This window comes from Rhamphochromis sp. 'chilingali' (genome assembly GCF_963969265.1).
Source record: "Rhamphochromis sp. 'chilingali' genome assembly, chromosome: 3".
In the NCBI taxonomy this organism is placed as follows: domain Eukaryota; kingdom Metazoa; phylum Chordata; class Actinopteri; order Cichliformes; family Cichlidae; genus Rhamphochromis; species Rhamphochromis sp. 'chilingali'.
In genome coordinates this window covers 33995141-34137218 of record NC_137931.1, presented here as the reverse complement: position 1 = coordinate 34137218, position 142078 = coordinate 33995141, and the positions used below count along the sequence as shown (strand labels likewise).

Below are 142078 nucleotides of genomic sequence, written 5' to 3'. Positions count from 1 at the left end.
ATAAACACCACACAGAGATAGACAAACACCTACGAGTAGTTCAGGGTCTTTGGTTCACCTGAGAGTAAACTGTGTGAGGAAACACTACAAGAAAAACATGACTAAGAAACCTATTTATGGGTTAATTCTTACACTTTTAATAGTAGTTTTTAGAAAAGTCCTTTGGATGATTTTTCCATTCATGCTTAAATTTTTCAGACCTTTATTTGGGTCCGGGTCATAGAAGCATATGTTTAAGAGGGTTTCCAGGGTTTCCTCTCACTCGGACAACCAGAAGCATCTTACATCAGAGGCCCCACGGTGGCATCAGGGTCAGATGCTGAACCTCTCCACCTGGCTCACATCAGCGTGGAGTAGCTGATCTACTCGGGGCCCCTCCCGGATGACAGGACTCCTCACTTGTCCCTTAGTGAGGGGTGCTTGTGTTTGAGATGCTTTAATTCTTCTAGTCATTACTCAGAACTCGTGGCCACAGTGACTCCCCGTGAATTGTGTAATAGAGTAGTAATAGGCAGTAGAGTCTCTCCAGGCAATCCCGTCTTGGTTGAGGAGGCAGGCTAAGAATGATGCAGTATCATAATTGATATCCATCTATTTATTTTTTTTACGCTTATCCAATTTGGGGACTAGAGCCTACCCCGGCTGCCATAGGGCGAGAGGCAGGGTACATCCTGGTCACGTCGCCAATCGTTCTCAAGACTAAAACAGAGACGGACAGCCATCATACTCACATTCACACCTACGGCCAATTTAGAATCACTGATTAACCTAACCCCACTGACTGCACGTCTTGAAGTGTGGGAGGAAGTCTGAACGCCACACAGAGGCCCCAGCCAGGTGCTAGAATCAAACCCAGGACCTTCTTGCTGTGAGGCAACAGTGCTACAGTTTGAAAATGTTCACCTATAGCTAGGAAAACCCCCACTGACCTAAAAATGTGCCTTATAGCAGACACTAATGTTTCTTGGTAATTTAATTTTCTTATTTACAAAACAGGACAAATTTAGGAAAATGGACTATGAAGAAGTATTATGAATACATGTATTGGAAATGCTTTTTGTTTTACACATAAAGTTGAAAAAGTATTTCAGAAAGTGACCAGATGCTTAGTTGGTATAAAGACCAAACTCGTCACTCCGACTGATTGGGGGCATCTCTAAAACAGAGGATCTTTGTGCCATGGAGTGTAAAGCAGAAACCTTTATGTAAGCATATTTTGTTGTTTTTGCCTCATGAGCAGTTCAGCAGCCCGTTTGCCTGAGCGTGTTGTGATAATGTCGACATTTGCTGAAGTGTTGAAAATCCCCTGCGCTGATGAGCCCGTGTTATGATCCAGCTCCGAGGATGTCTCTAAGGTACATGTATCCCGATCGCGCGAGACATCACCTCCGTCGTGATCGCCTCGGTGACCCCTGTCTCTGCCTGCTGTCTGGCACATTTCCAGGAATTGCTTAATACCCGTGATATAAAACGATCCTCTCCATCCTACGTCCTGCCCTGCATGCAGTCTGCAGCATCTTCTCTGGAACTCTGGACCACCCTGCAGTCTCACTCCCAGTCTGCATCGCAGAGGCTAAAAACACAAACACTTTTTTTTTTAGTTTGAACTTCATTGCCGTGTTTCTGCTTTTGTTCTTTCAGCGATTATGCGATAACTGGGAAGGTTAATGAGCAGTTAAAAACTCCTTCTGACACACAGTAGAGAGTAGAGAGAATAATAATCTGTTAAATATTCTGTAACAAGTAAAAGTCTTAGATTCTAAATTTTACTTAAATCTCAGTAACTTTTTTTTTCTAAATCAATCAGTTGCTCATTTCCTGTGGGTGTATTAATTAAATGATCTGGACACAGTTTCAGCCTTACTGCCAGTTTTTGTCAGTGGTCATTTAAAAATCCCCAAAACAAACAACCAAAAAAAACCCAAATCCCTGCAGCCCACAGAGCATTTTCCCACAGATGACTACTATTAATACTGCAGAATTCTTGCAAACAAAGTATTTTTCCCTTGTCTTACTGAGTTATATTCAGCTGATGTCTCATGTTTTATTTTTGTGTCATGATAATAAAGACCGAACAGACCAAGGAACCTGCAGGATGGTGCAGCTGATCACAGAGTAACAGGCCACTTGAAGATCTGAAGGCTAGCAATACAATAGAAGGTGTGCAGTGATGTTATAGGTGCCTAGGGGCTCTCCTCTTACTTTGATGGGCTGAGTGGGGTGGAGATTGACAGTGGTGTGGCGGTCGTTAAGTTGGGGTTGGTGAATCCTGCCAACTCTGTCCCCCCCCCCCCCCCCCCCCCCCCCCCCATCCTTTCTCTTCCCTTGGTCTGCCTCCCTGTGCCATGATGTGTGCTTCAAAATGATATTCAGGTAGTTTGTATGACCCCCACGTGCTTGCATACGTGCTCCTAAACTTTACTTAGTTTTTATGAGGCAACGAGTTTGCATAACTTTAAGTTCTGGGAACTAGTGAAGCTAATGCGTAAGTTCAATAAGGGAAAATCTGTAATCACTCATCTGCTTTTCTGTTTACATGTCTCCTGCTTTCCCACGCTCTCGATACTCTGACTAAAAGGTATTCCTTTAATTTTTTTTAACAGTGTATAAACCTATTTTATTCACATAAGAGATAAGAACCTTTTTTATAAAAGGAAAGTAATATTCAGAGCTCAGCTTTTTCAGTTTAGCGTAGCCTCTCACTGAGGGTTTGAATCTATGTGTTGTGGGACAGTATTATCGCCTCTTTCATAAAGGATGCTCCAGTGTCTGCTCTGCTAAAGCAGGAAATAAAGAAGGCTGTAAATCGTCTTTCCTGCATATCTTGAGAGTTCAAACAGCTCTGATTATGGCTACTTCTGGGTCGCTGAACCGTCCAAAACAAAACTCACTATTTGACCACACCCATCATTTCCTGGTTATGGGACCTGCCACTGCGGTTAAAGTACTTCTCCATACTGCATACTCCTCAGCTTTTGCATAATACAACAGTTTCTTTAGACGGAGAGAGTTCATTCAAATCCAAACATAGTTTCAAAGAGAGAGACAGAAATCATGAGGGGCCATAACAAGAAGTTTCCTGCACACATGCGACCTGTTTGAAAGTAGGTCTGGTTGGGTATTTTAAAGCAGTTCTTCTGATTTAGCTTAAAGACATAAAGTCCCAAAACTTTAAAGCTTCAGCATTAAGATTTTGATTTTTGGAAGAGCAGAAATAAACATGTCTACAGCAAACACATTTCCCCCATTATAACTAACCCATATCCATACTGGAGTTAGGGGTGTGGTCACCTGGATTGACAGGTATACTGGTGCCTCATCTCCACTGCTTTGACTCATTGAAGAGGACCTCTACCTCTTTTTTTAAATGTAGTTATCTGAGTAATAATACGGCTTTGCTGTGTGCCATCGGCTAACACTCATCTAAAGAGCTCCAGTTTTGGTGATTGAAATGAAGTATAACCTGGAAACGCACTGGTGTCTATGAGGTGCTTTGTGTGCTCACAGTGACTCCCAGTGTTCATGCGGGTTACTGCGGCCATGATGTACAGTCCTAGAAAAGACCCTGGTGCAAAGAAAGACACAAGCATGGAACGATCTGCTGTTTTAAGTGTCCTTGACGGCATGTTTATTTGGAGTGTAATCGCTCAGAGCTCATTTTAGCACAGATGTAATTTGAAATGTAGCTTGAAGGCTGATGAATGTAAGAATGTAATTCTGTTACGTCTCTCCTTTTTTTTTTTTTTTTTTTTTGGCCTGTCCCGTTTGGCTCTTTTGCCATCAGAATTGTTGTCTAAAGGCAAAGAAAGATGCCCAACGGATTTACTTTACCAAACTGACCATCCCAGCCTTGCCGTAATGGTCCATTTGATTCACCTTTTATTGTTTATTTTATTTTCACTTACTGAATACGGGACAGACTTGACTGGGGGAAAGAAGGGGAGAAAGAAAGAGGGAAAGAGAAACAGCTGAGAAGAGGGACGGGGGAGAAGGGCAAAAGACAAAAACCAACAGAACGGGCAGAGAAAAAAAATGCATATATCAATCACCTGGATCACCTGCTGAGAAAGAAAAAAGAAAGCAAGCAGAAGAGAACAAGAGTAATAGAATAAACAACATCACAATGATATATGGGAATATGACAGTAAATACTAAATGTTAAACATTATTGTGCAGCACATAAGATCAACAGAACACAGTGTGCTTTGAGGTAGGAGCCAAAAAGGGTGTAGTTTGTGGGTGTGATCACCCGTGTGTACACCTGTGAGCATGGACGCGTTTGTTTTTTTGTTTTTTAAAAGGTTCCTTCATGTAATGATCTGCTAGAGGGTGGGGGGGGCCACAGCCCCGTCCTCCAGGGCGTGAAGCAGGTGTGGAGGAGATCAAAACTCCAGACATCCAGAGGCCCCCAGAACACAAGAGACCAAGGAAGACCAACAGAGGGGCAGTTGCGCCACTGTCCCGGAAAGAGCTGAGGAGAGTCCCAGATGAGGGCTCACTCAGCAGCCGCGGAGCAGAAGCCAGGGGGAGTTGCAGTGACGCGCCCGTGAGCTCCGCCGGCAGCCAGCTGCGCCTGAGTGACCGAGCCCCAGGCCGAGAGGCCGGGGGCACCCCACCTCCGAAGTGGCCCGAGCGAGCCCCAGGCTCCAGGCCCCGATAAGCGGCCGCCAAGGAGTGAGCCGGTGTGTACCTGGACGCCCATCCCCGGACACAAAGAACCACCAACGCACCGATGTCTGAGGGGGTCCGCCACTGGCAGGGGAAGTGGTGGTAGGGGGAGATAGGCCTCCAAACCTTGGAGGGCCTGAGATGTCCCCAGAGAGGTGGCGCCTGACACCCAACCTGACATATAGACACAGACATACAGGCACACACAGATACAAACATCCATTCCCACCCTCATGCTCTCATATGCACTTACTCCACACTCAACCAACGTGGAGACAGACATAAAGAGACGTTGTACACACGATCACACTCCCCAAGCGTACTCTACAAACCGGGTCTAGGTGCCCCCGCCCCTGGAGGGGGGAACTGCACCCAGACCCAGGTGGTGTTTCCCTTTTCCCTGCGGTGGGGGGAGGCAGACCGCCCCGACTCCGCAGCAGCAGGAAGGCTCCACACTCCAGACCGCAGTCGGACGGCCAACTCCTCCTCCTAGTCCTAGCCCCCCTGCTCCAGCAGGTCGCAGAGAACGGGGGTGAGAGAAGACTCCGAACCTCCCTCCACCCGCTCATTGTAATGTTGATGCATGTGTGTTACGTCTCTCCTGCCGAGCTAATATTGGCTGTATTCTGACCTCCACTTTTAGGAGATGAAGGCCTCTTGCTGTGCAGTGTGACACAGGGGATTGATAGGCACACAAACCAAATGTCACACAAAGAAAACTGTATATCAGGTTTGAACACTGACAGAATAACAAACATCTCCTCTGCACCATGAGAGCAATGCACATGGATTAGATAATGCATAATTTACAAGGCGGTTTTGACTGTACCTGCTCTGCGTGTCAGCTTTGATTTATGGTGGCTGAATATGATTTAGAGGTTATGAACGAGATGGCAGTGTGTGCTGGCCCACATCAGCTCTGAGAGTATTCAGACTCGTGCTATATATTCTGTTCCGTCTCTTCAGTCGAGCAAAATCATTCCCATGATTATACTCGAGTGAGGGATTTTCAACATAGAATTTCTAAAAACACCGGTTTTCTTTAGAAAGCATAAATTATTTCTTTTTGTGCACCATAACAGAATTATTTCTCCTCCAAAAACTACCCAAAAAGCAAACCACTGCCATGTAATTATATTATTTAACTTTTTAATGCTCAAAGCTTTCAAAATCAAATAAAAACTTACTCACAGTATAAAAACTTCAGCGAGGTTTTGTGAGTCACACAGTAAAGAACAAGCCTGTCAGAGGTGGGAAAAGAAAAGATTTCAAAGACTGAAAAGAAACCAATGAAAGATGTGTCTGAAGAATCAACAGCCAGGTCACTAACAAGTGATTTAGCCAAGTCTGGAATTGAAGTCTCAAAGAAGACAATCACAAGGAATGGACTGCAAGGTTGCAGACCAAAAAAACCTACAGAATAGACACCTTAAAGTCAGCCCAATGTATGCTGAGGACAAGCTGGAGAAAAGATTATACATACTGGAAGCACACTAATGCATGATCTTCATGTTAAATAATTTAAATAAGTATTGTTGCTGAGTTGAGTGTAAACCAACAGATCTTCGTGCTGTAATGTTTTGGGCAACTGGACACAACATGGCCAGGCTCTAAACAATCCTGCTATACTATATATTGTTATATCAAGTGTTCTCTATGTAGAGTTCTTCTGGTACATAATGAAGAAAGTCAAGTCAAGTCAAGTTGGCTTTATTGTCACTTCAACCATATACAGTTTAACAGTACACAGTGAGGCGAAACAACGTTCCTCCAGGAACCAAGGTGCTACATGCAACATAAATTTACAACATAAATTAACAGAAAACACTAAACTAGCTAACTAAGAGGCCTAGTTAGCTGGCTAGCAGAGACAAGACAGACTGACCTAACATAAATTACAACATAAATTAACAAAAAAAAAAAAAAACTAACTATCTAACTATCTAAGGAAGACTTTTTTTTTTGTTATCAGACAGCAGACAACAAAGTGCACGTGCAAATGTGCAAACAAGAGCAGCAGCAAAGTGACAGAATGATAGAAAAACACAACGTAACATAATAATAAGGTTTTGTGATGATGAGTTGAGGTAGTGGAGGAACAGTAAACATTCCTTAGTGTAGCAGCAAAAATTAGGAAGTACAGAAGTTAGTGCAAAAAGTCCAGTAATAATATTGTGCAAAAGAGCATTTACAGGTTGGTGTGTACGATGGTTTGGTGGTGTAGGTCAGTGTGTTTGCGCTTGTGTTGATTAGTCAGTCCAGTCTCAATATTTTCAGGTAGTTGAGTTAACCTGAGTGATAGTGTGTGTGTGTGTGTGTGTGTGTGTGTGTGCGTGTGTGTGCGTGCGTGCGTGCGTGTTTATCAGTCAGTCCCTTTTTGCTGAGGAGACGGGTGGCTTGTGGAAAAAAGCTGCTGCACAGTCTGGATGTGTGTGCCCGAATGCTTCGGTACCTTTTTCCAGATGGCAGGAGTGTGAAGAGTGTGTGAAAGGGGTGTGTCCGATCAGCCACAATGCTGGTGGCTTTGCGAATGCAGCGTGTGGTGTAGATGTCCTCAATAGAGGGGAGAGAGACCCCGATGATCTTCTCTGCTGTTCCCACTATCCGCTGTAGGGTCTTGCGGTCCGATATGGCACAGTTCCCAAACCAGACAGTGATGCAGCCGCTCAGGATGCTCTCGATAGTTCCTCTATAGAAGGTGGTCAGGATCGGTGGTGGAAGCCGGGCCTTTCTCAGTCTTCTCAGAAAGAAGAGACGCTGTTGGGCTTTCTTGTGCAGGGAGCTGGTGTTGAGGGACCAGCCGAGGTCCTTCTCCAGGTGGACGCCCAGGAATTTGGTGCTGTCGACGATCTCCACAGAGGAGCCGTTGATGCTCAGCGGTGAGTGGTCGCCTCGTGTCCTCCTAAAGTCAACAACCATCTCTTTTGTCTTGTCAACATTCAGAGACAGGTTGTTGTCTTTACACCAGTCCGTTAGTCTCTGCACTTCCTCCCTGTACGCCGACTCGTCGTTCTTGCTAATGAGACCCACCACGGTCGTGTCATCAGCGAAATTAATGATGTGATTTGAACTGTGTGTTGCTACACAGTCATGAGTCAGCAGTGTGAACAGCAGAGGACTGAGCACACAGCCTTGTGGGGCCCCAGTGCTCAATGTGGTGGTGCTGGAGGTGCAGTTCCCGATCCGTACTGACTGAGGCCTTCCAGTCAGAAAGTCCAGGATCCAGTTGCAGAGGGAGGTGTTCAGGCCCAACAGGCTCAGCTTTCCGATCAGTTGTTGGGGGATGATTGTGTTGAATGCTGAGCTGAAATCTATGTACAGCATTCGGATGTGTGAGTCCTTCTTGTCCAAGTGTGTCAGGGCAAGATGGAGTGCAGTGGAGATGGCGTCGTCCGTTGAGCGGTTATGGCGGTATGCAAATTGCAGTGGGTCCAGTGAGGGGGGCAGCAGGGTCTTGATGTGTCTCATGACGAGCCGCTCGAAGCACTTCGTGATGGTGGGTGTAAGTGCAACAGGACGGTAGTCGTTGAGACAGGACACAGAAGACTTCTTGGGCACGGGGACGATGGTGGTGGCCTTGAAGCACATGGGAACGACGGCACTGCTCAGAGAGATGTTGAAGATGTCGGTGAGAACATCTGCCAGCTGATCAGCACATTCTCTGAGCACTCTGCCTGGGATGTTGTCTGGTCCAGCAGTTTTACGTGGGTTGACTCTGCGTAGAGTTTTCCTCACCTCAGCTGTAGTGAGACACAGGACCTTGCACAGAAAGGCGAAATATCATCATATTAAGCAGCCTTAAGTAAATATCATGGAAACTGTAGTTAATCACCAATTTTAACTGTCATATTTGAATTCAACCCATTCAAATCCATGAGAAATGTCATATTTTACCTCACAAGCAGACAACTTCTGATTATTTACCAGAATTTTCTGACTAAAGTGACCCATTGTGGAGGACCAGTCCACACCTAATTTTCCTTTTTTTTCCCCCAGTAAATTTTAAATCTTGACATCTTTTCCTATATATGGTGATCTTCCTTGAATGTTCTTCATCAAACAGACACTGATATCAGATACGTGAATGTTAGGAAGAAGAAAAAGAAGGGGAGAGAACATTGTATTATTATTATTAGTAGTAGTAGTAGTGGTAATATCATCATTATTATTAAAAGTAGTAGTAGTATCATCACTATTATATTATTATTATTATTATTATTATTATTATTGTGTTTTTATGATTATCCTTAATGACTGAGGAATATTCTTTACATATTAAATTATTGAATTAGTGAATCTTTTACCCACAGGAAACTTGTTTCTGCTGTTTTCACTCTGCTTGCTGATCCTGGATGATGTGGCTGTAGCTGCAGCCAGTTAAATTAAAGAGTTTAGCAGCACGGTGAACAGTAGGGGGCAGCATTGCGCCTGCGCTGTGTGGAGGAAACCAGGCGGAGAAGAAGAGCGTATATGGCGCCGTTGTTTACAGGCTGTTAGAGGAAATAAATTCGCTGTGACTCAACAAACTAAAATCATTTGGAGCTCTGCGTGTTGTCAGCTTCTATCGGCCTTATTAACAAGCATTAATATCCCTGTAAAGTGTATTATTTTGTGACGTGGGTGTGACCGCGGTCCGAGTGACTGAAGAGATTTTTTTTTGCACTGTCACTGACAGACAGGACTTCAAATCACAGGTCGGTGCTGAGACAGGACACGACACGACACTCGATTCACCGCTCACTGCATGTTTTTTACTCTGAAACGAAGCGATTTAGAGTCTGTTAAACTGAAACGCTGACAGCTGTTTGAAAGCAGAGTCACAGCCTAATTACCAGTAACGCTGATAATTTAGAAAATATTATTTATATTTTTATGTTGTGCAATGTTATTTATATATTTATAAGTTGTATACTTCCTGTCATACAGCAACCAAAACATTAGACATTACAGAGCTTAAATATATTAAATTAATTGAGTAAAATAGACAAGTTTATAAGTAGATCAATAGTGTATGTATGTATATATATTTAGATATAGATATATTTAGATATAGATGTATGTATGTATATACGTGTGTGTATGTGTATGTATGTATATGTGTATATACACACATATATGTATATACACAAATATATATACACACACACACACACACACACACATATATGTATACACATATATATGTGTGTATATATATGTATACACACATAAATCTATATATACATGTGTATATATAGATATGTGTGTATACAAATATATCTATATGTGTATAGCAACATCCACACTTACATGAAGGTGAATGAAAAAGCTGCAGGAAGAAGAAATTTCATCAACCAGCCACTTGTACAAAAAAATAGTTTCTGTTATATTTGAATGTTTTTAGTTCAAGGCACCTTGTCCTTGATGGACAGGCTGACAGATGATACAAGCAGGCATCTCTGTGGACTGTGATGTTTGCAGATGACATTGTGATCCATGGTAAGCGTAGGGAGCAGGTGGAGGTATGCTCACGAGAGAAGAGGGAAAAAAGCCAGCTGAAATAAGAATATGTATGTGAATGAGAGGGAGACAGGTGGAAAGGAGTAGAGATTTAGAAGGTAGATGAGTTTTAATAACTGGGGTCAACCACCCAAGGTTTCAGAGGTGATTTGTGGCAAAAGAATAGAAGCAGAAGTGAAAAAGAAGGTTTAGTGACACCTGCTGTTGTGTATAGCTGTGGTGACTTTTTAAAGGTCCAACCGAAGGAAGAAGAAGAAGAGTATACATTATATTTATATTCATATACAAAGGAAAGAATCTTATACTCTTAGAAGTATGGTCATGTGAAAAAGAAAGTTTTCACGGGGCTCTGTTGGCCTGTTTCCATATGAATTAAGAGGAGCAGTAGAAGCCAAGAGTTGCTAATCAAATGCACTGATTAATTGATGATCAGTAAACGTGAGCACCATGTTTGGCAGTTTGCTGCTCTGACGCATTTAGGCGTGTGTTAACACAATGCCACAATTTTCCCAGCGAGTTCATACCATGGTCAGATCATGCCATGCTCAGAAAAACTGCAAAACTCTGACATCGAGTGGTGAGATTTTACACACTGCACCTTTAATATAGAATAATAGAATAGAATACTTTCAAAAAAATTTACATCACCAGGGTTGCAGCTGTAAGACTGAACATTGATGGCTGGGCTAAATGGATGGGCGCTAATGATGATGATGATGAAGCCTTTATTTGAGCTTGATAAACCTGCTAACTTGTGCATTATCAATTGCCTTAGATCTGTAGATCTTGCCTTAGATTGTGGTGCTTCAAAAGAGAAAAACTTTATTTATATAAAAGATTTTATTCCAGCTAGAAACACAACAGTGGAGTAGAGTAGAGGCTCCAGCACATTATATTGATAATGACAAATTAAAACAAATAAAACCATGAGTTAAAACCATAAAAGGAGCAGAAATAATAATAAATAACTATGGTATTTATTTATTTTTTGTTGTTGCTTTAAGTTGTTAAGACTTTAAGCTTTTATTTAAAGGCTTTTACCTGCAAATAAGATCTTACAGTGCTTTTAAACTCTACTTTCAGAGCATTGTTCACCGGGCCTGCAGAGGGGAATCTGAATCCAGCCGAATGTAAGACCGACTATAATCTGGACCTCAGCTGGCACAAGCTAAGCTAATATGATTCATTAGACTGATGTTTTTGGTCACAGTTGCACTCCCTCTTTACTGTTCATAGATGATAATATTTTAGCCTCTCACAGCAAGAACATGTATAAATTGACTGTTAAATACATAAACTGGATCTAAAAGATGAACATGGTTTGCAGATCTGAAAAGTATAAACAACACTTAGTGCCTTAAACCTGACATCTTTTTAATGTCTAGTAGGAGGCAGTGACTTCTATGAGAAAATGAGCTCACTGCTCACTGAACCGAGCTCAGTAAACACTTTCCTGAAAAGTTTTTGGGTTCAGTCACTAGTTTAAGTCATCTTGAATAAAACATGATGCTCTTTTTCTAAATTATTGTCCCATTAGATTGAAAAAGCAGAGCAAAGCAGGGTATGATTTACTATGCCATGGATAAGTCATTTGCCTGTGAGCCACCAGTGTCCCTCATTTTTAGATCCATCATGTGGAAGGCACTCAGCCTATGGCTTCGCAACAGGATGTGTGACCCCATGTTGTCTGTGTCCATCTTTTATATACAGCTTGTGGTTAATATAGTTTGTACAGGAAAAAAAGTTAATTTTTATTTTTCTAACCCTAGAAAGTGATGATAATATCAATTACTTTTCAAAGTCTTCTCCAGTAAATGAGATAGGAATTGTTCAGAAAACGAATCTGTTCTCATTTCTGTTCCTCGACATCACAGACATAAAAGTGCTGCAGTTTATTCAGACTATGAAAGAGCAAATCATACTGATGCTTCAGAGCAATCAGTCTAAACAATAAGAAACAGAGCTAAAATGAGTTTTCTGCTCTGAATACTTGACGTGGTTATCTCCTGTACTTTATGAACTCTCAAAAGTGTTGGAAAAAAATCACTAATACCTGCCAAAGTTTCACCCACTCCTATTTACTTGAAGGGCCTGTAACTCAGTTTATACAGAACCAAAGTTCATTGTTTGTGTTTTAGTTGTTGTTGTTTTTTAACCCTAGAAGGTTTTGTTACCATCAGTCTGACTTCTGTCTGAATGTCCTACGCAGGAACAGAGCGACTGCAAAGCTTCTAATTGAGCGCTACTTTCGGCAGTTAACTGAAGGCTGTGGAAATGGCAACTGCACGAATGAGTTTTGCGCATCATGTTGTGATTTTCAACCTTTGGATAACAATTCAGCAGCTGCCAAAGCGCTCGAGCTGTTTAAGATTAATGCCAAACTCTGTGATTATCACCCCTCCATCACGGCCAGTGCTGACGGAAGAACTCAGGAGGGCAGTGAGATGAGCGATAAAGACCCTGGTTTCACCAAGGAGGACTTCTCAGGTACTGTATGGCTAGCTCTGGACTCTTGCAGATGCTAACTTTGAACCAGTCCCTAAATTAGTTTGTTCTGTTGCAGAGGTTCATCACCTCACAGAGAACACAGTCTGTACGATCTTGGGTTTCTGTGAAGAAGAAGGGGATTATTCTGCTCTCGTCCGAGTCATCGGCAGGGTCTTCTCCAATGCAGAAGCCCTGATGAAGAGTTTCAGGAAAGATGAATCCAATTCTACCGACAACCTTGAGTCTTGTAAACCGGCAGATATGAAGAAAGATGAGAAACAGAGTGAGAGAAGCTCAGAGAAGACAGGTGCTTCTTCTGCAGCCTCTTTGCCAGGTGAGGCTTTGAATGAAGTGTTTGATGCCTGTGAGGTTACAGTGGACATTGGCGCTGTGAGGAGAGTCTGCGACAGACTTCTGTCTATCGACCAGCTGCAGGTGGCCCTGGTGAATGCTCTCATTTACCTCACTCCAAATGTTGAACTTGACCTGGAATATCTTGACGTATACGAAACAAACCCAGATTACCTGAACATCTTCATTATCGTCATGGAGAATAGTAACCTTCACAGCCCAGAGTACCTCGAAGTGGCGTTACCACAGTTCTGCAAAGCAATGAGCAAACTTCCAGTGACCGCGCTTGCCAGGCTGACGAAGCTCTGGTCAAAGTACGATCTCCCGCACATCCGCCGTATGATGGAGACCTTCCAGCAGCTCATTACGTTTACAGTTGTTAGCAACGAATACGACGGCGAAAATCTGGTAAACGACGACGAGACTGTGGTGGCTGCGACGCAGTGTTTACAGGTCGTCTTCTTTGCAAGCATTCTGGGAGGTGACGTGGACGTAGAGCACAACGAGGAGGACGAGGAAGACTCTGACTCAGACGAGCTGACGCTGCACGAGCTGCTTGGCGAGGAAAGGCTCTATAAGAAAGGCCCCCGCATAAATCCCCTGGAGAAAGAACTGGGCGTCCGACCGATGGACAGCATAAAGCCTCTCATCCCCTTCGAGGATTTTATTAACGAATCGCTTAACGATGTCATCGAGATGGACAAGGACTTCACTTTCTTCAAGGTCAATGCAGAAACAAAGTTTTCTTTCCAGACTTGCCCTTTCATCCTCAGTGTCATCACCAAGAACCAAGGGCTGTACTACGACAACAGGATCCGAATGTACAGCGAGCGACGCCTCACGGCTCTTTTCAGCATGGTCCAGGGGCAGCAGCCCAACCCCTACCTCAAGCTCAAAGTGCGCAGAGACCACATCATCGACGACGCTCTCGTCAGAGTGAGTTGCGCTGCCTTAGGGTAATTGGAGGATGTCGAAATCAGTGTTGTTCAGTTTGAAAAGTGAAACCTCCTCTGTGTTGCAGCTGGAGATGATCTCCATGGAGAACCCGTCCGACTTGAAGAAACAGCTCTATGTTGAGTTTGAGGGTGAGCAAGGTGTAGATGAGGGAGGCGTTTCAAAGGAGTTCTTTCAGTTGGTTCTTGAAGAAATCTTCAATCCTGACATAGGTGAGAATTTTAAGCCCAAGTGGACTGTGGACATTATGTAAATGTTGTTTTGTATCCGAACAAAAGAACACATTTATTTGACAGGCGAACAGGGGGATTGAGATGAGTGTCATGTTTTATTAATTATGCAGCAAGCTGAAGTCAGGATACGATCATCTTAGCATGAGAACTAGAAACTTAATAAAATAATGCCGTGCAGTTCAAAAGTCTTGAATCCAAGGAGCTAGATCGTTTAAAGTGGTCTTTAAAGAGCAACACTTCTCCGGGCTTTCTAAAGATCTTTCAAAGGTTTCTTTGGACATCTCCAGTCTAATCCCTGTACAACTTTCAGAGGATTTTTCTTCAAGCCCAGGCACAGTAACCCCACCCACCTGCTGTTCAGACCTTCAGTTTACAAGGGGCAGCCAATCAAAAGAAAACTGACCTATAAAACATTTAAGTATTTAAGATTAATAAGGATTACTCTGAACTGTCATTTACGCAGAGCTGCTTCATGCATTTAATTTTTCCATGTCCATTTTCCTGTGTGCCTGATGTTCCGAACAGGAATGTTCACCTACGAGAACGACACCAAACTTTTCTGGTTTAATTCATCTTCTCTGGAGACTGAAGCGCAGTACACTCTTATTGGAATCGTCCTCGGTCTCGCGATTTACAACAACTGCATCCTGGACGTCCACTTTCCAATGGTTGTCTACAGGAAGCTCATGGGAAAGAAAGGGACCTACTTGGACCTGTCAGACTCACATCCAGTATAGTAACTTCCTCTAAAGCTCATTCACAGTGAATCACTACAATTCACAGTAGTTTTAAAATGTTATACATCCCTGTAATCAAATCAGTGGCACCTGTGCAAAGAAAGTCTTGTCTTTTTTTTGTGCTCCAGGTTCTCTATCAAAGTCTGAAGGGAGTACTTGAATATATGGGAAATGTGGAAGAAGACATGATGATGACCTTCCAGATATCACACACTGACCTCTTTGGAAACCCAGTAATACACGACTTAAAGGAGCAAGGAGACCAGATTCCCGTTACTAAGGAGAACCGACAGGTGAGGTGTGAGCTGGACCGTGTTACAGCTACAGCTCCTTAATTCACCTTATATGTCCTTTTTTGGTTTACTAATAAATCCCCATGCTACTGTGTTGTTTGGTCTGTGATTTTAGTCTGTTGTTAGGGGGTTGCTAGTCAACGTGGTGGGGATGTCCTCTATCATGAATAATGAGAGAGTTTTGTGTATATAATTATGATTTCATTGGTGTATTATTGGCCACGGATGAGTCATTTGGTCCATTGGTAGGTGATTGCTAGGCAATATGATGACATCATAATATACGATAGTCATAATATATGGCCTAAGATGTATCTGTGTCCCAAATATGGGTGTTAAACTCTGGATCGTGTAGGAGAACTTTTAGTGCAAACAAATAGATTTTGTGTTTTGAGTGGTATACCATAATCCACTGGATTAAAAATATATGACTTCTGAGTTCATTTAAAATGGAAAATATTGCACCTTACACCCCAAAAAGTTATGAACGTCTGTGTCGAACTTTTCACTACCGCTTGGCGAGTAGGTGAATTTTCAGACAAACCAGTATTTTATGGACAAACCTGCCAGCGATCAAAGCAATCACAAGGATTTCAGCAACTCCAGTAACCACTTGCCAGCCAGTCAAGGAATACACACTTTTCCCTGGTGACCAGGGTTAGCAGGAGGTCAGTGACCAGCCTCACAGCCATTGTGCATTGCTTCATTAGATATTCTATTAACATTTATGTAATAAGTAAAGTTATTATAGAAGAAAATCAGCTGATTCTGAGTAGGGCTGTTCGATATAACGATATATATCAGACGACGATATAAAAACATTGTTTCATTTTACGCTATCGTTTGTTTCGTGGTGTCGCAAAATAAACCGTTTACGGCAATATTTTTTGTAGTGGCTATATTAATTTTTTAAAGTTCTCTCTTTCTCTTATATTTTATATAACCACACTACAGACGGACAAGCGCCTGTTTTTATGCGTTGTGGTTAGCAACAAGACGGTAACAGCATCGCGTGTCCGCTTGTTTATGTTCCACATAAACCTTTCACAATAAAGCTCAAGATCCTGTTCAGACTTTTCAAAAAAACTGAATCACGTGAAAGAGCAGATTGTTTACGGATGAGAAGTAAAAAAGAGCCGTCAGGTGCTAAAAAATAAACCTTAGACTCAAACGTTAGAACAGGCTTTTCCCTGCAGCACGCCGTGTAATAAATACTCACAAAGAAAACGGCGGCCGTTACAACTTATGTCTAAAAATGTATAGTTTCATACATCGGTTAAAACACTCGACTCCAGCTACATGACGCGCAGCTGGAAACACTTCCCTCAAGTCGAGCTGCACGAGATTCACAGAATTTACAGAAAATGACACATTTTTGTGATTTATATCGTTATCGGACGATAGAATTCTTATATCGGGATATGAGATTTTGGTCATATCGCACAGCCCTAATTCTGAGGCAGTCAGAGGGGAGGCACTGGTTTATTATCTTGTTCTGATTTTTGGTCTCTTCTTTTAATTTATCTCCGGTTCCTTTAAAACCATGCATCATTTTTATTTAAGCTTACCTAAAAATTAGACATTTCTGTGGCTATATAATATGTTAAGATGGAAGTCTGATTCTAGACCAAATGTGTCGCTACACAAATAAGGAAGCCCTAACTGACACTTCTGCTGTTCCTCTTTTGACTGAAATGTATATTTCACAAGTACAGAAACAGGAACACACGATGAAGACGAAGTAGTATGTTATGCAATACGGCCGGCATTCTTTGACAGAGCAATCTGTAGAGTCTGCTCTCTAAAAATACAGATTATAAAAAGTTAATGATGAAAAACTGCTTCAGATATATTTAACTTCCTTCCTTTTTTAGGAGTTTGTGGATCTGTATGCTGATTACATCCTGAACAAGAGTGTGGAGAGACAATTCAAAGCCTTCAAAAAAGGCTTCCTAATGGTCACAAATGAGTCCCCGCTGAAATATTTGTTTAGACCAGAAGAAGTAGAGCTGCTTATCTGTGGAAGCAGGGTGAGAGAGCGCATCCCCATTTATATTTTTTATATCTTAATTGTGTTCGGTGCTGCATTGATGACAGTCTCCGATCATTACACAGAAACTGGACTTTGAAGCGCTCGAAAAGACGACGGAATATGACGGCGGCTACAGCAAAGACAGTCAGGTTATCAAGTGAGTCTGATAAAGTCTAAACATGTTTGGAAGTACTTGAACTTTATGCACAATTTCTCATCAGTTTAATGTTTTTATTCAATTATCCACGTGCAGAGATTTCTGGGAAGTCGTCCACTCATTTGGGGAAGACCAAAAAAAATTATTTCTTCAGTTCACGACGGGCTCAGACAGGGCGCCTGTTGGCGGGCTCGGCAAATTAAAAATGATCATTGCGAAGAACGGCTCTGACACAGACAGGTGCTGCTCTGGCCAGATTTAAGAAACGCTCAGCATATCTTAAAAAAACGATCCGTAACTCAAAGCTCTCTATGGATGCTGATTTCAGATTTCCCCACTTCTGCCATTTTTCTTGCAGGCTACCAACCTCCCACACCTGCTTTAATGCACTGCTGCTCCCTGAGTACTCCTCCAAGGAAAAGCTGAGAGAGAGACTTCTCAAGGCCATCACTTATGCCAAAGGGTTTGGGATGCTGTGACGAAGCCGCAAAGTTATCAGAGCCAAAAAAGGGAGTATTAAGAAAGTGGATAGGGAAATGCAGTGGAGAAAAATACTGTAATAACCCTGTGCCTAACCAAACTACTGCAGTCCACTGCTGGCCTTTCACACTTCATATGCATTAGATTTCCCAACAGACTGTATTTAAAAGATGGACGCCATTTCCTGGTGAAGTGAAGCTCAAGTGCCTTAAACTTGCATTCTTTCTGATGACCAGCAGGGGGAGACTCCACTAGTGGAATGAGATGTCATTATCTCAAAAGGTGGAACAATGGAAAAATATATGTAAAAAGTTCACAGATCAGTGCAGAGAAAGAAAATATAACCGAAACGCAGCGAATATGAAATAAGTAAAAAGTCAATTGTTGTAATTAAGAGCTAAATATAATTTAATAAGGCTAAATGAAATACAATGTAAGCTTTTTTTTATCAAGTGTGATGAAAAGAACAAGCACAACAGCTGTCAGAGGTCGTCAGTGTAGTGAACAAGGAATAGGGTGGCTGAACGTCCACAGGAAACATCTGTAAACCTCCCGTCACCGGTGACGTCTGTGCACGCGATGAGTTAACGGTCTGAGTCAGTATTTTCAAGTAACCCCTGTTAAAGCTAAGAAGGAGGCTGTGCTTTACTGTGACTGACGAGATATTGGCCTCCGAGGCCTCCCATTTTCCTGTTTCCCATCCTTTGCACAACCTTTACTATGAATAATTATAAATTCGGTACACATCATTTCAACACTTCAGCCAGAGTAATATAGTGCGTGCACAGCTGTGCTCATCTGTCATTGTTGCTTGAGCTCTTTTTACTCCAAAGAAAACAGGGCTCCCTCACCAGTTTAAGAGTTTAAACCAGTGCTCCTTAAAACCTAAAAAATATAAATCTGTACAAATCAGTACTAGAACATCTTTAGACATAAAACTAGCTAGCTAACTAAAGAAAGAAACTGGATTTTGAAACCTAAATGTCAGGAGATGTAACAGTTATGGTGTGACACTCAGTTTGAGGCTTCACAGCGGGAGCTCATGAACCAGTCGATGTCATTAGCGTGGTTCAGCATTACTACCAATTTGTATTTTTAATGGATTTTTATTTGTATTTCACTTTGATGTTTTGTTTTTTAATCAGTGTGGTTTCCAGACTGGGTTTGCTCGTCTCAGTTTAGTTTTTATTGCATGTTTTTAGTTTCATTTTTTATCCGTTTATCCGTTTTAGTCTGTAGGACTGTTTTTCGGGTGCAGATTTAAGAAGTTCACATTAGGCATTAAAACACATGGACGTCCCAGCCTCACCAAGCACATGCAGCAGTATCTCCTCACGCTCCTCAAGACTAAAAACAAAAAAGGTTTTATTTTATTTTTGTTTTTTTAAGAACAAAATATTGTATTTTTTTAATTCTAGTTTCAATGTTTACCAGAGTAACTGAAATGTTTTTGTCACACCTACTTTTACTTTAGTTTAGCTGCGGTTGTGTCCATCTTTTACTTACAGTCTGTAGATTTCCCAGAGTTGAAAGGCGCTTAAATATTAAAATTTTTTCACGCGTGTTTCGTTTCTGAGCCAACATCAAACTGTATTGTGAAAGTGCACTTACACAGAGCACATTCAGGATATTTTTTGCATTTAGTTTGACTTGTTTTGTGTGTTTTCTGCAGTTGTCGTAATGTAGCAGCATTCGGTGCACACACTCTGGGCATAACGGTGCTCTTTGGGTATGATTGTCATTTACTATATGCTGAACTGAAGCCTTTTTTAATTCCTGCTATTGAAGTCAAAACAACCTCATAGAGAAGCTTATATTTAAACATTTTCTTTACCCAGAAATAAAAAAAAAAAAGTTATATCCAGATGTGATTATATCTGGTTACGATCTAACAGTTTTGTGTTGTGACCTGACAGTTTGGTTTCAGAGTATGCTTCCTGACTGGTGGGTTCAGACTTTCACTTCCTCTTTCTTTTGGTTTGTTTGCTAATCTTACTGATTGCACAGTCATGAGGTGCCAAATGTGCAAGGCCTACACAAGAAAAAGAGTCACACCATGTTTTATTTTGCCAAATGTCTCAGGTAAAAACACAGAACGTGCAGATAACGTGAAACTCTTTTGTAAAGCTTCTGTTATGCAAATTAAATAAAGGTGAATTAAAAAACAACAACATTAACACTCACTGGAAGACTTTAAGCTGAAACTCTGTTTTTCAAATAAATACCTGATCATGACTGCGGCTTGTCTCACAGTCACAGATTCATTTCTTTGTTCTTACTTTTGGAAAATTTGGTTTCAAACCTCTCTAGAGGTCGCCACAGCATATCACCTCTCCTTTCAATAACTGCCATCAGATTTTAGCAGCTCGACAACACGCAGCAGAATAAGTTAGCACATAGCTGATGAACACAACGGGGTACTCGCTTAAAGAGGAGCTGGTTTTCCTTCATTGCTGATGAAGCTAAAATCAGACTTTTCACAAAACATGGTGATAATGGTTCAGTCGAGAGTGATAAGATAAGATAGAACTTTATTAATCCCTCGGGTGGGTTCCTCTGGGAAATTCGACACATACATGTGATGCAAGATCACATGTATGTGTATCTATGAGAAATAGAAGAACTGAGCAGTTAAATAAGAGATGATGTGTCATCACTTGACCTTTGAGTTGCTTTTCTGCTGCACTTGAGTAGTCAAAGTAGATGTAAGACTTTTAAAGGGCAATTCAGCTCTGAGGGGAAACGTTAAACAAATATTCTTTGTCAAACTTCTCTTTTTTTCATGTTTCTGTAAAGAGTGATCAAAATTTCAGAGATTTTATTGGCAACCACATTCATGGAAAGATTCATAACTCATGCAGTTCTCTATGACATGCTGGTTATCAGCTTCTGCATCCATCATCCACCCACTTTTTAAGGGTTGATCAGCGATGAAGCTGATCTTTGAGAATATTTTTAGTGTGGTCCATCCAGGAAAGGATCATTATCAGCCATGATTTGGAAGCAGATATTCAGGATGTCTTATAGAACTGAGGAAATTACGGAGATCAAGGCTGATTTATTTCCAACTTAAACTTGAAACTTGTGAAATGCTTGTTTCTTCATTATGTCATAGAAACATGGTAAAAAAGAAAGTTTCCAAAACACAAAATTTGTGCTACTGACAAAACTTTAGAACAGGAAAAGCATGACATTTATGTGCCTTTAATCACATAGCTTGGCTGAAGAAAAAACAAAAACAAACTGTGAGTTCCCCGTGTTCATTCACCCACAACATGACAATGTACCAGTATAAAGTGAATGTTATATGAACACTTTAATGTTTATTCACATATTAGATTTACAGCCAATAGCCGACAGTAACTTATCAACAGCACTGACATTTCACTTTGTACATTTTTAAGCAGTGTAAAATGGATGTGTCAGCTGCATTTTTACTTCACAAATAGATCAATATGGAAGAAAAAGATTTTCTGGGACAAAAATGGTTCTACTATTATGAAAATCCTTTTTTTTTCCAACACGCTTAGTAGTTTTATATATGAAAAATAAGAAATTGGCTGTCAGTCGTAGCATACACACAGAAATATACATTTGCTGTACACAGTTTGACACATTATACTGATAATAAACATGCTGTATAAATGGATATGAATGTGGGCCTTTAAAAAGTGACACTCCCTCGTGTGCTGTAAAGTTCTCGAGTGTCTCTTGCGTTACTGGACCTTTTTGTCTTTGTCGGCCACCACCTCAGACAGATCCTCTGGTTTTATGGATTTCACTTTGTCCTCCATCGCTGACACTCTTTGCTTCATTCTTGTCGAGTTGAACGTGAACTCCGCCATCAGCTGGGCGAACTTGGTCTGCATGGTGTCCAGATTGCTCTGCAGTTTAACAATCTTCTCCTCTATGTCCTTGGGGTCGGCGCCGGCATTGGCGACCGCCTCGTCGATCAGGTTGTCCTTCATCAGGATGGCTTTCCCCTTCTCTTCTAGAGCCTTCTTGGCATCTGGATACTCGGTGAGGGCTTCCATCAAGTCGTCCTTAGAAAGGGCAAAGAGGTCAGAGTAACCCACACTTCTGATGTTGGCCGTTCTTCTGTTGCCCGCTTTACTGCCCTTGATACCCAAGATGCTGATTTCACCAAAGTACGCGCCATCGCTCAGCACTACAAACTGAGTCACTCCATCGTCAGCCACCACCGCTAGCTTCCCTTCCTTGATGATGTACATCTCCCTGCCAATATCCCCTTTCTTACAGATGTAATCTCCAGGGCTAAACACTTGTGGCTGCAGCTTGAGCACCAGTTCAATCAACAAACCGGCTTCGCAGTCCTGAAAAATCCGCACTTTCTTCAGCGTATCCAAATGGACATTGATGGCAATCTCAGCCTTTAGCTTGTCCGGGAGAGTTTTTAAAACTTCCTTTTCATCGCAGGTTTTCTTCTCAGTCCACAGGTAGTCAAACCACTTGATGACCCTGGCCTCCAGGTCTTTGGTGACCTTTCGAAACTGCATGTACTGCTTTATGGAGTCAATCTTCGCCTGGAACTCAGCGCGAGAGGCGTTCATGTTGGAGATCATAGCGCCAACGTTACCGACAATACTGGCAAAAATCAGCACACCAGTGAGGAAGTCGGCAATAACAAAGAGGTATTCAACATCCTTGACAGGTGCGGGGGTCTCTCCAATAGTGGTGAGGGTCAGCGTGGACCAGTATAGGGAGTAGATGTACTTTCTTGCCAAGCGGCCATGCTCTGGGTGGCTGATATTGGGGTAAACCCAAGTGTCCGACCCAAATCCGATGGTTTTTGAAATGGCAAAGAATAAACAAGCGTTCCAATGGATGATAGTAAGAATGTAAAGCACAAGATTGCTGATACGGAACATGTTTGGAAAGCTGGTTCTGGTTTCAGTCCTCTCGAAAAACTCAAAAAGCCTTGGCAGTTTGCAAAGGCGGTTTAATCTGAATTCCGGGTTGTGGATTCCATATTTCAGAAACAGCAGATCAGTGGGTATCATTGCAATCATGTCGTATTTGAATTGAGAAGTTGTTCTGTATTTATCTCTCAGTTTTTTGGAATCTTTTACCAGCAGGCCTTGTTCCAGGTAACCTGAGGGACAAACACCAAATTAGAAGCCAGATCTTGTGCTACAGTACAGCCTAATTGGTGTACAAAAACATCCTTTCTGTAAATGCCGTCAGGAATCTGACCTGTTCTTGCTCTGACAAATGTGTCTGCGTAGTAGATGAGGTCTGTGGTGTAGTCCAGGATTAGCCATAAATGTATATACGACTCCTGGAGTTCATTAAAGCAGGCCCTAAAATACAAGCAGAACAAATAAATCAATGCTCCTTTAAGTGAATAATTATTAATATGTGAAGGATGCCTACCTCGTTATGACCATCATTAGGTTATAAAACACGGGGCCTGCAATGACGGAGAGCCACCTGTAGTACTGATCTGTAGCGGGATCCATAATCCAGATTTCTTTCCTGAAACCAGCAAAGCATCAGAAGGTGTTTAATGTTGCACAGAGATGAAAAGTGACAGATGTGGTTTCTGTAGTTAAATTTACCAGCTGCCGCAGACTCTGAATTTAACGGGTACTTACGGTGGCTCTTCTTTCTTTTTATCATCTTTCTTATCATCTTTCTTCTCGTCTTTTTTCTCATCCTTCTTCTCGTCTTTTTTCTCATCCTTCTTCTCGTCTTTTTTCTCATCTTTCTTTTCCTCTTCCTTCTTGTCCCCATCCTTCTTCTCTTCATCTTTTTTCTCCTCCTTTTTCTCATCTTTTTTAATCTCCTCTTTTTTGTCCTCTTTTTTGCTACGGATTACAAGTTTAGTGTTTTTATAGTGGTGAAAAAGGACGGAGGTGGTCTATGAAGGACTGCTAGAAGACTAGAAAGCTACCTTGAAAGGAGTCTACAGCGACAATTCATTTGGATTCATGGTGCAGGTCATACGTTTGTCCAGCAGATGGCATCATACTACAGGTAGTCCCTGTTATTTTAAGCACACTTTATGACCTTACAGTTCCTTATGTGAACTTCCCCAAAGTTGGATCAAAATAATCCACATCATGACTTCCAACAAAACCCCTGAGGTGGGTAAAGGGGTGGGAGGCACAGCATAGAGAAGCGGAGGATGTGAAGACATGGTTCAAGGAGTTTGGTGCTAACATAGCTATGCTACGTGCCATTGTAGCTACAACAAATATCGATAATGTCCACTTCTAAAGGAAACTCTTTTCTATTTTCTGACACACACTTACTCGTCTGTGTTGTTGCAGTTATTCATGTTGTAAGTAGCCAGCGGCCACTTACTGGCAAGGCTTTTGGAAAGAAAGACAATTTTTTTTCTTTTTACTTTCTTTTTGCACGAGGCTTCTCATTCATCATATAAATGTGATATTTTTATGGCAAAACCCCTCTTTTCTTTTAGGTTACACACATTCCTATTGGTTGGGAGGGTGTTCAAAAAAATTGTTTATGATCTATCTTCACCCTGATCTTTGAATGGGGTAAAAGGGAATGGGGAGCTAGCTTTTGGCTATTAGCTTCCCCACTGTTAGCTGTGACATTAACTTTCTTGTTTAAGATATTAAAGCATTGTTTTAACCGTTCATAAAAAAAATAAAAGCTAAATTATACTGTAAATAATTTGAAATGAGATGCGTGCTTGGGCTCAGGAACACATCTTTCAATAAACAAATTGCTGTCTTTTCTATAAAGAAAAAAGAACATCCATTTAGAAACTCTGGCCTTCTTTGGGCCTATAAAACTGTTCAGTGATCTAATCAATACAAATTTTAAATTCTTTTTTGGACGTTCCAAGACCACGGGCTCAACCTCGACAGGTATCGGGTCGAGCAACATGCTTTCAGTTTTCAGGTAAAGTTGTGCACATTTCCACAGGAATCTTGAACCACAATGTGGACGTTATTACAGCAACATGGCTCTCCAAGCAAAGAGTCTGTGTGCTAAACGACTAAACATTAGCCACAATATGAAACTTTTTTGGAAACAGGGCCCTGAGTAAAGTGTCCTGTTTGTCCAGTTTTGTGTTAAATCATTCAAACATTAGAAACCATAACTGCTATGACTCGACAAAACTCTTAAACTGACCACAGCAGCTCTCACCACACCACGCTTACTTTCTCTTACGGACTGCGTCGTGATGCCCCGCAGACTGAGCACTGCTGTGTAGACTGGACGTGTCTTTGAGCTCTGGGCCTCTGAAGCGGTCGAGGAACGAGTCGTGTCTCTCTTGTTCAGGCTTCACTCTGTGAGACGCCCAATTCCGTAGCATGAAGAAGAAGTAAGACAGTCTAGAGAGTCAGCGGGAGGTAAAAACAGCACAAAGTGACACCAGTCTAGGCTAGAAACCATCAACAGTCATGTCAAAGGTAAATACCCACAGTGGAAGAAACATTCAGATCCTTTACTTGGAGGCTATCCGTAAAATAAAGCATCTACCATTAGACACTTGGTTTGTCTGTCAGTGGTTCTCACTCATCCAGGCCATGGTTGTCTAAAGTGCTTGAGTAAAAGGCAGCCAGAGTTCTTTTTAGTTCCTGAAGACCTTTCATCCTCTCCAGGACTCAAAACTGACTGGGAGTCCTGGGTATTTAACCTCCTGCTGGGTCTTCACCTTAGAGGGGAAGCCAACACATCAGACATGTCACAGAGAAGACAGCTGGCTTGAGAGAGGAGTAAAGGAGGCCACCTACATCCAACTGCCATAGCTGGCCAGAGGTGGTGGTCTATAACACCAACTATCAGCTACTTCAAACTTAGTCCTGAGGTCCCCTTCCAGGTGATCAAACCACCATTCACACCTTCACCTGTGCGACTCTAACAACTCACATGATGGTAGAGTGGAGCAACGTCTGAAGAAACCCCTCAGACTGAGAGGTGAATTGGAAAGAACTCGGTTTCCTTCGCCTCAAGCACTTCAGACTTTTCAAACTGTGGTTCATGCTCTTTCAGTGTCAGATGATGAATTTCAGTAATTAAGTGAACTTTTATGTTTAGTTTCATTTAGTTTTCAAATCTAAGTTTGGTCTTGTCATATTTCTTTTGGATGAAAATGTTTAGTTTTCATATGTTTCAGTGCCAGTTTTGTTTTCAATTATTCTAATATAATCTCGTCAGTAAATATAACTTATTGTACAAACCAAAATCAGCTGTTTCTGAGGAGCATCATTTGAGAAGTCTTTCTTGGAATAACCCTTTACAGTAGTGTCTTTAACTTGGTGAAGTCATTATATCCAAAATATATCAACTTTGCATTAACATTAAATTTTTATTTATTTTTTTAGTTATTTATGTTTTTTAATTTCTGGCTAATTTCAAAGTCATAACTCAGGAACAGAAGAGAAAATGTTGACATTTGGTCAAATACCGAATTGGAGACGGCAATAATTGGTGCCCAAACATGAAGCTATTCATTTGTGTGGGCAGATGTGCCTATAAACGAAAAGACAGACTGGCTGGTGCATGTGTATGTTTGAGGCAGTACTTCTAACTTATCACCACCTGATAACCATTGGTTTGCTCATCAGCAGCATATTGCATTTCAGAATAGCTTAGGAGAAACTTCAGAATCGTTTCTTTCCACCTTTGGTAAATACCGGCTAATTTAAGCACTGCAGCTGGCATTTACCTGGCCATTGCCCCGGCACCTGTAAATGAGTCTCTGTGGGACTCTGAGCGCAGTGCTCTGTCACAGTTGTCCCCACAAAGAGAGTGAACTCTGGAAGACAGCAGGAGGGGAATGATTATATTGACAAGACCTCATAAAACAAGTCAAGATGTCTCATTTCAGTCAGTTAAGGATCCAAAAGTCTCCCAAAAATCACCAGCAAAGCTAACATCAGACCTGCTCTCCCCATTTTCAATAACACCGAGCTCATCGTCATTGGCGGACAGCCGCCTTCTCGCTGAAAAGGAGTTTTCACTGCAGACTTTCGCCATCTTCTCCTGCCTGGCTCTGCGGGCCTGGACACTGGGACACAGAAGAATCAGTGAAATGTGATGGGGTCATACGGGCCTGAAATCAAAGATCAGCAAAACAGTGACTCGTGTGTTAATGTGTTTACCGAACGCCAGTCTTCACTGTCTGTCTGAGAGTGGCACCTAAAAATACATCCCGATAATGACCTTAAACACTAAACAGGATCAGTGCGCTCTCTCTGTGAACCATCAGCTTGCTTTTAAAATAACTAAGCTATGGCTTACAGGGACGCTGCAAATGTTCTTTGGTGTGCAGCACGTTAAAGATTTGAACAAGAAGTAGACTACAACTGCAGGAGTGTGTAGAAGCTCTCCAGGATGTTTTGGAATGAATTAGAGAAAAAAACTCTTATTTTTATGTTTTTATGACCTCTTTAAAAAGTTATAACCAAAAACAAAAAGAGGGTAACAGGTGTGAGATTAAATCCTTTTTTGGTTTAAATTACTTTGTTGTTATGTATGTTTCTCTGTGTTTATTTTTATTTTTTAGTGGTGATGATGGTCAATACTGACTCACTGATCTCTGGGGAACAGCAATGTTTGTAACACGTGCACTCATGTAGATTAGTGCTAATACCAGGGGGTTAAGCAGTCCCCACTTAAATTAAATGACACTGACATTCACCAAGAAGCCGAGAGCTCCAAGGGTGACGAAAGGTAAAAGCGGCAGGCCGTCTGTGAGTGTGAGTTACATCATATTCTGACACTGTGGTGAACACTGAGGGTCAGAAATCACGTAATGTGTTTTAGGGGATGAGTTTTAATCTGCATTGTCTTGCTTCCATGGTTTCTACTGGGAGTCACCACACAGAGAAGTTTTATATATCAGGAAATTAAATATAAATTAACTAATAAAAATACACCAAATGAAAATAAACTAAACAAAAATAGAAACATAAAAAATACACAGAAATACAAATGCTTGCAAAGTTCTGGAAGGCTATAAAGGATATAAACATCACTTATAGCTTGAAACTTCCACACTAAAATCCACACTAACCTGCCTGTACCCTCATAAATGTACACAGTCTGACCGAGGTGAAGGAACTCATTGAAATCATACAACGCATACTGATGGGTTGATTTTTTTATCCCTGCAAAATGGATTGCTCTGCAAGGGTCAAAACAATCTCACGTGTTTGTTTTCATTAAAATATCCCATTCCTTAAGATGCACATGTCTTTATCTTTTACCAAAACCTTTATTAGAACCAAACATAAACCTTTGAAGTTGATTATTTGAGGGTTACAAGTTACACACAAGACAAGATTTAACGGAAAAATTCACTTTGAACTCACTATATCTATTATAACGCCCTGAAATGCTATGCACAATTGAAATATTTAATGCATTTTTGAAATATATAAACTGGATCTAAAGGTCAAATTATTGGAGATAGAAGAAGGAAAAAGTCACCTGTCTGACGCCTTTTCACGCAGATTTTTGCGAGGCAGCAATTCTCATACGATTCCTCCGATATAATCCCATCTTCCCACACAGAAAGAAGATTTCTTTCTTTCTTCTTTTAATCCACAGAAATATTTCCAAACGCTCTGACCCGTGAAAAAGTCGCTAAAAATACCGATACCGGCCGTCCATAATTGACCCCTGAGGTTCTGCTGTCCGAAGTCGGCGCACACTGAGCGGGCAGGTCTGAGATGAGAGGAGAGGGGAGGAGTCCCGTGCATCCTCCAGCTGCCATCACTGCTCACGGCAAACACAGTGCTCATGGGCCAGGCAGTGCTCGTAAAAATAGCTGCCAACGTTTTATTGTTTCTATTAAAAGCTTGCTGCAAAATCGTCAGAATTAAAAGTTCGAATTCACAGTAGAAAATTCTCTGTTACTGGTGTGACATATATGTCATCAGTGCTGCTGAAGTTTTGCCTTTGCAGTTTACTGAGCTCAAACATATGGCAAAGGGCCGCACAAACTGATGAACAAATGATCATGATGGTCATGATAAGAAAAAAACAAAACACTGACAGACTGAAACTGGGAGGTCTCCTGCTTTAAAGTCGCTTTTGTTTTTAGCCCATCCACACAGACCTCCTCCTTATGGCATTTTTGTGCTTCACAAATTCCATCACGTTACTTTTGCGATAAAACAGGAATCATTGTATGTGGAGGCATGCATCTCAGGGGAAAAAGCTTATTTCTGTTTTGTAACTTATCCGTCATTGTCGGAAAGTAAGGTTATTTGCATTCAGTATCACATTTCAAATTTCAAAGAACGAACATGGCGAAGGTGAAAACATTCAGATCGAACCTTGGTAAACTTCACTCATCAATAGGTGACATCACAATAGCTACAATTATCTTTTAAACTATTTGTGGTATACATGCAACCAGTGGTGTGAACCACAGACAAAAATGGACTCATGTGCTCAGGTAGCATACAGGTAGATGTTATTGGCGATGGGCTTCATGTGATGACTCCATGGTGACATCACAGGGTCCTAGGGGAAGGAAGAAATTTAAAGTAATATCAGTGAAGCAATTGCTGAGGGAGGAGGTGCTACTGAAGGTTTAGCCAAATATTACAGCTGTGAATGCCTACAGAAAAACAGAAGTGGTCCAAGGTCAGAGCCTTGAGGTATCCCCAATGAGAGGAGCAGATATGACTTTCATATGTATACAGAAATGAACAGGGAGTCTGTCACCTGATGAACAATAATGTGGGTGAACAAAGAGAGAGGCATCGTTATGCTCACTCTGCCACATAGCCCCGCCTCCACTCATACATCACCTGCACACATAAGGTTAAAAGAAAAATCCCTTGGCAATATACGGAGCTTCAGTTCTAATCCCAGATTAGACTTGAGCACCTATTTCAGCCAGCTAATGCTCCCTTGGGGCAGGGGAACATTTTATCTTCTATGGGAATAATTTAGAGATAAAAATGTAATATTACTTTTTTTTAAAAACTGACATATGTTTGTGTATTTTAACCAACACGTGACATATGCATATGTGACATATGCAGCGAAATTGTATTTCAGCTGAGAGAACTATCGGTGTATTGTGTGCTATTTGTGTCTCATCAAAAGCATTTGTGAACTGCCAACACATTTTCAGCCTCTAAAATTATTATTTTTAAATTATAATTCATGTTATTATAATTATTTTTAAAGTCATCACATTTAGCTTGATTGAACTTGAGATCTTTTAGATTTTAAAGCTGTTTTATTTTTAACTGTTAGTTAACTTAAATATAATTTAACTGTTAAATAATATTTTCATTTGGACAGCAGAGATGAAAAACTTGTGGATTTTGCTGTGTTTCGTCTGCCAGAAGAAACACAGGGATTTAGCTATGTAATAGACTTTGGGATTGTCCTTAGAGTGGCTTTAGGGCAATCCAGATACACAGAACAGGTGATTATGGTGTACAAAGAGGGGTTGGCCAAGTGGGATCATTACTTTCACTAAGTCTCACAGATGACCAAACATAAACTTAGTTTTTTGTTTGATTCCAGTTCAGTGTTGTGGTGAACTGGTCGAGCAGTGACTCTCTCGGTCCGCACGCCTCATTAGGTTTACTGTCCAGGTGCACCGGGATCTGTGAAAAGCGTCTTTAGTTCTCTGCCAGGAGGCACATGGTAATTACTGCATGCTAAACCCTGTCAGAGTGCAATTGTCTATTGCATGTTGGCTTGACTGCATTTCCAAGTCAATCAGACAGGCATCAAATTCATTTACAGCCCTCAGCCAGTCATCGACGAGCTGAATATAAACTGAGGTGAACAGTCTCTAATCAGACCTGATTACCAGCTGGCAGCACGCTCGCTCTGAGCTAAACAAGAAGAGGGGAACAGTCCCAAATAAAGAGGATCAGATGACCCGTGGAGAGTGGTGCAGCCAAACTGCTGGTATACAGCAGCTTTTGTTAGGCTGACCCAAAGCCTGACCAGGACCATCAGCTTCCATCAACATCTTCATGTCCCAGATTGATTCATTTCACCTGATTTTAAGTGCTTCTCATTATAAAAACATGAAACTCAGCAAAGAAACTGGTCGGTCCTCTGACCATTTTCAATGGAATGTCTTTTATTTGCAAACTCATTTAAACAATGACCTAAGCAAACATGAAAAGGGACCAAACTCAAGGAATAAACAAATGTTGTTTTTACGCATAACATCTAATTTAGCAACGAACCCATTTTAAATGGTATCTTCTGGCACTTTGTTACTAGCAGCATGTCACAAAAACACAACACACATTTGTTTCCATTTCTTGTGGCTCGTTTTGTGTCCTTATCCATTTTAAACCACATGAAGCCATTTCTATGGCCTCCACTGCCATTAGTTATTTTACTATGTTTTGCATTATCGTCCCATTACTTTAGTTATTTTAACGAATACAGTTGCATACGCTCCAGGCCTGAGAGGGTGTGTGCAGCATCCTCAGGCTGCTACAGATGGGAGCTTCCTGCTTTTCTTTATGAAAAGATACAGTAAAGCCTGAGCCAATATCTAACTCCATATCAAGGTTCATTTGTTCTCCTGAAACAGCTCCATGGATGCATTTGTTTTTAATTCACATGTACCTTGTACTTGTTAAGTTACTCTCCATTCTTTCCATTTACCAGCTGCCATTCGGCAGCCCAGCACAGCACAGCCCAGACCTTTTTCTCAAGGTTTTCTTATCTGTTGTCCACATTAAATAGACTATGAATAAATCTCAGCACATACTAATTGAAAATACGTGAGTTTGAATGAACAGTATCACGGAAGAATGAAGCTGAGGACCGTTAGCCTGAGCTCGGGGCCTGCAACAGGATAACAAGATTAGGCTAATATAAAGAAACCGAAGGACAGCAGCCCCCTGAGGCTATTCTTGAGCTAAATGGTGCTTTTCATGTTAAACATGCTGATGTGTTTGGGTTTATTGCCATATAAAACCATCATATATACTGAGCAAATTACAATATAGCTGAAGATTATGAGAGTGTTTTTATCTATTAGGTTAAATGTTGAACAAATTTGACCAAAAGATGGCAGCAAGTTAAAAACTGTGGATCAGATTGATATTTTTGTCTTCAGTCTACGCAATAGATCCCCACACCAAAACCAGACATCCACCACTGCCGCTGTATGGTTTGTTGAGTCCCACTGTTTCCACCAGTGCTTCTCCAGCTACTTCTAATTCCCCTGTTTGTTTGTTTTTAACCTACTGGAAGAGAATGGATGATTTGGTGTTTTGGTGGTAAAATGGTGCAGAGATGTCACCGCCAAAACAACAGCACAAGTAATACTGCTAGCATCTGCAATGTCCACCTACTCGGGTGTTAAATTAAACACAAATGCACAAATTAAGACTCATAAAATAGAGAGAGTTTTTTGCAATGCTCTGCATGTACACATATATACAAATCTTATCAAACTACTGGGTATATTTATTTACTTATTATGGCACAAGCATAAACTTCAGAAAGGAAAAACAAAAAAAGAGCAACATTTTGTGGGATTACAAGGTTCTACTAAGATTTAGACTAAATGAAGTCCGCCTTCCTTTGATTCGTCGCCCATCTGCATACAATAAGCAGGGCCTCAGATGTGTCACGGCAGCCGATATCAGCTCAAGTGTCCGTGGCGCTGCCGTGGGCCCTCTTGTTCTGATTAGCTGCAGCCTGTTTATCAGTTGCTGGAGATAAGTACTTTCACTCATCTGTATTTCATACCAAACAGAGGAGATGATTTATCCTCCTCCAAGCACTTAGCCTACACAGAGTTTCTATGACAACCTGAAGGAAACTTGTGTGGGCCTTTAGGGCTGCATTAATAAGTACAGCTGCACATTGCTGTGGAAATGCAGATTAACAGAATTCAGAGGCAGCACAGAGACCTTCCTGACCCTCTGACCTTCTCTCAGGAGACTTTCAGTTGTAAATAGTAATTCTAAGAGGTAATACAAAAGAAAAATAGTATGGAGAGGGCATCATGATCCTCTTTGAAGCTCTCTGATCACCAAATCACACCAACAGTCAACTCGAGTGGCTTTATATTGTAAAGGAAAGACCCTCAGAGAAGCCCAGAAGAGAAACCACTTGGCGACAGTGGGAAGGAAAAACTCTCTTTTAACAGGAAGAAGCCTCTAGCAGAACCAGGCTCAAGGAGGTTAAAGATGCTGTTTTATAATCCACTCATAATCAGTTATTTTACCTGTGCCCCAATCAGCTGCTGTTTATTCAGTTTGCACTCACAATCAGTGGACCACACAAGTGTTTGTGTACGTGATTCACATCAAAATCACAAGAGAATTTCATTCATTGAGCTCCTTGACAACACTGATTTCACAAACAGAGAATGAAGACTTCGGTCTAAAAATTCTAAAGAACGTTTTGCAATCATGTCAACATGAACTAGAAAGTCACAGGAATGAATGCATCCTGAACAGGAAGACTGGAGGGTGTTTGAGGGAAAGGGAAGGCACTTCATGATGTGGCTTTTGCTGCATGAGTGTACGTGCCTTAATTGCAACAGTGTGCCATGTTCCGATGGCTGCTTCCAGCAAGATAACAGACCGTGTCACAAAACTCAAGTATTATAAAACTGATATCTTAAGCTAGTTTCTTGACAATAAGTTCACTGTGCTCAAATCTCCTCCACACGCATCAGATATCCAGCCTAGCCTAAGCTAGGCTAGTAAGGTTTTACAATGAAAACTTTATCTAGTGTTTGTAATTTTACACATAGTGGTTTAGGTTTATGTATGCAGTGGAAATGCAGTGGCTCAGAATGTCATTTGCCTTTAAAATGCAGTGCTAGTCTTTTTCACATCTTATTTTAATCAGATTTATGCAGATTTAGCCTAAAAGCTTTTGCTCGTCCCTGCTCATCTTAAATTTTTGTTTACAGTTTTTCTGTAGGGAAAATAAGGGTGATGACATGATTTCAGGACCCTGTTTACTCTCATAGTGTGAGCAGCTCATGGAGCTGTGGGTATTACACGTCTGCCCTCTGTTGGAGGCTTGTGAGATTAAACACACTCATTTGATGATTACATTAGATTAGATTATATAAAACTTTATTAATCGGTCAGGTGGGTTCCAGGTGGGGAAATTCAGTTTCCAGTAGCACAACACAATTGGAACTTGCATGTTACAGAGTTGGAATACCAAATAAAAGGGAATGAAAGAGTGCGAATATAAGCATAAATGTAGCATATATACATATTTTCAGGTAGGCGTGTCTCTCTCTTCCACATTAAGCTTGCCAGGTGTATTTATAGAAACGCCTGCAGTTGCTGCACGTATGCAGTTCACATAATTTGGATAGTTTCCCTTTTCTGTTGCTTTCTAAAAATTCTAGTTGTGCACGTGAGGCACTGGGAGAGGATCTAAAAAATTAGCAGGTTTACTTAATGGTAACTGCACTAGTCATTTCCAGTCCAGCTGTATTTCACATAATGCCACGTAAACTTTGCATAAGAATGTTTTGATACATCAGAAATCTAACACTTGGACTGCAAATAGCCCAAAACATTAATACATGCATAAGTAATTGCAGCCATGCACGCATGACTTACGCTGTGAGTTGTGAAGTATTGTTACAGTCAGAAGATTGCCAATAAAACTTCCAAATATTTACAGTGTTGCTTCCGATTTTCCGATAGCAGGTCCTGCAGGTTTCTCTGAGCTAAAACATTCAAAGCATCAAAATAGCACAGACCCAAACAAAGTCACGCCATTTTTGTGTCACGCTAAATATCTAAGGCGCTCCAACAAGGCAGATGTGACCAATCAGATCTAAAATGAACAGATTTTTCTTTAGGATATGCTTCACAGAAACCTGAAGGTACACATTCCTGCATATATGTAAAGGTGTTGCCTTATGAAACACAGCATTTCAATATTGGAGCTCTATAGAGGGCGACCGTGGCTCAGGGGGTTGGGAATCGCATCTGTAACCGGAAGGTCGCCGGTTCGATCCCTGGGCTCTCTGTCCTGGTCGTTGTGTCCCTGGGCAAGACACTTTACCCTACTTGCCTACTGGTGTTGGCCAGAGGGGCCGATGGCGCGATATGGCAGCCTCGCTTCTGTCAGTCTGCCCCAGGGCAGCTGTGGCTACAACTGTAGCTTGCCTCCACCAGTGTATGAATGTGAGAGTGAATGAATAGTGGTATTGTAAAGCGCTTTGGGTGCCTTGAAAAGCGCTATATGAATCCAATCCATTATTATTATAGAAGGAAGTTGTGACAGTGTTTTCCCCCATGTGTCAGCCCTGCTGCAAAGAATACCTCCAGAAGAGTTTCATCCGTCAAATCATGGCCACTAACAAGAACGTAACTGAATCAGCACAGCCAAAATTAATGCTCTAACTCTATGAAATTAAATCACCCAGAAGCTGATTAAATAATAAATTACCTAATAGTTCATACTTTTATGATAAATAATCCTCGAAAAATCACTAATACCAGCTTCTGTGCCTGGAAAAAAGGACGCTGAGCCACGATGTTTTGCATTTCCAAAAACTGAACCTGTGTGTCTTGTATGTTTGTTGTAGTTTGTTGTTGTTGTTTGTTTGTTTGTTTTTTACTAAAAACAGATGGTTCTTTATGCCTGGAAAACAGTAACAAGATCATCATCACTATATTTGGCACTGACTTCCAAAGTGACAGTTGTTACTCCGCCAAAGGGGTTATGTTTTGGTAGCTTTTGCATGCATGCATGAATGTGTGTCCCCAGTCTGTCTTTAAACACGATAGCTCGAAACATTTTAAATGAATTCTGACTTTGTAGAAGTGCAGAGTAGGGTCATGTTAAAAATTCATTAACATTTGGCTTACATCCACCCAGGTCTTTAGGGTCTGACAAAAAGCCTTATAACTTTGACGATTCTTACTTGTGTGATGAATATTGTCAACATTTAGAGTATCATGTCACATTTGACCTCTGACCTGTCTTTTAAGGTCAGCAGACTGGTATTAAGGTCAAAGTGATATTTAAAGCTATATAGAACTACTTAAAACTGTTTCTTACTGCCATGTTTGTACTGACCACATTTAACACGTTGATTCCGAAACATGTTACATTTTTAAAGAAAGTATTGTGAAGAGAGATCGAATGAGCTGCCTAGTTAGTTAGAAACATACTGTAGTATAACTTATATTATAAGCTCAAGCTTTTCATGTCTAGTTATTTATAAATCAGCACCTACTATCCATTACCTACTCCTACATAATGTTTGCATAGTCAAAGTTAATGTGAGTGTTGCTACCCTTATCTGACATTTACTGAACTACAAACTTGTGAAAGTATGTTTAAAAAGGCAGAAGAAAATGAAATTAATATACAAAATGCAATACAGTTACCTTAAAAGTAAACATTGCCCAGAGACTGAGCTGCCTGGGACAGACGTTCATGCTTTAAACGTGATGATGTATCTAAAACCTGAGTGATTCCATGACTCCATACAATTTTACCTCTGGATGTGCTAAAGACATGACATGGGCAAAGTTGCTTTAAAGCCCCTGAAGATCAAGGATAACAGTTTGAAACATCATGCACTCATAAACAAATATTTATATATATTGTAAATGTGGCAGACTGTTGCATCATTCACTGGTTGGAGGTTTGCTTTTGTTTTTTTGTTTTTTAACTCGGTTGATGTTTTTGTTGCGATTTCATTATCTTCCCTATAATGCTGACCTTCAGTTTTTGATTTTTCATTTGTGTTATCTCTCTCAGGGTGATATTTCTCTGTCCTCTCTCTATCTACAATGTATGAAAGCTGGAATATACAAGCCAAGGCAGAAGGAGGACTCAACTAAGCAGCAGTCTTTTGTTATTCAAATGTTGTTTCAGTTCTGTAAGATGAACCAACTTTCTGCGCTTCTCTGTTTCAGTGTGATTAAAATAGGTGACATATTGTCACATTGCACTCTGCTGTGAATTTAATTCAAAGTGACCCTAAATAGAAAAAATGTCATCAGCACTGTTAGATCTGAAATCAGAGATCACAAATGTGCCAAATGACTCTTTACTGACATCACATTAAAGGATTGCGGTGTAGGGATAAAAGGAATTTCCTGCAGAAGGCTAAATCAAGCTTAAGATGAGTTGGCAAGAAGTCCACGGTGTGCAATCTAGGAAATGAGAGAGGAGGTATCTGTTAGTGTTGCTCTCTATCCTTTGGTTGTTTTACTTTGAAGGTCAGACTTCTGTTGTGTCCTTTTTTAGTTTTACTTTTTTCCTCTCTTGGGTAATCAGTCCACTGTGTATATATAGTCCCGTGTTCCACTTTGGAATTTTTATTTTTTTATTTTTTTGTGGCTTCTTATTGTTTTGGATTGTGTTTTATCTCTTCGACTTTGCTGTTTTTGGATTTGATTATCAGATACTAAATTGCATCGTTCCTAGGAATATTCTGTTTCAGGCATCTGACATTTGGATCGGCACACATCACATGGTGACACATGTAGATGGTTATTTGTCAGTGACACAGCACTATTACCTCAATATAGATGTCAGCTGCTCTGTTTCACTAACAATGGAACTGATCTCATTTAGTGACTTGTAGTTCTAGTTCAGATATTACAGAAATGCCTGGAAAACATGGAGAAATTCCTCTTTTATGTTTCACAAGCAAGTAAAACATCTAATTTCATCATAACTTCTTTATTCATCATTGAGACAGGCTTCTAGAACCTCACATTTATATTAAAAAATTAACAAATTGTAGACACACTGTTGATTACTTTATTGAATTTTTTTACCGGGTTTAAAAATATACAAAGACTGCTTGATAATAAATCAAATAAACCTATACAAACACTAACTAACTTAAAAAAAATCTGTGTTTCACAGATTTGTGCTTGCATCATATCAATACTTGATGTACATATAGTGTAAATGAGTAATACAGTTTATCCCCTGGGTAAAATTACTGACGATAACAAGAAGCTTTGCAGCCAGCAGTAAATCACCAACCTTTGTCCTTGTTATGAAACAAGTCCAATCTTTGTGTTATCTTACTATAAGTTTTGCAGATAGTCACTGTCCTGTAAAAGCTCTTGCTCTGCTTTTTTCAGTACAAGAGACTCTCTTATGTTTCGTTAGAACAACATCAGTGATGAAAGTCACACTTTACAGTTCAAGGAAACATTTGTTTACACCCTTAGACAAGGCGTGAAGTGAAAGTAAACACTGATCCACGGACATCAGAGGGTTAAAGAGCACCAAGCAGAGCAGGTTTGTGTCAGCAGCAGCAGTCTTCAGGCTCCACGACCTCGTGTTATCTCCATTTTTACCTCTAAAAGATTCACTGAGTACCTGTCAGCACTCTCTGTCAATCAGTAACCTCTGTACTCCATAGTTACATTTATCTATAGGCAATGTTTTTTCTATATAAGTAAATTCGGTGGAGCCGGTATTTGGAGGGTGTTCACTGCTGCTTTTCTGCTTTAGTGAAAATATTTGGACCAAAGGAAGATCACAGCACATGTACGAGCATAGTTCAGTGTGTACACACTGGCGTTGTTTGTGACATCGGTTGAGGTGTTTCGCTTTAAGCAAAAAATAGTAAAGCTCAGAAATTACTTGCCTTAGAAATAATTCCTTGATGTAAATGGCAAAGAATTAGGGGAGATGTCATTTGTCTAAAACACTTGTCTGACACAAGTGACTTTGGTCTTTTGTAGCACTGAAATAAAAATAATAATTCTGTAATGAAAACATTACAGCTTAGGAACACATTTTATTACTGCACCCAAGTCATAGATGCAAACTGGAACCATTTAATAGAGAAACCCCAGAAGCCAGAGTAACTAAGGAATTATTTTCACCTTTATACATCACATTATATTCTTGTTCCTCTTGCAGAGAGATCGTATGCTGTGCATGTTGAAGGACTCCTGCTAAGGACAATCCGTGTCCACAGTCCATGTCTACAAGCAAGAGCTGAAAAACTTCAGCACCCAGTTTTTCTTTTTATAATTTAAATGATTACAGCACATAAACGGCAATTAAAAGTCTCTTTTTTTCCAATAAACTTTATTTCAAGTGGTTAAGAAAGATCAAAGGAAAACCTCAGAATCATACGTTTTTTAACAAAGAGGACAAAAATGCAGGAGAATGACAGAAAGTCGACTTAAACACACACAGGACTGACAGCGTTTACTATTATTACTATTTTCATTTCCTTTGTAAACACAAGAATAATTGGATTTTTATTTACATTTTAAAAAAAAGTTGAAGGACTATATGCAGCAATCTCGTTTTCAACTATAGTCCATCCATCCTTTTCCACTTATCTGGGTCTGGGTCTAAGTGGACACTGAGGGATTCTGCAGCTGACAGCATGTTCTGGAGGAGCATTCTCTTTGCTTTGAGCACTTCTGTCTCACCCTATATATAAAGACCAAAATTCGAGACAGTTTTATATTAGAAATATATATTCTGCACAAACAAGATGTAAAATATGACCAAAGTGAGAAGAATGAGAGCTGTGGTGGTGCTCAGGTCACCATTGGTCCTTTCTTTGTGGAGTTTGCATGTTATGTTCTGATTGAGGCAATTAAAGTGACTAACCTGTCTAGTATGAATGAATGAATGAATGAAGCTTTAAAGTATATATTCCAAAAATGACAGATTCTGTTACCAAATATTCCTCGTTTTTCAATTTAAGTGTAGTTAGTTTTATAAGTTTACGGTGTCATTCTGTTCTAGCGTTTAATTTGTGTTGTCTGAAGGGTCTCCGCTGGGCTTTGATCCCGGTGATAAGGTTGTTTAATGACCGCTTGCTGTCCGTGGCAGCCGGTGACGCGTCGCATGGAGCGGAAGAGGAAGCGGGAGCAGAGAGAGGCCGACGTCCTGTTGGTAGTTAGCCGCCGCCGCTGCTCTCGGGAGTTTTTTTTTTTCTTCACGGCTATGATTGACAGAGGCAGCAGAGGTTTACACGGGCATGTCCGCACACTTGCTCGTTTGTTATCGTAACAGAAAGACGTGCAGCATGGCGACTGAAGCCGGAGCCCAGAGCTGTCGCCAGAGGAGGAGACGGAGAGCTGCCTGCGTGGGGCTCCTGAGGATCTTATTTATTGCTTTTATTCACACGACGCGGGCGAATAAACAAGGTTTGGAACTTAGCTTTAGCAGGAGCTAACTTCCGCAGACATCTCACCAAGTGTGTGCTGTGGTTAGCGCTACCTTTGCGGGCCGACTTTACACCAGCTCGGTGCTAACAGCGACCCAGCAGTGCTGAATTATTATTAAACGCTAACAGAGAGCAGGCTGTGTTTAAACTGACAAAGAACTGCCGTTAGTTAGCCAAATGTATTTGGCCTTACTCTGGACGTTAGCTTCGTCTGTAGCATGTTGTCATTCTTTCCTTATATGGCTTAGTTGGGCTAATAATTTATCTGTGAGATATGACAGGGTTTACAGCCTCGGCTAGCCCTAGAGCTGGCTCAGAGGAGCCTCTGGGTGAGCTTGAAGTACAGACAGAGGGGAGTTGTAGGGGACAAGCTGCCCAGCAGTACTTCCTCATACCGGGCTCAGTGAGGAAAAGCCTCGACTGTTTGTTTGATTGGGCTCCAGCCGCTTGTTATCGATCTTCTGATCGTGTCAGGTCACTATGACTGGCACACAGCTGTCATCCAGGGCCAAGGTGGTCCGAGCTAGCCCTGAAACGCGCCCGTGAATTAGTCCACATGAACCTGGACCTCACAAGAAGTGCACTCAGGTGATTGTGTTACTTGTTGAGCAACTCTCAGAGCAGAGGTGTCAGACTCACAGTGGTTCATGGACCAAGCAAGAAAAAAAACATTGCGTAATGTTAATATTCAGGCTTTATGAAAAACAGCCCAAACGAAAGACACCACTTATTTTAAAAACTGGTAGATACTTGTTATATTATTATTTTTGTAGTTCATGGATGATGTATTGAGAAAACGGGTGTACTTTTACACCCGTTTTCCCCGGGGACAATTTGAGCTTTGTATCTCTGTCCAAATTCACGAGTCATCCTCTGTATATTACAGTATATTGCACTCTTTATAAATAAATAATACAAGTACTTAACGTCTTTGTAATTCAATCAGCTCGTCTAGGTCGAGAAATCTAGAAATACTAAAAGTTTTCCCGTGTGAAACATTTTACAGATAATTTGTGTTGCTGTTTTGCTTATTCAATGACTTCACTGCAGTTTTCACACTCGGCACTGGATTTGGGCTCGCCCTGTAACAACATTATTTTGGTTAAAATGATTCAGAATCACAGTTACAATCACATTAACAAATATAATCCACCATTTTTTTTTTAGTTGATGTTGTGATTTTGATTTGTGACTACAAACTCTGGGGAATAATGGATTTGTTCACCAACAAGTTGTAGTTCAACTAAAATGAATTTCTAACTAACATTTAATTATTTTTTTGCTGCCTGAAATGTTCCTATAGATCTGTGATAATGGCTCACACTCCAGTAATGCACTTGAATGAATTCACGAGTTATTTAGCAACTCTTAGAGTCTGACTTCATCTTGTCATGCTTTTTACCAACAGTGCAAACTGAGTCAGCTGATTAAATTTAGGCTGTTCGCATATCAGAGGTTCACTACAACATTATTGTGGTCAAACTGACTCACAATCACATTTTTTAAAATTGGAGTAAGCCTGCTCGATCGTGACAATATTAGAATCTCAATTTCGGTAGATATTGTAATCGAATTTTTTTTCATTATGATTATTCATTAATTTGATAAGTATCATGCAAGTTTTTACCGAGTATTTCCTCAAACTTTAAACATAATTCAACAGAAGAAGAAGAAGAGGAAAAACGGAGGGTGGCGATGGGTTCGGGGTCGTCCAGCTGGGAGTTAGAGCCTGTACGGGATTTGAAGACTACGAGTGATCCAGAGACAAAGGCGACCATTTCATTAATCCTCACAGAGGAAATGTTGAGTTTTACTTCCTCTGCATCGACCTTGTTGACTGAACGCTCTCTTTTATTCAGCTGAACTCAACAGTGAGTTTGCATTTTTAGTAGGGCTGCCACGATTTGTCGACTAGTCACGATTACGTCGACTATCAAAATCGTCGACGACTGATTTAATAGTCGACGTGTCGTTTGAAGCTTTGTAAGATCGCAAGACGCAGGAATAATAGCAGGATTTAAGAGTGTAATAACGGACTGAAACAGAAGATGGCAGCACAGCATGTACAAGGATGCCAGCTGCCGTTAAACCCCGAAGAAGAAGAAGCAGCTGTGTCCCAGAATTCATAGCGCGGCCCAGCTTAGTTTCCAACAACGGCGGTAGCTAGTTAGTTTTAATATTACTCTTATTATTCTTTCTGGGTCACAAAATAAACGTTTAACATATTTTCAGGCGAGAATGTAGCTGTGTAAACCTCAAATATCGGCTCAGTTTATCAGGACACCACATATTTTCAAAAGCGCTCCGACGTTTTCGGAGACGTCTGTTACCCACTAGCTCGATAGCTAGCCGGGGGCTAGGTCACTAGCACCGTGAGAACACCGGACTCCCGGCAAATTGTTTTCAAACCCACCGCCGTCTTTCGCGACTCAGGTTAAATATATATGAGTCACTTAGATAAATTAAAAATGTTGTTGTTTGGCTTTTTTTTTTTTTTGTATTTTATTTGTTCCTGAGTAAATCGGTTTGGCTGAGATTAAAGTTATAGTTTTTACACAGCTGAATAAACGTCAAGCAGACAGCTGATTATCAGAAGTGTGAGATGCTGGAGAATATACTCCGGTGTCCTGTTATATTTTAGATAGCAAGGAGTTTATTAAACTTTACCGAAACAATCTGCAAATTTCATTAAAATTGAATAAACTATCATCTTGTCTTTATTTTTAGTTAGCACCTTAAAAGCTTAAAGCTGTAAGCTAATGATAGTTATATAAGAGCAGATGCTGCTGGTGCAATAAGCTGTAGTTTTATGTCCAGTGGATGATGATCTGATTAGTCGACTAATCGCATAAATAATCGGTGACTAGTCGACTATCAAAATAATCGTTTGTGGCAGCCCTAATTTTTAGGGAGGGGAAAAGGGTGTGATTTGATTTATAACAGGAGCAAAAGTGAGAGCGTTGCATCAAAAACAAACTTCACGATGTAATAATTTTACCCTTTGTTTAGTATTCATGATTATTTAGCATCATCTTTTAGACAGTTAAGCTCTGGATAGGTTTAAATGGTCCTTCCCCAGGGTCATCCACAGAAACCTTTGAGTTTTACTACCTTTAGATCATTTTTGTTTGTTCCACAGATGAAGTGGCCGTGAAATTTTACCTTTCTGATTCAAACGCCCGGTGTAGATCTAGGAATTATGATTTTTAAGGATAACTTTTTGCATGACACATCAGTAGAGACAGGAAAGCAGGGAGAGTAGTGGGTAACGCCATGCAGGGACTTGAACCCCAGCCCTTGCAATAGCTTCTGGAAAATGAGTCACCTGCTCAATCAGGTGAGCTACAATATGACCTTGAGGAATGATTTTCTTTCCTCTGGAATAAAGCTGGCATCTCCAAACCAAAGATAGAAATGCATTTTGTTGAAAGGTTTGAGTAATTGCTGTCTTTACTGCAGTTTTTTTCATACTTTGTACACCATCCATGAGGCTGAATAGGCTGTTTTGGTGTGGATGGATCTAATCCTGACCCTTTGTTCACCTTAGCTGGAGCTGAACTAAACAGCGGCGAGTTTGAGCTCCTAGGGCGAGAGAAACGGACACGATTGAATAACAACACAAGAAAAACAACGAGAGCTTTGTAGCTAAAGTTAAACGCTAAGAAGTTATCTTTCTATCGTGACTGTTTTAGGTAAGAAAGTTGAGAGAGGGGAAAAAAATATATACTCGACAGCTTCTCGCTTTCATGTTCTCTTATCTAACCGATCTACTCGATTCAGACATTGATCTGTCTGTAATCTGGAGGTGGTGAGGCAGTGGCTATGACAGACACGTCAATGTCACTGTGCAGCAAATAAGACAGAATTTGCATGTAGATTTACATAAATGGCTTAGAAGTGTTGTTGTGTTTTTGTTTTGTTTTTTGTTAAAGACTGGCGTCCTCTACGTGGAAACATCAGCATGTCTGCCTGCAAAGTACTGTTCACTCTCGTACCAGTTTCACTGCTTGTTTCTCCGGGTGTCCATTCTGAGACGATTTCAAGAGCTCCTGACAAACTCGTAAGCTTAGGACGCCGAGAACTAAAGCGGTGGAGTTTCATGTAAAATTCTGATGCCATGGAGTCTTGCATCTCTACCAATGCCACATCATCCTTGTGGACCACAGACTGGTGACACTGTATAATGAAACACCCACAGAGGTGTTGCCGGTGCTATTCCTGCCAGTCAAATGGCGACATCCACCCCTTTTTCAAGCCACTGTAAAGACATATAATTTTAACAGACAGTGAGCACGGCATACTGAGCTGAGGTTGGTTTTACTCTGCTGTAGAGATGGGATTGAGCTTAACATTTTTTATTTAGGACTTAAAGGATGCAGGACATCTGAGTGATTCGGTTTAATTTTGTGCAGACGTGTATTCAGAGCTTGAGACTTTCATTATTTGTTAGCTTTTTTTCGTGATGTACAGCAGGAAGTGTAGCTTTTTCACACCTCTGCTCAGCCTGATGTTGGCTGTGTCTCATCGGCTCAATGAAGTTGTGAAATGTTTCTTAACTGCTTAGATCCCCTGATTCTGCTCAGATATTTGAATTTAAAACCTACATTGTAGCTTGCAGGGTGTTATTAAACGTAGCAGTTAGTTGAACGTAACAATTACGCTTGCCGACAGTGAGCTGTGAACACAGAAAAAGGTCGATCTAGTAGCACAACTTGTGAGATCTGTTAAGTTTAAGGCAAAATTTAAAGCTCTGCAGATGATGGAAGGGACATCCGGCCTTTTAAAATCATGTCGATAATGGTGGTTGCTGAGGATTCACTTCACTTAACCCCACCCTGGCATTTATATAACACCCTGAAACAGACGTGCAGAGTTGCTCTGTGTTCACAGCAGTGATTGAGACCTGGGTTATGCTCAGGTTTTGCTCCCGCAGTTGTGTCTGTTTGCGCACGTTTTTTTTTTTTTTTTTAATGTTTTACAGAGAGCCTTTGGAGAAAAATGCTCTGGTGTAGTCCTCCAAAATCCCAACTACATATTGCTCAATGTGTGTGGCGCTGCGCATCGTTCATATGCTTATTGGTTGATGAATGTGCCAGATCAGAGACGAGACTAACAGTGAAGTTCACCAGAGTGGGAGAAGCACAGAAAAAAACGTTAAAGAAAACAAAAACAAAACTGGTGGCTGCAGTGGACATGGCATTATTTTTAACGCTCAGCTCTTTAGCTCTTTGAATGTTAGAGCTTCGCTCTCTCCGTGGCTGACTAACACAACTGGAACACATTGGTTGTACCACATACTTTGGCACTGTCCCCCGGTACACCCCTCTTCCCGAGACTATTGGTGGCAAAACCTGTACACCTAACTCAAACTAAACTTAAACACAAAAAAGTGTGAAAGAATGTTTTAGTTTAATGAAATCTGAATGAAAATTGGAGTTTAGAATCAAACTAAGAAAGTAAAATAAGATAGCTGGGTTTATTGGGTTGGTCAGTTAAATGCAGTATTGAAGCACATTTTAGCTGGAGACTGGGGTGAGGCTGTTCCCTCTCTACACTCTTAATTCAGATGTTTTGTATTTTTTGATTTGTTTTGTTTCCTTTTTCTACGTTTTTTTTTTTTTATATACTTAATGAAAGTTTTCAAATTTCAGAGCTGAAAAGCACATTTAAAATCAGTTAAAAACTGCAACCAGATCACTTTCACACCAACTCAAAAATCCGGTTTTGATCTGATCTCTTAGCTAATGAATGAGCTGCTTTTCTACTACGGTATATTTGAGATCAGGCTCATCACCTAGCCGGAATTTCTTCTGGTGAAAGTAGCTTTGGATTAGATCCTTCTTTCACCGCACATGGAGCAGAAAAGGAGCACAGATCTGGAGGCTGAACTTTCTCTTGTCTCTAGTTCAGTACACAAGATTGAAGTTGAAGTTGGTTTTTATTTCGTTAAATTCGACAGCAATCAGCAGCTGCTGCCATCTCCAGTCCATAAATCAGTCTGTACCTTTTCAGGGATTTCAAAAAGGTGCTTTGCCATGCAAATGAAGCGTTAGTTGGTTTTGGTAACCCAATCAGCAGCTCACACACATCAGTATGCTATGATTTTGTTTATTGAACATTTACCCCTTTTAGCTTTCTTTTATGTAGTGTAAAAATGTGTTTCTCTCTGATCTTCCTATTTTTCTCTTTGCAGCATTCATTCAGTCAGACACAATACTAGAAGTTCTACATTTTGGCGAGGGCAGCCTTTTACAGGTAAGGCCATTAAAATGGTATTGTAACGGACCTTCACAGAGCAAGAAGAGGCTAAAGCCCTGCTCAACTACCAAATTAATCCCCTGGTTTTTGATATTGTGATTAATTCTTACTGTATGTTTGTGTTGTGCTTGCAGGGAGAGTCTGACATCGATTTTAGTTTATATCATCAACAAAGGTATGAGAAATCCTCCCTTTTTTTATACTAGCATGAATTCAATAAAATGTTGTATTTGTATTTTTAAACCGTGTGCTTCTACATTAACTTGCCTGGACAACAAGCAAACGCAAAGTGTATTGTGTTAAAGCAAAACAAGTTTTACTGCTTCAATGCGGCTGCTGTGACAGCATGTTAAGATCATTTAGGGGGTAAAATTATACAAAAAAATTAGATTGTGGGGAAAAAGGGCAAATATCTGTGCCACTGATCATCAGAGAAACCTCTCTGTCTGTGTCACCCTGAGCGCTTTTCTGGCCACATGTTCTAGGATGAGTCGAGTCCACAGTGACATTGGTTTTATAGCCTGCAGCAGCTGTTAGAAGCAGGCAGGATTCTTTCATGCAGTCGAATGTGACTGAAGTGTTTTTTTTTTTTTTGAGGAAGTTATTATTTGCTTCAGGCTCTTTTTATCCCAGCTTTGGCACAACAACAGGCAGAAGTGCTCAAACAAGTAAGGACTATTTTCATTACAGGAAGTGTGTAAAAAGTCAGTTGGTTGCATCATGTTCCTGTATAGCGGTTCTGAAGCGTCACAGAGGGCTCGCATACCTTTCAGATGGATGTTTTATCAGGGTCCAGCATACAGCTCAGACAGCATGTAAACCATACAAAGGTTATCTTTAGGGGCATGGCGTGACCACTCCCTAGACAGTTATGTTTGAGGTCAGTGTGTGTGTTCCAGTCCTTTTTAGATGTTAAACTTCCCCTTTTTTTTTTCTGTGTGTGTGTGTGTGTGGTTTCAAACCTGTCTGTTTGCGATATGTATTTGCCAGATAAACCTCTGTACTGGTGAACAAACAGCTACAGTGGTGTTGTATATTTGGTGTGGCAATGCAGAGGCAGGCAGGTAAGAAACAAAAGGAGTCTTTATTCATTGAAGGCAAAAAAACTGACTTAGTCAGAGAGAGGAAAAAAAAAAGGGGGAAACCCAGCAATAGAACACAAGGAAACATAAGGGAGGGAATCCAGCAAGAAAAAAAAGGAAGTAAAACGGGAATGAGACACCGGTGAGACTGAGCTTACAAAGTAAAACGGGAAGTAACCAAAAGATAAACAACTAATACTAAAACACCAACTAACAGTAACCAGGGAGCACAGAAGTCACAGGAAATGAAACGCCAACTGAAAACAGAAAGTGGTACAACAGAACTACAGAACGCCAGAGGTCTGGTGTAGTAAGCAGGAGTAGGTGCTTTCACTGTTGTGAATGTGGTTCACTTCTTACTGGTGTAAATAACCACTGTAACTTGTGCTGGACCCCTGTTCTGCTCTGGAGCAGCTTGTGTTTGAGAGAAGAGATCAACAGGTACCCACTGATCCGTCAGAACACCACGTCTTTCATGCGAACGTGCTTATCGCCACATTAGGAAACCTGGTGTTGACGTATGCAGTTGATAACCACCTTTGTGACCACTTAGCGAGATTAAGATTAGCCACTGTTAGAGTAAGCGAAGCCTGGTGACAGAAAGATGATGGATTTCTTGATCACAGCCAAGCCCCTGGCAGCTTCTTAAGGTCCGTATTTAAGAGCCAGAGAGGATAATATTTAGTATTTTAGTTGTGTTTAGTTTGTTTTATTATGATGACCTTACTTTAAAAAAATAATAAAATACACGCTCTCCTGACAGAAAAACACCCACAAATGCACAAATGATTTTTTTTTTTATAATTGAAGTCTTTATTTGTTTTTAACATTTCACAACACAAAAACAAACAAAACAACCAACAAACAACAACAGAAAAAAAAAATATATATAAAAAATATAATAATAATAATAATAATAAAAAAAATTTAAAAAAAATTAAAAAAATTAAAAAAAAAACAAAAAAAAAACCTCAAATCAGTTAACTCAAATCTTTAAGTCATTCCCTTACTGAGTGCCTACACAAACAAACAGTGCAGCAAGCGTACAACATGACTAAAGATAATTGCCCTGACCAAATAAGTTCCAACCATCTCAGCCAAAAACACGTCCCCACGATTCGTCAAAACCCTCCCTATCATCATTAATCCTAGCCAAGAGCTTTTCATACGACACCATTTTCAGCATAGTTTCTTTCCACCTATTATATTCTGGAGGAGACGGTTCCTTCCATACACTGAGAATAACTCGAGCCGCTGCGATCACCCCCACCTTTATAACCACAAAGTCATATTTTGAAACCCCAGGTAATACTGACCGATCCCCTAATAAGCACAGTCTTGGTGACAGGGGTATCATCAAACCAATCCACCTTCCTATTTTGTCCAATACTTTTTGCCAAAAGGGATAAACTTTCCCACATTCCCAAATAGCATGTATAAATGTCCCTGGATCTGAACTACATTTCCAGCATACATTACTGGGACTAATTCCCATTCTATAAAGTTTGGATGGAGTGAAGTACCACCTGTGTATTAATTTATACTGAGTAAATTTACCCCTGGCCTCTCTTATATATTTATCAGAGAATGACAAAATTCTGCGCCAGTCTTCTTTAGAAATTGCACAACCCAGATCCCTCTGCCATATAACCCTCAAGTTTTCACATATCTCTTTTTTTGGATTGTTAAACAGTTTGTAGAAAACCGCCGCCCTATGTGCTGTACTGGACAATTCTAAAAACTCCACAACCATATTCGAGCTTTGAGCAAATTTTCCTTTGGTAACACAATCCCTTATTTGTAAATATTTCCAAAAATTATTTTCTCTTGTCAAACTGTATTTTCGGGTTATTTCAGCAAATGACATAAACACTCCCCCTGAGTAAAGATCACTTATCCTGCGTATGCCTTTGACAAGCCATTCCTTCCAGAACACAGTTTTCCGCCCAATCCTTACAGCAATATTGTTCCATAGCGAGGCATAAGGTTGTCTTAGATGAGATGCTCCACACAACTTGTGCACCTCCACCCAGACAGCTTTGGAATACCTGAGCACTGGGTTATCATGAGAGTCTTGTCCATTAGTTGCCGCGCCCTGCGAGAGAACATCCAAAGGTGTGAAGGGGCTCGCTAGTTCCTGTTCGATCTTCATCCAGCTCAGCTCAGAGCCCGATCCTGTCCAGTATTTGGCCAGTCTTGACAATTCAAAAGCTAAATTATACAACTTCACATTTGGGAGGGCCATTCCTCCAATGTCTTTAGAGGCCCACATTTTCTTTATATTCACTCTCGGCTTCTTGTTATTCCACAAAAAATCTTTGATTAACTTCTCAATTTGACCAAATATGTGCAAAGGAATCCGTACAGGTAACATCATGGAAACATAATTGAACTGTGGGACCACCATCATTTTAATCACATTAATTTTACCCCATAGTGTAAGATTCAATTTACCCCATTTATCCAGATTTGTTTTTATCTTTAGGAGGAGAGGTTCCACATTTGAAAGCATAATATCCTCCAAGTCGGGTTTTAATAATATTCCTAAATACTTCATACCTGAAGGTGAGTACTTAAAATTGAATGGAGTAACGCATCCAGAATGACATGATGCTGACAATGGCATGCCCTCTGACTTGTCCCAGTTTATCTTATAACCTGACAACCCTGAAAATGACTCAACACACGTGAGTAGCGCTGGTAGAGACTGCATGGGATCCGTCAATACTGCTAAGATGTCATCAGCATATAGAAACAACTTGTGTTCCATACCCCCTGCATGAACACCTCTGACACCCCTGTTTGCTCGAATAGCCAAGGCCAGCGGTTCCAGAAATATTGTAAAAAGCAACAGGGACAAAGGGCACCCCTGTCGGGTCCCGCGAGTAAGATGAAAAAACCCTGACACCAATCCATTTGTCAAAACCGCTGCCCTTGGACTTGCATATACAGTTTTGACCCAATTACAAAACCCAGGCCCAAACCCGAACCTTGCGAGGGTCGTCATAAGGAAGCCCCATTCCACCCGATCAAAGGCCTTCTCAGCATCTAGCGAGAAGGCCGCAACCGGGGTTAGATTAGATTCGCTTCTGTGCATGAGATGAAGAAGTCTTCTAATGTTATCACCTGAGGACCTATTTTTAATAAAGCCAACCTGGTCACCATTAATGATATCTGGTAATATTTGATCCAGGCGGGAGGCCAAAACCTTTGTCAAAATTTTGCAATCAACGCCCAAAAGGCTTACAGGCCGGTAATTTGCTGGGTCCGACAGATCCCTATCCTTTTTAGGAATAAGGGAGATCAGTGCTTCCTTAAACGTACTCGGCAAGGAACCTATCTCCAATGCCTCAAGGTAAACTTTATGCAGGACTGGGGCTAAAATATCGATATATTTCTTATAATACTCAATCGGGAAGCCATCCAAGCCTGGCGATTTCCCATTCTTCATTAATAAGATCGCAGCCCTGACCTCTTCTTCCGTTATAGGCTCATCCAGTCTCGTTTTCTGTTCCCCAGAGAGAGTAGGTAATTGTAGACCTGAAAAAAATGTCTCCACCTCCCCTTCATCAAGCACACCAGCAGACGTATACAAATCTTGATAAAATGATTGGAAAACTGAGTTTATTTCCTTCGATGAGGTTATCACTTGGCCGTCCTTCTTAATCATAGATATATTATTCAAATTATCTTGCTGCTTCAGTTGTCTTGCCAATAGTCTTCCACTCTTTTCGCCACCTTCATAAAATTTTGTTTTGAGCCTAAATAAGGCATATTCCGCCTTTTTGTTATAAATGTCATTCAACTGGCATTTTAATTTACATATAGTCTGATATTTATAATTTGAATATTGACTCGCTAAGTCCTTCTCCAACTCCCGTATTTCTTTATCCAAGGTTTCTACCCGTTCTAGATCACTTTTCTTAACTTTTGATGCGTATGCAATCATCTTTCCTCTTATATATGCTTTAGACGCTTCCCAAACTGTGGCTACTTTGTCTGTGGAATCCATATTGATTTCGAAAAAAATTTTGAGATCCTTTGTTAACTCCTCACTGAAACTCTTGTTCTGCAACAACATCGTGTTAAGCCTCCAGCGGCCCCTCTTCGTTCTATCCGTGTTCAAGTCAATTTGCAACTCTACTGTGGCATGATCACTAATAGCAATGGCACCAATCTCACAGTCTACGACTGACTCGACCAGAGACTTTGATATTAAGGCGAAATCTATCCTCGAATATGTTTTATGACAGTTGGAGTAAAACGTGTATTCCCTTGAACTGGGATTAACTAACCTCCAAATGTCCGTTAAGCAAAGATCCTCTGTCAGTAAATGAACAGCCTCTCTGTCCCTGGGTGTAGACGTACCCCTGGGATTACTCTTATCAATTATCCCATCCATCACCTGGTTGAAATCCCCAGCCAATATCACCTGCCCCACATGATCCCCTATTATCTTATTAATTTTGTGAAAAAAAACTGGCTCTTCCTTATTAGGTGCATAAATATTGCACAAAACTGTTCGAACCCCATTAATTAAGGCCTCCAAGCATATAATGCGTCCTTCGTCATCATTATACTTCTTCAGCAACACGAAGCTTAATTTCTTATTAACAAGGATCAATACACCATTTCGTTTACTCGAATATGAACTATGAAAAACGGAGCCCACCCAGTCTCGTTTAAATTTTTTCGCCTCTTCTTCCCCCGCAATGTGGGATTCCTGAATAAACGCTATATCTGCATTTTTAGATTTTAAGTATTTTAGAACCTTCCTCCTCTTGATTGGGTCCCCACATCCGTTTATGTTCCACGATATTATTTTAGTATACCTGTTCATCGCTTTCTAACAGAAATGGGGTAAGGCACACCTTGTGCGCTTTACAACACAACACAAATATATGCATAGGCACTCAATATTACAAAACCCATCTGGTCTTATCAAACTAGCCGTCATTAAAAACAAACAAACAAACCTGAACAAAACCAAAACCCTTCTTTGCATAGCAACTCTGAACAACGTTGCTAAGCGCCCCCTCCCTCCCCTCCTACCCAAGCCTAACTAACTTTAGCTTGAGACCCCAAACTGCTCGTGGTCCGTGAGACACGCTAATCATCCGACAGCAGCACCACCGCCACAGCCCCATTGTGCCCATTGTTTGTTTGTTACCTTATTTCAAAATCCACATACACTACTCCGATCTGTTACATCATGTCCCGCATTCCTCTAAGTCGACTCCTGCAGAAATTTCTCGGCCTCTTTTCCGTCTTTGAATGCTTTCTTTTGTCCGTTCCACGTGAAAACGAGCGTTGCAGGATACATCAGCCTATGCTTCACTTGTAGCTCCCGAAGACGCCTCTTCACCGGGTTGAATGCCTTCCTCTTCTCCGCCAGCTCCTTTGTAACATCTTCAAAAAAGGATAGCTTGGAGCCTTGCCAATCGACTCCACGCCTCTCTCTGGCCACCCGAAGCACTTTCTCCCTAGCAGATGAACGTAGAAAGCGGACATGTATCACCCTGGGAGGCTCGTTAGGTTCCGGCATTGGCACCGGGGAACGGTGGGCACGTTCAATTTCAAATTCACTTCCAGAAAGCTCAAATGCTTTGGCCAGTATCTCCATCACATATTTGTCCACGTTCCCGGGTGTCTCCACCCCTTCTTTGAGTCCAATGATCCGTACATTATTCCTCCTGCTACGGTTTTCAAGGTCCTCCACTCGCGACCACAACGCGTCCATCCTCTTCTGGAATTTGTCCACTTTTGCCTCGGTAAGCACGCTGGCATCTTCCATGTCTGATATACGTTGTTCCGCCTCCCCTAACCTCACTTTTATATCTTCCACCGAATCTTTCAATTCTTTAGTGGCCTCTTTAATAGTGGTGACATCTTTTGCTACGACCTGAAGAGTAGCGTTCATCTTCTTAATTTCTTCAAAAATGTCTTTTTTGCTCTCGCTCCCTATACCGTCCTCAACTACTGGAGAGGCGGCCTCAGATGCAGATGCACTTTCGGGTGGTTCCGGAGCGAGGCTAATGCTAGCTTGCTTCTTCCTCGTGGTAGCTCCCTTAAAAAAGTTTGCTTTGTTGTTACCTGCCATTTTCCAAAGACGGTAATCCTTGAAAAGCTTCAAAGTCCACAAAGGGTGTCCAATTTACGACTACAGCTGGAGTGTATGTTTCCAGATTCAGAACATTAATCAACAGGCTTTAGGAGCGCCTCTAGTGTGCGGCCATCTTCTTCGGCGGTCCCACGTGACTCCCCTGCACAAATGATTTTAATGATAATGTGATGTACCATGAAACCAACAGAATCTTTAAAAAACTGGCGGTGACGTCTTTGGCCATGCTGATGTTAACTTGTCACTGCACATATGGAGATCTGTGGCCAGCAGCCCCAGTCCTAACTGTGACCTCCTCAGGCTGCTCCAGTTACATGCTGGCATTCAGCACATTAGCGCTGAGCCCAGTGACAGGATTCACAGCCAGGACCCATTTGATTCCTTAATGTCACGAAATTTGTCAGTAGTTGTTTCATCGATGGCAGAAGCGATGGCAGGGCCGCCACGTTGCTGTGTGCTGCGGGAAGCTCATCGTGTCTCCTCACTGCTGATTCCTTTGTCTGGGTAGTAAAAAGGTGAAACTGATCTCCTGTAAGTTGCCAGGTAGTGTTAGAGCAGTTACCTGTGAGAGATTCTTGAAAAATCACAATGAAACATTTTCACTTGTTTGTTGTGGTGTTTGTAAAGGCGGTGACATTACATATTTTACCCGAGGCTCCGCTGAGTGCCACGTCTGCATTGCTGATGAATTTTTCTTTTCATGCGATTTGCATAAAGGCCAAAAAGACGAGTTGCCTGTATTTAGGGACGGGCTTCTCTCTTGTTAAGATACACCTGCTGTCAAACAGGTTTGGCGAGCTGCGCGACGGGGCCAGTTTTACCCGATTCTCAAAACTAGTTGTTATTATAAGGGGAGTGATACACACCAAGGGTGACACAAAGAGAGAGGTGGTTTTTTTTGTTGTTGTTGGGGTTTTTTTTTTTTTTTTTTTTTTTTTTTTGCCTTTCCTGTGAATCTTTAGATTTTCATGGAGACTTTACATATGGAAATCATGCTCTGCCAATGGGAGTGGTCACACTGCTGGTTAACGCACTCACAAAAAAAGTCTGAAGACTGACCGTGCGCTCATGTTTTTGACCTCTCAGTTGTTTGAAATGCACACCAACATGGAGGCTGTTTTTCCTATTTTGATTTTTCTGCTGCTGTCACACCTTCCTGTCTCTCGCAGCACGTCCACACACCGTGGGAACTGTCGACCTATACGATTTGAACCTCCAATGTTGGATTTTCATGAACAGTGAGTCTCTTTCTCTTTGGAGTGGTGTGATTTACGCTTTGATTCTCACATTGTTTGTGTGGTCCTGTTTGAACTTGCACTTGAGTGAATATTGGATCAGACTTCAATTTGCCTTACGGCAATTTTTAAAAGATAAAACCAGTATCGTGCCAAAGTCTTTTTTTGCTTTTTACCACATCCTTCACTAAAACGTTAGTCCCCACCAGGCTGTGGAAGTTTTGATTAACGCCACGTTTACATATTTATGGAGTTTACGGAGTTGAAATATGATCATAGTTCAAGGAAATTAACTTAATTCTCACTCAGATAACCAAACTGTTTCATTGTTCAGTCATATTTTATACAGAAACGTACTTTTTCCAACTCCTGAAATCAAGACATCTGCCACAGGAAATGTCACGATTCACTGCAAAACATCCCAGTGTAGTCTATAAAGAAACATACAATCAAAAAAGCTCAAGTATAATTAAACATACATATCAAAGGTTGTAGGAGAAGTTGACAAATTCATGGTAAACAACCCCCCCCCCCCCCAAAAAAAAGAAGCTATAACCGTACATGGAAATATAGAGCTGACCCCATTCAATCGTTCGAAAGATAAAAAGACCAGTTTCTTCTTCTCCTCTTTTTTTAAAAAGTTTAATAAATTTACTGTTTGTTTCTGTGGGTCTGAGAGTAAACATGTTAAATAACTGATCATAATATTAACCAGTATTAGCTGTACTCATACAGCTCTTAGGTATTAGTCATTCTGCAGTGCACCTCCACTCAGAGTGCACCTGCATGTCTACAATAAATTCTAAGAAAATATTTGAGCAATCTGTGGAATTCATTTTACAAACCACATATGCTTTAGCTCTTACAGACCCAAGCTTCACCTACGCTGGACTTAATATGTCACATTCCAGTCAAGCACACCCACCCAGCGTGGCTAAATTTTACACGACCAGGGTGCAGGTTCAGGAGCGCTCGGAGGAGCGGGGGTCACTCGCACTCAGACACCCGGCTGTCGCGGCCCATCTTCGCCTGTCCCACTTTCTTAGTAAACAATTTGCTTATCAGCTGTGATTGTTTTAAGGGCATAAAAATTGTGTCACCGAGCTTGTGATGATGGTGGCTCGACTTTAGAATGATGACTTTTTAAAATGTATTTAATACATTTTTTGTGTCAAAGAGCATTCAGGGGATTATTTCAGATTTAACCAGCAGACAAAATATTTTTAGCAGAATTTGAAAACTAACTTCCCTCAATTTTATTTCACTTAGTAACGAGAATCATAAACACGCCGAGTTCCGTGTATCTGCGAGTTGATTTTCATAGCATACTGATATAACAGAAACCGCAGGTTCACTCTGAGGCTGGAAATCAAAGAGTTTATGATGAGCTTGGGGTGTTGGGTTAACAATGCAGAGATAGTCACTCTTTTGAATGTCAAATCCTGTCCCCACAGGAAAGTTACACCTGTAGATTAATGTCCAAAAATCTCTGAAGTATCTGTTAACGTAAGACAGTCTAAACCAGTCGGTTCCCCAAGCTCATAAACCTTTAATTTTCATGGCATGTTTATAGGTGCTGCTCGGTTTCTTCTTTGAATGCGTCATGGTGGATGCTCATATTAAACATGGCCAGGGTTGCAAACATTGGGGTCAGCATATGTAGTCCAAATTTTCCTGTCTTGGATCTCTTTGATCTGTATTATCTCAGTGAGAGGGGATATCCCTAATATGCTAATATGTTTACACAGAGGCACGAAGCCCAGGATAATGCAAAAACTATTAATTTGAGCTATGAATCATGCAAAGCTATTGTAATACAGTCCAAGAATATAAAAATGGAAAGCTGGAGATGTGAGTTATGGCTCCATTTTACATATATTGTTATATACTCTAACCAAGCCTTCTCTTCTTCCTTCCAGGCCCGTTGGAATGCCAAAAATGGAAAAAGTTTATTTACATAACCCTAGCTCTGAAGAAATTAGTTTGATATCAATATCAGCAACAACAGCACATTTTCACGCATCCTTTTTCCAGAATAGGGTAAGTAGCTGTCACTTTAAAACCTTTGAAACCACATTTATTTTGTGCGCGTGTGTGTGTGTTATTGCTGTGTGTAAGCAAGTTGATCGCTTTTAATCTTGAAAATGAATTCAGTGTACTGACTTTGTGTTTATCAGTATTATCATTTTGTGTGTCTTCATACACACGAGTCAGACTGCATGGATGAATGGTGGTGCACAGTAAACACACAGGAGCGAGGATAGACCTGTGACTCTCATGAAGTGTCTTTACTGATTGGTTGTCACTGGTAATGTGATGCTCTGCAACATACGGAAGCAGTGAGGAGTTTTTAATGTGTTTATTTTTGTCTCTTTTTTTTTTTTTAAATTGTAGAATCAAAATTAAAGCCATCAAACTTATTTATTGACACATCAAATTATGTAAGCAAAGCAAAATATCTGTTATGTGTTATGAGCTCAGTCCTTTAGAGTTGCGTTCACACCGTTCTGACTTATACCAAACCAGATGCAGTGACTTTGTTCCCACACTGAGTGGAAAAATCCAGTTGAAATTCAATCATCAGTAAAATGTATTTCATACAAAAGACAAGAACATGTCATGTTTTCAGGGTACCAAAATATCCTTCAAACCTAAAATGAAAACAAATGTTAACCAAATTAAAGTCTCTTTTCTTGTTAAACATTTTCAGGAACTTTTTAAATAAAACTTTGAATGATCACCACTTCATGAAACATGAATATCTGCTTTCATTTAGCCTGTAAATGTTGTTCTATTGCAACTAGGAAAAAAGGGGGAGGGAAATCATCCTGCAGGGAAAATATGGGAGAAGAGCAAGATGAGGCTGAAGATCATGATGATGATATTTATGAGCTATTCGTAAAGTTAGTCTTGGATTTGATCATGCGCTCAGACATAGTTTAGTAAAGTGTGGAAAAATGATCACTGTGCCCTCACAGAGCCTGCTGGGAAAACAAAAAGTTGTTTTTGGGAGTTTTCATCTGCACAGAGAGAACGATTATGGGATTTTGATCAATGCAGAGGCTACCCACGAGAAGGGAAGCCCTGGGGTTGCTGCAAATAACAAGAGTCACACAAAAAAAGAAAATGCCAAAGATCAAGAAATTAAAGAAAAGCACAAACAGTGTCTGCAGTGGCAAAGTTGTGTTTTTGTTGTTTTAAACTCCTCTATTAGGTTCTTTGTACCTTATGACTTTTTCTTCACTGCAGGGCTTAAGCTGAAGGCAGGCTTTTATACATGTTTTTGTGATTTCCCCTTTATGATAGTAGACACAAACAACTCTGCATGGACTGTGTTTTCCTGTATGCACACCAATGTCTGCTCCAACATGATCAGAAATCTGAAAACTTCCAGCAGCAGAAAGCTTTTTCCTCACAGATTGTTTGTATGCAGGATCTGGTCATAGAGTCTCGTCCCAACAGTTGATGCTGCTTGAAGAAATGTGGATGTGGCCTTTAATATGAGGGGTTGTGATTTGGTTATTTCTCGGGGAGGGAAGTCTAATGAATTTATTTAATCTCTCCAGCAGTGGGAATTTTCGGTGTTCCTTTACCAGGCGGCCTATGAGCTAGTTTCATCGCAGTATCTGAATCTAAAGGTCTGGGACAGTCTGCCCAACATGTCTTATTATACTTCACACATCTTCGACTATGCTCAGGTCTGCTTGGGTATAAGTGACGTTATTTGTCATTAGTGAGGGTGAGGGTCCATTTGGATCTACATGTGACTGCCTAGCTTTGTGACTGTGTCTTCCATGCCTTTACCGGCTTCAAAGTGCAGAGAGCATAAGTTGTTATTTGAGTGGGTTGGCTGGTGACTTCGTCTGACTCGTCATCAAACATTTTCCAGACATTTAAAATAAGATTGGTATAGAGTTTGGGGAAAAACAAAGGGGAAAAAAAAAGAAGAAAAAATTCAACCGAAATGTAAATAATTTGTTTTAATTGAGTAAAAAAAACAATTACATTTAATTTTAATAAATAAAAATAATGCTACAAATAAAATAAAAAATTTCTATGTGTATTTACATATTTTTGGTTGTTTTATGTTTTTCCTGCTCCATACCTGTCCTGTTTAAAATGTGTGTGTAATGTTTTATGATGACTACAAGTCTAGATGTGTTGGGCACGTGCTGCTGGAACTTTAACCTTTCAGAGATGTCATTGAGGCAAACGGGACACTTTTGACTTGTTTACACTTTTTTTTTTTTTTTTTTTTTTTTTTTTATCTGCTTTTGGCATTTGGTAGTTTTGCTGTATTTAGGTGTTTAGAAAATGGTAAAAAGAAAAAGAAAGAATAGCCCATGAATAAGAAGGTGTGTGCATCATGTGTACGTGCTTTTTGAATGCTTTTCTGTGCTGCATTAGAGTCCTCCCTTTTATATGAGAAACCTGTTCTGTGGCTTCACAATAGGCAGTTTGTGTCTTAGAGGCTGAGACGCTGTTAAGGTGTTGCCAGTGAATCATCTTCTAGAACAAGGTGTTTGTGGTGACAACAGCCTATACAGGTGTGCAGCAGGGGGATCTGAGTCAGGTCTTTTTGTTTGCAATTCTTTGAATTGGTGAATGTACACATTCTTAAGAATCCTATCTGTCATGGAGTGAGGCCTTGCTGAGATAAATGTGCTTGCTTTTTTTTTTTTTTTTTGTTATCTTGCATCATAACCTGAGGAAATATTTCCATAGAGTACAAAAGTATGTTTGAGCAGTCAGCAGGAAGATCAAAGTCCTTTTAATAGCTGCATTTAAATGGAAGTACAACTGAGAAACACCGAGTCGCTCTGTGGGACTGAAGCCAGGGCAGATTTTAAGGCGACGTTAAGGCTTGTTTGAATAGGCTTACTGATTCTAGGCCAGACAGGTTCACTCCTCCAGGGAGATTTTTTTTATTTTTTTTTATTGACCATCAGAGAATTAGGCAGAATTAGGTAACCACACAAATATGAGAGCTCACATTTCAGTGCATTCCATCCCCTCCCATTCAGCCAGACTTTTCCACTCACCCTTATTCATGCAGGCCAGTCATAACTGTTTATGCAACGTGGCAGTTCTTCAACAATCACTGCCTTCTTTGCCGTTTCCCGTTCAGCTCTACGTCACACATGTCATTGCTCTGATTGGTTAAAGTTGTGTCTAAAATGGATTTGAACTCATTGATGCCACTCATTTAAAAAAAAAAATCAGAAGTGAGAGGTTCTAGCTCATTCATATTTGTAGCTTTCTTGTGGTGTCCATTAATCAGGAACAAGTTTGGGTTTTTTGTTTAGTTTTTTTCTGCAGGAAAAGTGTCGCATTTTGAACATATTTATTAACGGGGCAAGTTGGTGTGAGCTTGCAACCGCAGAAATGTGCCGATGGGAGTGAAAGATTATGCAAAAACCGAAGATGCAGCTCACTTTCTTTTAATAACGCAGCGCACATCAGCAGGTCGGAGACGAGCAGGTCTGATGAGAGGGCGACAAATGTACAAACCAGAATAGTGCAGCGTAAACTTTATGCTTTATGTTTCCCTCAAGAAACGACATGTGAACTGAGATCAGCGAGTCTTTACGTTTTTGAGATAAAGGCAAACTCTTCTGTTAGAGCTTGCTGGGAACTGTGCTATTAAACGTGAAATCTGACAGCTTAGGAGGACAACTGCACCATTACAAACTTCACACGAGCTTGTATGCGGTTAGCCTGTATGTGCTGCTGTAGCAGATATGTTTGGGGATCCCTCCTCTGATCACATGCTGTAGTTCAGCATGTGCTTTGAATCTTAGTTATGGTTGTACTAACAAGAGAATGCCAGAAGGTCCCAACCTCATGAGTCTCTGCTTTAAGGTATGCGGTAATACTTTCTACCTGTGCCTTTATCACTTGAATATATTGTAGAGTACATTTTTTCAAAATCCTATATTTCATCACCCTCACTTTTGTTTTCTTAGTATTGTCTCTTTGAACGCGGCACAGAGGAAGTTACAGTTTAAAAAAAAAAAAAATGAACAGAACATCATATTATTATTTATTTGTTTTGAGGAAGAGTTGAATTGTTAGTCAGGCGATCAACACCAATCATTTGTTACTGTTTTTCGTTGCACGTGAATGGATACCTTTGGATTTTGGACTCAAATTTTGTTTTTCCTCTTCACATCCTACTAACATTAGGTTAGTGGTATATTAGCTAATTTTTTTACACACACCAAAACCAGAAAAAGGTTTGTAGACTGAAAAGACGATCTGGGTAATGTCCTAATCTGAATACCTCTTCATCTGGTATCCCTCCATGGCCATAGGCCACTACACAGTCAGCTTCTTCCCTTTTGCACAATGTTCAGAGATTGTTCTGCACAAAAAGCTTTAAATTGTTAAGTCTGCTTAATTCCTGTTTGATGAAGGTTCAGAGTTAAAAACTTGATCACATAATAAACGAATAATGCACATTTTAAAGTGCACGTTTTGGATTAATCTCTGATCGGGCTTTTATTATTTAACCTATTACGTATCATCTAACACCCCTTTATTAACATTTAACCTCCAACAGCAGGAGATTCTGCTTTGGCTGAAGTCTATACGAGTATATTTGAGAATGGTTTTAGTATACAAACATAGATAATTTATTCCTCTTTTTTTAAAGGCAGCTCATGCTGTGGATTACTCATGTTGTTATAAATGCAGCAGGATGGAATCCACCTCAGAAATCCCCCTGAGCAATCGCCCACTGAAAAACCGTCACCACCAAAATGCTAAAGTTACCATGGAGCTGTGATGTTTTCATAGCACTGGACCTTTTTACGATCAGGTGGTGTGGAAGTGGGCGTTGATATCTGTGAGGTTAGAAGTTTGTTGGTCAGTGCATGTGAATAACCTTATGGGATCTGTTTGGGTTCTCTTTTTAGAGCTGGAGTTGGTGACGTTATCCTTCAGGGTCAGAGTGGCTTAGCTACTGAAGTGAAGGGCCACATGATGAACAGATGAATACAAACATGACACACAAAGTGCTGAAATATGTTCAAATCCACGAACTCTGGTAGATGTGACAGATCTGTAATAAGCTGGTGTTCAGTCGACTTTCAGTCTTTAAAAATATTCTTTTTTATAAGTGAAATAAATGCCTGCATCTGATAATTTAGAAAATGGTAGACACAGATCCATGGCCATATTCATATGAAGTATTTTCTCTTCTGTCCTGACCTGTGTGTGGTTGGGGGGGGGGGGGGATTTTTCTTTAAGGATGGTCCACTAACCAGTTATCAGGCTTTATTCACCTACACCTACATACCTCTGCAGGCTTAGGGCACAGGTGTTGAACTGCAGGCCTCGAGGGCTGATGTCCTGCAGGTTTTAGATGTCTCCTTGATCCAACACAGCTGATTTAAATGGCTAAATGACCTCCTCAACATGTCTTGAAGTTCTCCAGAGGCCTGGTAATGAACTAATCATTTGAGTCAGGCATGCTGACCCAGGGTGAGATCTAAAACCTGCAGGGACATCGGCCCTCGAGGCCTGGAATTCGACACCCCTGTGCTAGAGCATAAAAACTGAGCGTACAGAATCATCATCAATTAGCCAAATGTAACAAGGGGGGGGGGGGTTAATTCTTTTACAGATTTGTATTCTTTGGCGTCTCTTTATTAATGTCTTTTATAATGTTTCTTTTTTTTCCAACAGATAATACCACCAGGAGGGAACACATCATTTGATGTGGTATTTCTTGCTCGAGTAGTTGGGAATGTAGAAAATACTTTATTTATTAATACATCACATCATGGAGTGTTTACATACCAGGTACAAATGAAGTGGCACACCTTTTTTTTTCTCTCTCTCATTTTTTTTGTGTGAAACATGTGATTAATGTTGCGTATCTGTCTTTGAAACTGAAGGTTTTCGGGGTTGGTATACCAAACCCCTACAGACTGCGACCCTTCATTGGGGCCCGAGTCCCAGTAAACAGCAGCTTCTCACCTCTTATAAACATCCACAACCCGTACAGTGAACCACTGCAGGTAATACGGACACATTGTACCCTTTGTTTATTTTATTTGCACATTTTCTTTGATGATTGATTTGGTCTGCTTCTTGTCTTTGCTTCAGGTGGTTGAGATGTACTCCAGTGGTGGGGATTTGCATCTGGAGCTTCCCACAGGCCAACAAGGAGGCACTATAAAATTATGGGTGAGTCCTCCTTTTGATTTTAAAGCTATGGACCTGTTGTGCTTGTTCACATTAAACATGGCCGGTGTTTCCAACAATGAGGTCATTGTATGCTGTTAGTGATGTGGGAAACCCCACCCACACGCTGTTAAAGCCAATCAGGCAAAAGTTGTCTTAAAGCGAGAGTAGCTAAAGGATTATTTTGACCCATGAATCATACAGATTAGAGTAAAATGGGAATAAGAGCAAAGTGAGGTTTTTAAAGGACAGTAGGCGGTCCCACTGACGCTGACCAACCCTCCCCTCCTCCAGGAGATTCCCCCATTTGAGACAAAAGGGGTGATGAGAGCCAGCTTCTCGTCCAGAGATGTGGACAACCACACGGCTTTCATCAGAATCAAAACCAATGCTCCCAATGAGGACCAGTTCATCATCCTCCCCGTAGAGGTGGAGGTCACATCAGGTGTGCTGCTAAACCTTTGTGCGACAGTTCTTTTTAATCATTATTCCCTTCTAACACTCGTGTTTCACTCATTGTTTGCAGCCCCTGGTATATACTCCTCCACAGAGATGCTCGACTTTGGCACACTCAGATCACAAGGTTTGCTTTCCTTAAAGAAATGACATCTATCAGTATTTTCTTTTTCAAACCAACCTCCCGACTCCTCCCTCTGATCTCTGCCTCCTACTTCCTCGTGTTGCAGATCGTCCAAAGCTGCTGAATCTACACCTTTTAAATTCAGGGACAAAAGATGTTCCCATTACGGTGCGTATCCAAAGCAAAATAAAGCATGAACACAACAAGTATCTCAAGGCTGTAAGAATCCATGACTGTATTCATGCTGCTTTTCAGAGTGTACGTACAACACCGTCAAATGAAGCCGTCACAATAGACTTCAAAGCAGTTACACTCAAAGCTGGAGAGAACAGATATACCAAAGTCGCAAGTATTAGTTTTGATGGTAAGTTGAGTTTTACTTCAGTTCTCTTACTTGACAGGTCACAGGAAGCTGAACTTGTCACCGTCTCTAACACTGACCTGTGACGTGGTCATTCATAAGAGTTCAGCTGAATCAGCTGTTTTTTCCTCCTGAGGAAACTCATGAACATGATGCTTCTTTGGCAGCTTTCTTTATAAAGTTATGTTAAGTAACATAACGTCACCTTCAAGATACACATCTGTATAAATAATCAAAAGCTTCAGTTGTTCTCCTTTGACTTAGTTTTTAGAAGTTCCTTCCATTTCCTTCCTTTCTATTGCGCAGCTTCCTCCTGCAGGCCCTTTGATGTGTTTTGCAGTGTCTTATCTGCTCTCTGAATCTTTTTTTTTCCCCCTGTAGCCTCAAAAGCCAGAAGACCATATCAGTTATCTGGAAAAATAACAGTTAAAGCAAAAGAGAAGAGTTATTCCAAGCTTGAAATCCCATACCAAGCAGAGGTTTTAGACGGGTAAGTTTTTCTGAGGATGAACAAGGAGACAAATGAAAATGTTGCTGTAAGAGTTAATTTGAAGCTTCACTGCTGTGTGTGTGCTTCCTCTTGTGGCAGCTACCTGGGCTTTGACCACACAGCCACATTGTTCCACATCAGGGACAGCCCCGTGGACCCGGTGGACAGACCCATCTTCCTCACGAATGCCTTCAGCTTCGCAATCCGGATACACAACGTGTCCCTCCCCGAAGAGGCCAAAACAATGTTTAATGTGAGCAGAAATGCATTAAACAAAGAAACGTAAAACAGTCAAAGCTGAGAAAAGTTCAACTGAATCTTTTTGGGTAAAATAATTAGAATAGACATGTAAAATGTTACCCTCGTAATATGAATATTTTCCACGTTACAGCCTCTAAGTGCATTGTGCATATGCTCTCATGGAATTTATCATTGTTTATTGTAGTAAAACAATCACCTGCTTGTCGGGTCTCGGGTTGGAGATACTCACTGATTTCTCTGGAACGACCCATCCAAGGTCAACCCGACTGTGAAGTCTGATCTTCCAGCATCGCGCTGACATCGCTTTCATTTATTTATGTTTTTCTTTCTGTTTTAGGTGCAGAACTTCAGCACGCCCATCCTCATCCCCCCACACGAGTCGCGTTACATCTTCTCCCTCCTCTTCCGACCGGTTCGACCATCAATCCACATAGACAGCAACATCCTGCTCATCACAAACGCATCAAAGTTTCACCTGCCTGTTCGGGCTTACACCGGCTTCTTGGAGGTACGCAGTGAACATGAAGTGGGTGCAGACGGGCGAACTCGGTCTATCATTGTAAATACAATTGTTTACTCTTAAACAATAAAATAATATCCACTGAAAGCTCTTGTACTAGTTATAGATGCTCTTGCCTCTCAGTGGTTTGGTTCACTAATACCAGACTGCATTATAGCTTCATAATACATCGCTGTTGAATCTGGTACTTAAATCTACTTTAGAGTGTGTAACATGCTGTTTTTACTGCCTGTTTTTACAGCCTCTGGTTCTGCCTCCCAGTCTGAAGGAGAACCTGCTGGACTTTGGTGTCCGCAGTGCAACAGACACCAGCAGCATCATATTTGTAGTGGTCAACAGTAACCCCATAGAGGTGAGAAGCCGTACAAGTTGATATTGGAGTGATCGATTGTAAATTGTCATAGCTCGGCATCTCGGGATGAAAGTTTCAGGCCTTTATGTGTCGTTAGGCTTCTAAAGCTTTTCCCCCATGGACGTGCTCAATTTCATAAGATTGCAAAGTGCTGAGTAAAACTGAGTTAGCTGTCGTGTCCTTATCTTCAGATAAACCTGGTTGCGGTTTGTTGGTTAAAAACTCCACTGTAGATGAACGGATGCTGGTTAGGGTTAGGCTGTTAGGTTGTTTCCACAGTGTAAACCATGTAAAGTTTAATGCTGCTTGGCAAAAGTGAAAAAGCGCCACTTTGTTCTTTTCTGTCCTCCAGCTGGAGATTAAGTCCTGGTTGGTCACAGGAGACAGTCTCTCCATGGAGCTGCTGAAGACCGAAAAAGGGAACACAACGGTGGCCCAGGGTCACCTGGAAGAGCTGCAGAACACCTCAGCCTCCCATCATAAAACGGTGAGACCTCCACAGCCCGAACGCCATCACGCTAATCCCCACAGGAAGCTAGAGTGAGCAGAGCAAGCTTCAGTCTGATGCAATCAGTCCAGTGAAATCCTACGACATGAGTTTCACTTCAACTTTTGTGGCTGTAGTTTGTGAGGACGGGAGTTTCTCGTGAGACACATGAACAAGGTCACCACTTCTGTATTTAATTGTGAAAATTTAAACTTAAAAATTGTGACAGCTTATAAATATCTATGTTCATGTTTTTTTTTGAGAAAAAGCATGAATCTCACATGAAAAGGTTAATAAATAACAAATAACTGTTTTGCGCAGTTTACAATTTGGACTTTTTTGGCTCTAATAATTAACATAAGCAAAAGTATTTCATTAATCTGAAGCTCCCGGTTCTGTTTTTCAATGCTGACCATAAATGCACTATGAAGGCTTAAAGAAGATGCAGCTTAGCTGGGCCTGGTGTCCTCCAGTCAGTGCCCCCCCATCCTCACAAACGGCTGACTCACATTCATACATTAACCTTAGTATATTTAATGAATGCAAAATGCAGAATTTTACCTCTTTGCATTATAAAACCTCAAGTACAAAAGATTTTTGTATTTTTAGCAAGTAATTTGAGGTCCCACCTCGTCCACAGGGTGATGTGAAACTTGAAAGTTTACCCAAAATGCACTATTTCAGGTTTTCTCCAGAGAGTTATCAGGAAACAGATCAAACACACAGCGCACTGCCGCTTGTTTCTGTTCCTGTGTCACAGGCGTTAAACTGCTGCAGTTGCGCTTTAAGTTGAGAGGTTTCTCTCTTTGTACCGATTTTATCTGGAATGAGGTTTGTAACACAGATCAGGCTGCTGCCTGGCTGAGTTAATGTTGTTTTTAGTAATTCACACTACTGTGAGTACTTCAGAGATCACAACAAAACAGGAAGTTGTTTAAAAGTAGAAATGAGAGACGCTGAGCAGAAGTTGGCAGAACCACAAAAGTATCATAAAAAAGTCTAGAAATCTGTAGTTCTTAAATAGATAAGACATTACTAGCCGAGGAATAAATGGTGTAATGAACTATTTATCTTATCTTAAAAAGCATAAAGATAATAACACTGGACAAAAACAAAAAAGAGACTTAATTATTGGAGGAAACGGCTGAGACAAACTTCATGTAGCAGCATATTTTCCTCAGTGTTGCTGGTAGCTAATACACAACTTGGCCTGCTGATTAATGAAGAAGCATCTTCTCATATTACTGAGGCTGTCAGACCAGCTGAGCTTGTAAAGTAGGCCCTGAAAGCCATTCTAGCTACCGTTTGAAGCACTCAGAGATTCCCTCAAGTCAATTTATCTAAAAGCTCCGTGAACCGCAGTGTCGTACAGCTAAACAAATCAGAAAATGAAACAAAATGATAAAAAAAGAAACCTCTCAAGGGGGAAAAGTTTGGAAAGTATGAAAATAAAATAATAAACTGTGACATGCATCATATTGTTCAAGTAGTATGCATGTCACAAAAAATCAAATAATTAAGTTTTGTTTGTTCTTTGATTTCAAGCTTTTTCCTTCTAAGCAGCATCTCATTTTGAATCTAAGAGGTCTTCTTACTCAGATAATCTTTTCTGTCATTTGGTTGTTTGGTTTTAAACATTTTAATCATCTTAAATCCAAATTGAAACTATGTTCTTGATTGTTTTTGGCTTTTAGAGAACCATTTCAGTATTCATTTCCTTTTTAAAGGGAAGGCTATGAAACCTGTGAAAGAAATTTACTGCCTGTGTGTTTTGCTGTCTCGGATGTGGAAGCTCTTCAACCACAGTGTCAAGATCGGAGATAAAACATTGTTATTCCAAGCAATTTGATGATGTGTGCAAAGAAAACAAAACAAGAGGGGACGGACTTTAGAGAAACTGTAGCTTGTTCACAAAGTGTTGAGAGACAGAAAACCTTTTTGTTTTCACAGGTTATATTAGCATCTGGATATTACGCAGCATTCAGAGTGACACTAGTGGCCAAAGCTCTGGAGGGCACGTACGACGGGGCTGTACACCTCACCACAGATTATGAGGTAGGCTGGCTGGTGTGTAGTTTTCAGGCAGTTTCTTCAACATAAAAGCATAACCTGGTGTTGTTTTTGGCCTCAGATATTAACCATCCCGGTGAAAGCTGTCGTCGCAGTGGGCACATTAAACAGCTCTCCCAAACACATCATTTTGCCACCTTCATTTCCAGTAAGTAACACAAAATTGATTTCACAGCCATCATGTGCTGGCAGCATGCAGAAGATGAGTGTTTAAGTTAAAAAAAAAAAAAAGAAAAGAAGAAGAAGCCAGCTTCCTGTTTAATGCCTGAGGTGTTGGATTGAGTTACATGTCTTCTTCTTTAGGGGAAGGTAGTTCACCAAAGCTTTAGCATACAGAGCTCCTTCACACAGAAAGTGAGACTGCAGCAGATCCGCTCCCTGACAGAAGACATCCGATTTTATTACAAACGTCTCCGCAACAGCAAAGACGAGCTGGAGCCCAGACGGAAGTCTAAGGTACAAAAATCCTCCCAGTCCTCAGCAACACAAAAAGTGGGTCACGCTTTCTTTTGAGACACAAACGTATTTTTATTACTTGTTTTACAGGTGGCAAACATTTATTTTGACGCCGGCTTGCAGTGTGGTGATCACTGTTATGTGGGCCTGCCATTTGTGCTTAAATGTAAGTTTTAGTTGTTATTAAACTCTGTGTTTGTGTGCACGTCGGTGTTTTTAACAACAAACCCTTTAGACCGGACTTATGCCTCTGTGAGGAGGTGGGATCCTTTTAGTGTCTCAAATTTTGATGTTTACTGATGATTTGATCCAGAGGAAGTATGTATAGAGAGAACAGGATGGGACCTAAGATAGAACCCTACACCAGCACAGTGCTGCTGGTGAAGAAGAATAGTTTACAGTAAACATAGAGAAGGATCTATTATTCAGGTATAAGATGAACCAGCGTAGTGCAGATGCCAGCACTGATGTGCACGCGTTGTGGTCAGTGCTGTTAAATGCAGCAGTGAAGCCAAGGAGGATGAGGATGGCACAGTCCCCAGAGCCCGAGCAGATCATTGCAAACTTTTATCAGTGGATTCTGTTAATGAAGAAAGACTTTTTCCCAGACTTTTAAAAGAAATGGAAGTCTGGAAGACAGGCTGGTAGTTTTTTGGGTAAGATGGGGTCCAGGTATTCAGCAGGGCTTGAACAACTATCTGCTTAAAGAGAGATGGAGCAGTACCAGTAGCCATAGAACTGTTGTTTAATACAGTTTTACAAACTCGTTGCAGCCCTTTTGGGTGAATTCCATCTGGAGCAACATCTGCTCATTTTGAAGTGACTTTTTTTTTTTCCTTCCCCAACGTCGCTAAGTGAGAACTGGAGGATTCAGAGTAAATTTGGATTTACTCTTGATTGAATATTGAGTCTGATACTGTCAATTCAGTTGATTTCATTGTTCTGTGTTTAATAAAAGTTAGCTGCAGGAGTGCTAACACAGCATGAAGAAGCTATTCTTTGTTTGCAGTCATTTTTTTTTTTTTTAACGACTGCAAGTTTTGGTCAGACGATGATTTTTCCGCCGCAGCAGCTTCAATCTCTCGTTATTTAGTTTATTTGGACTCTTTCATCGCAGCTTCATTAATATTATTTGATCTCTCCACTCTGTATGTGAGGAGGTGCACACACTGAGACCGAGAGCAAGGAAAGGAGAAGTGAGGTGTCTGTAAACAACAGCAGTGAAGTCGGCTCAGAAATATATAAAAAGAACAACTGAAGTGTTATTTCTGATATTATTATACATGCATAGCAGACAGATAATACCGATGTGTCATTTTTAAATCTCACAGTATCATCAGTACGTGGCATCCCTAATCCTCGAGAGATGTGGGTTTATGGTCGAGTCCCATCCCTAAAATATAAATCTAGTCTGAGCCCATGGTTGAGAATTCAGTGGTTAATTTATTATTTATTTTTTTCCTTCCACAGCTGAGGCTAAACCTCATGGGCTGGCGTTACAGGAGGATATCTGGGACGCCGATGTCGATCTTCACCAGAAGCTCCTCAGACGATGGAAAGAGCTCAAGGAGCGCTCTGTGCACAAGTAAGCACGTTGTGCATTCAAAGCGCACTATGAAATAAAAGTTCTTTCCAGGATAAAATAAAGTAAAAATGTAACTTCTTTTCTCACCAAAGGATCGAAGCTGTCTTTGAAGTTAACACAGATCTCCAGAAAAACGTTCAGGCTAAAATAACCGCACACCTGACGTGGCCTTCGCTGGTCAACTCTTCACAGAGAATCACGTTCCCCCTGACCAACACCAACAGCTCCTCTGTGAGTACTCGCCCATTAGATAGATTAGATAGAACTTTATTAATCCCTCGGGTGGGTTCCTCTGGGAAATTCGATTTCCAAAAAAGCACAGCACCGACAGAAGTCGGTGTTTAGGACACGGCACACAGGTTTTGCGTGTTTTAAACATGTTTCAAACTCAGGCATGACATCGTTTGTCCGCAGGACGAGGAGGTGATTTTGCAGAACCCAGCAGATGTCCCTGTTTATGTCCAAGTACTCCCCTTGGCGCTTTTACCAAACCCCTCTGTGTTTTCTGGAAAACTGGCCGACAGGTAAGAAGTCACAACTAAACTCCCGCTTATTCTTTTTTCCCTCAGCTTACGCTGACAGTCTTCTTTACTACTTTTCTTTTTCAGGTTTCCTTTAGGAAACTTATCCAACATCAATATAAACACAAACACCTTTGAGTTCCAGGTTCACAGAAATCAAGTAAGTCCATTGTTGATTTGGTGGCTTTTCAGGAAATCGGAGAATCGGCTGCTTATTGTGCTGCTAATCACTGTCCTCTTGTCCGTGGATCTGACAGCATGTGGAAGCTGTTTGTCTCTAACAGTCTCTCCGTTTGTGTGACAGACATCGCTAATGAGGAGCAGTACAGGCTTTGTAGAAGGCTCAACCAGGCCCTTTGTGTACAACCTCCTCCTGCTGCCTGGAGAAGTCAAGTCTTTCAACATAAGATTTACTCCCATTGGAAACCACAGCGTCTCCTCCCTCCTCATAGTCAGGTAATACCACATTTTAATGTTAGAAACTAAAACAAAAATGCACTCCTCCATTGAAATGAATCACTTTACTGGGGCATCTGTTTAGAAACAACCTGACGGTGATCGACACGATCATACTTCACGGACGAGGCACGACAGAGAGCCTGAAGGTCGGAGGGAAGCTTCCAGGACAAGGCAGCTCGCTGAGGTTTAAAATGACTGAAGCTCTGTTGAAAGACTGCACAGAGAGTGAGTTTATAAACGATGCAAGAGAGCGGTGTCACCCAATCAATGTGAGCCAGTCATGTTGTAGAGGTTCATCTTAAGTTCAACTGTCTGTTGGCAGGAATATGTACTCATTATGTTAGTAATTGGCCTGCTGGTCTATTTTTCTAAAGATCAGTAAATCTGCCAGTGTTCAATTTCAAAGGCAGCCCCATCCACGAGAACTCATAGATGTGCAAAGTAAAGCTCAATAAATGCAATGAAATAAAACAGATTAGACATGTAAAATATCACAGAGAAAAAGACAACATTATGTATTAATTAAACTTCCTAAATGAAAATATCCAAACACGCAGTGAGCCCTGCTGTTAACAGGATTTATTCCAGTACATTTACTGTGTGTGTGTGTGTGTGTGTTTCAGTATGTTCTATCTAATTTTTCCTCTTTTGAAACATTAAGTTGAATCTTGATTGTCCCTGTTTTTTGTTTCAGAAACAAAAGTGAAAGAGCCAAACTTCACTCTGAAAAGGACGTTCAGAGTGGAGAACACGGGTTTGCTCCCGATCACCATCAAATCGGCAGAAATCAATGGACAAGCCTGCGAAGGATTCGGATTCAAAGTTCTCAACTGTCAAGAATTTGCACTCAAGCCAAATGCTTCGAAAGACCTCGTCATACTGTAAGGACTCACTGCTACACACACACCTCCATCATCAGTGGTTTTCCTGTGCGTGTGTGCGTGCATTCCCCCCTTCGCCACACGAGCCATCCCTAATATGGCCATCTGAGGCGCAGAAGCTCATTTAAGTGCTGTTTAAATGTTCTCTTTGTTGGTGTTAGCCAGTCTGAAGAAAGTTAGCTTCACGGGGGAGTAGTTAAAAGTGCTTTTGTCAGGCAGGGGAATCAATAATGGAAACACCTGCATTAATTCAACTTTTTCCAGTAATGCTACAAAAACACAGTCAGTGATACTGAAATGTTGCTTCCCTAAATTTGTAAAATAAAATGTAACAAAGAGGTGTCAGAATCTGGCCCAGCGGTGTGGCCAGGAGAGCCATGCTGTGATTGGAGAAGGATTTACAGCTGCAGAAGCCCTGAGGCAGAAATGTAGCCTTTCTTTACTCTGCCCTGACAGGTGTATGAAAAGAGTGCTCAAACCCACATAGCAGTGAGACTGAAGAGTGGGAATATAGGACACTATGACAATGACTTATCAAACTTATTAGGGCACGACAGTTTATAAAGCTTTTTCACTCGTATTTGAGGCTTACTTTATGCTAAAGCTAATCTATTCTGCTCATTTCTAGCTCTTTGTGGTCGCCCTCTCTTTAAAGCTGCTTTATAGATCAGCTTTCAACCTTTTTGTTTTTGATAATGTTTACAGTTGAAGCTAGATTGGTCAACCCTGTTGGGTTTTTTGTTTTTTGTAAATTTCAAAGATTAAGGCTTCATTAAAAGTTTGCTTCAGAAGCACTTTGAAATCTCTTCTATAGGGTCGTTGGTGTGCATTTTATTGTGCAATTAATCTTTCCATATTCAACCTCAGGGGGTCCTCTGAATGACGAAGCATTTTTACTGTTGTTCCTTTTTTGCTTTATGATAAGTTTTGTTTATGGTTGCACCACCCGTGAAAACGTACAAACGGACGGATATCAGAATATAAAAGAATATATTTGAATGAAGTGAAAATGTATTCAAAGTGAAAAGGGTTCCAGAATAAACTCCTGCAAGTCATGACTCGAATATTCCAAATAGGAACAATGCACTTGGACACAAAGTGTGTGTGAGTGTGTGAGTGAGTGAGTGAGTGTGTGAGTGATATGAAAAGAATAAGCTGAGTGAATTCCATAAATGTGTTTTCATGGCTTTGTTTCGTTTGAATTCCTGTACTTTTCCAGGGCGCTGTTGTTATTGTGCAGACACAGAAACACCCAGGTGCTGACACACCTGAATGCATCTCGTGTCTAACTGGTGTATTTGTCTGATTTGCCCACCTATTTGATGAGTTTGAATAACAAGCCTTTATTTTTGGTAGTTTTTATATGTACGCAACCTTCTTGCTGTCCTTGGTTTGTTTCTGCCTCGGTGAGAGTTTACCTGTGATATTGGGCTGTAAATATAATTTGTTTTGATCAGGACTGTCAGGTGAAACACAATGGATGCTTTTAAAGATTTGGACACAGAGAGAAATTTGGCTGGATCCTCTGAGGCGTGTACGTTCAGACAAAAGCCTCTCAGATGTTTATTATAGGCAAAGAAACATTGAAACCAGACACACCCTTCATCTTTATACTGTACATATCTTTGTGTATATAAATAACTCATTAGCTCATAAATCATAAAGATACCTCCCAGGTGTTTCCTCCCATGAGCAGGTTTCACGTGGATCGCAGGACAGGCTGCTCAGTGTTCTCTCTCTCCTTTATTGTCAGGTTTACACCCGATTTCACTTCCTCTCGAGTGATCCGGGAGCTGAAGCTGGTGTCGTGCGGCGGCTCAGAATTTGTGTTTGTCCTCAATGCCTCGTTGCCCTATCACATGTTAGCCACATGTGCAGAGACCCTGCCCAGGCCCACCTGGGAGCTCCAGCTCTACATCATTGTGTCTATCGTTATGAGGTGGGTGTCGCCGCACAACGCAAGCAAAACATGCAGAACACGGTTCTATGTGACAATCAATTCATTACAAAAAACTGAGTAGCTGTAGAGTTGACTTCAGGGTTTTAACCTGAATTTCTGCAGTTAGGCCATCAAGATTATGTTACCCTTAATGTAACTTTTAATATTAATATTAATTCTCCTGCTCATAACCAATGCTCTTCTTTCTTTATCACTGGGATTGCTCTTTTTATTTTAAAGCAGGATTAGATTTAAATAAAACTTTATTTGCTTGCCAGAAAAGTAACAGCAAAGACTGTATGCTCACTAAAGACAGATGAGGATGAGGAAACAGCAGAGAGGATCTGTGTGCACGCATTTCTGCTCTCAGCTATTCATGCAGCTCCACCTTCACACACCCAAAGGGAACAGGGTGGTGTTCAAGGCTAACAGGTGCTCTTACCTGGAGACAGAGCTGCACTTTTATTAATGAGCCCGATGTTTGTTTAAAACCCTGAAACAAAAAGTGTTGTTATAGCAGCAGCCTTGTCACGCTCACGCTGTAACCCTGCACTCAGGTTTAATGGTAGGATACTTAATCTAGTTCTGCAGATAGGTCACATGTTTGCATGGGATTGTTTATAAGCCTCAGTTATGCTTGTATAGCAACGGCTTTGGAATACAGATTAAACTAAGTTAGCAGAAAGCTTGATCTCAATCTGACAAACGGTTCATGTGTGCTGTTTGTTTGTGTTACAGTTCCATGTTTCTGATAGTGATCACCACGGCCTACCTGGAGGCTCAGAGCATATGGGAGCCCTTCAAGAGGCGTGTGTCCGTGGAATCCAACTCCACCTTGGAGACTGGGAGACCCTTCAATCTCAGGGACATTGTGCAAATTCACACTGATTCAAAGTAAGTGTAAATGCTCAGTGACAACCTGGGCAAAGCCCGATCACGTGGCACAAGCGGGTGTGTTCAAAGGTGCGAGCACATATTGGTAAAGAGAACTGATTTTTGAGATGAAAGAGGACGTAAAAGTGGTGCAGCAAACGCACAATAAAAATTATCCTTTCAAATGTTTGTGTGCAGAACTTAGAACAATTTTTAAAGATAAAACAGGATCAGTGTCCAACCTCTAAACATCTGAATGTGAGGGTGAACGTAATATTATTATTATTATTATTATTATTAGTGTCGTTTTCACACCAAACTAAATTTTTTTTTGGCTCCTAGCCTCCTAACCACAAAAAGAACATGTGCACACTTACCTGCGTGACTCTCACCTGGACACGTTAAGCCCGTCCAAGCGTCCGTAGCCAGCTTTTCAGTCCTTTTCAGCATGTTGAAGTCATTTATTAGGATGCTGTTCGCACATAGTTCAGATCTCACCAAACCTGGAAACCGACTGTCCATCACCTCCAGCTGTTCTTCCCCGGGAGCGTGAAGCTTTTTGTGTGTGTGTGTGTGTGTTATAGACTAAGAGCTGCTTTCTTGTAGAGTTGGCAGCTGAAGTTAAAATACATTTTTGAACCACGACCATGATGGGCACCCCAGCATTTCCCATTTGTTAACATCCTTAGCTCTACACATTCATGCGTCCATGTGAGCTCTCCTCATATAGGTATCATTGAAATTTATAGAATTCACAGATTAATAAATTCATGTTAATCCCACAGCTCTACGTGCACTGAGTAGTTACTCCAATGAGCATCATTTCTCTGTAATGTCATTTTTCATTCATTCAAAATTTAGACCTGCAGTCCAGATCTGGCCCTTATAATCAGGCACTCCTTAAACTTCAGGCTTCAGTCATTAAAATGTCCAAACATTTGAAGATTTTTGCTGTTTTTTAACTGGATTAATTGCCTCTGACGCGCCAAGAAGGTTGCTGATGGCCGTTTGCCTGTGGCTAACCGCTTCCTGCAGTTTTTACCATATCTGGCACTGAAACAGCTTATTGGCCGTTATCGCCGGCCATTCAGTCGATTTGAATTTTAATCGGAGGCGCACTGAGATGGAGCACAAAGCAAAACTTTATGGTTGCGGATAAACTTTTTTTTATCTTGTGCTTGTTCTCAGTACAGCTGAGAATTCAAATCAAGACCAAATAGTTCTACATGCAAATCTTCTCACTCGGCAGCCATCTTTAAAGCGTTCTGGGAGCCTATTTGAGCATTTATTTCAAGAAATTATGAAATTATTTTAAATAATCTATAGACTCAGCAGTCAAACCTCCGAGAAGGTTTGATGATTTTGCCACAAAATAAGATTTTGAAAAGCTTTTTTCCCCTGAAAGTTAAGCTTCTGTCACCGTCGTTCCTGTTAATGCTCACTTAGTGCTCAGTGTGTCACTCAGAGGATGAGGTGCTTCTCCCTGCAGCGAGCAGGGGCTTCACAGATTTGAACCGCCGTGTTTGACGCTCTTTATCAACGCCCAGAGACAGTTTAAATGTTAAAACTATAAATGTGCATATACAGAGTTACTGACAGACTTCTTTGTGAACACTCATCTATAGCGACCCACCACAAAACTCCAGAGGTTTATACGCATCCACCAACGGGTCAGCTCGGGGAGGCCGACAGAACAGCAGCCGTCCCTCGCCAGACTCCGACGGCCAGGGTAACAGGTCCAGGATCAGCTTCACCCGCCCACCTATGCAACCTCCTTCCTCCCAGCTCACCAAAGGAAGTTCAGTCTCTGGCAACGAAGGCCCTCCAGCTCCCTGCCAGGTAACCAACCGCAAAGGTCGCAGCACCAAACAGCCTGACCTCCAGAGTCCAAGCTTAGGCAGCCCGTCGCTGCCTCACAGAGGCATCTGCCCCGACGACGAGTTCGCCAACCTCATTGGAGCCATGGACAACGACCTCGACCGTCCAGAGCCGCTCAGTCCCGAAACTCTTCAGGAGCAGAGTTCTCAGTCCATACCAAGCAAAGGTACAGACACAACTTTTAATGAGAGGAGAAATTCTCTGTGGTCGTTCACAGCGTTTTACAGTGTGTGCTGATATCGTTTGCAGGGTTGGAATCCAAAGGGAAGCTGCGCGCTAAAGCAAAAGCCCAGAGAAAGAAGGAAGAGAAGGAGAAAAAGTCAACAGTAAAGACTCAGGGAGACGAGCTCAAAGATCTCGCCGACAACGACGACAGCTCCTCCACGACTACAGAGACCTCCAATCCAGATGTGGAGACAAACATTAAAGAGGTAAAAAAATGTTAAAGTATGTGCCAGCACATGGTCTCTGTTTGTTGTTTGCTAAAAATATGCATCACTTTTTCCAGGAACCAGTAAAAAAGAAAGGAAGGACAATAACCCCGGAAATGGCAAAAGAAGAAACATCAAATTTTCTTATAAAACCTAAAATGAAGAAACAAGTAATCACAAAGAAGGAGAACCAAGCAGAAAAATCCAGGTTTGAGTCTTTTTTTTTTCTTTTTCTTTTTTACTTTTCATCCTAAAGTGACTAAAATAACACAGTGGACTCATTTATGACCTCACATTTTCCACAGAAGGCTTTTCTTAATGTTCTATTTGCGTCTGATATCTGACCAAAAACATCAGTGGCACATAGAAATGCTCAGTGTGACTCCACGCAGTCACCTACAAGTTAAACTACAAGCCACTGCTTCCACTTTGTTCTCTTCCTGAACAAATCGTTCGTGTTCTCAGTTCTCTCGAGCTGCCCTACGTAACACCGCTGGAGACCAAGCAGCGGAAGAACTTCCCCTCCAAATCTCTCCATCCTCTCACCAGCATCACAAAGACGAGACCTCTACAGAAACCTAGATGTAAGTTTTGTATACAATAACTTTATTTAATTATGCCATCCAGAATTTGACCTTCATACTGTGAATATTTTCAGTATTACAGGCCTTCGAAGTACATGAGGGGTTTCTCGTTGTTTTTACTGCCATTTTTGAGGCTTCATAAATACAGCAGATATTCACATGAAATTTCCAGAGCTGAAAAACACATTTAAAGACGCTCAGTCCTTTAACTTTTAGTGGGTGTAGCACCTGATTATCTATCTATCTGATGGTCTAAAGCCAAGATATAATCATGTTTTTGTTCTTTATGGGTTTTTTTTTCTTTGAGCGTCACTATGATGGGCTCATACTTTGAATAAAAAGCAGCAGTTTAATGTCTGTGATGTAGAGGAGCAGAATCAGAAAGCATTAGTGCCCTCATCTGTTTCTGAAAATTCACTGCGGGGTCATATTTTCATGTGGGCTCGGTGGCTGCTCAAAACAACTTACAGGATATTAAACGTCTCCTTTATACCTTTATACAAACATAGATTTCATGTGTCTGTCTTCGAAATTACGAGGAAGTAAAAATAACACGAATAAGCAGTGCCAAAGTTCAGTCATATTATAAAGGTAAAACTTTGCATGGCGTCATGTAACATGCTGAATAAAAATCAGCCGATTCTTAGAGTCGGATCCACTAAGGCCAGCAGGCAACTAAGAGGCACTTTCCACAGAATGACCTTGGTGGTTTTGGCGTGTTTTTCACAGTAGACGGAAAGCTGGAGGACGGGCGGCCTTCCTTTTTCCCCAAAGCGTCAGAGCTGGGACACAGCAGCAGCTCTGAAGGAGAGAAGGAGTGCGCTTCACCTGAGTGGGACGTCCCTCTTTCCAAAAACAGCATCCGTAAGTCCAGACCCAATCGGTGGCGTCAGCTCGCGTTCAGACCGGTCTTCGACGAGTCTAACGAGCTGCTTTACTCCCGTCTCCTTTTGCAGCAGCTGACAGTCTTCAGCAGATCTCCCTGCAGACGATAAATGCAGATCCTTTCCTGAAGCGATCGGCCACAGCTGGGACCTGCTCCCCTCCACCCACCTCCCCCAGCTTACTGTCTCGAGGAACCTACAGCAGTGTGGTCAGCAGCAACAGGTGATTCACATGCAGGACAGTCAGTCGTTTAGGACTCTTGTTAACAGTGAGAGGCGCCAAGGCCATAGACAGGACATGTTTTATCTTGATTTGTCAGAATAAAGCATGCTGCAATTCTAACAAGAGTACTGAACACGTGCTGTATATTCACAGTGAGATAAACCAGAAGAAAGCCCCAGGAAATAAACTGCCTGCAGCCCTCCCGCAGCCGGGCAAAAACGGGAACCTCACCTTTGCTGACGCTGTAACTAAAGGTTATGACAAAAGCCCAGGTGAATATGGAGCGCTGAATCAGTCCTTTATGTTAGTGGGAACATTTTTCCCACTGTGCTTTGTTTACGGGATGTTTTCTGCCTCCCTCAGGTGGCTCTGGTGCAGGTAAAACTGACAGCCAAGGCAAGAGTCTGGAGCACATGAGATCCTTTGAAAGCGACAGCTCAGACAGGTAACAGGAAGGAAAGTGTGCACCAGCACAAATATCTCATTTTAGAGGCAGTTTACTGCAAATTGAGCTGAAATTAGTGTTGAAATAAGCACAAGGTGATATTCTGCTCTGCCAAAGGAGTGTTCATTTATTTGGAATGACAGAGCAGATATTATGAGGATGGTATTGGCGCAGGTGAATGGCTCAAAGCTGCGAACAGGTGCCAAGGCTTCGGTTCTGTCCTGAAACTCGTCAGTTCTCTCCACAAATGTTTGGATTGGATTGAAAGGAAGTGGCTGTGTCCTTGTTTGTAGATCAGCACACTGCTGCACAAATTTCCACTCTCTTGCGATCGTGGCCTGACAGTAATGTGCAGTACTCTGGATCGGTGTCCCAGGGCCAGCTCTATTAACTGAGCGTTCCTTTTTATCTTAAAGCTCTGGACTGTGGAGTCCAATCGACACGACCAGCAGTCCAAACTACCAGTCGGCCAACTCTTTCTCCGCTTTTGGCTCCAACAACCACTTCAACCTGACGGGAGGTAAGCAGACGGACGCAGAGCCTCGTGTTCAGATTGTTCACAGCCTTCCAGCTAAAATGTGTGTGGTGTCTGTTGTTTTTAGTGTTCAGTGGAATGAGTCTCCAAAAGCCATCTGAGCCTCAGCAGAGCTGGCCAGAGTTCACTACCACCGTCCCCTCCTCCATCTGGGACATACCGAGCCCCACTGATCCCCTGCACTCCTGGACCAGCACCCCCAGCTCTACGCCCACCTCAGCCACAGTGAGATCTTTTCTGTGATATGATGCAGTTCGCAGATACTCCGACTTCCTGTTCATGATTTTATTAAATTTTTTTCCCCTTAGTCACTCCTGGGAAACGGCCGCAACCCGTGGTCTACAACCACACCCTTCGGCAGCTCCATTTGGTCAACGAGTGCAGAGCCAGCCTTAAACCCTTTCCCTCCAACCACCACCTCGACACCTCTGACGGATCTCGTCAGCAGCTCCGCTCCGTCGCCACCGCCAGCCGTGGTGGCTTCCACCGAGATGAGTCGGACCTACAACCCCTGGAGCATGTGGGGCCCCACCGTTAGCAGGCGCAGCTCTGAGCCGTGGCCCAGCTCCTCCAACAACACCAACTAAGGCCACGCCGTAGCACTTAAGTTCTCTGTACTCATAAAGCAAATTCTCATGTAATCAGATTCCCGACAAGAAGCAGCCTGGAGCGATCGCCAGCCTGGCGCTGCGTATAGGTCTCTGCAGCTTTTTATTCCCGAGGGGTGGGGGTGGGGAGGGATGCTTACTTTTATTTGAATTTCTTTTAACAGGTTTCCCTAAAGTTAAGAGGCTGATAGCACGGCGAAGGCTGCGTTTGTCCTTTAAAAGTGACACTTGGAGCAAAATCTCTTAAGTTCAGTATTAATGTTGGAATAGATGTCTATTTGAAGCCATAAGTCCCGCTTTCACCATCACTTGGATTCCTACTGGTGGCTTTGAGGTCTGTCATTGCACCAGGCTTTTATTTGGCTGCAGGGATCTTGAATAAATCCAGAGTTGTTCTTCATGAAACAGCCCCCAAAAAAGCTTCAAGAAAATTCATGTCCCCACTACTTTTTTTCTTCTTCTTCAAAGCCTTCTGTGGGAATAAATTGGTCAGGTGATCAAAAAAATATTTAAGTTTGAGGTTTGTATTGTACATCACCTCGATTTGTCAGCAAAATTAAATAAAGGATTTCAGCAGAAACGCTCATGTTTCAGGTTTTTTATTCCATTGAAACATTTCAAGCTTTAGGCTTTTACAACAGCTTTGCATGATTCAAAATGATCCTTCTTTATATGACACTGGGCCTCATTGCAGCCCCTCAGTGCATTCTGTGTCTAAAGCCAGCCTTTATGACCCAAGATGTAGAAAAACCTCAGAATGATTGAAGAGCCGTCTGAAGCTTCGGGTACGTACACTGACCTCATTACAAAGAGCATCCACGACTGGACATGGAACAGCAGAGAGGTTTAGGTTGTTGTGCGCTTCACCTGAAAGCCTGAGCCCTAAAAGTTTACCCAAAACTACTGTTTGAAGAAAACCGATCAAATATCCACGGTAACAATGCTGGTTCTGTTCCTCATACATAAATATGTGTTTATGACACGATATCCCATTATCCTAAAAAACAAAGTAAAAAGTCGATTGACAAAGTTATGATAGGAAACATTTTTAGTTAAGAATATTATATATATTACTGGCACACAGTAACATACAGCCAATGAAACCCTCCAAAGGGTATTTTTAAAGTTAACGTAGCACGTGTTTAGTGGAGCATCCTCATCTTATGTCTCAGATTGTAATTTTTAATGTAAGAGATTTTACGTTAGTGCTGTTACGTTGCATGTTACTGATGCTAAAAGTTTATTATTGGAAACAGAATAAAAATTTACTCAGTATGATTTGGTGTGTTTGTGAGATGAGTACAAACAACTTTCATGTGACAAAGTTTCAAGCTTTGTTACCCTCAATGTTCGATCCGTTTTCTGATTATTAATCGTAGAAAAACGTTACCAAGTGCATTCTTTGTAAAATTTCACTCATCTTTTCGCCGTGAATCCTCCTGAGTCCAAATCATTTTCTGATATAGCTTTTATTTTTTAGATTGTGACACTTGGAGTGGGTCTAAAATTGATTTGGTTGCAGTTTAAATGTCCTTAGCTCTGATGTACTCTTGAGGGATTTTAATTTTAAACAATCACGATCGCCTATAACGGTAAAAGGTTGCATTGCTTTATTAAATAAAACATTCCAAAAAATCCAGCTTATTGTGATTGGTCAGGTGGGAAAATTTAGTAACCATCTTCCCTGACATCATTTGTGGCTATAAAATGATGTCAGTCAAAGGGCACTTAGTGATGCAGCAGTTAAATGAAGGAAGTCCAGACTTTACTTCTTGCAGGGCTGTCTGAGGGACTCCTTCAGAAGCTCGCTGAACTTGGCTGTGTCACATTTAGTCAACACAAACACGCTGTGGCTCTTCTTCAGCTGATTTGTGCGATCCAGCGCCAACATGCCTCGAGCAATGGAGCCCTGGAGCTCCACGCGGACGGGACACTCGATGCTCTCCGTCACCACGCTGCGGTCGATGCAGGCCGCCATCGCGTAGGAATCATAGGAGACAAAGCCCGGCCCAAAGTACACGTCTCTCTTAGTCATCATGGCCTCTCTGGAATAAGCCCAGCATTTAGACGTTATCATCCTCATGAAGCGTGCAGCTGGAGCGTCCTGATTGACGAGCTCCTCAAGGAACTCCTGCACAAATCAGGAATTTCAGTTTAAAGTGACCCACATGGCAGGGCCATGCACTTCTCTAAGCGTGGAGATCTTACCCACGTCAGTGCGTTTCTGCACGCATATTCCCACGATGCCAGGTAGGTAGGACAGAGGAACTCCTCAAGAACAATATAGGCTGACTCTGGATCCATGGCGAAGTTAAACTCTGCACACAGAGTCACATTTCCTTTTCCTATAAAGGCAGAAGCACCATTATTCACTCCTGAACGCCTCACGCTCGAACACCAGTTACCACGAGGCCGTTTTACCTTCCATGTTGCCGCCCATGATGTACACCTCCCTGAGCTTTTGGGGAAAATGGGGGTCAAGTCTGACCGCCAGCGCCAGATTAGTGAGCGGGCCGAGAGCCACCAAGGAGACCTGTGGAGGACATGTTTTCTTCCATTAGTGTTTTCTCAAGGGGAATTGTTGAGATCTGTGCCTAACTGAGCAAAGAATCATGCTCTTTGGGAAACGCATCACAATTTAGGATCAAATTGTGACTAAACGAAGGAGTTTTTGAACCTGGTTCTGGTTTTCGGACACCAGTCTTATCATTGCGGTAACTGCATGCTCCTTTTGGATTTTCTCCTCCCAACAAGGATCTTTCTCCTTTATCACATCTCCGAGTCCATCACTTCCAAAGTGGTCAGTGGGTGAGTTTCCCGCTCCAACCAGAGGGCCAGCAGAACCTCGAAACACTGGAATCTACAGGAGGAAATTCAGATTAGTGCAGCTTTCCTTACAGATTAACACCTGAGTTCTGCCGACACAACACTGCGGTGTAAACCCTGCTGGCCAGGCTCAGCAAGACTTGTCACAAAATACCAAAGATTACAATATATTAAACTCCGCCAAGGATGTTACTTTAATGCTGCCATTTGTGTTTATGTGAGCAGAAATTCACTAGTCCAGGAACCTTTCTCCTAATCTGGTTAAACTAACATTTTATGAACATGCATGACAGGAAGTCTGTTACTGACTCTCAAAGGCAGACAAATCCCATCTGTTTAAACAACCAATGGATGATTTACAAAGGTATAAAAAAAAAAATCCTTAAAGGGACCTCAGAGAGGGCAGTTTAGAAACAGATCATTGTTTCTAAACATAACATCTGTGTGTGTGTGATGCAGTTTTTATTTAATAATTGATATTTGAATAGCTGGAGGTCTGTGCTCTTCTAATTTCGACAATACCCTAATTGTTGTGACTAATGAGTCTGTGTGCTACACCAATACTTTGAAAAGTAACAACTTAGACTGTTTCTACAGCACATTTAAACACACGTGAACCGAAGTGCTGCACAGCAGGTGAAACATTCAGTAAAAAATTCATAGAAAATGAATCATTTAAGAACATTACATCTATATTAAAATACACAAATCTGCATTTCCTCAGATTGTGATTGTTCAGACAGCTTCAGTAAACGCACCCCGTTACGCTCACAGACTGAGAGCACCCTCAAAACGTTCTGACACACGTTGTCGACCGTCGTGTTCCCAAACACGCAGGTGACGCCCAGGATGTGGATGTTAGGCGCCGCCAACGCCATCATTATTGCCTGAGCATCGTCTATGCCGCAATCGGTGTCGATGATCATTAGCTTCTTTTCCATGGTCTCCTGTAAGATTACAAACAACACAATACATTAACTGTAAAACAGTAAAATATGATGAGCTCCTAACAGGCGGACATATGCACCACCTGGTTTTTCATTAGAGAGGAGTTTTTCACTGCTCTGCCTATCAAATATCTCCAGGATCCTGATTCTCAGCTCACACAGTAGATTCTGCTCAGTATTCAGAGCTGTCTGAAGGACTTTTGTCATCATTACCTGTATCTGCTGAGAGAAACTCCTCTAGTGGACTTCTGTACCTTTGGAGCCTGCCTCGGTTCTTGTTGCCTCACACCTGGCTGTGGCAGTACAGGTAGGTGGAGACACTCATACAGATTAACTTCTCCTCGGTGACCCTTTGGACTCTGAGGTTACTCTTTCTGGCAAGAGACGGTTTTGTTTTGTTGTTTTTTTGACATTTTAATCTTCAAGTCTTCAATCAAAGACTAAACAGCAGTGTAATATTCCTCACCATGACCTCTGAGGAGTGTTATCCTGTTATCAGGTTTGATTTACCCCTCAGCCCTTTTTCTTTTCTGTGTTTGTTAAAACAAGAAATGCCAGGGAAATGCTCTATTAGCAATGAAAATCCTACAGATAATACTAGAGTCAGTGGTGTCATTTTAGTTCAGAAAGGTACCGAAAGGCGCATTTAAAATCTTTTTACAGGAAAAAAAAAAAGTTTTGACACCAATATCACATCAATCATATTTGTTACTTGTTACGAAGAGCAAAATATCCCACACAAATCTGACTAAACTGGGAGCTGTTTCCACAAAAGAGAGCCCTGAAAACTAAAGGCTTTTCAGAATGTTTTTAAAACAACCTAATAATAATGAACTCAATTACTCAATAAAGTATTTAAGTAAGTAAGTTTGTGAGGTTTGCTCATAGGGGGTCATCTTGATTGTTAGCTCTTTGCCTTACAATAAAAAGCATCTTGATGCAACTGTTGATCTGATTTGGCGTTATGTAAATAAAAAGAAGTATTATTGGTTATTCAAATAATATTATCATCTGAAATGTGTTAAATAAATTCTAGTATTGGAACTGAAAAACATATCTTAACCATGAACAAATATTTAAAACAGAAGTTGACCCAAGGTTCTTTAAAACTCGGTTTCTAAAAAAAATTAAATGAAATAAATTCTTTTAAAAACCAAAAAACGTTTCAAAATACATGACAAGCTGAAAGGGTTGTTTTGTTGTGTTAACTAATTATTATGGAAAGTTACTATCGCTGTGATTTAGTGACCATTGTAACATGTTCAAGCACACTGCTCTGTATAAACTGCTTTTATAACTTTGAAGTATCCGTATCGGTAAGATTGGCCCTGTATTTTACTTGTTATCATATAGCACACCACCAGGGACAGGAGAAGTCATTCTGCTAGTGATTCGGCTAAGCTTAGCAATTAGGTTAGCTTCCTAAACAAACAATGAGTGAATATTATGCGTATAATTTGCAGATGATTCAGCAAAGAGTGTGTTTCTGATAAAGAACGTGAAGGTTACATTGTGAAATGAGCCGTTAAACAAAAGCATGTAAGCATGTAATGCACAGATTAACCTGCTGAAAAACACCACTGTAAGTAGTAACAGGAACCGGAAGTGATCCAATAGCAAGCCACGACCGCCAGAGGACGCGCAAAGATCAAAGTTCAGGTTTGCTTATAGTTTTTAGAGTCAGGTCACCTGTTAGAAGAAAGAAATCACAGTATGTCCACTACAAAAACGGCCAATCTGTATTTATAGAGTGATCGTGCGGTTTAAACTGCAAGTAATGTAATTATATTTTCGCTTTTAAAGGTTTAAGTCGGATCTCCAATGAACAGACTCACCTTAGGTCTGCGTGCGTGAGCTTCAAAGAGCCTCCGCAGGCGCTCGAGCAATTCGTGAGCCGCAGAGGGACACATTTCCGGTCTCTCTCTTATAGCCGTCTCCCCTCTGTCACACTGTCTTGTCTCAATCTCTTCCATTTTTCTTTCCTCAGTCTTTCTTACTGGTATGAGTACAGGGCGTGGCACTGGTAACCTTTAAACGTTTAAAATAATGCCTTGAAATAATGCAGAAAAATATTAACCGTTATGTTATTATTCATGCTGTCATTATTAACATTTTTTGTAGCTATACTGTTAAAAGTGACATACACTTTTAACAGTATAGCTATGATCAGCAGCTATGCACTCTGTGTTTGTGTGCATTGGGGTACAGGGGTCGTCCTCTGGACCACAGGGCGATGTATAAAGATGCTTGGGACAGCGTCTGCCTTCAGTCTCAACTTTCCCTTTTTAGTACAAACTGATCTGCCTCAAAATGTGCCTACAGACTAACTTCATTATATTTATTTCCATATACACAGAAACTAATTTACAGAATATGCAGCTCTACATGTCATTACATGTCTATAGGTTTATAAAAGTTTATGTTACATTAGTAACTGATGATTCTTTGCTAAATATCAGCAGGCAGTTTCCCATTCAAGCCTACTGCATGTCTGCATTTAACTTGCTCTCGGCAAAACCAATGGAGGTATTGAGATTCTCAACTCCTGGGTTTTTGGAAAATGTTTTAAGTATATGCCTTTCTGTGTGGAGTTTGCATGTTCTCTCCGTGTTTGCGTGGGTTCTCTCCGGGTACTCCGGCTTCCTCCCACAGCCCAAAGACATAACTCTAAATTAGCCCTGTGACAAACTGGCGACCTGTCCAGGGTGTACCCTGCCTCTCGCCCTATGACAACTGGGATAGGCTCCAGTCCCCCACCCTGAAAAGGGATAAGCGGAGGAGAATGGATGGGTGGATGGAAAAACAATGTTAACTTGTTACAATGGCGTTAAAGCCATAGTAATAACTGTTAACGCCGTGGGTAACGGTGACCGTTTACTCACCGCATACATATATATTAATGAAACTACATATAAGATAACATTTTTTTAAGTTAATGCATTTAGAGATTAATAATTACCACAAATAATAAATGTATCGACGGACGTGTCTCTGAGTCTACAAATTTAAATTGCCCGGTATGCACTTTCAGGAACTATCTGAATATATCACGTGACGCTGACGAGACTCGTCCATTCAAGCGCTCTACTGTGATTGGTTTAAACTGAGAAATAATTTTACTGAGACGGGAAGAGGAGGCGCCAACTGGACACGTCCAAATATGTAGTAAATTTAATGCAGTGCAATAACATACACATGTGTGCGATGAAAAGTGTTTTTGCTCATTTAAACTTTCTGTTTTTGTTTTTTTAACAATCTTATAAGAATTTAACAACGTTGATATTTCCCTTCCTCCCGGTTGCTCCTCAGAATGGTATAGTCCGATGGACCTGCTCAGGAAGAGGCTGCGGGTCAGAAGGACGACGTTTGTTGCTTATTTTCGGCTATTTTCCACATTTTTCGTGCTAATGTGTGCGGCGATTTGGTAGTTTGCTCTCAGCTTTATCTTTTTCCGCCTCCCCGCCAAGGGTGGTCATTACTGAAGATTTTATGAGTCTATCTGTGATGCTGAAAATGACGGCTGGGCGTGTTTACGTCCGCTAACCAAATTGGATGTTTGTGGGTGATCGCAGCAGCTTTACAGGTGAACCGTTAGTTAATGTTTAGGTGGATATCAAGAGCCATGCTGTCTGTTTCTATGATAGGTGACTCATTGTAGGCTAAAGGCTAAGAGGAACAGTGCTTGTTTGTCTCTCCGTGAGCCTGACAAGTGACATTCAGGATTATGTCTTTGGAATTTGTTATGTTCATAGTTTCAGGTGTTTTCGTTAACGTGGACCAACACTGGGTTTGCCAGGGGGACGATTTAAAGACTGTATATAAATGAAGGAGCTAGCTTGCTTTACAATTGTATAAGACCCTCTGCCTATTAACACTCTACTTTGTCTATAAAATTTCTTTTTTGATATCTGCTTCATGTTTGTCCACCATCCCTTCCAATGAAGATCTGAGCATCTTCAGCTCTACCTCCTGTCTCCAAACCATACATGAAAGCAGGTCTCATTACCATCTTGTAAACCTTCCCTCTCACTCTTGCTGCTCTCCTATCTTCACCTCTCTCGTCCGCGGTCGAGAGAGTTAGTTACCCCAGTTATTTAAACCGATCTATCTTCGTTACCTGTGCTCCATCCGTCTCTCTTTCATCCACAAACATGTATTCAGGCTTGCTTTTACGGATCTCCATTCATCCTCTCTCCAGTATATACTTCCACCTGTGCTGCCACTTCACCAACGCATGGCACAACATATAAGAGCCACCTCCACGTGACAAGACTCAGCAGTCCATCTGCATCTAAAGAACAAAGGTCACTCTTTCGAAAATGCCAGTGTTCACATTTTGGACAGAGAAGATGGATGGTTTGAAAGAGGAGTAAAAGAAGCCATTTATGTCCACTGTGAGCGACCATCTTTGAACAAAGGCGGTGGCTTACGACACCAACTGTCTGCCATCTATAATCCAGTTTTGAGTTCCCTTCCCAGACGCCTTAACGCCCACTCACATCCTGGGCCATATGACCTCAGGAAATCACATGATAGGGTGGGGCTAGGTTTCACAATGAGCTCACCCGAAACCTTGGCTGATTATGACCTACACCCGTTTTCACACCTTGGCTCATGTGATTGGGTAGAGGATCATTAGGGGGTCCTTTTGTCCCTCTTGGGGGGATACTCCCACAGGGTTTAAATCTGGGACTCTCCACCATTTGACCCTAGAACTGATAAAGGTTCTCGGATGAGAGATGAAACGTCTTCAAGCAACTTAAAGAAGTCTTTCGTTAGACTTCCACCTCTGCAGACTCCACTTGATCACTACGGATCAGTGTCATCTGCAAACTCCTGCCTGACCTCATCCATCAGCCTCTCCATCACCACTGAAAAAAATTTAATCTCACCCCCAACTTGAACCCATCTGTCACTCCTAACACACATCTCCCCATTGTCTCGCTGTCCTCATACATGTCCTGCACGACCTTAACATACTTTTCTGCCACTCCTGACTTCCTTATGCAGTTCCTCTTTTGGCGCCTTATAATATCCTTTCTCTGATCCATGCAGAGACCGTCAATCTCCTTCTGACCTTTTCTGTACTCCCCCATCAACACTCCCTAAGCACACATTACATCTGTAGAGCTCTTTCTCAGCATGAAGGCATACTGCTGCTACTTAACCTAGCTTCAACAACTCTTTCCCACAGCTTCATGGTGTGGAGCTCTGCACATCACCCTTGTTCTTGAAAATCAGTACCAGTGCACTTCTTCTCCATTCCTCAGGCATCCCCTCACTCTGTAGGACTTAATTATTTAATTATTAAGCAATCTTGTTGAAAAGTCCACTGGAAATTTTTGATAATGATGGATTTTGCTAGTTATGGTAACTGTTAGACTAAGAAAGTTGGTTCATGTGTTTCAGGAGCTTTTTGGTTCTGCATTCTCTCCAATGTATGATCCAAATACATTTGAAGGCAGGTGATTGGATGCAAATTCCTTTCACAGAAGCAAAAATATTAAAATATTAAACATCACGTGCAACAAAAAGGCAAAAATAAAGTAGAATAGTTTGGTAAAATAAAATACAGTAATGGAAGACAAGCTCAGTGTGGTAAAAATTACAAAGAAGAAGGAGAGGGAGAACAAATACACAGAAAGAGCTTGGTGAATAAAAATCTGTTGTGATATGTAACATATGTAAGATTCCCCTGTGTCTGTGTTTGTGGCAGCAGAGCTGAGCTATCCTGATGTAATACAGATGTTTCTGTGTCAGATAAAACTATTAGCTGACTGATTTCTCCTATCTGAGTGCAGTGTGAGGTCTCTATCTCTGCACTTTCATCTTCTTCTCATATATTTTGAATAACCTCCTTTTTTCCCTGCAGAGGTCACTTCTCCATCATCGCGTTCCGTCTCGTCCGGTTCTGTTGCCAGTCAGCTTAGCGGCCGCTCGATGCCTAACACCTCAGAGGGTCAGGGAACAAACCTGTCTGGGTCTGCGGAGCCATCAGGGCTGCAGCGGACCGCAGACAGGGAGGAGGAGCACAGCCTGATTCGGTCCCTGGCCCGGGATGCCGCGAGGGTGAGGCGGGCTTCTAGTGCTGAGCTCCACCTGCCGTGGACCTGCCCGGTCACACACTCCCGTGAGAAGTTCTACACAGTCTGCTCTGATTATGCCCTCTTAAACCAGGCTGCCTCCGTGTACTGCCCCCCAAACACAGGCAGGGACGCGCTCTCAAAGAAGCAGGATGACGGATCCCCACGTGTAAAGCCCAAACCCTCCACAGAGCTCAGTGCCGCACACACTGGAGGTTCCCGTGGGGGGGCAGGCGAGGACTGTGACATGGAGGACGTGTCCAAGCCTATTTTGGCCTGGGAGATTGACACAGCAGACTTCAACACTGCATATACAAGGAAAATAAGAGCAAGTAAGAAAGGTCTGGAAGTGAATTTAATCAGTTTGGTTTACATGATGTCACACTTTGATGTTTTTTGAAACACTTTTTCAGGCAATGGTAAGAAATGCGGCGCTAAGAAGATGAAGTCATCCGACAGACCCAGCAGGAACCTGCAAGATGTCCCTCCTCACGCCTCACTGGAGGAGATCAAACAGAGGAAAGTGCTCGACCTCAGAAGATGGTAATGTTATATTTAGCCTCCATTTTCATTTCCTCCATGTTCGTGCAGTGACTTTTACAGAAAGGAAAGCAGAGACCATCCCCTCCATCTCCCTGTACACACAAACAAAAAACATCTCTCTTTACTATTTACTCACTATTTAACAAGATAAACTGGATCAGATTAAAACATACCATTCATGCTGTTTATTTTCACTCTACATGGACATCTTCACATTTTTGTATCTACTATCTGTTTAGGAAAAGAACCAATAAAACACTATGAAAACACCTCAGTATACATGAAACTGTTTTATTGGAAAGTTGTGCCTAAAATATCAAAAGTAAAAATAATCACTCTACAGAATAATGTTCTCTCTCTGTGTTAAATCGTGTATTATTTATATTACCTTAAACATATAACTGCTGTGTATGTTTAAGGTTGAGCGCATTGTAAATAGTTATTCTGTTTAATGTTTAATGTCCAACATCACATGTTTGCGATGATCTCTAAAAAAGTTAATGAGCTGATAAATACAGGTCTACAAAAGTATATGAAAATATTAATCACAAAAAAATAATCTGAATTAAAAGCGTTGAGTGTTGTGTGACGTGGTTAATGGTCAATATCTATCGGGGGATTAAAATATGGATGGAAAATGTTGGTGGAGTGTTGGCAAAACAGCTGGTTAAACCTATTACGTTTAGAGATTTTTATAGATGCTATTCTGAAAGTGCTGCTGAGCCTGCACCTGCTCAGCTTGCCTGTTTTATTAGACCAGACATGGTCAGCGCCACTGTCCATTATGTCCATTATGGTTATAGCTTCCCTTGCTAATGTACTAAAGGAGTTATTAACATCCTTTTCAAACTTCATCTTCTCTACATCACACATGTCGGCTGAGGTGATTCGCCGACGGTAAATCACTGAAGCTCTTTTACTTGCTACTCCACCACTAAGCTGTGTTTCCACACAAAGGGTCAATCATAATTGATATCAGAGCAGTGAAAGCAGAGCCGGGGTTGCTTCCCTTGCATTCTTGTTTCCCATCAGACCAGACGAGAGGTTTGTCCAAAATGTGCATATGCAAACCATCAGAAAAAAGCTCCTCCGGTCAGTGTTACTGGGAGACGGACACGACTATATAACAGAGGGAGCTATGGTCTCCATTGTGCATGAAATAAGCGCAGCTTTAGCGACAACTGCTGACTGTGGCCACAAGATGGCAGTCATGTAGAGGATGGATGGAAACATTTGATTGTCTGAGATAAAAGGGGAGAGATTGATTTGACTCTCTGCACTCTCCATTTTCACTGCAGAGCTTTAGAGCCAGCTCAATGTCCTTTTTTGTCCCCTGGGGTCAGGATTTACTAAAGAAGGGCAGTAAAGTTTTGAAACCAAAGAGCGAGGACACGGTCAGCGCATTTGTGTTTATTTGAATGAGTTTTTCTTTCACAGCACAACGGCTGTCTCGTTTTGTTGTCGCTGTGGCTGTGACAGCTGCATCTAGAAGTGTTCATTTATCTGAAATTGTAATTGCACAGGCGGATGACTGAAAGCTGTGAGGGCAGTGCCAAATGTTTGCCTCTGTCCTCCGGGTTTTTTCTGGAGTAAGACTCTGCCATTCTGCTGAATGGTTGCACATTGATTTAAGGCAGTGAATATTTGTTACCTTCCTACTGTAATCCAGCATTTCCTGTTATTTCTGGCAATTTTGATAAACCAATATGAATACTTGAAGAAATTAAACCCCACATAAAAAAGTATTTTCATTGCAACCCCGGTGATTCTCCAGAAGCTCTTGTCTTCTTTCGGAGAGGACCCGTTACCTTAACAGAAGTCTGTCTTTTGTGTTATAATCCATTTTTCTGCAGGTACTGCATCAGTCGGCCACAGTATAAGACGTCTTGTGGGATCTCCTCGCTGGTTTCCTGCTGGAACTTCCTGTACAGCACGCTTGGCGCAGGAAAGTGAGCAGCCTGCATCTTATCTCATAAAAAAAAAATCAGCTTATGAAGTGTGGGCGATGAATAAAAGGTGTAAATGTTTGTTTGCATTGCCAGTCTGCCACCCATCTCTCAGGAGGAAGCTCTGCATATTCTGGGGTTTCAGCCGCCGTTTGAAGAAATCAAGTTTGGTCCCTTCACCGGCAACGCTACACTGATGCGGTACACAAACCTTCCGTCTTTTACTTTAAAAAAAAAAAAATCTAAAGAGTGCGCAGGTCTGCAGTCAGTGCGTTTTCCTCACAGGTGGTTCAGACAAATCAACGACAACTTCCGAGTGCGAGGTTGCTCCTATATTCTGTACAAACCACACGGAAAGCACAAGACAGCAGGAGAAACAGGCGAGTCAGCTGACCCACTCAGCGCTGTTATTCTTACAGATGTGCAGCTTGAGTGATTAAACTCGTTCTTCTTTTCAGCTGAAGGAGCTCTGATGAAACTGACACAAGGCCTGAAGGACGAATCCATGGCCTACATTTACCACTGTCAGAACCACTACTTTTGCCCCGTGGGGTTCGAAGCCACGCCGCTCAAAGCAGCAAAGGCGTACAGGTAACGCCACGTCACAGCAGTTAGAACTGCTCATTTAGATCAGTGCTCGCTAAAAGCTGTGTTTTGAGATTTTTCTGCTAGCCCCTGCACAAAATATAATGAATGAGGTTTCGGTTTACTGCATTGATCCACATTAAAGGCTCATTTTATTTTATGTAGATATTTACTTGATGATGCTCGTTCATTTTTTTTAAACTTTTTTTAACTTTTTAATTTAGCTTATTTCTTTTTGTGTAGAGTTGTTTTGTTTTGTCATATTTCTTTGTTGCATTGTTTGCTGTAAGTTTACGTTTGTTAGAGATTTTATTTAATCTTTTGGCTGCGTGAAAAAGACGTTTTAATGGGACTCTTTGCAGTCCTGAGGACAAAGTCTTGACTTGAATTAGAGGGTAAGTAACAGGAAACTGTTTATTCTTAGAGGTGCTCAGGAAGTGTGAACACCTCTTTAAAAGCAGAGGCTTCGGCACATTCAGGTGTGTGCTAAGTCTTCCCAGGAGTGGACATCCCAGCATATTCACTCCATGCTCAAACCCTGCAGTGCTCAGAGAAACTCCATAACTCTACAGGCCACAATAAGCATGTTAAAGGTTAAATCCATGAAAGCACACTTTAAAAAACTTAATTTACCAAATTTTATGACCCTCTGAGGAGCAGCTGATTTTTTTATTATGTCCTGAGATGTAAAATCTTATGGACTTAAACAAGAGACTTTACATTCTTAATGTCACCATATGAAAATATTAACAAATTAGTTGACTAGTTTTTAGTAACAGATGTTGTCCTGTTTTCTGTGAAGGGGCGCTCTTCCCACTAACGAAATGGAATACTGGATCTTAATCGGGGAACCCAGCAGAAAACATCCGGCTATTCATTGTAAAAAGTATGTTTCTGTTCAGTTTTTACTCCATTTCCACGTCTGCTGCTGTTAAGCAGTTTAACAGGAAGTTCTCTCTGCAGGTGGCTGGATATCGTGACTGACCTCAATACCCAAAATCCAGAATACCTGGACATTCGCCACACAGAGAGGGGGATTCAGCGCCGCAAAACCAAAAAGGTTCCAATTCTCAGACCAGCTGTTTAAATGTTTGTGTGTCTGAGATGGTGAATAACTAAAAGGCTTCTTCATTCGCAGGTAGGTGGAAACCTGCACTGCATCATGGCCTTCCAGAGGGTCAACTGGCAGAAGCTTGGCCCCTGGGCGCTGAATTTGGAAAACCTGCGGCACGACTTTCACCAATCTGCCACGGAAAGGGCCCACGTGAGCGACGACAGCGAAGAGAGGATGTCAGCCAAGCGGATGGCCCAGCTGGGACGCTCACACAGCATGGGAAGCCAGAAAGACACCAGCTGGAAACGCCTGTCCAACAGCACGGAGTACAGACAGCGCAGCTCGCCCGACAGCGACCTCGAAGAAGACATCACAGACTGAAAGGTTCTTAGGGATGAGCAGGATGAGGACTGAGTATCTAAACAGTAGTGAAGTTATGAAGTTAAAGAATAGGTCTGGGGTTTTCTGCAGTTTACTGTTAATAAACGGCATGAAAACACCAAAATGCACTGTTAGTGAAGCGTTAGGACTCTTTAAATGTCCAAAAACAGCTCAGATACGTAGTTTCATTTTTTTTAAAATCATCTCCTAAAACTGCTCGATGCATCCATTTCTTCTGCTTATCCAAAGTCGGGTCACTTCTAGGCTCAGCAGGTTATGCCAGATATCCTTTTTCCCAGTGACCTTTCCCGTTCCCCCTGCGGCATCCCAAGGTGTTCCCAGTCAAAATGAGATATGGGTCTGCTAGGGGGTCTCCTCCCAGTTAAAAACCTATAGAGGGAAGTGACCAGGAAGCAGTTTTTATTGAATTTATTGACAGTAGAAGCTTTACAGAAATCACAAGAGTCTTTTTTGAATATTTAAGACTACCACATGTTCAGCTCATTTTAGTGCTTTGAAGCAGATACTCTCTTTAGGGTGTTTTCACTTCTTGTTTGTCTCCTGTGGCCATATCCTTTTTCTTTGCTCACTTTGTCCTTTAGCAGTGAAGACAAGCAATATGGAGACAGCTGCTTCGCAATCATTACAGAGGCAGTTCCATGACTGATCCACATGAAATTTCTGGCCCATGTAGCATTGCGTGCAGCTTTCAGGTCAGCAGTAACTTGAAATGGTTTTCCAGCCTTGTGTTTTCAGTCTGAAGCAGTAAACCGACAAACTAACGAAGTAAACTTTGAGGCCATCAGTCGTCTGCGTCCTTCTAACCGGGGCGACATTGAACCAGTTACAGTTATTTCCTCTGGAAAAAGGTTGAGTGTTGAGTGAGTAAAAATTCAGAAATAATTCTCAAATACATGTTTCCCATGTAAATCGTCTCAACTTTCTCTTTGTAACACTACGGCAAGTTTGGTTCTTCGGTCTGTGGAAATGTGGATTGGCAGCAGCCGAATTTCTTCAATAGCTCTGTGTTGTTGTGTCGAGACGCAGCAGAAGAACTGAAATTAATAAACTCATTTGTAGCCACCTGTTGCGAAAAGCTCAAATATTTGACCAATCAGAAAACGTGCAACACTTCTGCAGAATATCCCAGCAGAACGTTTTCTTCTAATAGAAACAGGGAGGATGCTTTGGTTTGCTGTAATCATTCCCGCAAGAGATTTGGCCGCAGATCATAAATGAATAAATCTATAAATAATAAATAAAAGGAGCTTTGAGAAGTCGGACCCACTCAAAGCAAACCTCACGGCGTTGCCGCTCATCACAGACACGTTTCTGCAGGTTTAATCTGAGCTGCACCGACACATCCACTGTACATTCTTTCAGACGCAGCTCATCGTACAGGTACAGGAGGTGGGATCGTTTCTCACCTGGCGTTCAGCGGCTCGTCCAGTTAAAGTATCGTGAAAGCTGCTGGCGTTGTGTTGTGTTTCGTGAAATCTCCGGGGGGACGGTAGACAATCCTGGTGTTTAAACACAGGAGCTGTAGAAACTTTGGACACTCCGAGTGACACTCATGGTTTATTTCAGACACGAGCAGTTCCTTTACATGTTTCTTTGCACCTTTTGTGGGTCCGTTTGTCTCTGACCCACACACACAGTCATTGTGTACCTAAGTGGGTTTGATGTAGTGGTTTATTTATTGACTTATTTTACAATAAAATGGGATTTTTAAGAATTCCTGCAGCATTCGTATTTCTTTTTTGTTTAACATTTATTGTGACTCTTCCGGTGTTGCTTTTATTCACACGGCTTATTCACAGTCTCATTTCATGTCAAATAAAGCATGTAGAACCCTTTTTACCATGAAAGTCTTAGTCACCAGCATCATGTAATCAATCACAGATTTCATTATAATTTGCAGAAAGTCAGCAGTGACAGGTTTCTGCCTCCTTCAGCTTGTCCTGTTCTTGTAGGCAGCCAAGTTTTGAGGCCTCTCTGCAGAGGCTGGAGGTTCAACGCCCCTTTAACTGCTGTCTTAGCTCTGCTATGTGAGCAGGGCCGATACGACAGCATCCCCCTGTAAGACAGAGAAGAGCTGCTCAGAGAAAATGCTGCAAAACAGAAAAAGACTGAGTATAAGAGAAAGCAGCTGAGCTCACCTATCAGAGCAGCGCCCTGCTTCACCCACATGTGGCTCAGATCAGGCGTCCATCCTGATGGTTTTCCTGATGTTTGCCACCTTTGAATGAAAAAAAGATCCTTTACTGAATCCACACAGATATTTAGCAGATTTTCCTTTTTCTCTTTAAGGAATCAAGTTTTTATGGTAGCTTTATGTTGTATTTACAGAATGTAAACGTTGATGTGAGGCGTTTAGACTTAGTGTGTTAATTTAGCTTCAGACCCACCCCCGCTCAGTGTCCCACTCCTCTCCGCTGTTAGGGTACACCACCCAGCTCATGTTTGAGACGTGCAGCGGTCCAGCAGAGTCCAGCAGCGACTCCACCACGTCTGGAGGACAGCAGTTGACTCCCACAGCGAGCAGCTGCGTGGATCTCTCGGCGACCCGCATGGCGTCAGCGAACAGGCTGCCGTCCGATATACGCTTCTCGTCCTGATGGCGAGGCGAGTCATTGTGTGACTAACAACGAACTAATATGGATCTTTCGTCATCGCTGTTCACGGGCAGCGATTACCTTACAGGAGAACGACAGCCAGGCTTTTGAGTTTGGAAACTCCCTCAACAGCTCCACCACAGCCTCCGCCTCTTTGATGCTCGGGATTGTCTCAAAGGCGATCAGATCAACTCCCGCAGCTGCTAAGCAGTCAACCTGAGGCCTGTGCCAAACTTTAAGCTCCTTCAAATAGATTAAAGACACAAGTGTACACAGCTTAAATGTGTTTTACAATTAAAATGTCATATAGATCTCTGTTGTACTCAAAATGCTTCAATTTTGTTTGTAATTCTGAAAGTAGCCATAGTATTAAGGTAAAAAGTGTCATAGTGTCATTAAATATACTGAAGTTATTGTCCCAAAAAAGGAGGTACTTAATGATTTTTCATGAAATGAACCGAAAATATAAACAGAACCAGAACCGGAGATATAAACAACTATTCTGGGTAATCTTCTCAAAGCAGGCATAAAGTCCAGTAGGTGGCTGAGGGGTACCTACTTCAACACTCATCTGCTCTGCGTAAGCGCCAGTGTACTCCGAGCCATCGTGGAGAAAGGCCCCGTACGGCCCCACAGAGCCTGCCACCAGGGGGCGTCTCTTCCCTTTACAGAGAAATAAACAGTGAGATTATATCACAGTTTACAGCAAGAGTCGGCTCAGCTCAGCGTAAGCTCTCCTACCTGACTCAAACCTCTTAACCGTCTCTTTGGCCAGATGAACTCCGGACATCAGCAGCTCTCTGGCGCGTTCAGCGCTCACCTCCAGGTGGCTGATGAATCCTGGGATACTTGCCTGGTATGTGGCTGTCGTGATGACATCAGCACCACTGAGGAGGAACCTGTTCACACAAAGTGTATACATTAAGTGCTGATTGATTTGTATTTACCAACATTTTTTGCATGGACACACCTGTAATGAGCATCTCTTATGGCCTGAGGAGCAGTGTGCAAAAGCCTGGCGCTCCACAGAGGGTCTCCCTGCATATGTAACACACACACACACGAATTTCAGTCCAGATTCACATTAATAAAAAAAATCTTATATTTGATCTGTAAAGACCAGATAAAAATATTATTCACCTGTTTACGTACTTTATATTTCTCAAGAGGGCAGATTTGGGAAATTCAGTAAAGATAATACAATGAAAAAAAAATAAAAGCTGTGAAAAACAAGTAGCTCACAGTCACAGACAGGCCGTGAGAACAAGGCCAGAGGATATATTCAGGTCATTTAACCATCTCTCTGAAAATAAATACAAAACTATGCAGGTATTTTCTGCTGCAAAGATACAGAGTACACTCAGATCGCAGATGAGCCTTTGATGCTCAGGTTTGACTGACTCTGTAAAGTTCAGCAAGCTGTGATTCTAAGTAGGGAATATCTGCAGTCTACATCCCAGGTGAAGCATTGTGAGCAACTAACAAGTCCCAAGTTGCACAAGTTTCACCAGCACGTGTAGGAAATGCAGGTGTGGTGACGACTGGAAGTTTCTCGGGTGGAGTGGACAGAGTTTTTCTAACTTCACAAACAGATGTGCTGTAGACAAAGAAACTTAATGTAAGAAGAAAAAACACTTCTGTTTTGTTTTGTGCGCTTTTGAATCTCTTGGGTTTCAGTGGGTTGGACATCTCAGGGCCACATATGCTCCCATTCAGGTGACGTCTTTTTCAGGAAAGGCCTTGCGTATTTCAGCAGGATGATGGTAAACAGCATGCTTCATCAAATCTGAGTCTGAGTGCTGAACTGCAGGCCTGTTGTCCAGACCTTTCATCAAGCAAAGCGTCTGGAGCATCATGAAACCAAAAACACAACAAAGGAGATTCAGGACTGCTGAGCAGCTAGAATCCTGTATCAGACCAAAATGGGATGACATTCCTCTCCTGATAAGTCCAGCAGCTGCTCTCCTCAGTTCCCAGACACATGGCCTTGTCCCACCCTTTTTTTTATAGATATGTTACTGCCATCAACTTCAAAATACAGACATGGATTAAAAATAGACACAAAACATCTCCAGAGAGAAATTAAATTAGTCTAATCAATAGAAAATGGTGACCTGTTGCAGGTTATTTTTATGATTTACCTGCAGTTTGGCTCCATGCGCTTCCAGATCAGTTGCCAGTCCACCATCTAGGATCAATGGCCCTTCATCATTAACCATTTGTGTGAGAAGAGCAGAGGAGCCCATGGAGCAACACTTTATTAAAAGATTTACTGGAGAATTCTTTGCACTGCTTTTCATAAGAAGATCATTCAGTCAAGTTACTAACGCTGACTCCTCTGAAATAACACCACCGGGCAGCTTAATTATTCACACAGAAGAGAGTGAAGTGCAACATCAGATCCTTCACGTTTCATAATGTTGTCCTTCCGGGTAACAGTGAAGGTGCGTTTATGGCCGCTCAAAACTGAACTTCTTCGCAGCATCAGCAGACCGCCACTAGATGTCCTCCTACACAATAAATGCACACTGTATTTCACCAGAATCCGATTCTTGCTCGCTCCTTTACTTTATAAACAACCACTGGAGCAAGACAGCGCAGCTTTTCTTTTGTACTGCTTTATAATTATCACGTATACAGTTTAATTTAAGATATCCATCCAATCATTTATGACTAATATATTACATTTTAAGGTCTGCATAAAAACAAATAACAAAAACTGTGCTGAAAGGTCAGACTTCCCATGAACACGTGAATGCACCTCTGCAGTTACTATAGAAACGAAGTACGGCTAATGTTTGCTAGCTAACAACAGTGTGCTGTCACACAGAGTTTACAGGGATGTTTTAAAAGATGGTGAGTAAAGATTCCCTCATGTCATCAAACCGGGGGGCGTGAGGGCTTCGGTGAAGGTAAAAACTTCCGTTAGAGCCTGAAACAGGTTGCTGTTTGCTACTGTTAGCATAATAAACACAAGCTAGCCGAGCAGTTCTAAACATCAGTGCTTCAGGCTAACGGGTTAGCCGTTAGCTCCTTTAAAAATATCATTTATGGCTTATACACAGTTTAACTACAGATACTACAGGTAGCTGTGTGGTTAATGTCTAACGGTGAACATCAGCTATGATTAAATTAGCTAAAGGTGTAGCTGAGCAGGTGCTTTTAATGTTGGTATACCTGGCATCAAACATGTTTCTGCTCAAAGAGTTTCTATCCATTCAGCTGGTGCCCATGTTTTCTGTTTATTCGATTGACTAGGCTGAGTGGAGGAGGTGGTCTGAGCTTTTAGTTGTGAGAGACATCCTTATCTCTCACACGGTGCGTTAGACGACTGATTAATGCTAAACTGCAGACTGGTTAATCAATCAATCAAATTATATTTGTGTAGCACCTGTAGGAGGTGGGTGCAGATACTTTAAAGAAAACAAAATGCAATGATACAGAATATGAGAGGAAGAAAATTCTGAGCATCTTAAAAATAATTGAAAACATAAAACATTACAAAGTAATGATATTACTGATATTTTAAGAGCTAATCGAAGAAAGGAGGAGGAGGGCAGTCATTTATTATGAAAAAATAACCCACTTTGAATTTTTCTTAATTAATCAGACTAACAGCACCAAAACACTGTTACTGATTTATTTGTCCTTGAAGAAATTGTATTCATTTATCCTACTTTTTACTGCCTCTGTGCCTTTCCAGTGGTGCCATCCCACATTGAAGGAGCACTGCTTTGAATATACAAACTAAGAAAGTAATAGTAGCACTGATGTTTTGCTTGTTCGGGATAAGACCCGGATCATCCCCAGGCTTCATGAAGCAGTGGGGCAAGAGATAGGGAACATTTTCTTTGCAAAACCAATTGGATTAATGATGAGCAGAAGACCAGGAGACACCTTCAGCAAATCATCCTTTAAACATGATAACACTGGCCTGGCGGTGATTAGGACAATCACTGCAGCGAAATAGTCTGTGAAATCACTTCCTGTGTCTTCCTAACTGCTTAATCTTAATAGGAAATGTCATGAGGAAGATAAGGAGTGTGGAAATGCAAACTTGTCCTGAAGATGGAAGACAGAATGCAGAATGCAATATTTGCAAATCTCATGAGCCCATATTTTATTCGCTGTAGAACAACCAAAAAATGATCTTCTTTGTGGTATTTTTGGTTTTGTGATGCTCGAAATGTTTTCGTTTGGCGAAAGGTCTGATCTGCAGGAAGTGACCTGCAAACCAAATCCAGGCTTGTGTTGCTTAGTGGCAACAGTGCTAACCAATCGTTATCCGTGTTTACTGAATTGTTTTTGGTTGACAAGGTGAACTGAATAAAGTCTGCTACTAGTCAGGTGAGCATACTTGATCATATTGAGTCATAACATTTCTGTGCTTATTAATAACAGACGCCTTTGGTTTGTAAAAAGCCAGATTTTGTAAATATTGACCACCTTATGTACTGCATTCGTTTTCTGTTAATAAATACATTTGTGGAAATGGACCAAAATGTAAAAATAAACCTGAACTGTGTGGATTCATGCCTCCTAGTTTACATCTGTGAGGCTTGCGCATTCACCTGAACATTGGCCTGTGGTTTCAGGCGACCTTTTAAAAGCTCAGTATGTTTTATTTGTTGGCACAGATTCAGGGTTTTCCTGGCTCAAACTGGGCCTTTGGGGTTGAAAAAACACACATGATTTGTCCTCATAAGTTAGTTAGTTTCAGTTTTTGAAATAAATGGTCAATTTTGTGTTATTCTTGATCATTTTATAATGAGAAATGGAGGAAATTAAATCATGTGGGTGAAAAAATATTTTCTTTTGGCTTTTTGGGGGTTGCCAGAAATTCTCCTTTGCAGAAAGAAGCTTAATATTTAAGTTATACTTATTTATTTATTTATTTTCAGGAGGACCGGTTTGCCTTTCTTACTGAGTGGTATGACCCCACCTCCGCCCTCCTGCGGCGTTACCAACTGTTTTACTACCCCAGAGATGGCTCAGTAGAAATGGTACGCTTTTGCTCCAGTGCTTACTTTTTGTCTCTCTTTTTTCTGCCTGAAGGTGTGTTTATGAATGTTCTTTTTTTAATCCAGAATATGAATACCTTGTAGTGGAAAATGTAAATAGCTTATTTGTTTTAATTAACTCCATATTGATGAAAATTTCAGATTTTGTCTTTAGCATTTCTGAAAAATATACCTGTTTTACAGTTTGATGTAAAGAACCAGCGGATATTTCTGAGAAGGACCAAATACAATGACATGCATCAGGAGGACTTATTTATTGGGAATCGAGTGAACGTGTTCTCACGACAGCTACATCTGATCGATTATGGGGATCAGTACACAGCAAACAAACTCGGCAGTAAAAAAGAAAGGTATGATCATTCATCTAACTTACATTTGGGGGGGTGTCTACCCATGTAGACACGATTGATCTATTTGGAAAGTTATGGCCTTACAAATAAATCCTTTAACTGTAACCTGCTGACAGACATTAAAAACACCCACGAAGAGATTACAACAAAGCTGTTTGCTCTTGAGTGTTGAAATCTGTGATTTTTATAAATGTTGACAAGCTGTGTAGACACAGAATAAAATGTATATGGAAAGACTAAATCCAGGTGTGCAAACACTGTAAAGACTTATCTATGGAGCTGTATAACAAAGTACTGAATTAAAGGCTTGAACGCTTTTATAAGTGAGAGTTTCCAGTGCTGGGTTATGAATGACTTTGTTGATATTGGGCGGATAAAGATTATCTATTTAAAACGAAATCTACAATGAAGTATAGTATACAGTAAGGGAGGGTGAATGCTCTGAAGTGACTGTAAATCAATAAAGATCAGTAGAGAAGTAACAGGAGCACTACAAAGATACGGGACACTGTGAAGATGGACATCGATAAGTGGAGAAAATATGGCTCAATAGTGACATCACCAGCAACTGGATAGTTGAAAGATGATCAATGCTGAAGAGGAGGAAGAAGAAAACTGGTCGGGGAGGACACCAAGAGACCTGCAGGAACATTAAACAAGCTGCAAGAATTTCTGACAGAAACTTCCTGTGCACCACAGGTGACAACATTAACTGTGTTTTTCATATGTCTGAAGCTGTGTTTTGGTCTGATGAGAACAAGGTTGAACTTTATGGCCATAATTCCACAAACTACGCTGCCCATGACCACACAATACCATCCCCATGGTGAAGTACGGTGGGGGCGGCATAATGCTTTAGGGGTTCTATAGGTGGAACTGGAGCCTCGGTCTAGGTGACCAATTTTAAATACCAGTCAGTTAGCTAGTCAAGTCAGTTAGCACACAACCCTCAGATGTCCGCTAGAAAGCTGAAGAGTTTCAGCTATCAGCACAACAACCCCTCTGAAGGTCGGATTAAACGTTTGGAATGACCCAGAGCCCAGATCTGAATCCAGCTAGAGGTTTGTGGGAGGATCTGAAGAGGGCTGTGCAGAGAAGGCGCCCTCACAATTTGACAGATTTGGAGCTCCTTTGTGAGGAAAAGTGGGCCAATAGTGGAGGTCTAAATGTGCTGCAATGACACGAACTTAAAAGGCTGAATGCTGTAATTTAGTGAGGATTTTTAAATATCTGTTAGTTTGAGGGTGTGGATGTTTATTCTACCAGTTTATTGTAAGTTTTCACTTTTTTCCCCCTTAAAAGATTTATTTATTTTTTATTTGACAGGCTAAAGGTCACATCAAAGGTGGAAAAATTCAAATTATTTATCTTGAATATCACACAAACCTGGTACTATAACTGTGTAGACTTTTTGTATTCACTGTACCTACATTATTTTGTTTGTGTCCTGAGTGTGCTAATGTGCAGCCTTCTGTTGGCTGTGATATCTGCTGTCCAATCGCATCTCTTATTTTCCCTCTCCTCTCCCTGTGTCTCCAGAACGCTTGCTTTGATAAAGCCAGACGTAGTCACCAAGATCGGAGATATCCTTGAGCTGATCTACTCCTCCAACCTGATAGTGACCAAAGCCAAGATGACAAAGCTCACGTGGTAAAGTCACAGCCTCTCTGCCAAACATCCAAAAATAATAATACTAATAATCTCACTGTGGGAAAGTATCAAACAAGCTGTGGGAGAGGGAAACACGGGCAGTTTGGTGCCAGTGTCCTTGTATAAACAGACGGATGGCTCTCCGTTCTCACACACATTAGGAACATATGGCGAGCCAAGAGGCAAACAAGGTCTGATTTTTATTAAACACTAGCAATTTTATCAGGTGGATGACCTCACAACATTAGCCCAGTCTCACCCTGATCTGATCTTTCTGTGTTTAATTTGAAAGTACAGTTTGAAGTATAATGCTTGTTAAGTTGAGTGAACTTTGAGTTGAGGGGTTATACAACAAAGACATTGAACATATCTGGGATTTCTGTGATGGCTCAACAAGACCTAAAAGCCCAGTCCGGGATAACAGTCATATCACAACGGTGGTATCAACTTTCTCTTTATGTTCAAGTCTCTGAGAATGCTCACATAAAATGAGTGGTCTTTGACTCATCTGTTCACTCTTCTGCATAAAATTAACCTTTTTTTTATTGATTATTTTGTATTTGTATAAGTTAAATACCTGGGGTTTATGTACAGCATTTTGTCTATGCATTTGTCTGTAACCTGCTGTTTCTGCATCTAAACATCCTTCTGCTTTAAATTTGTGGAGTCAGATCATCAAATCCAAGGATATCCCCTTTTTATGACATGTCTCAAAAACACAAAAACACAGATCCAAGAGTGGAAAAACTGTGTGAGCATTTACAGCAGTCTGCAGCCCTGTGAGCCCTTTTGGCTCAAAGGGATTACTGTGCACACCCTAACCTCATTATTAGAAACTTTGACCATGTTTAACATGAACATCCTCCACTTAATCCACTGTAGGCTCAAGGTTTGAATTTACTGCCGCCTTTGGCATTGCCTGTAATAAAATTCAGAAGTTTTACATTTCATTTTGCTTCCCAGAAGTAGCAGAACTTATAACTGGGTCAATTATTTGCATATTTTAAGCAAAATGTACTGTAAAAAAAACCTCTTCTGAGTAGTAAACGCTCAGAATATTTTTCTGTAATTGGTACCAGTTTATTAATCATAACTCTTATCACCTACACATTTGAAATTGTGGAATTTCTATGTCTAGCCTTGGTGGAATCATGGTTGGGGGGCAGGGGAGAGTGCCCATCATTTACTTCCCAAAATCCAAGGACATGAAATTAATGTTGATGTTGAAATGTCACTTTATTTAAATAGTATGATTGTAGAATGAGTTTATTACCGCAGATAAAAAGCTGGGAGATAAGAAGACTGATGACCTCTATGAATGTCTCTGTCAGTAAACAGCGTCATTTTTCTGCTCATTTACTCATTGTTTTATGGGTTTCTTGCGTTGCAGGAGCCAGGCAGCTGACTTTTACACTGAACATCAAGGCAAGCCGTTCTTTAAGTGAGTGCCCCGGTGAATGATGCCTCAAATTTCAGTAGAAAAGATATCTGATAGCAAAAAAATATTATTCAAAGTAATCCTAACAGTAAATGTAAACAAACACGTTGCTCCATTTCGCAGTAACCTAGTGCAGTTTATGTCCTCGGGCCCGGTGGTTGCCATGGAGCTGATGGGTGATGAGGCCATGTCTATCTGGAGGGGGCTCTTGGGAACTTCAGACCCTGCTGTGGCGCGGAGGGAGGCGCCACAGAGCGTCCGTGCCCAATTTGGAACAGATGGCATCAAAAATGTCGGGCATGGCTCCGACTCACCCGCTGCAGCAGCGAGAGTGAGGATGTTACTCTGTGACCTCCAGACTTTATTCATCCTCACATGTGCCCTGGTAGCCCAGACGTGATCAAAGTGTTTTTATTCTTGTTAGGAAACTGAATTTTTCTTCCCTTCCACGATTGGGCACGGTCCCTCTAACACAGCCGCCTTTACGGACTGCACATGCTGCATCATCAAACCCCACGCCATATCTGAAGGTAAGGAGAACACAATTACTAACAGTAGCTGCACCTGAAGGTGAACCAAATCACACACCACAGCAAAATTTCAGCAAACTGAATTGGATACAAGCAGTTAGCCACAAATTCATCCGCTCACAAAAAGTGCTGAAACATGTTAAAATCCATGAATTTGGTTAGATATGGCAGACTTCTTCAGAATAGACTTAAACTTAAAAAAAGTTTAAGTCTTTTTTTGCTGGGGGCATTTTTTCAGCCTTTATTTGACGGGGCAATAGAGAAAGCCCAAGTTGAGATAGCACACTGGAAACAGTCCGGGGGTGGCTGAACCCGTGTTCATGCTGCCTTTCAGCATATGACTTACAATGTGTTTATTTTATAAAATAAAATACAGGCCTGCAAGACTGAAAGAAGGTAACAATACAAATTGCAAACTAACCCATAAGTTGACTCTTTTTCTGTTTTGTTACTGTATGTAGAGCATAGATCTTTATTTTATTTTTTTATTTTCAGGATAAAATGACTCTTGAGATTAAAAATGTCTTTTGCAAGCATGTCCTGGCTAAGACAAACAGCAGAACAATCAGCATTGACTAGTTACACAGCAAAAATACCAAAAATAATTAGACCAGTGTACATGAGCTGAAGCCTAAAATAGAAAAACAACCAATGTTTAGAACATTTAACACCACTGAAACCTGAAATATCAGCGTAAGTACTAATATTCAGGCAGCCTGATTGCCTCCAGATCTTAGAGTTAACTTAGTTAATTTACTTAAATTAATCTAATAGTCAGACTATAGTCAATCAATAATAGTCAGACTATTATAAAGAAAAACCTGGCTAACATCTGTTATTAATAAAATAACACATTTTGCTTTAATCTTTTATTCAGGGTTTCCCTCACATAGGGCTCAGGTATAATGTGTGACATTTATTTATTTATTTATTTATTTATTTATTTATTTATTTATTTTTATTTTATCATTTGAGAATTTACTGTTGGGCAATCCTTGTTCAGCTCTTCCTGTTTCCCTACCAGTAGGTTGAGGTAGAACAAGTCATCCACTAAGTGGAACGTTGCTAGCTTAATCCCTGTATCTGGTTCAGGTGCCAGTTTCCCGGGTTCACTCAGGCTGCAGAACAGAACAAAAACTTCTGTCGCAAACTCCAGTTAAACATGGTGGAGTTGGAGTCCATCCATTGGATGAGAAAGTCAGTGAAGACAGACTTGACATTTTCTCTGTCATTTATTGTCACCATGTTCTGTTTATATAAAGTGTGAAGTATTTAGGAAAGCGTGTGTGCCCCTTTCATGCGCCTCCTACCCAACTTACAGCTTTGTTTTGGGGGTTTTTTTGGTTTTTTTTGAGGGTTTGTTTAGTTTGTGCTCTGGCTCCTCCTCATACCTTACCTCCAATCGCTCTTACAAAAAAGACAAAGAGGTCTGAAGCTTTTGGTTCTGGGAAATCTTTTAAAAGGTTTCTCTCTGAGGGAGTGCCTTTTTAGCTAGTTTGACGTGATGTTGACACATGTAGCTTTTGCAGTGGTTTTATTTCTTATTGTATTTAATTGTAGGGTCACCTGCACTGGTGTTCCCTTTTGGTTCCCTCAACACAAGGAACTGACTCCTGTGACATTAACCTTCTCACTAATAGTCAGGACCTTTCATGTGTCATAATTCCCTCTGCCTTACAGCTGCGCAGACAGACTGTTGATTCTCTTTTGAAGGATTTTTATAAATACTAACAATGAAGTTGTTATTTTTTGAGAAGTTGAAATAATATATAGTTGTCACAAAGTCCCACAGCAGTCCTGAGTTTTCAACCTCGATGAACACAGTTTGGAAACCACTGATCTAAATAATCAGTTTTACCATAAATACTTGCACAAGAGTACTGTTGGTTGACACTCATTCCATGCATGACTGTTATTGTGCTTGTGTCACAAGGAGGCACTGCGTGGTTACCACATTTGGATTTGGATTTTTCCAAATCCCTGCCCTGATCCCTTTTCACAGTGCATGCCTCTGGAGCTCTGACCTGTGAAATCTGAAATTCTCTGGATAAGAGCTGAAGTATGCATACACAGAGTTGTTGATTGAGGAGAGACCTGGGCTCGTTGTCCTGGAGCGCTGTGCATTAGAGTAAACAAGCTCACTGGGGTCCCTCATGAATTAATTCAATTTATTCCTCATTTAGCCTCAAGTGTTTGTCCTCAGTGGTCATTTGTTTAGTATCAGATTGGACCAGGCTCCCTGTTATTGCTGTAAATGCAAGTAACCAATAATGGCATTCCTTTCAGCCTTAGTTATAACAAAGTCTTTCTAGAAACAAATCCTGCCACTAGACAGCCGTGTTGACAGTTATTTCAGGCTAAACTGAGCACCTTCCTAAAAGAAAAATTCCACCCAAATCTGATTAAACAAAACGTAAAATGTTTGAGCTGGGTTAAAAATCCATTTCCATTACAGGTTATATTTTTAAAAAATTTTCTGGAACAGCAAAAATAATACCATTAACCAAGGATAGTGTTAGTTCAGGCACCGCACAGCTCTCCCACAATCTGAGCAGATCAGCTGATCTCAGTGCCAGTCCACATCAGCTGATACCTTTCTATAAATCTAACTGGCTAACGTTGCGTGTGGCGTGTTATTTAAGGTGCTTTAATTTGTACTCAGTAAGTACTGCAACTGCAAACTGCTTTGCAACCCACCTCCGCCCCAGCTGTCATTGATGATCTGTTCTGTGTTGCTGCTTTCTCTAGAAGTCCCAGAACAAAGTCTTAGTTATATTTTCCCCAAGTAGTAGTAAAGTAAGTATACCTTATCTTACTTACACTTACTGTTGTGGACCAGACTGAAACTGCATTCTGTTAAGGCACAGGTTAACCACCTGTGGCATGGGGCTGTTTGACCAGCTCATGGCCTTTCCAGTGACGGCATTTCTAAACTTCACAGTTAGGCTTCCACCTGTAAAGTCTTGCAAACACATCTTTCCTGCTGTCGGTACTTTTTACATTAATGGAAAAACAGAAAGAGATGCATGGAGACTGTAAAATTGATTTCAAGTGCAGATAAGATGTTAAACCCAGCAAGATGGTTTAAAACAGCAAGGATGAGTTGAGGAACAAGAAGACTGAGACAGACTGAACCTGGGTGCAACAAGTACATTTTTCTCAAGTTAAGAAAATTGGATTCCTGTTTTTTTCCACAGGTCAGTAAAACTCTGATGTTGTGGCCTAGAGGGTTGGTGAGAGGAACGTAGTGTTTCTGGTTAAGAGATGTTTTATTCCACAGTGCAGACCATTCTCCTTGGGGGACATTTTTAAAACGCACACACGTGTGTGTTTGTGTGTGTGTGTGCGCCAACACCCTGCTGAATTGCATGCTGCTCTCTTGTATGACTTCCTGCCACACCTAAAGGGAATGGTGCCATTGTTAACGTTACACCTGTGGTCTCCCTGCTGTGACTTGTTCAAATGTTGTGAAACATGCGTGAGAGAGAACGCGTGAAATGGGAAAAAAAAAACTTGCATAACTTGCACTCAGGCTTTCTTTGGTTTCTTTAGGGTTTCGTTGAGCAACTGTTAATCTCACAATCTGCTGCTGCAGTAAATGACCTCAGATGTGAAGTATGTGTGAATGAAGACTTGTGGCTTATGATGGAGCTGCTCATTTAGTGCTGACTGTACACATTGATGCTGTTGTAATTAAGTCCACTTTAATTATTTTAAAAAGCTCTCCCCTGTGTTATACTCTTATTTATTTATTGTTTGGGTAAAAAAAAAAAGAAGGGTTAGGGTTAACCCTGGTACCTCTGCTCTGTTATTTAGGCTGTTTTCACTCTGTTTAGCTTTCAAGAACTTTTTGTTTTACGTTGTTACAGTACAGACTGTTTATCTTTATTTAAGGAGGATCTTGCACAATCTCACAAAGTCCAGCCACAAATTTCTCTGTGCTCATTGTGGTTTGGTGGCTTAGCAGGTATTTGCTGACATAATGCTGGGAAAGCTGTGCTGTAGGCACAATAACTTTTTTTTTCGCTCATTTGTTTTTTGATATTTAAAGGGGCAGTCGCCTCAAAATCAGGTCTGCATTTGTTGAAGTCAAATCATTTTTTGTAGCAACAGATATTGAACAGTTATGTAGAGCTGAGTAAGATAGTCATAAAGCAGTGAAATGCATTTAAAAGAATGGGGGGGAAACTGCTGGACACGTACACTGTATCTAAATATGTGTATCAGTATATTTATTGATATATTGATATACGATCTGTACAGTGCTTTCCAACTTTATTAGATCATCTGTCATAAAAAAGGAAAACATACAAATTTTAGGAATGTGTTCGAAACTTCTCTGGTTACCTCATTACTTATACCCAAATATTAGCTGGGACACTGGAAGTGTTTGAGAAGTCAGATATTAATCAAGTATGACAGTGAACCCTGAAAAGTTAGTTTTCTGTTCAGGATTGGCATAAATAACTGTAATTTGGCTAGGGCTGTCAACATTAACACGTCATCACAATTAACATGATTAAAATTTTTAATGCAACTAGCCCATCTAATCCCTGAAATGTCTCTGTCAACGCATTTCAGGCAGTTTGTCCAAAGTTTGTCCATTCTGCACTCCAGATGGGTTAATTGTGTTAAAAAATTTTAATCGTGATGACGGGTTAACGCATTAACGTTGACAGCCCTAAATTTGGCATCTTAATCAAAAAATAATAATGCTTCTTGCTGCTTTTTTTTTCTTCTTTCCGGTTAGTCAGTAAATTTGAAAATATGTGGATAATAGCAATAATTATGCGCTCAGGTGCTCTACCAGAGGCCTGAACAGAAATGAGAGAGAGAGAATTATTAAAATGTTTTTGTTTATATGTTTTGTTTGTGTCTTCCTGTTAAATGTAACTTTAGTCAACTTCAGCTTATATAGTTTTGGTTTTTAAGTGTCTTCAGTACCTTTCCTTTGCAATTTCATTAATTCGTTTTGATCATCTGACAGTTTACTTTTTTATTTTTCAGATTTCCAATTAACAATGAGATATGAAACTAGTTCAGGATCAGAAATTGGTTATAAAATAAAGAATAATAGTAAGTAATTTTGAACACCGAAGTTTAGTGTTGTTAGTTCAGCTTCCTTTTATTTCTTGAGATTAAAAAAATCAAATTCAAAAAAATTTAAAACTCCAAAATACATTTTAATAGAAAATCACAAAGACATTTATCCTATAGCATCATCCGTAAGGATAATTGAATTTGGCCTGTAAGTGCATATTGTCCTGTAAATTATTTGTGTTAAATTTCAAAAATGCAACTTTTAAAGTTATATGTCCCCTCCCCCCCTTTTTTTTTTTATTTTTTATTAATGCTTAGAATAATTAAGAATTTTATTAAACTGAATTTAGAAAATTGTACATCCGTCCATGTTCTGCTGCTGCAGCTGAGACCAAACTGAGATCATCAGTGCCCAAACAGCCCCGATCCCTCGGGGATCACTTAAAAGGCTAATTGACGTGACAGCTACATTTGAAGGAAGGACTCAGCCAATCACATCAGTGATGAAGGAAGTGGTGACTCAGACATGACTGGAACAGAGAAGCTACTGTTGCCAGGCACCCAGAATATGATCTCCTAGCAACAGCACCAGCTGCTGAGAGCGTGTGCCGATCCTGAACCGGCTGCTGCCTGGGGAGGGCACAGAGGACGCGGGAGCTGCTTCCTTCCCTCACAACTGGACTGAAGGAGACTCATCGATGCCAAAAGTGCAAGTCATGAATCCACACGGTGGCGTTTAGAGTTAATGGAAAGTCCGGTCTGACGGGCACACAGACGACATTTTATCATGGAAGTCAGACTGAGATTATGGGACTGGCGCCGTCATTCAGTTATGTGTCTGCATCAGTCTGACCTTCACTGTCACTGCAGCTCTGCCAGATTTTACAGTAATAGATGGCTGCAATGAGACGTGCACCTTTTTCTAAATAGTAGGCTGTCAGGAAGAAAATCATTTTTCCACTAACGGGATGCTCATAACACAATCTCAATGCAAAGGAAAAACTGAGGTCACTGCAAAATAAACACTCGCTTTATGATGGCTTCACTGCATGTTTACTAATAATAACTCTTAACTTCAGAATATTAATCAGGTAATCATGCTGCTGCTGCAGAGGCTGTTTGTTTTGGATCTCACTCCAGGTTTTATTGCCCCACTATAGACTTCACTTATCAGCCTGGGTAAACTTGACAGAAAGATTATAGAAGATTGCAGATATGAACTGTTCTGATATATCCACAGGTCTGGCTGGGAAGATCCTGAACTCCATATCCGCTGGTGGATTTGAGATCTCAGCTCTTCAGATGGTAAATCTTCTTCCACTGGTCCTCATGCAAATTAGTGGTAATGGTAGATGTTCATATGAAATATACCAGAGTTTAAAGTAATAAGGCCTGTGCACACATACTTTGTCAATAAAGATGGGGATAGAAAGCATTCTTAAAGGAAGCTAAAACTGCTTGTTTCAGACAATCTGAACTGTGAATCATGCAGAGCTATTCTAGAAGAGCCTAAGTCGTAAAAATATGGACCTGGAAATGAAAATAACAGGTCCCTGATAAGTGGAAAAAGAATTCCAGGAAACAAGATTTTCTGCTAAAATCCTTGATCTGAATTTGCAATCAAATAGATGCGATGTTAAACACAAGCAGAGAGGAGACATTCTTACCAAGCGTCTGCACTGAGCAAAATTATACAGGTGTTTTCCCAGGAGTACTTGGGTACGGCATCATACACAGAGTCAGAAAGTAACAGAAGATAAGCACAGAGCATCCTAACTGAGTGAAGTCTGTCCATTTGATTAAAGCTAAATTTTTCTTGTCTGTATCCTTTTATTTTTCATCTGTCATTTCCTGGAGTGTTATCTCCATTTGTAATTTCCTACTTGTTTTTCATGTCTAATCATTTTTCCTCGCAGTTCAACATGGACCGGGTGAACGCCGAAGAGTTCTATGAAGTCTACAACGGCATCGTCACAGAGTATCCTGTGAGTATAAACACTGCCTTGTTGTGCCCTCACAGGAAGCCCTAGAATCACTGCCCTGCCCCTTGCTACTTTTGATGACACCAACACAAATTCTGTGCGATAAGGAAGTCATAAGGTCCTCAGAGAGTAACAAGGCGTGTCAGATTCCCAGCCAGCAGCCCATATTTGAAGCTCAGTTTTTGATTGTTGCTATAATGAGTATGTAAACTGATCTAAGTTAACAAAAAAACCCAAAAAACACACATTTTATGATAATCATCATTAATAAACAAACTGAATGTTGAACTTGAGTAAATATTTATTTTTACTGAATGTATATTAGTAATGCATACAGATGATTAGTAATCTTAGTTGTTTACATCATTAGTTTGTGTAAAATGAACTGATAGGAGCTGATAGGAGACATTATGTAATAATGGCGCCAATAGCGTCAGATACTGCTGTTAAGTCAGAGATACGTCTTTAGTGTCAGCCTTGTGATGCATGTGTGGCAGCAAAAATGAAACGATTCTCAAACGTGCACTCACGGGAGTGTTTTTGGACACCTGATAATATTCACCCACAGCAGCAAGCACAAGGAGGATGAGTGCGACCAATATCTGGAATCAAATTATAGAAACATATTTTCTAAACTTAGCAGGAAGTCTTATGTTTATAAATATAATATAATAATATAAGTACACAGTGTCACTCCAAAACAATAGCACTAGGTGGGTTTTAATTCCGCTTGGTTCCCGCAGAACATGGTGACCGAGCTGTGCTCTGGACCCTGCATGGCCCTGGAGATTCATGGCACAGACGCACCAAAGACCTTCAGGGAGTTCTGTGGCCCTGCTGATCCGGTGAGTGTTTCCTGTTTAAATTCTGCAGGAGCAGCCTGTTCAACAAGTGAAATGTCAAAATGTTCATCAATATTCTCTGCAAACGATTATCCATCCATCAGCCTGTCTTTAAAAGGGAGTTTTCCAAATGTCCTCTTCACAAAAAAATGAAGTGATTATACAACATGTAACACACACATGCACCTAGCTTTAAGTAATCCAGCAGCCCAGCGATAAATCCTCCTTTTATGAAAGGTCTTAAGTTGTTCAGCATTAAACGGTAAGTATCTCGTCTTAAGAGATAACATTTCTCTGCTGTGGCTTTACTTTTTATTGTCCTGAGTAGATCCAGTTTAGACAATTATATTCGCGCTCCTCCCCCTTTCTTTGTGCAGCCTTACATACCCGTTTGCTTGGCTAAATCTTCTGCACCTTCTTCTTATTCACCTTCTTTGGGAAACATCTGCTGAGAAGTAATTAAAGCTGGCAGCCGGACAGCAGTGAAGGAGAACCCTGATATTTCTAATTTAGACTGAGCTCACTATTTGGTTCAATGCTGCTTACAGGAAAAATAATATATAGCTCAGGTTTTTTTAAAGCTTTTGTTTGTTGTCAGACTAGACAGATAAAAAAAAATTTGTGTGTGTGTGTGTGTGTGTGTGTGTGTGTGTGTGTGTGTGTGTGTGTGTGTGTGTGTGTGTGTGTGTGTGTGTGTGTGTGTGTGTGTGTGTGTGTGTGTGTGTGTGTGTGTGTGTGTGTGTGTGTGTGTGTGTGTGTGTGTGTGTGTTAATGAAGCCCGAGCTGCGTGACTATGCTGGTGTGTGATGTGAAATCTGATGATCTGACGCTCTGCTCGGTTGCCATAACAGTGACAGACTCCACACCTGCACCCGCTACAGGTGCAGCAGCTGCTGACAACTCAGCTGTGATTCTTCTTAAAATATCAAACACTCAACTTGTTTTTCACTTGTAATCAGCTCTGCTGAAGATTTAAGGCTAAAGTTAATTAGCTAATGCGTTCCAGGGCACATGACTCTACGCCGCTGCTCATTGATGTCGAAATAAAGATGTGTTTTCCACTGCTCAGTTTATAACACATTATTCTAAATACACTCAACAAAAATATAAACGCAACACCTTTGTTACTGCTCCCATTCCCCATGGGATGGACGTAGAGACCTAAAATTCATTCCAGATACACAATATAACCATCCCTCCCAAACAGTGGTCACAAATCAGTCCAAATGTGTGGTAGTGGGCACATCTGCTATATTGAGATAATCCATCCCACCTCACAGGTGTGCCACATCAGGATGCTGATCTGACATCATGAGTAGTGCACAGGTGTACCTCAGACTGCCCACAACAAAAGGCCACCCTGGAATGTGCAGTTTTGTCTCACAGCAAAATGCCACAGATGCCACAAGCAATGAGGGAGCGTGCAATTGGCATGCTGACAGCAGGAATGTCAACCAGATCTGTCGCCCGTGCATTGAATGTTCATTTCTCAACCATAACCCGTCTCCACAGGCGTTTCAGAGAATATGGCAGCACATCCAACCGGCCTCACAACCGCAGACCTCGTGTAACCACACCAGCCCAGGACCTCCACATCCAGCAGGTTCACCTCCAAGATCGTCTGAGACCAGCCACCCAGACAGCTGCTGGAACAATTGGTTTGCACAACCAAACAATTTCTGCACAAACTGTCGGAAACCGTCTCAGGGACGCTCAACTGCATGCCCGTCGTCCTCATCAGGGTCTTGACCTGACTCCAGCTCGTCGCCGTAACAGACTTGTGTGGGCAAATGCTCACATTCGATGGCGTCTGGCACGTTGGAGAGGTGTGCGCTTCACGGATGAATCATGGTTCACATTGTTCAGGGCAGATGGCAGCTGAGAATGTCCCAGTTCTTGCATGGCCAGCATACTCACTGGACATGTCACCCATTGAGCATGTTCGGGATGTGCTTGACCGGCGTATACGACAGCGTGTACCAGTTCCCACGAATATCCAACAACCTCGCACAGCCATTGAAGTGGAGTGGACCAACATTCCACAGGCCACAATTGACAATCTGATAGACTCCATGCGACGATGTGTTGCACTGCATGAGGCAAATGGTGGTCACACCAGATACTGACCGGTTCTGGGTCCCCAGACCCCCAATAGCGCAAAAAACTGCACATTCCAGGGTGGCCTTTTGTTGTGGGCAGTCTGAGGTACACCTGTGCACTACTCATGATGTCAGATCAGCATCCTGATGTGGCACACCTGTGAGGTGGGATGGATTATCTCAATATAGCAGATGTGCCCACTACCACACATTTGGACTGATTTGTGACCACTGTTTGGGAGGGATGGTTATATTGTGTATCTGGAATGAATTTTAGGTCTCTACGTCCATCCCATGGGAAATGGGAGCAGTAACAAAGGTGTTGCGTTTATATTTTTGTTGAGTGTAGAATACAGGTCTAGCGTACAGGTGTCTGTCCAGATTTGGTACTTTTTGATTTTTTTCCCCCAGCATTTTTGAACCCTCATAACTTGAAAAGTACAGGAGGATGACCACATGAAATTTTCAGGCTGAAAAAACACGTTTAAGTTCTGTTACCAAAATTCAGTCTGTCACCAGGTGTATTTATGAAATGATGAGGATTGTACAATTTCAGCCCATTACTCATTAAAATGTTCATAGGGTGAAAGAAAACTTTCCATTGATCCGGTTAAAATATTCAACTTATTGAAGAATCAGTTGGCTACTACAAACCTTTTCAGATTTGTCTGATTTATATGGAATAACCCAACAGAAGAAGAAATGTGTTTAGATTAATGGGGAAATTATTTCATTGACCCTAACAAAGATTAATAGTTATTGTAGTTAACAAAAAACTAAAAGTAGGAATGAAAACAAAACAAACACAAAATGTACAAACTAACAAAAATACAATAAAAATCCACATTAAAAACGAAACATTTCCAAACTGAAATGAGTAAATGCAATCTAAGATCTAACTTAGTTGAAAAGTAACTATAAAGCTAATAAATATAATGCATAACTTTTGCAGCTGTGGTTCCGATTAGTCTGAGGAGACTGTTCACTGAGCTGCTGTCATTTCTTTTTAGCCCTCTTGCCCCATACAGGACTCTAACCGCTTTGATTGCTTCAGAGTTTTCTGACTAACTGGGAGGTCAAACAGTTTAATCACCACATGGCCTCACTCTCACCTCGTTATAATCTGACAAATCACCTAAACATCAGCACTCCTGCTCTTCAGAAGAGTTCACCTCTGTGATCCATCAGATTAGTCACATAAGGGCAGAGGTCTCTGAGAAGAAAGTCAGGGCTGGATGATTAGCTGGATTTTAATTTCAGTTACAATTTTGGCTTCTGCAGCTTCAGAAGAACAAGAAAACACGTCAAAGGATTTGACTTTTGCCATTTTTGTGTTGTGATATAAATCAAGTGCACCCTTTTTGTTTCCAGATCAGCTTAAGCCAAGATGGCCTTCTGGTCAAGAAGACCCATTTAAAAGATGTAAAATTTTCTACTGTAGGTTTGAGCACAGGTTTAAAGCGTCAGCAGGTCTGCTGTATGAGCGGATGGCCTTGAATGGATTTGATTCAATTTTAAAATAAATTCCAAATTTCACTGGAAGACAGTGAAAGAAAGCAGGAACGGGGCTGATCACCCACTGGCTTTTGTTATGCATCAACTGAACAAAGAACTGAAACATGCACTGACAAGTGAGTTAAAGTGATCTAGACGGGATGAAAATGAAAGCGTGTATTAACGGTTACAAATTACTGGCTGACAGAAACGGGAAAAGGCTGGATAATATTAGAGATGTGAGATTTAAGTTTCACGTGCAGATGATTTCAGTGGCACTGGGTGGGGTACTTTATGAGGACAATAACCCGAAACTCTTATTACACTTCACACACAACCATCATCAGATATGGGACGCGCTCTCATTCTGTTATGCAACTGATGCTCACGTGCATAGGTCATGCTTAATCTGATTACCGAGTACTTTATTACTTCCTTAATTATACAAAAACACTGTCCATGCCTCCTTATAGTTTAAAACTGGATAAATGGTTGAGTGCCCAACATTACAGGCTAACATTAGAACCAGCTCTGCAAGCACAACCCCACAATCTATCCCAGGAACCGCTGCCCGCTCTGCTCGTTTTCTGTGGACAGGCACATGTAGCTAAATCCAGCCAGTCCAGTCGGTACAGAGTTTGACCACATCATCAATGCGCACAAAAATATATGAGCAGCTCAGTCAAAAGTACAACAGTAGATTGGAAATGGTTTGCATTTCACTCATAATGTTGGAAGCAGAAAGTCAGAGTTTTTTTACGTTTTAGTAACCATATTGTAGTTTCTAAGACCTTTATGTCACCTCATACAAATTAAAACTCAAAAATGCATTGATGCTTGATTTCTTTTTTCTTGAATCTGTCCAAAGTTTCAACACTCCAGTTTTTTAAAAAATTCGAATTTTCTGGCAAATATTTACAGTTCGGTTTAGTTAAATAATGAAGATTAAATATTGACAAAAATCATGGTTTTTACCCCCGTAGACGTCGTTATTCTTCAAACAGCGGGCACAGTAGGGAATGTTTTCTTATCAAACGTAGTGTGTGCGTACGTGTGCGTGCATGTGTGCGTAAAGACACTCCCGACGTCACTATCAGGCTGACAGATTAGACTGCACAAACACTGTCACCCCCACAAGTCTATTCATAGTTAAGGGTCAGTTGTTTGTGGTAAGAATAGACTATAGATTTAATTCTGTTTGACTAATCTATACACAGCACAGATTCAATGACCTCGAACCCACTTCATCATGCCAGAGTGGATGCTAGATCAATTTAATCCCAGTGTTTCCATACAGGAGGGAGCAGAAACGATTCGAATATACAGCCAAGTGCATTAACTAGGCATAAAGAGCGCTGGTATATTCACACCTCCACCCTTCAGCTTCCCTGCGCTGCACTCACTCAGTCATAAGATTGCACCGTGTCTTGTGATGTGTCCTCTTATCAGAGTGGACAGACACAACGGTCGTCTATACAGCTTTACTTTCTTAGATTATACACTCCCGCCCTTCAACAAGCAGCATGGATGGCCACTGTGTTCCAACTAAAGATATTACTGTAAGAGATGATCCGACAGGCCCAAACTTCCCGTTACACAAGGCTATCAAACCAGCCCTGCATTGTAATGGTGAAAAATGTGCTTTTCCTATTGATTTTTGAGGCGTAATGGTTTAGTGGAAAAAAGTATCGGCTTCTCTGTAGAGGTCTCCGTGCTAAATTTAGTCCAGTTTAGAGCACCCAAAACCCTAACGATGGAAACTGTAACCAGACACGTTCGTTGTTCCTTTTAAAGTTGGCCTACTGAGACGTCCGTGCCCATATTTCATTTTGGCAGCAGCTTCAGGATCTGCTTCTCTTTTATCTGTTCCATGGAATGAAAATAAAAGAGGAAAAAGATAAACAAGAAATCGTTTCCAGCTATAGAGCTGCAAGGATAGAGGTCGAAGACAGGATACACTGCTTAGTTTTTCCTTTTTTAAAGAAATAACACAGCAGCCAGTCATCTGTTCCCTCATCTCTGTGGTTTAATTTCAAACCTGCACTGTTTTATTCAGTTTTATTTTTTTTGTAGAGCCTTTTTATTGTAACTTCAGATTTTTACACTGTTTTCGTTTGTACGTAGACATTCTCTCACTGAACTGTTTTATTTCCCTTTTATTTTTTTTCTGTCTGTGTAATTTCTGCCTTATTGAAATTTCTTTTTTCTTACATTTTTTAGAGGCTGTGTTTAATGTTTTGTCTAATTAAAAAATATATATTTTCTAAAACTTCAATAATGGTGATAGAAAACTCTCAATCTAAGCACTTCACTTTTTGTAGTATTCGTGACTTTAGGCTCAAAGAGTGCAGTACAGTGGGTGTACTCAAGTATCAGTTCAATGTCTTGCTCTTCTCAGCAGGATGGGACAGTCAGCAGGGTGTTAAGGATCAGGCATATCTGTGTGTTCATGTGACCACTAGGTCCCTGTGCCCGAGTCTTTGCTGGCCACCAGAGTTAGCAGTTGTTATGTGAGCATCAGTCTGGTACACTATGGGACTCATTAAAATCAAATTAAACACTGACAGCAGGCCACTCATGGGTAGATAATGCAATTACAGAGCAGTGTTTTGCAAAGAATTCTTTTATTGCTAAGTAAATCTTCCCCTGACTTCCCCTTTGCCATCGCTGGCTTTAGTCTCATGTGGCACGGGACACATAAACTGCAGATCTGCACAGGATGTTATACTGTGTTTCCCACCAGCAGCACGCACACTCAGCAAACAGCCATATTAGGAGACCTGTTGATGTTCCTGCTGTCTTCCAGAGATGAGGAGAATCTCCACAAAAATTTCCAGTTGTATAATTCATTTGAACCATAAACGCAGTTGCAAGAACTTAGAAGTTAATGTTAGGCTGTAAATAAGCTGTACCGCAAGTGCGCGACTTTAATGCACCGTTAACCGCTTCTATTTAGCATGATGATGCTGAATGTTGAAGGTGTTTTTACTGTTGTATTTTATGATTCACCATAACCACAGGCCTTATTCCAGGGATCCACAACCCTCACTCCAGGACGAGGGAAGTCTGCTTACTTGTTAGCATGCTAACATGTGCTTGATCAGAAACTGGTAGATTGTAAAATTGGAGTTGAATGCTGGACATCCATGGGTGTTTTCTGAGCTTAATCAATTCTTAATCAATTGACTTTGTTTCAAGAAGGCCGAGGTGAAAGAAATTCATCATGCTTCTGGTAGTCTTTTGCTGGCCAAGCCTAAAAATACCTATAAAACAACTTTTTGTTAGCAACAGTTCCATTTTTGATGCAATGGGTGTTAGTTGGTGGTTAGTTTTTAAGCTGTAAGTGTCATTTTTATGGCAGCCTGGTGGAAAGCCGCCATTACTGACGTCCTAATCAAATGTCTAACCTTAAAAGGGAGTTTAAAAAAAAAAAAAAAAACTCAGTTGACACAAAGTTCCCAGCTGATCTTTAGCTACGAGTCCTTGAGCCTGTAGTCTTTATTTTCCTTTGTAGTCTTTTACGTGTTGTGTAGTGCGATTGTTCGAACAGCAGATGGGTTTCCAACTGGTTTTTTCGAAAGACAATGCATCTCTTTGAGAGGAAGCCTTGGGTGATTTGTGACCTTCAAACTGGTTCCTGTCTTTTGTCTGCAGGCTCATAATCCACCGAAGGATAAACAAGTCAGAAATGTTTCCCTGCTGCCGAACACAAAGACCACACAACCCTTGCTGTGTTAACACCATCATATTTTTTGCTTTTCCCAGCATATCAAATATTACTTCACGTTGCGTAAGATTTGCTTTAGATTAAACAGGCATTTTGGTAAATGAACTATTCATCAGACACCCCTCTCCTGATGGCAGACATTGTTGGGAGGGTTTCATTTCCTGGAAACTCAAGAGGATGAGACAGGCCAGCTCTGACCTTAGGAGTGTCAGAAATAGACTGAAGATAAATGTGCTGCATGGAAGAAGGTGGCTACTGTTCTATAGCGGTCAGACAAAAGTGTTGAATAAAAAGACTTGATTTGTAGCCCGTAAGAAATTAAAATGAAAAAAATTTGTTATACTTAACTATAAATAAAGGAAAGGGGAGTGGTTTTAGTCTGAAAGTCAAATTTGTAAAACTGTGTCACAAAATGCTTTCTATATAAATACAAAAAACCCCAATGCAAACAAAAAGCTTCAAATTAAAGATTCAAAATTTAAACTTCAAGGATGGTTTCATATCAATTTTTAAAATGTAGATGGTAAGTTAAACATGTAATAGATATGAGGTATAAGAATATTTAGTCTTCATATAATTAAGTCAGTAGAAGAAACTGATGAATCAAGCCAGTTCGTAACAGCAAACGCTCGGTCACAGTTAAATCACTGCTAGCTGTCTGCTGTCTGGACCTTCTACTAATCGAGTGTCTGGTTTACTTTTTTTTTTTGCCCTTTTTGTATATTATTGAAAATCTAAACCATTTCTTAAACAGTTGCCCGCAGCTAGAAAGTCAAGTCTTAACTGAGCAGACAGGGAGGTTAAGGCTCCAAATGTGATTGTAAAACTACAAGTTATCCATCATGGAAATGAAATTTAGAAAAAAAAAAAAATATAATAATAATAATAGGAAAAGGTTTAAACAGCCATTCATTGTACAGTACTCAGGATTTAGTGTTACATATTCAGGGAGGGTTTATTTATTTAATGAAGGTTAGTTTGCTTTGCCAGTTGGTCTCTGCAAAAGATGAGCAAAAAGTGAAGTCATTTTTGAAAAGCTGTGGTGAAAATGTGCTTGAGAACCGAGGCCCCCACCCCTAAGTCAGTGGAAAATTTGCTGAGTGTCTGTTTTGTCACTTCCTCCACAGGATCACATGTTCAGCCGCTGAGTAATCACTCTTCCGGTACAGGATGTTGACTTTCACAACTGTCCACAGACTTTGACACCAGGATAGAGATGGCGTCACAGCGCCGAATTCACTTAATTTAATGTTGAAGTGCAACGCTAATGAACACGTGATAATCCAGATGTTTCCATCCGACAGGAAATTGCACGGCACCTTCGTCCAACCACGCTGCGCGCCCTGTACGGCAAAGACAAAGTGAAAAACGCCGTCCACTGCACAGACCTCCCCGAAGACAGTGTTTTGGAGGTGGGTGGCGCATGCGCATGTTGTGCACTCCATACACTGAAACGACACCCATAATGTGTTAGCTGTACAGCTCCTCTCATTCTTTTCCAGATAGACACTATGAAGAAACCCTGAGCCCCTGCATAAATAAGTACCTCACATTTAGCGAGAACGAAACCTTCCTGGACTCTAAGGCCATGTCCAGTCTCATGATTGCGCCCTGTGGGCCGGGGCAGCCTCAGATCACACTGGTTTTAGAAAAGCAAGAATGGCAGAGGAATTTGAAACAAAACCATTGTTTTGCAGGGAGTGGGCCTGACCCATCGTGCGTCATTGTTCAGGAAAACTCCTGATCTGTAGTCTGGACAAACGCCTCCTTGTTGAACATTAGCCTATGACTGACTGAGCTGCCATTTTCCCCTGACTGGAACAGTAGCAAAGAAAGGGCTTGTGCAGAGACATTTGAGGTGTCAGACAGTGTTAATTCATCAGCTGTTACTATAAATGTCCCTTAAATTCCTTTTCCAGGTGCAGTATTTCTTCAAGATTTTGGATGGATGAAAACCACGTTGAACTACACAGTCAAACACTTCCAGTTTTCTCATTTTTCTGTTTATTGTTCCAGCCTTATGCAGATTAAATAAAGTAACAAGAGCAGACTCCTGACAAGTGTTTTGATCTTCAACACTGAATTAAGTATTTTTTAACACCAACTAAAACATATTACACGGGATACTGCATTGCCTCTGATGTTCTTGAACTTTTTGACCAGCGACTTTGGTATTAGATTCATACGTTACACTTTTGGAAATAAAAAAAAATTAAAAAAAATAAAATAAAAAAAATTTGTACAACTGCATAAATATAAAATTTGTCCACCATGAAAATGGCTAAAACATTCAATACCAAGTAGCATCACGTCACGTGATGTCTCCAGCAAACCAATTTTAGAGAACTGAGTCGCCACTGTTTCTGTGGAGGTGACTGTCTTCTAGGCTGGACCCACAAAGCGCTACACTAAGAATCAGAAAGAAAAAAAAAAAAAAAAAAAAAAAAAAAAAAAAATTGCATTAAAGTATCAAACATAAATGTAATCAAACCATATCTAACAGCTAAGGTGAACAAAACAAATGTGCCCCTCCTCCAATAACCGGGACGACGAAGCGCAAACACAGAGCACTTATTTACTCAGACGTGGGCCTTAAACATTCAGAGTACCATGCCAGTAATTCAGTTAGTCAGAGCACATGAACACACACTCCTGTAAACGCCTGCACATAGACACGAGCACACACGCGCGCACACACCTTGGACCACTAAAGCGGACATAAGACAAAGAGGTTACAGCTGGGACTAGACTACAGCACTGGACACTCCAAAAATATATAGAAACCACGTAAGGGTGAAGTATTTCGGGACAGAAAACAACTCGCTACACGTCAGTAGTGGAATTGCCGTTTTACAGTAAATGGATGAACGTTTCCCATGGCTCAAGGAATCTTTTCATGTACAGTAGAATAAATATTTGCTGTTGCTACTTTTGTATTTTACATTCTAACCCTCGACGAACACACAGAAAAGCTAGTGTAAAGCACACGGATTAAGTGTAGGTCCTGTATATTATGAATGTTCAAAGACTAGTGGTGGTTTTTATCTGAACGGGTTTCTCTAAGTTGGATTCGTTTTCAAATTGAGTGCTCGCAGTAGCTCAGGTCACGACACGGTGAGCTTTATGTCAAAGCGTCCCTGGTAGCGGTCCTTCTCGCTGTAATCTATGTTGTCTCCGAATGCTTTGCACTCGATGCGGATCTCCTTTCCCTCCGTCACATTGACGAACTGAACGGCCATCAAGGGCTGCAGGTAGTCGGGGTGCAGCTGTTTGCCGTAATATGGGTAGTACTGCAGAGGAAAGCCTTGGCCTATCCCATAGTACTTTATCTCTCCGATCTGGCCTTCATCCTCAGCTCTCTGCAAACACAATACTTGAGTGAGACTTACAGCCGGTCCTTTTGAAGACAAATATTCATTCTCCCTGTATCTGTGAACTGGAAGGCCACAGCCACACGCTCTCGCAAACGTACCTTAAGCTTGCAGTAAATGGGGATCTCGTTAGAGCTAACTTTCACCGGCAGTTCTTCTAGTAATGAGTTGTTTGAAGGAGCCTAAAGAAAGAACAAACAAGCAATAACTGGTTTAAATTAAACTTTCACTTATTGGTGCCTACATTAACCACAATGCAACTTCAAGCTCCAGCTTCTCAAAAGTTTTCCATTTTCAAACATAATGGAAAAAGCTTCATGGATGGTTCACATGTCTGTAAGGTTTCCTAAGTTGGAAATGCACTCCCTGTAATTTTTGGGGGGGGTATTTGCTTTTCTGTTTGTGGATTTGGGTTTTCTGTTTGCTCTGACCCCTTAGCTCCCCTGACACCACACATTTGACCTTTGAGACAAATGATTGCCAACTCTACTCTGAGCAAGAGCTCACTGCAAGCACATCTCACTTGTTTTAGTCATTTGAGAGGCAGTGAGACTACGAGTAGATGGGAATGAGAAGTTTCTGTATTGTAATTTACAACATCTTTTTTCCTTGAAAAGGCAATTCTACTAGCGCTATAGTGCTACGATTGTTCACTCAGAAACGGTCCACTAAGGTAGCCAAATGATTGAGTACAGATTACTTACATCTTAAGGCCACAAAGCAAAGCTTCACAAGTTTACAGCCAAAATGGGGGATGTTAGCCAGCTAGCTCTAACTTAGCTACACAGCATATCACCGCCACCTGTGCTGTTATTATACTGATATTCAGGTATATAAAAACAGAGCAGCACAGTCCAGGACTACAGTTTACTTCATGCCTGCAGGTTAAATTAATGTCTGAGGTGAGCCTAAGCTCATTAAAAGAATTAAAAAAAAGAAAAAAAAGGACTGGTGCCATTTTGCGCTACTTATTAGCCTTTGAATTTAAGCGGTAACTATACCTTTGGTCGGAAGTTGACAATTCTGTTGAGCTTTATGATAACACATGGGTTCCCCTCCATGAAGCCATAATCAGGGTCTGTGCCTGAGCAGTCTTTCAGCAAAGACCTAGAAAACTTGCAGACTTTCTTCTTTTCTTCCATACTTCGATCTTTGTACGTGCTAGGAAGCGCTGAAAATGCCACAAGTAAGAAAACAAAATTTAAGTTTAGATCTTCAAACATCCACTCATGAGTGACAAATGGTGAAAGCTGATTGCATTGTATGATACTTGCTTCCACATTCCTCGTAGGAGTCCCCAGTCTGCTTTGTCTCATTGTACAGCTCAAGGAATTCGTTCATGCTTTGGACATACTTTCTGTATGAACTCGGATCACTCTTCTTAAAAGAAATTTCAGATTTGTCTGAGCGTGGGGTGTGTGACAGACCTGCAAAAACACCACACTGGTTTGGTAGGAAAACAAAAGTCATGGGACAAAAAAATAAAAACATCTTATTTAAAAAAAAAAAAAAAAAAAGAAAAAAGAAACTCAATTTGTGTGAAAAAAAAAAAGTGTAAATATCTTAGAGAAGCAACATGACATGGCACGTGAGCCATTGTGAGCATTCTCCATTATCTAAGGACAATGTGAGGGTCTTGGGGATTTCCTCTGAGAGCTCCTCACAGCAGTAATTTTCCACAGAGTTGGTGCGCGAGGCGTGGCGAGGGGAGAGTGTGACAGTGAGAGTAGCTAGAGGCAGCATGACAGCCGCGAAACCCTTCTCGGCCTCGCCGCAGGACCTGTTTTATTTGCTGCCGCAGATATGAGCGGGACTCGAGCTGCCGGTTGAGACGGCGAGAGGAGAAGCAGCAGTTTGAGTGTCAGAGGAGGCTTGTGAAAGTTCACCAACCCCCACCCATCCACTCTCACGTGTGTTTCTCTCACAATGGAAACTTTTAGCCTCTGAGTGGGAGGCGGGATCACGCTCCGAAGGGAGAGAGGAGAAAAAAAAAAAAAAAAAAAAAAAAAAAAAAAAAAAAAAAAAAAAAAAAGAGAACCTTTCTCGCCGCTTCCTTGATCATGCCACTTCTGGAAACTTGCTTCAGCTTAGAGCTCTCTACGCTCACGCTGTTGTTCTGCTCGCTCTAATCTCTGATTGTCAACAGTCGTGAACAAAACGGCAGCCACATGCAGCCAGTCATCTAGAATGGCTGCTAAAAATACTGCTAAGGGGCAGAGCATGTGCTGTGCAAACCGCGAGATGAGGCTTGGCACTCAAATCAGTCTCAGAGCGCACAGGAAATTTTTAAACTGCTGCAGCGTTGTCTGATGACACTCTCACGAGATTACACATTAGGTTTCCCCCCCTTCAAGCCTTTAAAAGCTGTGGTGGAAAAACAAAACTTTTTCTTCCTTTGAAGAAACAAGCCACAAACTGTAGTCACGCAAGTACATGCAGTCGTGTCAGCTGTGATGCATAATCATAGCACACATTTTAGTTCCCCTGTTGCCCGCGGGGGGAACATCGACCGGCTGAGGGGAGTGAAGGACAAAATGGCCGAACCTATTTAAGGTCAGAAACACTGCCGATAGAGGAGCTGCTCAGAGGCACACCCCTCCCAAACAGTCTGTAACGCCCACGAAACACCAACAGGGTTTTTGTCTGATCGCTGAGCTGATGCAGCAGCAAAGTCAGAAAGGTGAGGAGGAAGAGGATGTGCTTACCTGGGGGAGCAACTCTGTCCTGATAGGTGGGTTTGTCTTTGCTTAATGTTAGCAGCAATGCCTGAATGGTCCCAACGAAAATTCCAGCCAAGCATCCGTAGAAAATCAGATAAAACAAGAGGATTTTAACTGTAGAGGAAGGAAGAGAAATCAAATTACTGAGATGAAAGCAGCAAGAAAGAAACTGCTTCAAATGTGAAATATAACATCGCCTCAGATTTCAGAAGTCACAAGCACCTGAAGGTGATAAGACTGACTGCTTTATTAGAGCATGACTAGCATCAGCTACCCAAAACCCAGGAAAATGTACTGCATTTCTTCACAACAGCAACATATCCTTCATAAACCCCTTTCCCAGGTTCTTTTCACCTAATTTAAAGTTTAAACAGATCACGCAGAAGGTGGGTTGGCTGTGCTTCCAGAGCAACAGGATGAGTCACTGTTCAGTCCTGCAGACCCCCCCCCCCCCCCCCGGCTGTGTCACCTTCAACAATTAGGATTAAAAGAAGAAAAGAAAAGAAAAAGCCCTTGTTCATGCTCCTGTGCATAGAAACGTGATGAATTTAGGCAAACGCTTCATTACACGAGTGAACAAAACTGTAACGGCACATGCTTCCCTGTATGATGCAATCAAACCATCAGCATCATATTTCCTGATTTTCCCCATCAGATTTTTGGCGTTCCAGAGGAAAATAAGTTTTGAGATCAAACAAATTTGTAAATTGTAAGTGTGGTTTAATTTCAGCAAGCTTTAAAAGGTTGTTGTTGTTCAGATGGCCAAAACAGTGGGGGTGGGGGGGGGATGCTTGAACCTCTGTTAACTAAGGTAACAAAGACTCTTTGTAACTCTATGCTCAATTGTGCTTAAGGTCGTAGTCACCTCCGAAAAGCCCCCGGACACCCAGTTATGATCTGTGGCAGGTTAAAAATGCTGATTCTGATTTTCTATCAAGTAGAAAAGAGCTCAGCGAACCTGAAAGGAGGTTCGCTTTAAGGCCTTTAAAGGCCACTTGGCTAGCTGCCTGTGATAGCAAAGACGCAAGCAGAATTTGTTTGGTTTTTTTCCCCTGAAATCCCCCCCCTCAATACAGAGCATGATTAGACTCTGGGATGAGTCTAGTCGGGCCCCAAGCGGTGGCTGCTAGTGTCCTATGAAGCAGTGCCTGACAATAGGCGCGGGTTTCTGACAGTTCTGTCAACTCCTAGGAGTGCGCCATCTCGGAAAAATATGCTGCAATAACCGCCTGCTGTGCAGGGGAGGTGAATTTGCAAAACAAATAACGGCTTATTCCTCGTGTGCGAGTGAAAAGATGTCAAACAGGTGTGGCACGCAGCAGGAAGGACCATCCAATCGGGTGTTCTTTACCCGTCTTGGCCTGTTGAAATCAGAACAGGATCAGCCACAACATTAGAATCACCTGCCTGAAACTTTGTACCCTCTGTGTGCGCTGCAATGGTAACTGGCAGCAGACTTTTTTGGCTTTATCAGACCAACATTTGGGGGGGGGGGGGGGGGGGGGGTCTTGAGGTCAGGCCAATTTCACGGTGTAAGCACCAGTCACCTTATCATGGGGGAGGGAGATGTTTGAAGGCACCACAGATGTTAAAAGAAAGACATGGCACTCAGAAATAGTGGTGGAAGTAAAACTTTATTAGGAGAAAAGAGCTTTTAAAAACCTCTCTCTGGGGAAAATTCAACAAACTTTTGGGGCAGTTTTCAGAGCTGACTGGAGATTCTACGCCTCTGAAACTCAGCTCATTTTAGATCATGCTTCAAAATGGCTGCCAAGTGGCAACACTAGGAGGGCTTTGATGGTCTGTGTCAGAGGAAAGACCCATTGGATTGCCAGGAGATTCCTCAGAAGCTTCCGTCGTGAGGGCGGCTGTTCGCGCCGTTAGTGGTTTTAATGTTGTGGCTGAGTATGTGTACAGCCTGTTGTCTGGCTGTCAGTTTGTGTGATTTCACCTGAGCGATCGGAGCGGCCTGAAACGCTGCAGGGCTCAGAGTAAACAGCATGGAGGGAGACGTAGGGGGTGGTGAAAGGCAGCTTCTGAATTGAGAGCACCTCCCCCAGCAGGCTGCTGCAGCACGCCGTGAAGGGACTGTCCCCGCATTCATACCACATGTGTCTCCACGCTCGCAGAGGCCTTCACCAGCCCCGCAGCCTACTTTCCGTCTGGCATGTTGAGACAAACACGTGGAGGAGACGTAACGAGCGCCAAGACTGACGCTGTCACCGCGCCACTTCCTGTCTGTCTTTATGAAAAGTGCAAGCGACTCACATGGCACACAATTAGCACGAGTGTTTTACTGAAACACAGTTTAATGTGCTAATGATTTACCCTGTACTGCACACTGTATGTTTTAAAGTTTTGCAGATTTTAAATTATAAATCTACCAGCACATGATGCTGCAAGTAAAGGCACCAATCTGTGTTATCTGTATTTGACTGCTTTTGTGCCAGTTGATTGTTTAAAAAAAAAAAAAAAATCCCTGGTCCAGTCTAACATGTTTTTGGGCTTTCACTGTAGCTACGAGGATGGTTTTTTTCTTTGGGGGGGGGGGGGGGACAAAACAAAAAGGCTTAAAATGTATCATCTGTCATTTTATTTAGTCAAGCTCAGATACTTTTGTTTATTAAAGGGGGGAGGGGGGGGAGGCAGAAAAAGTAACAGGAAAAAGCACAGACTTCTGTTAAGTGACGTTAATTGACACCCCTCCACCCCAAAAGGCCCATTTCAAACCAGAAAAAAGTCCTTTATGGAAAAACCTGACCGTCATCCACCATGAAATCACTGCGCAGATGACGGTGCTGTGTTCATGATCCGGATGTGTTTGTAGTAAAAAAAAAATCCAATCAGGGCTTTTTTCTTTACAGTCTTGAAATGAAAGAGGACTTTGAAGCATAAGAATATTTATGTGCCATTTAATTAACCCAAACTAAAATAAATCAGTGGTTATGAAATGACCAAAAATAAGACAACCACAAAGGCTTGTGTCAAGTTGGGGGATAAAGACTGGGTCACACTCAGAGGCTTTTTCTGAGCCTCAAACAAGTCTGTGATCAGCGCTGTGGCCAGAGATGCTTTGAGCAGACATACCTGTTGCTGCTAAAGCAACATGGCTCACTGCGTGTGCTCCACGGGACACTGAACTACCAGCCTGGTAACCCCACACCACCACCTAGAACATGGAGTGGGTGAAATGTTCCACCCGAGAGCAGCTCCTGATTTTAATCGCCACACACAGCCGTGCTTTGAGCCACAGAGAATTACCGTTTCTCAGAAATAAACGTGTTAGTTTGAAGCTTTCATTAAGCCCCGAAGAATGCGCTTCAACGCGCGCACACAGCGACGCCTCATTTCTTCCAGGATAAAAATACAGAGAGGGGCGGCCCGGGAGACATGCGAGTCGTGATCACAGTGTTACCGTGCGGCGTCCGGAGAGGAGGGGGAGATGCGCACATACGCGCCATATCTGACGTGCAAAACGGTTTAACGAGCCTAATTGGCGCTATGTAATGCAGGGCAGTGATCCCATCAAACCATCAACCGCTGCGGACCGCGTTAGGCGTCTTAAAGTATTGAAAACGGCGCTGAAACGATTAGAGCCGGATCCAATAATCCCGGGTTCGAGTTAAAACGTGGGGAAGGCAGAGCTGGGCCCGGGTGTCGGGTCCAGGGATCAGCTGCTCGGGTTTATTAAAGGCAGGAATAAAATGTCCTCAGCCCTTCTCCTGCTCCCCGCGGAGGGCTGACACTCAGAACAACAAAATAAACGGCGGCAGCTACCAACTTGTTGGTTCAGGTAAAAGTCTCGGCTGTCCTTCAAGATGACCTTTTCAGAAAAGACTGCCGCTAATCAATGAGCTGATCAGGGCTACGCCTTCGTAATGAACACCTATGACCGCGGGAGCCCTGAAAAATGCACAGAAACACCCCAAAAGGAGGAAATCATTTACGTCCACGGAGACCAAATTGGCTTATTGTCCTCATTTACTGTCCTTGTTTTGGACTCCAATCGATCCGTACCGAGCACTCCTTCTTCGTGTATCACCTTTTTTCACTTCATTCTCGTTTTAAACACCAACTTGCGCACGCAGCCTCCGTTAAAAAGGCAAAGTCACGACTCGGCGCGCCTCCGGCTGGGAGCTCTAACAGGTGCGAACGTCTGCACCGGCAAAACATTGAGTCAAAATACAAATAATCCGCTGTGAGCACGGTCGGTTTCCACTCTGCTCCATCATCAACAACCAGCAGCCCGCCTGCCGGAAATAAAGAACAAAAAGAGTACTCACACCAGCTGCCTCCTGTGCGCCCTAGAAACTCCTTCTTTTCCGAATTCCACACAAAATTCTTCCATCCTCCGTCGCTGTCTTTATTTCCAGACATGGTAACTCCCCCCCGTGTCGCTTTCTCTCTGCTTTAACGGCTCTGCTGCGTCTCAGTTCTCAGGCTGAGACTGTCGACTGTCCCTCGCAGGAAACAGAAAAGGACAGTCGATTGCGCGTTGCTCCCACTTGTACCGCGCACTATTTATCTCAGAGGGGAAACCAGTGACTCCGCCTGCAAACTCTGTGAACAAGTCCAGCCCCGGAGAGGAGGGCCGAGGGTAGCAAATCACAACCTGCCCCTGCTCAATGCAAAACAGCCAAACAGAGAGCGGCAGTTAGAGGTAGGAAGGCTAATCAGAACACGGAGAACACGACTTTCAGTCAGTCTACGTTGCAGTCATGGCAAGCATCAACCTGACTCTGGGGTGGGGGAGAAAAAGACGGGAAGAAAAATATGACCTGTAGTGTCAGGAAACCTCCAGGGTCGGATCTAGAAGGGTGGCGTCGGGTGGCATGTGCCACGCTACAATGATATCTTGCCACCCTAGTTTTGCATATGACAGTGTTGTCTATTAAAATAAGCTAGCATTAACAACTTGAGCCTAGCTACAGTTAACACTGAATATAAGAGGGGCAAGTTATGGGAGTGATGGCAGCAAGACAGAGTAAGCGAGTGAGAGAGAGAGAGTTTTGAAATGGGAGAGATTTGTGACGTTTAGCGTGGAGTGTATAGTTAGCGTGTTGTGTTATCTTGTATAGTTAGTGTTTTGTGTCGTTGTTGTTTTTTTATGTGTGTAAGCGAGGGTACTAATGAATTTCACAAAGGCAGAGTGCAATGTAGTCAAACGTCTCCAGGTGGAAAACAAACAAAAAGGCTTTGATTTTGCCACCCTATTTGATTTCCATGCCACCCTCATGCCACTCTAAGAACATTTCTCTAGATCCGCCCCTGAAGGGGTCCAACATGAAGCTAATGAGGAAGTTAAAAAGCTGCAGTTCCTCTGATGGCCACTGGAGGCTTCAGCAGTGAATCAGGGCCCATAGACTCCATAGCAACTGTATAGAGTTAATTTAAAAACGAACAAATCTTCTTTTAAACATTATTAATGTTTAATGTTAGAGGCGTGCCTCTTTGACCGACAGGTGGATAACGACACAGGTAAGGATAGTAACTGATAAAAATTTAATGATTGTGATTCCTCATGTTTACCAGTTAATGACATAAATCTATAGGCTACAGCACCACACACCAACACAAACCCCTATTCTTCTCATATAATCTTACTCTTAGCATATAGGTATGAATGGAAAACAAATATGAAAACCAGCACAAAGACACTTTTCAAAGCAATCATCACAGAGAAACATGAACAGGTGAAACGGAGGCTGCTCATCTGTTTGTTACCCGTTTAAGTTCAGGGTCTGGCTGCTGGGCCGGATCAAGCAAAATAGACCCAAACTCACCAAACTTCAGCCAAGAGAGTGTGTGAGAGGATCCGTCCACAGCACAAGGTTAGAAATGAATGATGTGCAGTGTGGTTTGTATTACTCTTTATAAACATCCTGACCCTGCTTTTCATGTCCACACTGAAATGTTGGTCAGACCGAGACTGATTCTTTTCTCAAATATTCGGTGGAGAGGCTGAGATTGATGACTGAATAGATTTTGGGGACTCGCATTTGTTGAAAACAGAAAAGACAAAGAACTGCGACACGTTAAACAAAAGGAGAGCCTCGGTCCAGGAAACAGGGCCAATACATCAGCAGCGAACATTAGTCACAAAGGCTGCGTAAGGATTTTACAAAAGGACAGACTCACTTAAACACAACAACCTTGTTATTATTACTAGATGGTAGCAAATTGCTGTTTTTAATTAGAATAACAATACAATAACTTTAGAATGAAAATCATTCATTTATGTTAAAGTCTGAGTTATGTATGAAAAAGGTGAAGCAACAAACTGTCATGTGACCAGAACAAAAAAGAGGAAGAGATGTTCAACATGAAAGGATAAGGGAAGGGAGTGACGTACATTGCAGCATGACATTTAACTTTAACCTGCAGCTCTAAAAAGCACCTAATCTGTTGTTTTTGGTGGCTGAATTCATCATTTATAGAGGTGATTACAACTTAAGCGCTGAAGTTCAGAGTCACACGATTGTTAATCACATTAATCACAGATCCCGCTATGGTGAGACATCCGAGAGCGAAGTCATGACTGGACATCCGAGAGGTAGTCATCATTGCCAAATATATTAGTGAACACTGCATAAGACAAAGGAATTTCACAAGGAGCTGAGCAGAAGTAGATGGCACTGCTTGATTCATGGTGGTTTACAGAAGCCAGCACTCCAGGACAGTCTGGGTTTTATCAAAGCCTACTACCATGGGTGAAGTGCAGTTAACATATCACTGTATTTTCCTGCTTATATTATCCTCAGTAAGGGAAATCTGTCACCATAAAGACAGAACATTTTGCCGTTGTCTGTGGAATATGATGGAAACTAGCACATGCTAAAGGAAACGAACCAATGAAAACCAAAATGACTAACTCTGCTGAGTGAAGCCAATGGAAAGCTATTCTCAGTTTCTGTTTTTTTGTTTGTTTTGTTTTTTTGTAAATTTTGACTTTAAAGTTTTGTGGGATAAGTGACACGGTCCATGTGATCTTCACAAGAACGCTGTGGTTAAAAACATGCTGATATGCAGATGCAGCCCAAGTGAAACCAGCCAGACAGAACTGCAGCTAAAATAAGTTAAAACTGTTTCAACAGCTAAAAAATGTTGACCTGTATGACACCTTTTAGACAACTTTATTTTTTTAATTGTCAAGGATCTTGTATAACAACACTGATTCCATGTGAGAAAAAGATGCCTTTTACTAGATTTTGCTGCTAGCTTCCCAGTTGCTGCCCTTAGGCAGGTGCACGCAATATTAAACGATCTATAAAATATAAAATGCATATCAGAGACATACAATAAAACATGCACGCAATGCTTAAAAGCGCTGCATCTACCACTCCCACCCACAAAACACATTCACCGTGTTGACATTGTGCATGCATTGTTTGAAGCAAACAAGAAGTGACATGTTCTTCTGTAAATTTCCTCATGCAGCAAATTTATGATCTAACTTCTTGAATAAGACAGACAGGACCGAGTAGAAGGTTTATCACCTGTATAAAAATGTAGGCCTCCATATGATGCAGAAACACCAGCAACACAATTCTTCTTGTAAAAAAATACTGTTAGCTCAGAGAACACATACAGAAATATAAATTACCTGAGGTAGACGGCGATTAAAAGGTGTGACAGCAACGACGACTCCATGTCAGTTTGTGGGAGCAGATCTTATCAAAACAGAATTTCTTTGTTAATACATGTTTCGGAAAACTGTGTTTAGGAAATGAGAAGAGAAATATTCAGAAGTTAAAGTTCAAATATATAAAAAAGAAGAACGAAAAAGCACCTTAACTTCACCAATAATATTAAAAGTGAACAGTGTAATGCACTGCTTTGGAAAGCCATTGATAGTGCAGTGATAACACAGCGGCCTACTGTTAACAGGCATCGAGGGTTTGCCAAGATTACCAGGAGGTGCAGCATTCTGAGAGCGACTGTGGATGGACTGTGGTATGCAGCATTTGAGCTGGTCTTGAGCTCACCAACAATAGTGAGTCTATGCAGAAACCACTGTTGGATCAGCTCTTTGGATATGGACCAAAACATCTCAAATCAAAACCTGAAAAAATGAGGTGTAATAAGAACAAAAGAAAAAAGAACTTCAAATAATGAACTGTTTTCATGCCAAGTTCACAGAAATGTCTTACAGTCTAAATTTTAAAAGTGATGTGAATGTAATATTGCTAACTAATATTAAAAATACATTCAGTCATTGGACTTTACCACTGTCTGGGATTTTTGGGGTGAACTTTTCTGTTTTCGATTAGGAACCTTAATAAATTCTTTGAATCCATTTAATTTCCCAGCATTTTGGTACGAGCTAATTTTTTGCATCGTTTATCCAATAAATGACTGTTACTGAGCTGCTTTGCTTGTTTTTCTTTGCCATAGTTTTAATCTGGCATTCCTGTTCTTGACACTGACTGGTGATGATCAATGATAAATGTCATGCACTTGGCTGGATGCTGTGAAAGGAAGGGCATTTCTTTATCAGGTAAAGGATCCTGCGATCATCCACCATTTCATCTTCAGTAGATGCCAAAACCTGTTTTAATGCATTTTAATTTTGAATGAACAGTAGAAATGTGCAAAAGCTATTCTCTTTCTTGTGTGAGCGTGTGCTGTACTTCATATTTCTACTTCACAGACTGTCCACAGCTGAAACAGCTCGCACTTCACAGCTAAACTATTTTCCACTGGCTTAGTTTCTTATTAATAGATACATTATCTGCTTTTTTGTTGTTGTTTATTGTGACTAATTCAAATTAGAAAGTCAAGTCAGTTCATTTAGAAACACATTTATCAAGTGGCACTCATCCATTAGTGGACCACTTCTGGATGAGTGAATGGACTCTGCCGGTGCTTCTGTCATCAATGTCCAGCTCCACTTTCAACAAAACCAAATATGCAGAAATATAAATTACGTCAGGTAGAAATAAAGTGACTTTCTGTCAGGGGTAAGCAGTACTTGTCAAGTGTAAACTAAAACAGTCTGTCAGTTAAAATATACCAACATAGAAACATCTCTCTTTTCATCTCATATGGCAGTAAAGAATACATTAACACAGTGCATTTGAACAAAGTGTGACTTAAAATTTAAAAGATAAATGATTAAAATGGAAGTGAATCACAAACATCAAGGACATAATGAAGTCTATTATATAACTTACAGAAATTTAAAAATTAAAAGACACAGAGGTACATTAGGAAGCCATAACAGCAAATGCTCAATTTGCTTTAGCTGAAAATATCAAGCAGGAACAGTTCATCTCAGTTCATTTTGAATTTATTTTACATGCTGTCAAATTAAATAAATAAATAAAAAAAAAAACAAAAAAACCCCCAACAATCATATGATCCCCTAATGAGCAAGCACTTGGCGACAGTGGGAAGGAAAAACTCCCCGTTAACAGGAAGAAACCTCCGGCAGAACCAGGCTCAGTGAGGGGCGGCCATCTGCCGCGACCGGTTGGGGGGTGAGTGGAAAAAAAGTTTTTTTAGGTGTCATCTGCCTCAGAGTGGCAGATGACACCTGGGCGGTATCACTTGTTGCTGATTTTCAGTTCTGGATCTTTGAATTATTCTCTTTAAAATATTTTCCTGATGTAGGATTTCTGAACATTAAAGAGGAATAATTGCGATGAGAACAAGCCCCAGAAGGAGAATTAGAACGAAGCCCACAATCTTCAGAACATCTTTCCACCAGCAGTGATTGGATGTTTCATTTGCTGCTGGGTTGGTGATGTGGGCTCTAAAACACTGAACAATGGCTTCATCTACTGCTTGATCCTGTTGTATTATCAGTAATTCTAGATTCCTAGAATTTCTAGATTCCTCCTTCCGTTGGAAACCCAAACAAAACACGCATTAAGAGGCTCAAATGCCCGTGTCTCAATCTCGCGTCTCATAATGACGTGAAGAAATATTTTCTTAAATGATTTAATATGAAGGCAATAGGCAGAGTGTTACAGGCATAGCCCTAAAGAATGTAGCCTCATGGGCAGTGTAGTCCGTGCTGCAGGGAGAATGGACTGCCATACACGTTATGTGTCTGTGAGCGAGGGAGGGAGAAAAAAGAGAAAAGTACGAGCTGTCACCGAGCAGAAACGGGAGCTTGAAGCATGTAAATATATTAATAACCACTGCAGCCAAAAAGAGAGCCTGACGAGCCCAGTTGTAAGTACGCTATGAACACTCGACTGTACACTGTGTTCATGTTTTCCTCCGAAACAATAAGTTCCGTTGGAGCAGCCTTTCAACGCCTCTCTCTGTCTCTCGCTAGCAAAGTTGACCCAGATAACAAAGTAAAGCTAGTTTTCGGCTACGAGCCGACAGGGACCCGACTTATTAGCCAGAGGTCCCTTTACTATGGTTCGGAGCCGCGGACCTGTTTTATATACGCGCGGAATAGTTTTCTATACGAGATCGCTGCAAAAAGTGCAGCTTTACCTAATGTCCACCTACTGTTACTCATTTTATATTAAGATTTAAACATCTAGTTGGTATTGATATGGCGAGTAACCTTCAGTAATAGTAATAAATCACACAGCAATAGTACATTCATGTAGTTGTAAACAAGCATGATAATATATTAAGTAATCCAAAGTATTCAGAATACGTTACTCTCATTGAGTAACGTAACGGAATACGTTACATTTTGGGGCATGTATTCTGTAATCCGTAGTGGAATACATTTTAAAAGTAACCTTCCCAACACTGTGTGCAGTATCAGTAAGGGTTAAAAGTGAGGATGAAGTCACATACCGTAGCAAGCAGAAACATCCAGATAGCAGCACACAAGATGGGATTCAAATCTGAAAATTTCCACGCATATTCATTTTTCTCCTTGGAAGTCTCAATATTTTCTACTGAAATGAATTAGCCAATTTCCAGTTTACTGCACCACTCTTTCTCAGCTGATCTTAGTTGATGCTGTTTTAAAATTTTCCATGTTCTCATAAGGCTTTTCTGTTTGGGTTTTCAAAATGGGCAGACATTTTGTAGAATACTGGATCCACAACCTGGTGGATGTTAAAAAATTAACCTAGTTGGAATAAGAGTGTACCTGGCATATAGTTGTGGATTTCTACAATGTATGTGATGGTTTTCTGGTTTTCATCAGACTGACTTTTCTTTTCTAAATAGCAGCTTGGCTGGCTTTTGAAAAGATAAGGGTCATAGTGAGCCGATGTCCTGGTGGGGTTAAAATATGTTAATGTAAACTGTAACTGGATGAGCTGAATTGTTTGCCGTACAGTCTTAGTAGCGAATGCTTGCTGTAGAGTATGTTGATTGAGATTATGCCGTGCAGGGTTGTCTGGGTTACACAGCAAAATCAATAAACTGAACGTCACATTATTTTCCGTACAGTGATCACAGATAGAGATGTCTCTCTACAAACCGAACCCATGAGAGCTCTACCAGAGTCAATCCGTGGTCAGCTTACTATATTTTAGCCTTGGTGGCTATTCTTAAAGTGATGCTGTGTGGTAGCTCAAAGACTTACAGAATTATAGAGCATTTAATGCCACTGTAGCCTTTAGCTGAACATAAAAGCTAAAGCTGTCATTTAAACATAATGTAATTGGCGTAACGTATTGGTTGGCCATCAGCCCTTGAGTTCTGTTTCTTTATTTGGTCACCCATAGAGTAACTGAAGCTGTTCTGTGTCACTTTTAAACACCCTTTTGTTCGTCTGGTAACACACAGAAATTTGCGTGACTGCACCTCTGATTTATTAAAAGGACAGTTAAACATTTTGGGAACTAATCATACCCATTGATCAGCTGGGACTGATTTTCTGGCAGGAATAGAAAGGCTTTCCCTATTCTTCGGCCTGTTTCTTTGTAGTATAAATAGAAATTGACTTTATTAGCAGGGTTTAGCTGATTGTCTCCATCTCTAACATCATTAGCCATTTCAGGGTTCAGTTGCTCCTTGAGTTCCTTCAAACTCATGATCTGACCCCTTTCTGACAGTTTTAAACAGCCCAAATTCTTTCTGTTTTCAATTTTTTTTTAGTGTTGCTGTTTTCCCAAGTGTTAAAATAAAATGTAATGTCTTGATGAGTAGAAACAAATGGACAAAACTTCAGGTGTTCAAGAGAAAATCTGAGATGATCCATCCACAACACAAGGTTAGCAGTTGTATTTGGATTGCTTACGCTGTTGTTGAGGTCCAACAACGACTGTACTATTAAAGGAGATTGAGAGTTTTTAACGTTTCATCTGAAATTATGACCCCTTTTTATAAAATTTTTAATGTTTTGTATCATTGCTTGGTATGGTAATTTCTCTTTGACCATTACGACCAGACTTGGTAACCTGGTTAAAGTGGCTGGTCAGATTTCAGGGAGGTCTCACGTCCAGCTTGTTCACTTTTATAAGGTGCTGATGATGGCGACCTCTGTCATGTTAAGACCGTCCTCTCTTTAGAGATTTTCAGCTGCTTCTCTCAGGTTGCTTGCAGTGAACACCAAGAGACACAGAGTGTCTTTTATACCTTCTGCTATTATCATGATTAACATCACTAAACCATAAGCGTTGATACCATCACTACTGCACATTGCACTTTGTTAATGCTACTCATGAAATTTGGGCTGGTCTCTCTCTGTGCGTGTGTGTGTGTGTGTGTGTGTGTGTGTGTGTGTGTGTGTGTGTGTGTGTGTGTGTGTGTGTGTGTGTGTGTGTGTGTGTGTGTGTGTGTGTGCTGGCATGTTGCAAATCAATTTCCCATTGGGGACAATAAACTTACCACTGACTATGAATGACTTTAAAAACAAGAATTAGGTATGTTTGAATTGATCTTGGATCTTCTCTAATCCACACAGAGTCAAATATAAACATATACACAAATGTCACTTAAATCTTTTACTAAGTGTCCACAAATATTTACTTGGGATGAGGTCCGACTTTTGGGAAAGCTATTACGGAAGCTTAATGTTAGTCTCTTTAATCATTCCAAAACCGGTTTATATGTCTGTGTGGGATCCTTGTTCTGTTTAAACACCCAATTGTATCCAAGTTTCAATCATCTAGCTGTCAATTTGAGGTGAATTTTAAGAAGTTGGAGGTAGTCCTGCTTTTTCATTATTACATCCAGTTTGTGGGATATACCAATATCACTGGGAGCAAAACCTCCCGAGAGCATGATGCTACCACGCTCGATAGTTGTTACAGTGTTCTTAGGTTTGAAGGTCTCGCCTTTACTTCTACTTCTCCAAATATGTGGATTAATATTTATTTCATCTCACCACAAAACCTTTCTTGGGCACCCGTTTCAGTCAGGTTGAAGCTGTCAATTTTGGAGCAGGGAGCTTAATTCTTGGGCGGTACCCTTTCAGGGCATAGAGATGTAAAACTGCTTCACTGGTGCTCCAGCAGTTTTCAGTTCATGTCAGGCTTGAGCCTGGGTGGTTCCTGTGTTGCTGCTGAATATCCTAACAAAACTGAGGGTGACAGTTTGGGTCCTCTCCCAGACCTCAGCAAGGTGGTTGCACATCTGAGTTACTTGTATTTTCATACTGTTGTTTGAACTGTTGATCTTGAAATCTGCAGTTGTTTAGAAATGGCTTTACAAGACCTTCACATTCTTTCCGAGCCCCTGTCTATATAAACCAAGCTGTTTTAGTGGATTTGGTACAAAAAATTTTCATATTTTACAGGACCCTTATAAAAAGATAATGTAAATATTCCAGCAGAGAACAAGGCTGAAGTAGTAAATGTAAGTGAGATTATTTTCTGAGAAGCAGGAAGTGACAGAATATAACTTGAATTGACATCTGTGTAGCTTAGAGTTACTGGCCATTCAAAGTGCATTTTATAAACCATCACAAAACACTTCCTCTCACATCCATTTTGCCATCACTTTAAAACCAACAATTAACCTCTGACATTGTTGATGGTTGATTGAAGAGGGGTTTCATCTTTCATCTTATAATGGAATATAATTGGATTTTGCCTTCAAAAGGAAAGGAGTAAACTTGAGACTGAGAATATTGTGTACATTCAGAAAGAGATCTGCTTGTTTTGTTTAAATTCACAATCATACTATAAACATTACTTTGAAAACCTTATCTATGTAATGTAGGCTTGTGGTTCCTGATTTATTCTCTTGAATTAAAACATCCTTTTCACAGATCTTATACTGATGACAAGAGAGACCAATAAATTTAGACTAGCTCAGTATAAAGAAAAAGTAGCCTGTTCTCTCCAAAGGTAAAACTGTTTCAAATACATGACACTGAAACCTTTCCCCTCCTCTAAAACAGCAGACTGTCTGACTCCACCGTGCTCATTCAATCCAAACTAAAAACTCATCTTTGTCTAAAATTTCAGTTAATCGCTATCATACTGCCCCTATAATGTAAATGACCTATAATTATCTTTAGTGCTTTGGGTTGGTCTCACTGAATCGATTCGTGTCTAATGTTGCACTATAATCCTGTTTACACTGTGACATATTTTTCTTTGCTTTACCGATGACTGTCCTTTCTTTCTTTTTCCTTCAGTGGCTGTCTCA

At 41.2% G+C, this 142078-nt stretch overlaps 8 protein-coding genes across 14 annotated transcripts; 4 read left to right on the top strand and 4 right to left on the bottom strand.

Annotated features, from left to right (window-relative positions):
* Positions 1-9093: 9093 nt before the first annotated feature.
* Positions 9094-20146, top strand: ube3a (ubiquitin protein ligase E3A). Its single transcript, XM_080878183.1, has 11 exons — positions 9094-9362; positions 11251-11297; positions 12377-12654; positions 12731-13941; positions 14027-14171; positions 14718-14923; positions 15058-15222; positions 17097-17252; positions 17338-17411; positions 17508-17651; positions 17770-20146. Coding segments are annotated over exons 2-11 (2502 nt in total). The 5' UTR covers positions 9094-9362; positions 11251-11295; the 3' UTR covers positions 17891-20146.
* A 1145-nt stretch (positions 20147-21291) lies between these two features.
* Positions 21292-28523, bottom strand: cnga3a (cyclic nucleotide gated channel subunit alpha 3a). The gene is made up of 7 exons (XM_080877852.1): positions 28326-28523; positions 26776-26901; positions 26560-26649; positions 25049-25222; positions 23286-23387; positions 23106-23212; positions 21292-23004 (listed from the first exon to the last, which is right to left on the bottom strand). Exons 2-7 carry the CDS (start codon positions 26868-26870, stop codon positions 21608-21610), a joined length of 1965 nt encoding a protein of 654 aa, XP_080733978.1. The 5' UTR covers positions 26871-26901; positions 28326-28523; the 3' UTR covers positions 21292-21607.
* An 11190-nt stretch (positions 28524-39713) lies between these two features.
* Positions 39714-80892, top strand: tmem131 (transmembrane protein 131). 2 transcript variants are annotated; one of them, XM_080877481.1, is made up of 41 exons: positions 39714-39982; positions 46196-46257; positions 46395-46435; positions 54633-54701; positions 56618-56738; positions 62388-62504; positions 62600-62722; positions 62811-62891; positions 63183-63333; positions 63415-63471; positions 63575-63636; positions 63724-63832; positions 64211-64319; positions 64419-64572; positions 64918-65088; positions 65342-65452; positions 65805-65939; positions 67890-67994; positions 68071-68157; positions 68313-68465; positions 68556-68631; positions 69936-70050; positions 70143-70281; positions 70465-70574; positions 70659-70731; positions 70876-71027; positions 71113-71255; positions 71725-71911; positions 73665-73850; positions 74589-74744; positions 76349-76767; positions 76851-77032; positions 77110-77240; positions 77498-77616; positions 78346-78480; positions 78573-78723; positions 78877-78995; positions 79087-79168; positions 79585-79688; positions 79771-79928; positions 80012-80892. In XM_080877481.1, the coding sequence occupies exons 1-41, from the start codon at positions 39814-39816 to the stop codon at positions 80288-80290; spliced, it is 5403 nt and encodes a 1800-aa protein (XP_080733607.1). In that variant the 5' UTR covers positions 39714-39813; the 3' UTR covers positions 80291-80892. The 2 variants fall into 2 exon arrangements, with proteins under 2 accessions (XP_080733607.1, XP_080733608.1); XM_080877482.1 differs by lacking the exon at positions 54633-54701 and having other exon boundaries at positions 39715-39982.
* A 69-nt stretch (positions 80893-80961) lies between these two features.
* LOC308393596 (inosine-uridine preferring nucleoside hydrolase) lies at positions 80962-87113 on the bottom strand. 4 transcript variants are annotated; one of them, XM_080877486.1, is made up of 7 exons: positions 87044-87113; positions 85920-86112; positions 83896-84084; positions 82989-83171; positions 82733-82844; positions 82520-82656; positions 80962-82442 (listed from the first exon to the last, which is right to left on the bottom strand). In XM_080877486.1, the coding sequence occupies exons 2-7, from the start codon at positions 86055-86057 to the stop codon at positions 82077-82079; spliced, it is 1125 nt and encodes a 374-aa protein (XP_080733612.1). In that variant the 5' UTR covers positions 86058-86112; positions 87044-87113; the 3' UTR covers positions 80962-82076. The 4 variants fall into 4 exon arrangements, with proteins under 4 accessions (XP_080733612.1, XP_080733613.1, XP_080733615.1 ...); XM_080877487.1 differs by having other exon boundaries at positions 85920-86134; positions 87044-87105; XM_080877489.1 differs by lacking the exons at positions 85920-86112; positions 87044-87113 and adding an exon at positions 85649-85787.
* Positions 85722-94688, top strand: LOC308393595 (basic immunoglobulin-like variable motif-containing protein). 3 transcript variants are annotated; one of them, XM_080877484.1, is made up of 10 exons: positions 85722-85743; positions 89957-90499; positions 90581-90710; positions 92564-92659; positions 92753-92857; positions 92942-93036; positions 93115-93247; positions 94044-94127; positions 94205-94301; positions 94380-94688. In XM_080877484.1, exons 2-10 carry the CDS (start codon positions 90025-90027, stop codon positions 94674-94676), a joined length of 1512 nt encoding a protein of 503 aa, XP_080733610.1. In that variant the 5' UTR covers positions 85722-85743; positions 89957-90024; the 3' UTR covers positions 94677-94688. The 3 variants fall into 3 exon arrangements, with proteins under 3 accessions (XP_080733610.1, XP_080733609.1, XP_080733611.1); XM_080877483.1 differs by lacking the exon at positions 85722-85743 and adding an exon at positions 87264-87667; XM_080877485.1 differs by lacking the exon at positions 85722-85743 and having other exon boundaries at positions 90016-90153; positions 90293-90499.
* A 1936-nt stretch (positions 94689-96624) lies between these two features.
* Positions 96625-99716, bottom strand: LOC308393597 (uncharacterized protein). The gene is given in 9 exon segments (XM_080877490.1): positions 96625-96697; positions 96699-96753; positions 96836-96915; positions 97085-97290; positions 97373-97534; positions 97851-97954; positions 98033-98190; positions 98262-98329; positions 99433-99716. Coding segments are annotated over 9 exon segments (1062 nt in total). The 5' UTR covers positions 99592-99716; the 3' UTR covers positions 96625-96627.
* A 282-nt stretch (positions 99717-99998) lies between these two features.
* Positions 99999-123512, top strand: nme7 (NME/NM23 family member 7). The gene is made up of 12 exons (XM_080877774.1): positions 99999-100147; positions 102193-102294; positions 102496-102662; positions 104202-104312; positions 105703-105753; positions 105874-106081; positions 106175-106280; positions 112561-112625; positions 113237-113305; positions 114046-114147; positions 122769-122876; positions 123384-123512. The coding sequence occupies exons 1-12, from the start codon at positions 100145-100147 to the stop codon at positions 123414-123416; spliced, it is 1125 nt and encodes a 374-aa protein (XP_080733900.1). The 5' UTR covers positions 99999-100144; the 3' UTR covers positions 123417-123512.
* atp1b1a (ATPase Na+/K+ transporting subunit beta 1a) lies at positions 123451-132061 on the bottom strand. The gene is made up of 6 exons (XM_080877775.1): positions 131839-132061; positions 127541-127669; positions 126110-126262; positions 125837-126006; positions 124937-125017; positions 123451-124823 (listed from the first exon to the last, which is right to left on the bottom strand). Exons 1-6 carry the CDS (start codon positions 131930-131932, stop codon positions 124569-124571), a joined length of 882 nt encoding a protein of 293 aa, XP_080733901.1. The 5' UTR covers positions 131933-132061; the 3' UTR covers positions 123451-124568.
* Positions 132062-142078: the final 10017 nt, after the last annotated feature.

What these genes read in the sequence shown, in the direction of transcription:
- tmem131 (XM_080877481.1), top strand. Translation starts at nt 39,814, where the DNA reads ATGTCCGCACACTTGCTCGTTTGTTATCGTAACAGAAAGACGTGCAGC. An exon ending in AAGGAGCGCTCTGTGCACAA is followed by an intron (nt 70,051 to 70,142) that starts GTAAGCACGTTG and finishes TTCTCACCAAAG; the next exon opens with GATCGAAGCTGTCTTTGAAG. An exon ending in TCTGGAAAACTGGCCGACAG is followed by an intron (nt 70,575 to 70,658) that starts GTAAGAAGTCAC and finishes TTTCTTTTTCAG; the next exon opens with GTTTCCTTTAGGAAACTTAT.
- cnga3a (XM_080877852.1), bottom strand. Translation starts at nt 26,870, where the DNA reads ATGGCGAAAGTCTGCAGTGAAAACTCCTTTTCAGCGAGAAGGCGGCTG. An exon ending in ATTGAAAATGGGGAGAGCAG is followed by an intron (nt 26,650 to 26,775) that starts GTCTGATGTTAG and finishes GCTGTCTTCCAG; the next exon opens with AGTTCACTCTCTTTGTGGGG. An exon ending in GGTGCCGGGGCAATGGCCAG is followed by an intron (nt 25,223 to 26,559) that starts GTAAATGCCAGC and finishes CTGACTCTCTAG; the next exon opens with ACTGTCTTACTTCTTCTTCA.
- ube3a (XM_080878183.1), top strand. An exon ending in TTACTAAGGAGAACCGACAG is followed by an intron (nt 15,223 to 17,096) that starts GTGAGGTGTGAG and finishes TTCCTTTTTTAG; the next exon opens with GAGTTTGTGGATCTGTATGC. An exon ending in TGCTTATCTGTGGAAGCAGG is followed by an intron (nt 17,253 to 17,337) that starts GTGAGAGAGCGC and finishes ATCATTACACAG; the next exon opens with AAACTGGACTTTGAAGCGCT.
- atp1b1a (XM_080877775.1), bottom strand. Translation starts at nt 131,932, where the DNA reads ATGTCTGGAAATAAAGACAGCGACGGAGGATGGAAGAATTTTGTGTGG. An exon ending in CTCCTACGAGGAATGTGGAA is followed by an intron (nt 126,007 to 126,109) that starts GCAAGTATCATA and finishes TGGCATTTTCAG; the next exon opens with CGCTTCCTAGCACGTACAAA. An exon ending in TTGTCAACTTCCGACCAAAG is followed by an intron (nt 125,018 to 125,836) that starts GTATAGTTACCG and finishes TTCTTTCTTTAG; the next exon opens with GCTCCTTCAAACAACTCATT.
- LOC308393595 (XM_080877483.1), top strand. Translation starts at nt 87,637, where the DNA reads ATGTTTGTGGGTGATCGCAGCAGCTTTACAG. An exon ending in AGCACGCTTGGCGCAGGAAA is followed by an intron (nt 92,660 to 92,752) that starts GTGAGCAGCCTG and finishes TTGCATTGCCAG; the next exon opens with TCTGCCACCCATCTCTCAGG. An exon ending in AAAGCAGCAAAGGCGTACAG is followed by an intron (nt 93,248 to 94,043) that starts GTAACGCCACGT and finishes TTTTCTGTGAAG; the next exon opens with GGGCGCTCTTCCCACTAACG.
- nme7 (XM_080877774.1), top strand. An exon ending in GAGATGGCTCAGTAGAAATG is followed by an intron (nt 102,295 to 102,495) that starts GTACGCTTTTGC and finishes CCTGTTTTACAG; the next exon opens with TTTGATGTAAAGAACCAGCG. An exon ending in GCATCGTCACAGAGTATCCT is followed by an intron (nt 113,306 to 114,045) that starts GTGAGTATAAAC and finishes TGGTTCCCGCAG; the next exon opens with AACATGGTGACCGAGCTGTG.
- LOC308393596 (XM_080877486.1), bottom strand. Translation starts at nt 86,057, where the DNA reads ATGGAAGAGATTGAGACAAGACAGTGTGACAGAGGGGAGACGGCTATA. An exon ending in CAGTCTGTGAGCGTAACGGG is followed by an intron (nt 83,172 to 83,895) that starts GTGCGTTTACTG and finishes TTCCTCCTGTAG; the next exon opens with ATTCCAGTGTTTCGAGGTTC. An exon ending in GCAGAAACGCACTGACGTGG is followed by an intron (nt 82,443 to 82,519) that starts GTAAGATCTCCA and finishes TGATTTGTGCAG; the next exon opens with GAGTTCCTTGAGGAGCTCGT.